Genomic DNA, 144179 nt, shown 5'->3' with positions numbered 1-144179 from the left:
ATGTACCCTACAACTTAAAGTATAATAAATAAAAATAATAATAATAATTCAGTTTAGCTCTGGAGAAAAAGGGGGCAGAAAAGTGAACAAACATGCAGGAAAGGAAGAGCAGGGGAAAGAGGGAGACACGTGCTGAGAACAAAGTATAAAATAGAAGCCTCTAAAAAATTCCTCAACCAAAAAATGGATTGAGTGATGTCTAATGCTAGTTTTTAGATTATTTGCATTGCAGCAAAGTAAACCCCTTCTTCTCGCCAAACCTTCAGTCACACACACAAATGTCTTCTGTGATTTTTATTAAGGAAAATACCCAAAATTCATATCTAGGTCAGTCTGGTACAGACAAGGAAATTTTATGTGAGATAGTAAGAAGATTCTAAGAGAAAACTAATTTAATGGAAGCCTGAACAGAGAGCCAGGATTGATGGTGAGAAAAAGAACATCTCCAGTAATTTATAGAAATCCTAGTGAGGGCACTGAACTTTCTACAGTCTATTATATGTGCGATTTTGAGGCAATCTTATTTACAGCTTAGGAAGTAGGGTGACCCCGGTTGCTATTTCAATTGTCCAAATCATAGAATTCTTATCAATTAAGTTTGAAAAGAATGTGTAATGGCAGGGAAGCTTGGAAAAGCTTATACTGTTTAGTGAAAAAGCAAATGTAGAATTGTATAGCTAGTATTGAATTTAATCATATGCATATTTTTATACATTGAAAAGATTTATAGTGCATACAACAATGCTAATAGTAGCTATCTGTGGTGGTGAGTGCAAAAGTGAATTTTTATCATCTTTATTTCATACAAGAGAAATCAGTGCTTTATTTCTGAGGCAATCAGATGCATAAGCCCTTGGTAGGGTCAACTGTGTGTTTATGTATTTTAGGTCAGGCTCCCAGGAAGCAGAATCAAAGCGGGGATACTTGTTTGAGTGACTGGTAACTCTCCGCAGAGGAGGAGAAAGGGACACAGTACAGTGCAGGGAGAAAGTCTCTGCCAGAATGTTTAGGTATTGCGGGCATATGACGATGTTCCCAAGTTTCCTTTAAAACTGTTTCTTACATGGCTGTTAAAATTTAAGCCAGAAACTTTGGTTTACAAATTGAATGCACACTCATGTTTAGGTGAAACTTTTTTTTTTTTTTCTGTGAATGGTAATTTAAAAACAGTCGGGGCCCAGCGCAGTGGCTCGTGCCTGTAGGCCTAGCACTTTGGGCGGGTGGATCACTTGAGGTCAGGAGTTCAAGACCAGCCTGGTCAACACGGTGAAGCCCTGTCTCTACTAAAAATACAAAAATTGGCCGGACATTGTGGCCCATGCCTGTAATCCCAGCTATTTGGGAGGCTGAGGTAGGAGAATTGGTTGAGCCTGGGAGGCGGAGATTGCCGGGAGCCAAGATCTTGCCACTGCACTCCAGACTGGGCATCAAGAGCGCAACTCCATTTAAAAAAAAAAAAATTAAATTAAATTAAAACAAACAAACGAAATAGTGGGTAGTTTGGGATGGGAACTCTTCAAGACTCAATCTGTTCCATGATGTCTGTTATCTAACAGTGTGAGTGAGAGCAGTTTCCTTGCCAATCTAATATTGTGTTTAATAAAGTACACTAATATTTTCCCAGTAATTTAAATACTACGATTTAATTCTACTTTTGTTTAGTGATAAGTGTTTATCTCAGACCTACTTTTTAGTTACCAATTTGTCCAAGGCTGTTTTCTGTCATCCTCTAGTCTTACCCATGAAAAATAGGGGAACTCTATTTTTCCCACTTGTTTGGGCCAAAAACCTTAGAGTCAACCTAGGGTCTTCCCTCTTTTGCACAGATAATCCATGAGCAGATTCGATTGTGTCTAGCTGCAAATTACACACCAAATCCAATAACTTCTTATCACCTCCACTGCTGTTATCTTGGATCAAGTCATCATCATCTATGAGCTGGGCTGTTAGATTAGCCCTTGCACTGGAATTTCTGTACTTTTGCCCTCATGACTGTACTTTTTTTACACAGTAGCTAGAATGATCCTTTTAAAATCCCAGTGAGGGCTTGTTTCGCATTTTCTCCGATGTTTCCTGCCTATTTTGAGTCTTTCATGAGCATTGCTGGACCTCCTCATGCTCATCACCTACCTCCCCTTCCCTCCTTTGTTGGTCTCCCAGGGGTCCCTTGAGCTCTCCCTCTGCCCTTCCCCCACATGCACGGGGGGGCGGGGAATCCTCACTTCCACTGCGTGCCTTTCCAAATGCCACTTACCAACAAGGCTTCCTGCCCATCTACTAAAACAGCATGCCGTGCTCAGTGCTTCTCCTTTTCCCTGCTATATTTCAAGATGAGTATCCTCACCTGGTGTATTATCCATTAACTCTTTGGATTTACATCTCCCATAGGAGAAAGTAGCTCCATAAAAGCAGGAACATCGTTCCTTTTGTTCATTGCTATGGCTGCTGTGACTGGTGCTCCTAATTGTTGCTCAATTATTTTTTGAATGAATGAGTCACGGACCCAAGGACTTTCCCTCTCATTCACTCCGCTATCATGAAACAGCTCTTCTTGAAAATTAAAGGCTGCTCTCCAATTTCCTGAAATTTTTTAAACATTTATTTCAGTGCCATCACCACCACACATCTGTAGAGAATATAGAAAAGACCTTATTCCCTTTACTTCATCAGTTTTTTGAAGGATTAAGAGTAAAGCTCAAAACCTAAGCTCAAAGTGTAAGCAAAATGTGACGGTCACCCCCACCCATAATTGATGTTGGATGATTTTCACCCTAAAGTTTCGACGTTTTCCAAAAACTTTGTCAGCTTCTAACTTAACTATTTTTTTCATTGCAGTACTTTGTAATCTAAATAATACCTTGATGCTATTTTTTTCTTATGGGATGCAAAAGTGCTCAAGATTAGATGAGGCTTAATTTCAAAATTTGTTTTCTCATGCCTAATGTTCTCTTCTCCTTCCAATATGAATGGAAAAGGGAATAGAAAGACAGTTACAGAAGTCTAAAGTTCCTCAGCAAATATTGGTATTAGTAGTATTTACACCTAGGATAGTAAAATATCACTTAAAGAAGATTTAATATTAATAGATGGTGGGCTTCATTCTGTTTTTCCACTTTGTAATTGTATGACCTTGATGATATCTTTGAACTTCTCTGAGTCTCATTTTCCTCATTTGTAAATTTGCAACATTATAGCAGTAAAAATATGGGTTTGGGCCAGGGAGATTATGAAGATCAAATGATACAATAGACAGAGGAATTCTTTAAAAAGTAGGAAGTAAAATTTTATTGTGTGTAGGATTACATGCATACTTTTACTTTGAGAGGACTTAAAAAGCACCTTTTCTGCACACACACACACACACACACACACACACACACATATATATATACTATCTGAATTACTAAAAGCCCTGGTTTGGAGATACACCAGCACCCCAAAGCACAAAGCTTGGCAAACAGAGCTTACCTGTCCAACTCCCTGAGGTGCAAGACACCCTCATGCAGGGCACAACCTCTGCAAGTTGTTTTTTTTTTTTTATACTTTAAGTTAAAAGGTACATATGCACAACGTGCAGGTTTGTTACATATGTATACATGTGCCATGTTGGTGTGCTGCACCCATTAACTCATCATTTAGCATTAGGTATATCTCCTAATGCTATCCGTACCCTCTCTCCCCACCCCACAACAGTCCCCGGTGTGTGATGTTCCCCTTCCTGTGTCCATGTGTTCTCATTGTTCAATTCCCACCTATGAGTGAGAACATGCAGTGTTTGGTTTTCTGTCCTTGTAATAGTTTGCTGAGAATGATGGTTTCCAGCTTCATCCATGTCCCTACAAAGGACATGAACTCATCATTTTTTATGGCTGCATAGTATTCCATGGCGTATATGTGCCACATTTTCTTACTCCAGTCTATCATTGTTGGACATTTGGGTTGGTTCCAAGTCTTTGCTGTTGGGAATAGTGCCGCAATAAACATATGTGTGCATGTGTCTTTATAGCAGCATGTTTTATAATCCTTTGGGTATATACCTAGTAATGGGATGGCTGGGTCAAATGGTATTTCTAGTTCTAGATCCCTGAGGAATCGCCACACTGACTTCCACAATGGTTGAACTAGTTTGCAGTCCCACCAACAGTGTAAAAGTGTTCCTATTTCTCTACATCCTCTCCAGCACCTGTTGTTTCCTGACTTTTTAATGATCGCCATTCTAACTGGTGTGAGATGGTATCTCATTGTGGTTTTGATTTGCATTTCTCTGATGGCCAGTGATGATGAGCATTTTTTCATGTGTTTTTTGGCTGCGTAAATGTCTTCTTTTGAGAAGTGTCTGTTCATATCCTTTGCCCACTTTTGATGGGGTTGTTTTTTTTTCTTGTAAATTTGTTTGAGTTCATTGTAGATTCTGGATATCAGCCCTTTGTCAGATGAGCAGATTGCAAAAATTTTCTCCCATTCTGTAGGTTGCCTGTTCACTCTGATGGTAGTTTCTTTTGCTGTGCAGAAGCTCTTTAGTTTAATTAGATCCCATTTGTCAATTTTGGCTTTTGTTGCCATTGTTTTTGGTGTTTTAGACATGAAGTCCTTGCCCATGCCTATGTCCTGAATGGTATTGCCTAGGTTTTCTTCTAGGGTTTTTATGGTTTTAGTTCTAATATGTAAGTCTTCAATCAATCTTGAATTAATTTTTGTATAAGGTGTAAAGAAGGGATCCAGTTTCAGCTTTCTACATATGGCTAGCCAGTTTTCCCAGCACCATTTATTAAATAGGGAATCCTTTCCCCATTTCTTGTTTTTGTCAGGTTTGTCAAAGATCAGATAGTTGTAGATATGTGGCATTATTTCTGAGGGCTCTGTTCTGTTCTATTGGTCTATATCTCTGTTTTGGTACCAGTACCATGCTGTTTTGGTTACTGTAGCCTTGTAGTATAGTTTGAAGTGAGGTAGCATGATGCCTCCAGCTTTGTTCTTTTGGCTTAGGATTGACTTGGCAATGCGGGCTCTTTTTTGGTTCCATATGAACAATAACCACATGATTATCTCAATAGATGCAGAAAAGGCCTTTGACAAAATTCAACAATGCTTCATGCTAAAAACTCTCAATAAATTAGGTACTGATGGGATGTATCTCAAAATAATAAGAGCTATCTATGACAAACCCACAGCCAATATCATACTGAATGGACAAAAACTAGAACATTCCCTATGAAAACTGGCACAAGACATGGATGCCCTCTCTCACCACTCCTATTCAACATAGTGTTGGAAGTTCTGGCCAGGGCAATTAGGCAGGAGAAGAAAATAAAGGGTATTCAATTAGGAAAAGAGGAAGTCAAATTGTCCCTGTTTGCAGATGACATGATTGTGTATCTAGAAAACCCCATTGTCTCAGCCCAAAATCTCCTTAAGCTGATAAGCAACTTCAGCAAAGTCTCAGGATACAAAATCAATGTGCAAAAATCACAAGCATTCTCATACACCAATAACAGACAAACAGAGAGCCAAATCATGAGTGAACTCCCATTCACAATTGCTTCAAAGAGAATAAAATACCTAGGAATCCAACTTACAAGGGATGTGAAGGACCTCTTCAAGGAGAACTACAAACCACTGCTCAATGAAATAAAAAAGGATACAAAGAAATGGAAGAACATTCCATGCTCATAGGTAGGAAGAATCAATATCGTGAAAATGGCCATACTGCCCAAGGTAATTTATAGATTCAATGCCATCCCCATCAAGCTACCAATGACTTTCTTCACAGAATTGGAAAAAACCTCCACAACTTGATGGGAGTTCCGGTGGCTAAATATGGCAGATGCCTCTTGAGAATGCGCCTACCCTTTTTTCAAACTTAATTTTATTTTGGATTCAGGGGGTAATTGTGCATATCCATGACGTGGGTATATTGCATACTGTTGGGGACTGGGCTTCTATTGTACCCATTATTCAAATAGTAAACATTTTACCTGATAGGTTATTTATCAACTCTCACCCCCCCGCATCTTACCCTCCCTGTTTCTGGAGGCCCTAGTGTCTATTATTTTCATCTTTATGTCCATGTGTACACACTGTTTAGCTCCCACTTATAAGAGAAAAAAATGTATTTAGTTTTCTGTTTTTGACTTATTTTACTTAAGATAATGTCCTCCACCTGCATCCATCTGCTGAAAAAGACATGATTTTATTGTTCTTGTGGCTGCATTGTATTTGTGGTGTATAGACACCACGTTTTCTTCATCCAGTCAACCATTGATAGATGTGTAGGCTTGTTCTATGATTTTGCTATTATGTACAGTGCTGTGATGAACACACAGGTGCAGGTGTCTTTTTTCATATAGTGATTTATTTTCCTTTGGCTGGATACCCAGTAATGGAATTGCTGGCTTGAATGGTAGTTCTGATTTCAGTTCTTTGAGAACTCTGCATATTGCCTTTCCATCCTGTGCCTTTCTGAGACTGTTACCTCATTCTTTACTGGAGAATCTGTTCCATCCTGCCTTCACTGTGACCTTGCTCCATGAAGGCCTCTGTCTCTTCTACTTCTTTTCTATGTGCTATTTTCTGTCTGCCTATAAATATGCTCCAATATGTCCCATGAAATTGTGTTCCAGTCTCTGGCCACCACTCCTAAGTTATCATTGTATGCCATTTTTACTCATTGGAAATTAAACTCTGTATATCTCTTACCTCATTTTCTGTGCATTCCTCAAGCAATTGAAATATGGTTTCATGTCTACTACATTATTAAAATGTCACTTTCCAAGGTCACCAATAATCTCTAAATTGCCAAATCCAATAAATGCTTTTTCTGCTTATTTTACATGATGTTCAACAGACCAGTGAGCCCTTCCTCCTCTGAAGATTTCTTTCTACTTGTTCTTGATAACAGCTCCATTTCCTGGTTCCCATGTTAGGGCACAGTGAGAAGGTAGCTGTTTGCAAACCAGGGAAGAGAGCCCCACCAGGAACCAAGTTTTCCAGAACCTTAATCTTAGACTTTTCACTTCCAGAACTGTGATAAAATAAGTTTCTGTTACTTAAGCCACATAGTCTGTGATATTTTGTTATGGCAGCCCTAGCAGATGAATACAATGAGGCAAAAATACTGAGCAAAGTAAGCTATAATTTAACAGTGACTCTTGCTAAATAACCATCTTGAGTACAGAAAGCATTCTAAGCTGTTCTCGGTAATGCTCTCAGTGGACATCTGGGGACTCCATGGGGTGAAAGGGTTAAGTAATGTTTAACCGTTATGTATACTTAGTTCTTTTTATCATTGAGACTTATTAGCACTCTGAGTATCAATCCACTAAGAATGAATAATACCTAGAATGACATCAGCTTCCGCCAACATGTAAGAGGTTACTATGGTAATGGAAAAAGTTTTTCAGAGCACAAAACAAGTACCATGCTTGATATATTAGTCAGCCAGGGAAAGCAGTCACATATAAGCTACAGCATTCATTCAATGAATAGTCATTTATACAGCATGCATGTTAGCAATTCCACTGTGTTTTTCTGAAAATCAAAACTTTGGCAGTTGTATTGAGATTCTTGGCAGTTTTACAAAAGTGTTAGCACTCATTTTCAGAGCTTAGCTTTTTTGTCTTTTTATTCTTTATTTCTTGGAACCCATATTTTCAACAGGTTCACAGGATTTCTTAGCCTAAACACCAAAGTGAAAGTTCCCTACTAGGGTTCAATTCCGCTTCATGTTCATTTTCACTGAAAAATCAGCACATTTTCTTTTCTGATAATTTATAAATTTGTTAGTTATTAATTATATTTGGCTGAAAAGCACAATGTTTTATTGCCCAGTCACTTTCTCTACATATTTTTTAAAGATTTTAAATGTACACAATTAAAATGATTTGGCTCCCACAAATTATTAAGTTGTTTATCACCACTCCTTTTCAAAAGCTACTGTGAAACAAAATAACAAAAGACTATTAAAAATAAAATGACCAATCTGGTCTTATATGGTGAGATGTAGACTTTATCTCAGTATGGAGAAGAAGATCAATTACTTCCCTCTGAGCAAATTATTTGAAAATGGAAATAACTGCTGGGAACCGGAATTAAAATAGGTTCTCTAAAATCAAAGTAACCCAAACTGGGAGAGTTCCTCTCTTCATAATGTGGTAAGGATAGTGTAGACCTAGGTTCTCTAAAATCAAGGTAACCCAAACTGGGATAGTTCCTTTCTTTATAATGTGATAAGGATAGTGTCGACCAAACCATATAACGTGTCTCCATTTTTTCAAGGTATTTTTTCAGCAAACTTTTAAGTCTCTCGTAAGAGTTTTATGAATGAAACTCCCAAGTCCTAGTTTGGGTAGGAATTTCTGTCTCTGTGATGCTTGCAGCAAGTTAAGCCCACGTTTTTCAGGGAGCAGGCCACACATTGGGTCTCTAGTAAGAAGACCAGAGTGTTGATAATGCCAACAATATTGGCAGTAATACCTGTTGATACCTGATGGGTGGCAACAGACAAGCAGATCTGCAGAACCCAAGTAGGACCTACTCAAAGTTTTCTGATTCCTCTAGAAGGCCCCGATGTCTGGAAGGTGTCGCTCTATTCCCATTCCATATCATTGCTCTGGACTTGGCAATGACTCAAAACTTGAGAGAATGTAGAATCTTCTATTTTTCCACCACACTCTGGCTAATGGTTCAGTGAAGGAAAGTGAAGTAGAAAACCACAAATCAATGCTTCTGAGTGGTTTCAGAAGTATCTCTATTAATATGGATATTACTGGATTAGAAGAGAGGACCACACATCATACTGTCTTTAGAAATTTATTCAGGTTGCAGCCTGGCATGGCGGCTCACGCCTGTAATCCCAGCACTTTTGGGAGGCCGAGGCGGGTGGATCACCTGAGATCAGGAGTTTGAGACTAGTCTGGCCAATATGGTGAGACCCCATCTCTACTGAAAATACAAAAATTAGCTAGGCATGGTGATGCACACCTGTAATCCCAGCTACACAGGGGGCTGAGACAGGAGAATTGCTTGAACCCCGGAGGTGGAGTTTGCAGCGAGCCGAGATCACACCACTTCACTCGAGCCTGGGCAACAGAGCAAGTCTCCTTCTCAAAAAAAAATTGTTCAGTTTACAATTAACCAATTGAAACATTTTTGTGAGGAATGAGGAAAGGCCCTAATCTTTACACTTTAGTCACACACACACCTCTACACCCCCCCACACACACACATAGAGTATATTTAATGTAAGAACTCATACAACTCCATATTTGGAGTTATCCATTTTTTAAAAAATCAAAATGTAATGACTCTTCTAACCTTAAGATCAACTTGCTGGACTAGTCAGGCGCCATCTTCTCTCCAGATAATATAGTGCAATTCAATGCAGTTTTACAGTTAATGATCATTTAATTTTAATGTGGAACAATTTAAAAGGGCTTCAGTGACCCAGTTACAATGATTCTAGTTTCACAATGATAGAGCTTCATTATTTCACATTTGTACACAACCATCATTTGGGGGAGTGTGCGATTTGTTTTACTTGATGAAAACAAATTTGTTTCAGTAATATTTTAAGGAGATAATCAATAATGTGTGATAAAGACCTGCCATATATATTTTTTACCTTTCAAAACACTTAACTATATTCAGCTCAGAGTGAAAATAAGTAGTAATGCCTTTGAACAAAGCCAAACCACAAAGCCCAGTTTCAGCTCAAGGACCGACGGGAAAACTCAAACTTGGCTAGTGTCACTTCCACTTAGTATCATAATCAAATGTGTTAATTCACAGTGCAAAGGACCCCGGGAGATCTCGAATATATGGTGCCATGTGTGGGCTTCCCCGTGGCTCCCTCCTTCCTGACAAATGCCTTCCTGATGCATTGGGGAATCCCCCAGTCCTGAGTGAGGCGGGTACTGCAGGTGCCACTGCTTTTTAGCCAGGGGCATTTAGGACAGATGGCAGTTAGTCTAGCACCCACTGCCTTCCTGCTCACCACATTGGCACAACCTGGTTACTTCAGAGTTTCCTTCCTTACTGTGTCTTCAGTCCTTTTTTCATTGTCAGAGAAAAGAGTCTGGGTGCGGCCTGTGATAGGCATAATGCTCAAAAGAAATACTTCAAACCACTATTAATTTAAAACCGAGAAATAAGCTAAACTACTTGTCATGAAGCTGTCAGAATACATCTAAAAGGCAGACACTGCACAAAATAAATTGAGAGACAGAGGAAAAGCATTGCATGAGATTTCCAACTTTCTTTGGGAAGAAGAGTAAGGTAGCACAAGTGTTCGGTAAATGTCATAATGCTCCTGAGATAGTTTAAGCAGATAAATATCCCAAATTAACACATTTTAAAGTTTTTGTAAGTGCGTGCCTTTGGCTGCAATGTACTGGTTATGGACATGCTCTGTGGCTCCGCAGTTATGGTACCAAAGGTCAGTGTGCTCTGCTGAAGTGGCTTAAATCACCTGTGCCTCAGTTTGCTTATCTGTAAAATGGGCAAAATAATAGCAACTTAATATTTTGTAAATTTGTTAAGAGAGTCAAATGAATTAATAAATGTAAAGCCCTCAGAGCATGCCTGTGAAGGTTAAATATGGAAACTAGTATTATGTTATGATTATTGCAGGATTCCTAGACATTACAAAATGATCCTTTAACCTCCATAAATTCATGCTAAATTCTACTGCTGTTTATCCAGTACAGAAAACATTGTGATTGTCAATGAGATAGTTTCACTCTTCTTACCTCTTTCTTTTTGAAATACACATTAAGTGAAAACAACTCACTTAGTCTCCTCACAGTGAGTCTTGGCTGCTGTAGTGTCTAGCGGGAGAAGAGGTAACATGACTGAGTAGTTACAGGTTTGGGAACGTTCTGTTGCAAGAGAATGGAAAGCAGCAATGAGTTGGGAAATCCTAAAAGCAAATGCTAAGAACAGGTCCTAAGGATAGCTCAGCTCATGTGCTCTTTGACCATCTAGTCAGCTCTCAAGGTCAATGGTGGCTTCCTAGACCATTAAATAATGTTAATGATAATAATAACTGTAGCAGGAGCAGTGTTGCCATGTAACTGGCATAGTTCTAACTATACCAACAAATGTACTCCACACTTAATCAAAATATTAGGTTGGTGCAATAGTATTGGTAGTTTTTGCCATTGAAAGTAATAGTAGCAGGCACTATTGCTAATTCTCATATTATAGTTGAAACTTACATAGAAATTGCTCAAGGTCACACAGCTTCCAACTGGAGGAATGTGACATGAAGTTCACCTTAAATGATACCACAAACTCACTCTCAGTAAGTACTTGGAATTGAGAGACACAGCAGGAATTTTAATCAAAATCCTAGAGTCACTGATGGAGAAACAAATCTCATGACACAGTGCTTCTGTGCACACAGTGCTTAGCCTTCTAACGAAAGTAAAATTTGAAGGTATGTTTAAGCCGTATTCAGAAGCAACAATTTCACTGTCATGCCTTGGTACTTGTTTCATAAAAAGAAAAGAACCAGAGTTTAGAATAGACTATGTTTCAAAGTAAAAAATAATGTAATTGCACACCTCTACTTCCTTCGTCATTATCACTTCTAAAATATATCATAGAAAGTAATATTACATTCAGTAGTATAAGAGAAGCTGTCCATTTTGGATCATAAACAATCCCCCAGCACTTAATTTTAAACCCCACTTAAAGAAAAATGCAATGTCTTTTGTCTGAGATTATTTGTCATGAAAAAAATGAAATAAGTTTATTACTGTCCGATCGCATACTTCAAAACCAGTTTTTTCTTGTTATTGAAAATAATCCAGTTACACATGTAATTATCTGAACAGACTTTAAATATTGCTCACTGCATAACCCAATTATTCATTCATGTCTTCATTCGTTGAACAGATACATAATCAGTACCTATGAGGTAGAGAAGCTGCCTTTATGTAGGAACATCTTGGGAGGGGGAGAGAGAGCAAGCAAGTGAGCAGGAGAGTATAAGAGAGCAAGAGGAAGGAAGGAAGGGAGGTAGGGAGGGAGGGAGGGAGGGAGGGAGGGAGGGAGGGAGGGAGGGAGGGAGGGAAAGAAAGAGCGAGGGAGGGAGCGTGGGTGCGAGAGGGCAGGAGAGTGGGAAGGGGGAAAGAGAGGGAAGGGGGAGAGAGGGAAGTGGGGAGAGAGGGAAGGGGGGAGAGAGGGAAGGGGGCAGAGAGGGAAGGGGGCAGAGAGGGAAGGGGGGAGAGAGGGAAGGGGGGAGAGAGGGAAGGGGGGAGAGAGGGAAGGGGGGAAAGAGGGAAGGGGGGAGAGAGGGATGGGGAAAAGAGGGAAGGGGTGAGAGAGGGAGGGGGGAGTGAGGGAGGGGGGAGAGAGGGAGGGGGAGAGAGGGAGGGGGAGAGAGGGAGGGGGGAGAGAGGGGGGGAGAGAGGGAGGGGGGAGAGAGGGAGGGAGAGAGAGGGAGGGGGGAGAGAGGGAGGGGGGAGAGAGGGAGGGGGGAGAGAGGGAGGGGGAGAGAGGGAGGGGGGAGAGAGGGAGGGGGGAGAGAGGGAGGGAGAGAGAGGGAGGGAGAGAGAGGGAGGGGGAGAGAGGGAGGGGGGAGAGAGGGAGGGGGAGAGAGGGAGGGGGAGAGAGGGAGGGGGGAGAGAGGGAGGGGGGAGAGAGGGAGGGTGGAGAGAGGGAGGGGGGAGAGAGGGAGGGGGAGAGAGGGAGGGGGAGAGAGGGAGGGGGAGAGAGGGAGGGGGAGAGAGGGAGGGGGAGAGAGGGAAGGGGGAGAGAGGGAAGGGGGAGAGGAGGGGGAAAGAAGGAAGGGGGACAGAGGGAAGGGGGAGAGGGGGGGAGAGAGGGAAGTGGGGGAGAGAGGGAAGTTGGGGAGAGAGGGAAGTTGGGGAGAGAGGGAAGCAGGGAGAGAGGGAAGCAGGGAGAGAGGGAAGCAGGGAGAGAGGGAAGTGGGGAGAGAGGGAGAGAGGGAGGGAGGGAGGAAGAAAGAAAGCAATGAAAGGAAAGAAGGAAGGGAGAAAGAGCAATAATGGAAGGAAGGGAGAGAGAAAGAGTGAGAAAGAGAAAGAGTAGGGTGATCAAAGAAAGAAACTGAACATTATCAACACAGACCTGCTTTGGATAGGTTGGTTGGGGAAGGCCAGCTCTATTTGCAATTGGATTATGAAATATATCTTACATTTCTAATGAGAAAGATAAATTTCATTTGTATGGTCTAGTTTTGATTTACAGAAAGAGTTTTCAAGCATCAGTAATTCCCAGATAGTCTGCAAAACAGGATCAAAACACACTTTAAAATAGGTCTTTGTTTTGCCTTTTTCTGCTCAGAATGCTTCATTAAAAGATATCTAAAAGAAACCCCATCCACCCACTTAAATCCTAAAGAAGCACTGACTTACTCTGTGTTGGTGATGTGTTGTGCATAGTATTCATCAGAACAGCTTTGATTCAACATTAAGTACTTTTCTGGTTTCTTGTATTTAAATAAAAGATTTAACAACCCTAACCTGGGCCCATAGTTATAACCTTACCTGTCAATAATTTGGGTCCCTGCATTAGTTGGTTTGCAATGCTATAAATCCCAGAGGATGGGTAATTTGTAAAGAGAAGAGGTTTCTTGGGCTTACACTTCTGCAAGCTGTACAAGAGGCATGGTGCTTGCATCTGCTTCTGGTGAGGGCCTCAGGAAGCTTCCAATCATGGTGAAAGGTGAAGGGAGGTGATATGGTTTGGCTGTGCCTCCACCCAAATCTCATCTTGAGTTCCCACTTGTTGTGGGAGGAACCCAGTGGGAGGTAATTGAATCATGAGGGCAGGTCTTTCCTATGCTGTTCTCATGAGAGTAAGTCTCATGAGATCTGATGGTTATTATAAGGGGGAGTTTTCCTGCACAAACTCTCTTTCCTGCTGCCATCCATGTAAGACATGACTTGCTCCTATTTGCCTTCCACCATGATTGTGAGGCTTCCCCAGCCACGTGGAACTGTAAGTTCAATTAAACCTCTTTTCTTTGCAAATTGCCCATTCTTGGGTATCTTTTTATCAGCAGTATGAAAATGGACTAATACAGAGGGCATAGCCCATAGTGAGAAGGAGCAAGAGAGAAGGAAGGAGGCATCAGTCTCTTTTAAACCACCAGATCTCTCTTGAACTAATAGAGTGAGAACTCACTCATTATTGCAAGAACAGCAACAAGTCACCCCCATGATCCACCCCCACGATCTAAACACCTCCCATTAAGACCCCACCTTCAATACTGGGGATCACAATTCAACATGAGATTTGAAGGGGACAAATATCCAAGCCATATGAATGTCTGAATACTTTCTATGGACATATTAGAGAAGCTTGTCCAGCTAATGATAAAGGAGGATAGCAGCTGCATTTCTCCTGCTTCTAAGCAAATACATCTGCTTTCTTATAAACATGAGTCCAGAAATGTTCTATTTATTTGGCATACTTTCTGTTAACAATTAAATGTGTGTGCTGAGGAATAATTTTGGAAGTTAAAATATTTGATCACTGCTTGAGATCCAGAAAATTTGAAAAATTTATATTCTGGAACAAAAGTAGCACCAGGCTGCTTTTCAGATACTTTTATATGGTGAGATGTATGCCCAGGCTACTTCCTAAATTGGGATTCTTTATCTCCCATGTAGTATATAAATGTTTATCATTTCTTTCTCTATTATTATAAAGGCAATGCATGCATAATATGGAGAATTTGAAGGAAAAAAGATTAAAAATATAAGTTATCTGTATCTCTACCACCCAGAAGTCATGATTATAAACATTTTGGCATGTATTTTGCAAATGATTCTCTCACAAAATTAAAGACATATTGCTCCTACTAGATGTGTTTTTTTATACTACAAAATATAATCATAAGAATTTTCCTGTGTCTTTATTCTCCAAGAAAATCACTTTTAATGGTTTAATATTTTTAGAGTTAAAAAATGGATGTAGAATATTCCATCACATAAATGTACCAAAACTCACATTTAAGCACTGCTCTATTATTTGACATTGTTGCTGTTTTCAAGTTTTGTAAATAGAACTGGGATTGACGTCATTGCACATAAAGCCTTTTGTGTATCACTAATGATCTCCTTAGGATAAACTAGAAGTTTGATTATTGAGTTAAAACACATGAAAGTTTTAAATGCATTTTATATGTCTAGCCAACATTTTTCATAAATAAAGATTTTCTCAAGTCACACTCCCACTGGCATAGACTAAAAATATTTACCATTATGTCTTTCACACGAACTGGTTTTACTGTGGTGACATTTGGAAGCCATATAGTCTTTATAGTAGGAGAGGAAAATTTGGCTATATGGCAGTAATTTAAGATGTGGGTAAGACAGTACTCAGGTCAAATACATGAAACTAAATATTTATGTCACTAAAAAAAGAATGAATTAAATTAAACAAACGTATATCCTGGGAATTTAGTGAAAGCATGTCAAAATAAAAAAAAGGAGAAGAAAAGAAGTAATGACATAAAACCAAAATAAATAAGTCAAAATTCGAAGTTAAAATGGGGCATAAGGCATATCAGAGAAGTAAAGTTAAAAATTGATTCTCTGACAACCCTGATAGATTGCCTCCTGTCTACCCCAGTGGTGTCACCATCATGTTCTAAAGCCTTGTTTCCTGGTGGGCACGGTGGCTGGTGCCTGTAATTCCTGAACTTTGGGAGGCCAAGGCAGGGGGATCACTTGAAGTCAGGAGTTCAAGACCAGCCTGGCCAACATAGTGAAACCCCCATCTCTATTAAAAATACAAGAATTAGATGGGTGTTGTGGCAGGTGCCCATAATCCCAGCTACTCCCATGGCTGAAGCATGACAATCGCTTGAACCCAGGAGGCAGAGACCATGCCATTGCACCCCAGTCTGGGGGACAGAGTGAGACTCCATTTCATAAATAAATAAATAAATATAAATAAATAATTCTTGTCTCCACTGCAGAAAGAATATGAAAGCTACATTTTCCAAGATACTCTCCTAAATATGATTTCAGATTTTAGAGCCTACCAGTAAGAGGGTCTCAATCTAGATTTGAAAGGAAGGAGAGAGGTTGGGAGCATGCAGGAGATGGGCAGGGGATGGAGGGGGGCAATTTTTTTCTATTGTAAATTGGCAGCCATACCAGAGCAAAGTAAGGTCTGAATAAGCCTCAAGATAGCATAAAAAAGGAAACACATCAAATTTTGATTCTTTTGCAAAACAAAATAGAACCCAACACACATTAAAAAAATAACAGCCTACACAAAAACAGATTCATTACAGGAATGCAATTATAGTTAAAGATTAGGTAAACTATAAATTTAAATAAAACAAAAATATTATCATTTCATTTGATGAAGAAATAACATTTGAAAAATCTCAATACACTTCCTGAAAACAGAAAAAAAATTTGTATAAAATAGGAACAGTTAAATATTTTACTTGATTAAAAAAAACGGTAAAATCAAGCCATGTATCATCCTTGGAGGAGAAATGCTCAAAGTGGTTCTGTCTAGCCCAGATCAAGGTAGGAAGGCTCACTGCTAGCATCAGCACTTAGAAGTCTTTTCAGAAGGACTTGCCAGAGCAAGCAGACAAAAGAAAGAAAGAAAGAAAGAAATTGTAAAATGGGAAATGACATGGAAAAATTATCATTTGTAGGTGAAATAATTCTGTACCTAAATCCAACAAAATCAAATAAAAAATACAAATACACCAAATACAATAAAAACCATTAAATACAAGTCAGAAAGGGATCGGTTCTACTAATACAGCCACATAGAAGCAATTCTTACTCTTTTTATCTTTAATTAAAAGAAAATACCCAATGTATAATATCCCCAAAAAGGGAAGTTACAATATCTTGATAGCATGTCAAAGAGATATCTGTACCCCCATGTTTATTGCAGTGCTATTCACAATAACCAAGATGTGGAATCCACATTCAGTGTTCATTGTAAGAATAGATAATGAATATGTGGTATATATCTACAGTAGAATACTAGTCAACCATAGAAAAGGAGATCCTGTCATTTATTGCCAACATGGATGAACACTAACTTGGAGGATGTTATGTTAAGTGAAATAAGTGCTACCAGAGGGTGGTATGGTTTGAAGAAGTAGTTGCGGTAGATGTTGGTCAAAGAATATGTAAGTACAGTTAGAGAAGAAGGATAAGTTCAAGAGATCTATTGTACAACATGGTGAGTAGTTTATGACAATAGATTGTATCCATGAAAAATGCTGGGAGTAGGTATTAAGTGTTCTTGTTACAAAAAATAACTATGTGAGGTAATGCATTTGTTAAACATAACCATTTGAAGTATACGTACTTCAAAACATTATGCTGTACATGATAAATATGTATATTTTTACTTTATTATTGATACCTAATAGTTTATATATATTTGGTTACATATGATACCTTGATACATGTGTACAATGTGTAATGAGCAAATCAGGTTAATTGGGATATTCTTCATCTCAAACTTTTATCTTTATGTTAGAAGCATTCAAACTTTTTTCTCCTAGCTATTTTGAAACATGCCATAAATTATTGTTAACTATAACAGTAGTTATAGTTAGATAACTATTCATCCAACTGAACTACCTAACACTAAATCTTAACCCTTCTAACAGTATTATTTTACACATTAACCAACCTCTCTTCACCCCCTGCCCCACTTTCCCCTTTCCTCACCTCTGGTAACCACTAAACTACTCTCTACCACCATGAGATCCACCTTTTCAGCTCCCATATTTGAGTGAGAAGGTGCCATACTTGTCTTTCTGTGCCTGGCTTATTTCACTTAACATAATGACCATCAGTTCTATCCACACTGCTGCAAATGACAGGATTTCCTCCTTTTTTATGGCTGAATAATTTTCCATTGTGTATATACACCACATTTGTTTATCCTTTCATCTGTTGATAAACACATACAACTTTACACATCTATTTAATAAATAAATATGGAAAAAATTGATAAATTTAACTATACTTACATAGAGTAAAAGATGAAAAGGGCAAAAACAAATACTTGCAGCTAATATGAGAGAAAATGGCACTTTTTTTTTTCAAGATGAGATCTCACTCTCACTGAGGCTGGAGTGCAGTGGTGTGATCTCAGATCACTGCAACCTCTGCCTCCCAGGCTCAAGCGATCCTCTTATCTCAGCCTCCCAAGTAGCTGGGACTACAGGCACACACCACCACATCCAGCTAATTTTTTTTTTTTTCGTAGAGACAGAGTTTCACCATGTTGCCCAGGTTGCTCTTGAACTCCTGGGCTCAAGAAATCCACCTGCCTTGGCCTTCCAAAGTGCAGGATTACAGGGGTGAGCCCTGCACCAGGCCTGGGACTCTTCTTAAAATAAAATTTTTAAAAAAGTATTTACAAATTGACTGTGTGTATGTATGCATTTTTATATATACACAACATAATATGAACTAGCAAACTATATGAACAAATAACACACAGAAAAAGAAATTAAAATTCTGGTTAATATGTAGAAAAAAATGCCTCTGATATGAATGACCCCACCTTTCTTACTTTTATCTAATTCTTAGTCATCCCGCACAATCGGGCCCTCACTTCACCTCTTCCAGAAACTCTGCCACTCTCCTCCTCACTCCCCCTCCCACAGTGTGAGCTGTATCACCCTCCTGGGAGCTCTCGGGGCTCCAGGGCAGCCGCTGCTTCATGACACTATAACGGCCCGTTAAGTCAACTTTCCCCTCCATCTACTCACACTTCCTGAGAACTCAGTGTGAATCTTACTTGCTTTGCCTTCTAAGTCCTACTTGCAGCTCCTGGCAAATAGTAAGCACAATATAAATGTTAATTAAATGAATGAAGAAATGGTGTTTGGATTCATTTACTATGGTCAATATTCAGTATTAATGAAGACATTATGCAATCATAATGTTTACCCTTAAATAATCATAATCTTGTAAGGTCTTGTATTTAATATAGTTGTGTAATTATATGTGAATTACATAATGTGAATTATAATAATGTCATATAATACATTTCTCTGACATTTCAGTAGGTTATTGAACTATAAATGCCCCTTGATTTTTCCAGCTTCCTTAAATCTGCTTAGTATTCTTCTGCCTGGAACCCTTTCACTATTCAAAATCCCCCTTTTCCCTGCAAGAAACCTCAAAGCCCCACCTCCTCTCAGATGACCACCCTCATTTCTGTCTAGTTCCATAGGTTTTTGTTTCCTTACATTATTTCGTTATATGCTTTTCCACATAGGTGACAGCAACCTCTATTGGTTTATAAGTTCCTTTAAAAGCAAAGTGTATATGGCTTTCATTTTTATACCCCTCCAGAATCTGGTAGAATTTTTTGCATGGAGGAGATACTTAATCTTTTCAAAATTAAAGATTGGGACTTCCAACCTCAGAATTATCAAGTTAATAGAAGATTCTTAATTACAACGGTGATTTTCAGTGCAATGTTTTGGGAATTATGTTAAGCTTTTTACATGCATTAACTTATTTAATTCTCAAAATAACCATCTGCATGAGTATAATTAATATCACCATGTTTTAGACTGCCATATGAGAATTAGAAAGAAAAGTAACTTGTCAAAATATATACAACTGATAGTGTCATCTTAACGACTATGCTATCTACTTATGGAAGTTATATATTGGCAATAGATTTGTCCCTAATTGCATTAATCTGCTTTCTTTTTTAAAAATGAGAAAGAAAAAAATCCATATTTTCCTTTAGGTAATTCAGTTCAGTCAGTTCAGTTTATTTACCCAATTATTAAAAGATATTTATAAGAATCACGGGTTAATTTGATTGAATTTACATACAGAGAGAGAAAAAATGAATCTCTGAATAAACTAAATTTTTTTAAGCAGTAGAAAATATGCAATGTGGCTGCGATGGATAATTACACTACTGAATAGTTGCAACTGAGGTGCTTATTCTCCTTCAAGGATGGATGTTGTTTTGATTCTAGGAGAGGGCAGGCACTACCTTTGCTCTCCCTTCACAGATAATTAGTCAGCTTAGCCTCTTTCCAGATGACAAAAGACCCATCTGCGATTCCACGGCCCTGTCACTCTCTATCTCATGTGAGCTAATTGTGGTATCTGCAGACCGACAATAAAGGGCTCCCTCCTTTCCAGGAGACCCATTTAGTGTGGTGTTGTCATGGCAGTGGTCTTTTCTTGGTTGTAGAGAAGCAGCTGCGCTGATTCTCCTAGGGTGGCAAGGATCTGTTTCTTACCAGTGCCCTGCATGATTCAAAGATAGTGTGGGATAAGTCAATGATGGGGACCCTCGGAAGCTGGGGCAGGGTCCTTTCTGTCCACTGCTCCATCCCACTTGCCCAGTAAAAGCCCTTGCTCTGCCGCTTGTGATATGCAGCTGAGTTCAATCGTGTGGCAAAGGGTTAAGTCCGCACAAAACAGTAGATTATCAGAACTTCCAGGAAGACACTTCAGCTTAAACGATACATCCTAGGCTTTGCTGAATAAAGAATGAACACTTCAGGTCCTGTATCAGTCCATTCTCGCATTGCTATAAACAGCTACTTGAGACTGGGTAATTTATAAAGAAAAGAGGTTTAATTGACTCACAGTTCTGCAGGCTGTACAGGAAGCATGGCTGGGAGGCCTCAGGAACTTAGAATCATGGCAGAAGGTAAAAGGGAAGCAAACACATCTTACCATGGTGGAGCAGGAGAGAGAGGGCACGCAAAAGGGGAATTGCCACACACTTTTAAACAATCAGATCTCGTGAGAACTGTATCACAAGAATAACAAGGGGGAAACCCACCCCCATGATCCAATCACCTCCCACCAGGTCCCTCCCCCAACACTGAGGATTACAATTCAACATGAGATTTGGGTGGGGACACAGAGCCAAACCATTTTGGGTTTTAGACCTGTATCTGTTTTGTTGGTAAATTTTGAAGTCTTATTCGTTGATAGCATAAACGAAAACACCTCTTCATTCTGGGAGCTGATGAGAGAAACAAGACAGTGGCCTGCTGTCTCCCAGGATGGTGGGGTACCCTGATTGCTTCAATGGCCCAATTTAATACCCTTTGCCATATAACTTTGTAGGGTCCTCCCACTCTCACTCTTGGCTTAGCCACATGTCCTGGCTAATGGTGTTTAGCAAAGTGGTGCAAACAGAGGCTTGAAAAGCTCAGTGTGTGGAATCTTTCTCACTTCTGCCATAGCCATGGCAGACTACATACCTAGGCTAGGTCACTGGAGAATAAGAGACACATGGAGTCAATCCAAATAAGGCCACCATGTATCAGCCACAGATGTGAGCGAGACAAGCTGAGAGCCGAAGTACCACCAGCTGAAACCAGTCTAAACCACCAATCTACAGGCTCATGAGCTAAATGCATACTAATTAAAGTCATTAAGTTTCAGAGTCAATTATTACTCAGCAATTATTATAGCATAGATAACTGATATAACTAAGAACGCCTTTAGGGCAAACATTTTCTCTTATCAATCTATCTCAAGTTCAGTATAATTTCTCAATACATTATTTTGCATGGAAATTGTGAATCTCCTTGTACATCTCACTAGACTGGAAACTCTTTAAAGACACAGACTTCATCCAAGTCACCACTGTAGCCTAAGTGGCTGGCATTTATTATCTGTTTAACAGATTTTTGGTAAACAAATGAATTTATGAGTGAATGAGAAAAGGGATATTTTTTACAAACTGGAAATAGGAAGAAAAATGTCTGCTCTCAAGGTACAGACATAAGTTTTAGCTCTCCTTAAGTTGTAGGTCAAGAAGCAGGAAATTGCCTGTCCCTTTCTTAGCCTTTGAAACACAGGGAACTCTTCCCTATTGTGCTCCAAATGTCCCAGAGCCACTGGGAAGTCAGTGCCAGAGGCTGTCAACCATCCAACCTCAAGTCCCAGGCTACTCTCCTATTTAACAGTAACCCACTCCCCCAACTGCCCAGTCCCATGACTCTCTATTCCAACTGTCTCTATTGGTTTCTGCTTCTCTATATCCCCAGATCTGTTTTTCTCCAAATGTGCCTTTTTATTTTCACAATTGATTTGGACATTGTCTCTGATGGATTGACTTTTGTTCTGCTCTCCTTTTACCCTGCTTTTACTAGTCCTGTCATCAATATAAGAAACAATCCCATCAGTGTTAGTGATGTTTCTAAACCTTCTGCTGAAGCCTGAACCGTCTAAAAGATTATTATCAAATGGAAGCTGATAGGAGAGGGAATGTACAGCAGAAACAAGAACACATCCAGGACAGGGACATGGCTATAGGAAGGAAGAGTACACTAAGACTCAAGTCCAAAGGCAGAGGGCAGGCAGAGACAGGAACATGACCAGGTGGACAAGCCTTGGTACATGATATCAGCCACAGGTGAGGGTGTGCGTGTCAGAGGATTCTGAATGTCAGCCTCTGAGGAGATCCAGGTGCAATGGAGGCAGAAGCTTCACAATGATCTATTAGTAAAGTATGGTTTTCCTTTGACAAGGGGATAGCGAATTAAGATCCTAAAAGTTTGGATTGACTTTTCCTAGACCAGTTTTTATTCATATAGCTAATGAGAAACTTTAAAGGGAGTGTTCCGTAAATGGATTACACATGTGCCTTAAAATAGTGATACCTTTAGCCCTCTGGGTAGCCTGATGGAGGTGTTTAGCAGAAGTCAACAAGTGAATCACATCTAGGTTGAGAAAACTTGGCATGGTTCCCTCTCTTTGGTGAAACAGAATACCAAGAACTGAGTGCAGCTAGGGAGGAACTCTTACCTCCCCATTCCACTCCATCTATTTCAGCAGTGGATCCTAGAAAACACTGCTGCCTTTCGCAGATAAACAACAGTGGGACTGCCAGACATGTTTGTATTCCTGGCTTTCAAGATGTGAAACAGGCAGCCCAATGAGTTTTGAAGACAAGAGGGAGATGAGGAGGGGGCTTTGGTCTTTAAATCAGACACTGCTGCTGATTTACAGGTAATGAGCCAATTTAGTAGTATCCAAGCTAGGTTGTGCTTTCTATAAATAAATTCTTCATTATTTCAAAGTACTTTATTTGAAAGTTTTCTTGAATTTTAAATACATTTCCATTTCTACAATGTCATTTTAACACTTGGACATTTTTAAATGGCTATAATACATTATTTTGAAAAGTCTGCCATTGACTTGCATGAACAAAGTTTCTTGTTGAAAGTGACAAGAATGTCAGGTGATCAAAATTAAACTGCTTTCACCAGAAATTGAAACGTGGACGTTTTCAGCAAAAATCTTGATATAAAATTTAAGTGCACAGGACCAAGTTTATCATCAAAAGTTTTGAAAGGTTATTTGAAAGGTTAACATAAATTCATTACTTATCATTTCTAATATTTGCATCTTAATATTTGTCATAAGCACTGTCAAGAACTGTAAAGACTCTGAGATTTTATTACATTTGCAAGCAAACAAGTTAGCCTGCCCATTTTATGGATAGTGGCAGAAGGCATGAGATTCATGGGTCAAAGACAAAAGAAAGTTTTTTACTCACAGCAGTAGCAGTATCCAGAGTAATGTTATTATTTTTGTATCATTTCCCAAGTCCCACAGGGTGGCATAAACAGAGCCAGCAACATCCATACATGTACTGGGTTGTACTGTGGAAGAGCAACCCTGAGCTTAGAGAATTCATATATTTTACACTGGACAGTAAACACGTTGGCCTTTTGCTACAGGGGATGACAGTATCGTCCACAAATATCAATATTTATGTTTATAAGATATGCAATATTATGGAAGACTCATGGATAATTTTATTTCAACAATTATACAATGTAAAGAAAATACAATGATTTATTTTCACAATGCTCCATACGACCACACTGGCAAAATTTCTCAAATTTTCCCCAGAGTGCAGCAAAGTGCTCACCTAGTGTGCTGAGCATCTTTACTCACTGGCAGCCGTATGCTTTTCCTAGGGTTGCCATAACAAAATACCATAAACCAGGTGGCTTGAAACAACAAAAATTTATTCTCTCACAGTTCTAGGCCAGAAGTCTGAAATCAGGATGTTTTTAGGTTCATGCATTCTTTGAAGGCTCCGGGGGAGGACCCATCCTTGCCTCCTCCTGGCGTCTGTGGATTAATGGCAATCTTTGGCTTTCCTGGTGGGTAGATAAACCACTCCAATCTCTGCCTCTGTTATTAGGTGACATTCTCCCTTTGAGTCTCTGTGTTTCTGCATCTTGATCTTCCCGAATCCAGCACGACGTCATCTTAAATTGGTTACATCTGCAAAGATCCTATTTCTAAATAAGGTCACATGCACACATGCTTGGTCTTAGGACTTGAATATATATTCTTGGAGGACACAATTCAACCCACAAAAGACACGTAGATTTAAACCCCAGGTTAAAAATTGTATGTAACTCAGCAAGGCAAAAAGGTAGAGTCAAAGCCCTTTCCTTTCAACAATCTTAATATCTAGAGACCTTTTGAAAAGATAATTAGTGCACTACACACTATATCTCTTACTTTACCTACAGGAATTGGTCATAAAACCAGCCAGAAACTGGAAAGCAATTTTTGTTTGAAAAGTTAAACCAAGAAAAACATCACTAATAACCACTCATTTGTTTTCTTTGTCTCTGTCTCAGAAAAAAAAAATATCCTAATTGTATACCTGTGTTTACAGTCGCAGGATTACTTAAATTTCTGAGTTAACAGCAAAGGAGGTATCATATCAATAGTTGAAAATCTGGCATATTAGGAATCCAATCACTCCAGAAGACTGACAATAGGACTCTTGTGTTAAAACACCTCTTCCCTCAGGGGTCATTCTCAACAGCATTCAACCTGGTGAGGAGTCCTGCTCTCCTTTGCCATAGCTATCAGTATTGGTTAAGCACCTGCCAATCTTGCTCCATTTTTCATTCCAAACAGTTGCCCTTCCCCAAACTCCAACAATATCCACCTTTGTTATCCTCCCCACCTCTAGCCAACTTTACATTTTGAAGCTGAATCTGTTCCCTTAATCTGAAGTGTTGGATTTTGTCATCTACAGATGGATTTCTCACCAATTCATCACAGCTAGGTGGTTTGCTCTCTGCTGTGTCTTACCTGTATGAACGACCATCCAAGGGTAAAGTCAGAGATGGCGGTCCTTGCCCAGGTATTGCTGCCTGGGTTCCACTGTGTCCTCTATCCAGAGCCCTATTCTTTGTCCATAACAGTTGCCCCAGCTTGTAACTACTTTTGCTGTGTGGTTTGTATTTTTCTTTAGCCCTGTCCTCTTTCCAGCCAACTCAACACACTTAAGTTTTCACTAAGAGCTTAATTCTCTGAGAAGGATACTAGTTTCCTCAAGAAAAATGCTTTATTGTTGGAGAAAATGCTCATAATATAGTCTAGCTAGTAGATAAATCCTTCTCAGGCCCCAAGTTCCCCTCCTTGCCTCAGCAACAAAGTAGGACTTGTATCATTTCTATGAATTTGTGTCCACCAGGGAATTTGTACTGAACTTGTCAAATATCGAAGTCAGCAACTGCATAGACAACTTTTGGAGAGTTTATTTATTTATTTGAGCAGGGTCTCACTCTGTCACCCAGGCTGGAGTGCAGTGGTACAATCTCAGCTCACTGCAATCTCTACTTCCTGGGTTCAAGCAATTCTCCCACCTCAGCCTCCGAAGCAGCTGGGACTATGGGCGTGCACCACCATACCCAGCTAATTTTTGTATTTTTTGGTAGACATGGGGTTTTACCATGTTGGCCAGGTTGGTCTCAAACTCCTGACTTCAAGTGATCCACCTGTCTTAGCCTCCCAAAGTGCTGGGATTACAGACAGGAGCCACCACACCCAGCCCAATTTTTTGGAGAGTTTTAAAAATTATTTTCCGCTTAGAAAAAAAAACACTCTTATTAAAAAAATACACAATAACAAAATAAATTCCACATATTCATCATCCAATTTGAGCATTAATTCATCCACTTCCCCACATTGAAGCAAATGCCAGACACCATGTCATTTAATTTCTCATAACTTCACCATCTTCTTAATGTTCCAAATACAATTACTTCTTATAAATCCATGTGAGAATGATGAGTAGTGTTAAGGAGCAAAATGGAAGATGTGAGGTAAATCATGTTACATGTGCATTTTGTTTTTTCTGACACGGAGTCTTGCTCTACTGCCCAGGCTGGAGTGCAGCGGCACGATCTCGGCTCACCGCAACCTCCGCCTCCTGGGTTCAAGCGATTCTCCTGTCTCAGCCTCCTGAGTAGCTGGGATTACAGGCTCGTGTCACCACGCCAGCTAATTTTTGTATTTTTAGTAAAGATGGGGTTTCACCATGTTGGTCAGGCTGGTCTCGAATTCCTGACTTTGTGATCCGCCCACCTCGGCATCCCAAAGTGCTGGGATCACAGACATGAGCCACCACGACTGGCCTGTGTACATTTTCTAGGTGAAAAAAGTGCACACAGGTGATACGTCTTTACCTTTACTGTCCTTAGAGATAACTGAAGTACTGCAGCATGTGTTTATCTTAAATCTTATTCATTCATTATAATGAACAAAGCAGTTAATGAGGTTTTATGCTTGGCCCTACCTGACTTGATTAACTATTTTAAAAGATTTACAAGGTGAAACTGTTTAACATAAAGTCAAGACCATAAAATAAAGGCAAACATACTCAAAAACCTTTATTTGTAAAAAGCAACGTGCTGAGTTTGCTGGAGACCTGCACGATGGGTCAGAGTCCTAGACTCCACTCCCAGCCCTGCTCATCAACAATGAGGCCCTCGACCCCATTACTTCATCTCTATGGCAGTATAGATTAGGTCGCTAGGGCTACTACAGCAAAGTACCACAAACCAGGGGGCTTCAACAACAGAAATTTCTTGTCTCACAGTTCTGGAGGCTGGAATCAGAGATGCAGATGCCGGCAGGGTGTGTTTCTCTGAGGCCTCTTCCTTTGGCTTGCGGATGGCCACTTTCTTGGTGGGTCCTCACCTGGTCTTTCTCTGAGTACATTTGTGTCCTAATCTCCTCTTATTAAAAGGAAAGCAGTCATATTGGATTAGAACCCACTATATGACCTCATTTAAACTTCATTATCTTTCTAAAGATGCTATGTATATCCTATTTCCAAATACAGTACAGTCATATTCTGTAGTACTGGGGATTAGGGTTTCAATATATGAATTGGGGGAGCCCAATTTAGCTCATAACAATGTCCTAGACACATTAATTTATTTGAGAGTTAAATTAGATAGTGTCTGCGAAAGCTGTTGATAAATTATTATGCACTATATGGTATAACTTTTTTGTTGATAATAATGTCTCTATCAATTGATCAGAATTTTATTATGTCAACAAAATAAATTCAGTGCTGAGCTAGCTGGTCTTGGAATCCTTGTATTTTAGAAATCCATCATCTTAAAAAGGAAGCAAAATATATATTAAATAAATGGCATATAAACTAGCCAGATTTGAAACAAGTACAATATTTAGTAATTCAGTCAAAAGAAGGGAGCCCCAACTAAGGTGGGCAAGATGACATCAGAACAGTGCTTTAAAGGAGAATTCAAATTTTATACCAGGGGAACAAAGAAGTGAGAACATTATATCACAAACAGTAGTCCCCCTTATCTGTGTCTTCCCTTGCTGGGGTGTCAGTAACCCATGGTTCAGTACAATAAGATATTTAGAAAGAGAGAGAGAGAGACCACAGTCAAGTAACTTTTGCCACCGTATACTGTTATAGTTCTTCTACTTTATTATTAGCTGTTGTCATTCATCTCTTCCTGTCCCTAATTTATAAATTAAACATAATTTTAAGCATGCATGCATAGGAAAAATAGAGTATACATAGGATTCAGTCCTATGTGAAGTTTCAGGCATCTGCTGGCAGTCCTGAAACACATCCCCTGTGGAGAAGGGGGATGACCGCATTGTCTTCCTGGTATAGAATGAAGCCAGGCTAGACCCTAGATTCTGCTAAAAAGTGGTAGAAAATAAGGTTAAACAGGGAAGACAGGACCAGATTACAAAAGACCTTAAAATCCTAGCAGATGAGTTTTGCTGTAATGAAGAAAATGATATCTAAGCCATATATGTAATTATCTCTACATCAATTTGTTTATTCTTGATTTATATATTTTCTAATAATAAAAATTAACCATCCTAAATAAGGAACATGAAATAAAATTATTGGTTGTGGTATTTATATCTAGCTATGATGTTATTCTCTTTGTTTTCTGTGTATAATCATATTGGGCCAGTATATTAGTGAGCTATTGATATGTAACAAATTAGCCCTGACACTGAGCAGTTTAAAACAACAAACATTTATTATCTCACATAGTATCTGAGAGTTGGGAATCGCTCAGGAGGCTGCAGTCATCTCATGGCTCATTCATCTTATGGGCTGGAGGATCTGCTTGTAAACTCCTAACATGGTGTGAGGAGGCCCTTGTCCCTCTCCTGCTTTGGCTGGAGATCTCTGTTCTTGCCATGGGAACCTCACCATAGTCTGCCAGCGTGTGCAGCAAGATGGCCACTGGCTTCCACCACAGGAAGTGAGGTGGGAGAGAGAGAGAGTACACTCTGCCATGTACCACCTAGTCTGTGGGTCACACTCACCTGTATTTTATTCTAATATTAGGAAGAAGTCAATAAATTCAGCCCATACTCAACAGGAGGATATAGACAACAGAAGAGTGTTCTGCAGACCAACTGGAGCCCATCTTGGAAGCTGACTGACACAGTGCTGTAGTTTGAATGTTTGTTTCTCCTAAAACTCATGCTGAAATTGTACTGCCACGTGGTGGTGTTAAGAGGTGAGACCTTTTGGAGGAAATTCAGCCATGAGGGCTTCATCCTTACAAGTAGGAATAATGCCATTATAAGAGGGCAAGTTCAGTCATTTCACTTTCTGTTATGTGAGGATGCAGCAAGAAGGTCCTCACAAGATGCCATCACCTTGATCTTCCCAGCCTCTAGAACTGTGAGAAATAAATTTCTGTTTTTTATAAATTAACCTGTCTCAAGTATTCTGTTATAGCAGCAACAATGGACTAAGACATATAGCCAACCATAAAGACATGTTTCTTCTTTAAAAATGTTAGCTTTTGTCAATATTAAACTGAAATTTGTCCTTTATATTATCAAGGTGAACATAATTCATCTGTCTCTTTTCAGTATAAAAATAGCTCAAGGTTAAATTAACTTGAGAGTTTTGTATGTTGTTTAAATAGCTTCTTTTGTGGAATTAATTTTGAGTTGAGTGTTTGAAATATCTTGAAGTTTGTCAAGTAAAATGAGCTACTTTTTTATTTCTCTAAGTGAAATTTTAGGACCAGAATAAATATGAGGAGTAGTTCATATAAGTATGAGAATTAAAAGTATCCACAGGCAAGAACCCAGTTTTAGCATTCTACTATAGTAGGGGAAAGTGAAGGAAAGATTGGAAAAATACTATTCATTTTTTCACTTTGACAGAATAAGGTATAAAACATTGTTTAAAGCCTATTTGACATATAAATTCTCTAAGCAAATCCAAGCGTAAACACACCCTTATAAGGCAGGTGAAATTTCTTATTTGTAGTACTGAAGACAGGAGCAATTAAGCTGGGTGATAAATGATTAGGGTTATGCTTCCTAGAATCTGAGTTTAAGGGGACAGATGGAGAATTCATGATTCAATGAAATGACATGGAAAGTGAAGAGTCTGGGTCAATTTTCACTTTTAACTTTCTGGATGTGAGGTCTGAATTAGATGTCAGGCACAAACAGTACCTTTCAATATAAATAGACATTTTTCATGAGAAACATTATAAATTGCATTTATCAAAATATACAACTATCAGTTCCCTCTCACTAATGTTCCTGAAAAGGATGAACTGTTGAAAGCTCTGGAACAAAGGATTTGTGGGCTTAATTCTTTGGGGACTTACCAGCACTGGTGATTTTTTACTGTCATACTCCTTGGGAAGGTGCATGTCTTCATACTTAGGGAAAGAAGCCGCAGATTCATTTTGATAATGACAATCTACACTGAGAAAAGTGATTATGTTTGTGAGTGTGCACACAGAGAAAGGATCAACCAAGGTAATTTCAAGGTTGCATAGGGATTAAGGATATAACTTTCCTGTGAAGCCAAATTTTATCTAAATGAATAGAACTAGTTGAAGTATCTGTTGATTCAGGAAATGCAGACCCTCTTTTCTCCTGAGTTAATGACAGTTATGGGGTCAGGTAAGAAAGTGCTCACCACCACAAAATCACTGAATGTAAGAGGGTCTTACCCTATGTCAACATCTTCATCTTCTAGCTGAAGAAACTGAAGCGTATGGGCAGAGTTGGCTTCATGGGGGAGAGAGCTATGCTGTTGTACAGGGCACACTTAGAAGGACTCCATGCTTAACTTAATGCTTTGCTATCACTGCCACAAAATTCTTGGTAAGTTTTGAACAGGGGCCCTTCATTTCATTTTGCACTGGGCCCTGCAAATTTTGCAGCCAATTCTGCATAGAGGGCTCCCACAAAATGTAATGATCAATAAAGAGGGGCCTGGGTGAATGTTCTTTCTGTGGTTGTTTTAGCAGAGGGGTTAACAGCTCCACTGGCTGTACCACCTTCTGCCTGTGTGGTTTGCGTATGTTTCTTAGCTTCTCTGGGCCTATGCTTCATCATCTCTAAAATGGGGTGGTGATAGAGCCTGCTTCACTGGATTTTGATACACTGAAGTGTGCAGAGTGCTGATCCCAGAGCCTGCACAGGATAACCACGGCATAAGTGTTAGCTACTGTTATTGTTGTTGTGGCTGTTATTGTTGAACTGTTAGGAAAAATTAATCCAGTCTAAGCTGCCCGAAACCCTGTCACCAACACTCCTCACTCACCAAGCTGCACATGTGAAAGTGACAAAATCGATCAAAGACTGGAGGTTACCTTTTACATTTTCAATGAAATGACTGATTTGACCAGTTGGTTGAATACTTCCTAGGTAAATCACATACATACACATTAATATTTAAGGCAGTGAAAACTTGAAATTTATGATATCAGTGGAATGTAGATAGATGTTCATTTTGCCATTAATCCAACAACAGACTCTCCTGAAAGCAGAAAGGAATCAACCCTGGGGTCTTTGGAGTAAGGGTGAGGCAGGTGACAGGGGAATGGGAAAGTATACTTGACAAAAGCAGACAGTGCTGTGGAGACTGTGCTGCTCTCTCTAACTTTCAATAGTAACGTTTTTGTTCAATGAATCCATGGACCTGCAATCCTACTAAATATCCCCATGTGAGTAATCTACATAGTCCTCATTTCCTTTGTCTCTCAAATGCAAGAAGATGCATGAGAAGGAGTAAATATGTTAAGAAGAAACTACTTTTTGCTTATGTTTGATGCGTAACACACATTTAAATTTCATCTTCTCCAAACACATTAATTTTCAAGGTGCAGTTCAGTTAAAATTAATACAGCAATTAGGTACACTGTAAACCAATGTGAAGGAAATTGTGAGTCCAATTATTATACGAGACTTAAAAAATATATTAACCAATCTGAATCACAACATTAGCCGATTTTCACACCCCTAATGTGATTCTTCCCTGGTAGAAAATAACAAACAACCAACCTAATGGAAACGTTGCATATAATGAAATTCGAGGAGGGTCATGAGTCCCTTGGGTGACAGGTGTTATTAAAATCTGAAAGGACGTTATTGTTAGAGTTGGGCAGGGAATTTCGAATATTGGCATTGCAGGCCATTAGGGCCATCTGTCTTGCACTCTGCTCCTCTTGATATTAAAGGGGAATGGGAACAAGCTGCTATATATTTGAAATGATGCAGGATGCTAAAACCATGTATCCCAAAACATACAATCTCAATATGTCGCCATTTCTGAATTTCAAACTGATTCTGCCTGTACGTCTTTGAATCAACCATTTTTCCTCCTTCCTGTTGACATCTTTCCAATATTTCCAAGTAGAAGCCTCACATCTAGAGACAGGAATTGAAATTGCTTGTGCTCTGAGTCTGTCTCTATTATTTGCATGCAATTACATGATTCACATAATATGCATTTGTATAAACATACCCCCCAAAAATCACTATTTTCACTATTTTTTAATCACACATAAAGCATGAGGCTAGAATATTCATACAGATTCCTATTAGTTTAAAATATTTTCGGAAAAAATTATTTTTTCCTGTAATACTTTCTTGTATCCTCTCAAATTTTATCATGTCTTCATGTCATTGAGGTGCACTGAATGTCACAGAGTTCATTCTTTGCACTTAGAATTTTCCAGCTTCGTTGGTATGACAGATGGAAAGATTATACCTCAGGGTATGATGATTCCTTGGTTATAGCTGAAGTCACTCTGGATTTGCCTATCTCCTATTGCAAACTGTATCTGTTTTGTAATCTAAAAGGTCTTTTTGAGCACTAACATTGATGGCTTTCTCAGCAGCTCCCGGTTGACTGGCTGTGCTCAGGATTGCTAGTCTCTAGATCTATTACCTCAAATTATCCAGGCTAAACATTACTTTGTTATTTCCCATGTGCATTTTAAGCTTGGTGATGTTTACAACAATTTCTAAATTGGAAATGGTTCAGAAATAATGAAGGAATTGCCGTTTGTCCTCATTTTCCAAGCCAAAAATAAATATGCATAATAAATTCAGTTTAGTGTTTCCCTGTGGGTCTTCAATAATAAGCTATCCTGAAATCAGAACACCACAACTCCATTGAATTTTTCAGGTTTTGGCTCTTCAATACTAAGTAATTGTGAACCAATTTCACTTATTTAATCTATCTTCTTACATAAAATGTACCTAACATTGATGAAATATTTGGAAAATAAGAATTTTGTTTTTACCTTGAATTATACTTTGTACCACATTTTCATGAGACAGTAAAATAATGAGTTCAAAGTCAACTTTCTCTGTAAGTTAGCAAAGAGTTTATGAGAAAACTTCCACGCCAAAAAGCACTAGCTTTATTGGTCTTTGTGTTTATTTTTAGTGTTTTGCCAAGAAAATAGGTGCTGCAAAGGTATGTAGTTAAGAAAAATCCTGAATGCTGCATTGAAGGAGTGTCAGCATAATTATTGTTCAGGGAGTTGTGATCTAAACCACTCACATTACATGTGAAGTCTGCCGTGTGTCCAAAGGCAGGGAGACCAGCTGCTGAAGGAACTGAAAGGGGGTCTTTACTAGGAAGAGCTGAAGGAAGCAGGGAATTCTGAACTTGAAGTGGGAATTGAGAGAAACAATCACCTCACATATGATGGCGGAGCATGTTGTGGACAAGGGATCATGTTTAATTACGGGTCATTTCAGGGTCCAGAAGTAGAAACCTATGAGGTTCCACAAAAAGTGTGGGGGGGGCATCTAATAATTAAAGACAACCAAACTGGAATGGACTTCCTTGTCAGGCTGTTAACTGTTGTCCACGGATAACCAAACAGAGGCATATGGAGGTCCCTGAGCTCCTGTTCACATTGGGTGGGTAAGGTGTGGGGGTCGTGCTATCTCTGGAATGATTCATTATTGCTTTGTCTCTGATTTGAAGTTTAGAAAATTATAAAAAGACCTGGAGTTCATGTACATAGAAACACTGATAGTAACAAGCACTGGAAAAGGACAGAAGGAAAAGGAGTTGGTATGTCCTAGATTTGCAATTTTCCATGAATTGCTGTGTCATGCTCTTGGCATCCACACTTCAAGTGTGGAGAACCCTGGAGCAACTTTGTAGGGGCTAGTGTGTCATAAACCAAACATATGCCCATCTCTGCTCAGCTCCTTCCCCTGAAAACTAGTCCATGGTTTTAGATGAGTTGGGAAATGAACCAAAGACTAGCTGAATGCATTGGTGGAGTCAACACTGGATCATGATTATCAGCAACTATGCAAATTGCAAACCACTGTGCAGACCTGTGGTGGTGACGAATGCATCTGCAACTCTGAGAAAAGATTCGTTAGTCAGAAGTAACTACTTCTTGAAACAAAGATGCAAACATGAATTTTGATCTTACGTACTATTCATTTGGCCATAACAAAATGATTTGGTTATAAGAAAAAAAATTGCTTAAAGACAGTTTCTGAAGATAGTAGCCACCATTGCCTCCTCCCCAGCCAACAGTTCTATCTCAGGGATGTGTGGGTCACCAGGGTGGCAGCACCTAATAACATTTTTCGAGTTTCAGAACACAAAGGGACACCTATAGTTAATTAACCATTGCCTGAAATGGTCCTGAAGCTCAGCTCATCATAGAGACAGGAACGATGATGATCAGATGTCTTTTGGCAAAGCTTGGATGGGGACAACCTCAGAAGGTTTATTCAGTTTCTAGACTGGTTCAGTCGCTTGGTTGGAACCCTCAAACTTTGTAGCCCGAACGCCGCCACAGATATGTAAACAAGTGAGCATGACTGCATACTAATAAAGCTTTAGTTATGAACATTGAAACTTGAATTTCACATAATTTTTATGTATCATAAACTGCTGTTCTTCTTTTGATTTTCTTCCGACCATTTTAACATGTAAAAAGCATTCAGAGCTCATATACAAAATAAGGCTGTACGAAATAGGCATTGAGATTTGGCTTATGGGTTACAGTTTGCTGACTCCCAATCTAGTATGTTAAGAAACTGCTGCCTTAATTAAAAATAGTTTTTGGATATTACATGACTGTTCTCAATATTCAAAGCTAATAAATAATTTTCAGTGATTAGAATATCCAATGCACATGCTGCTGAAAAGGGGAGCTGGAAACCATCATTCTAGCAAACTATTGCAGGGACAGGAAGCCAAGCACTGCATGTTCTCACTCACGGGTGGGAGTTGAACGATGAGAACCCATGGACACAGGAGAGGGAACATCACACACCGGGGCCTGTTGTGGGGTGGGGGAGGAGGGAGGGATAGCATTAGGAGATATACCTAATGTAAATGATGAGTTAATGGGTGCAGCACACCAACATGGCACATGTATACATATGTAACAAACCTGCACGTTGTGCACATGTACCCTAAAACTTAAAGTATAATAATAATAAAAGAAAAAAAAAAGACACATCCCCAGAGCTGATTGAGGATGGCCATGATTTTCATTAACTGCTCTGACTGTAACATAGGCTTCAGCCTCTTGTTCACAGCCTGCATGTCTATCATGCCACTGCCTTGGCTCCTAGAGCTGCTGTGTTGAGTGTTAGCATCTGTGCTGTGCAGTTAGGAAAATCATAATTTCATTAGAATGAACGAAAATTTTAAATTTTCCAACTTCAGATTAATTAGAAGAGTGGATTCCAACCTATCTGACAACAAAGAAGACTGGTTATTTTTGGTCCCACAGAAAATCCGAGAATAGCTTATCAATCTTGTTTAAATAGAATCTGTTAACTGCTGAAGGCAATGTGATAATGGCACAATTTGGTATAGATACTGTGTTTATTTCTCTGACATTGACATAATCCAGGAAGGACAATGGGAGCTTTCACTTATTCATAACTGTTTAGAATTAGGTAATGAGAAGCGACAAGGTTATCTCAGTACAAATTCAATGTGGGCTTAATCTCATTCCCTTGTAATAGAAATTTCAGCCAGGAGCTGATCTACTCCGAAAGACACCTTCTTCTAGGGCTGTGGCTTCCACTCCCATCTATAATTCAGATATAAGATAGACAGAAACTAATAAGTAGCTAGATCCACAATAATATACAATTATGTTTAAAAACAAATGTGCTAGTTTTTTTTTTTTTAAAAAGGCAGAAACTTGGCAAAAATAGAGAGTTGCTAGCATTGCCAAGCAATATAGAAAAACTTGCAATATACTTGAAAGACAAACAGAACAAGTAGCTCATGTGCTGACAAATCAGTTTTGTTCATCAAAGCCTCGGGATGAGGATGAGAACTGAATCCACTCATTGACAATTTATTCCACAGAAACTTAGGGCTGAGCCAATGTCATTCTATCTCAAACTGTTCCAGTCTTCTCTATCAATGGCAGAAGTTCAAGTTGGGCGATGTCTCACTCCCAATCACACAGCATCATGGTTGAGATAGATTCTTATTAGTTTTGCTCCAGGATGCTTACATTCTTGGCTTTGCTAAATTCTTCCCAGTATCTATTGGTACCGTTATGTACTAACTGCATTCCTTTTATTAAATTCTTATATTTCATGCATCTGTCCTATTTTCAATTAAAGCAAAATAGAAACATATGAGTTCTACTGATATGGAAAATATAAATATTTCTTCGTTATGGGAAGCTACCCAATTTGTGAGTCAGGGAGGGCATGGTTGAATAAGACAGAAAGGGGAATATGATTCTAGCGGCAGTTCTCTATCGTCTGATGACAGTCATTGAGAGATGCTGATATAAATAGAGTATTCGGATTGAAATCACATGTCCTGCTCTTTTTGGGAAGAAAAATAGTTATTCACCTTTGACTGAGTCCAGTTTTAAGTTTGAATATTGGCAAAAATCCTAACGTACATTTCTGTCTTAGGCCGTTGACTTAGTTTGTTGTGAGCATCAGGTCGTGTGATTGGTTTACACATGGACCACATTTCCCATTTTTTTTGGAGTTCTATTGGTTAAAAAGTCTGTTTTATATTCTAATATAGATAATTTTTGTATTTTGTCACTGTATTCATCTGTTTCCAGGTTGCTATGAAGAAATATCTGAGACTGGGTAATTTATAAAGGAAAGAGGTCTAATTGACTCCAGTTTAGCATGACTGGGAAGGCCTCTAGAAACTTACAATCATGGTGGAAGGGGAAGCAAACATGTCTTTCTTCACATAGTAGTAGCAAGGATAAAAGTGAGAGCTGAGCGAAGGGGAAAGCCCATTACAAAACTATCAAATCTCATGAGAACTTATGATCACAAGACTAGCATGGGGGAAACCATCCCCATGATTCAATTTCCTCCCACTGGGTCCCTCTCATGACACATGAGGATTATGGGAACTACAATTTAAGATGAGATTTGGGCAGGGCACAGCCAAACCATATTAGTCACTCATAAAATTAATAAAATTTTGAAACTTATATAACAACATTTTAAGAAACAGGACCATAGTTTTTGGCTTAGAAGGCATCCATTTTATTCACGAGTGTGGAAAACTATGGTGTGACATTTTCTCCAAGGTTCTTCCAAGGTATGGGATGTTTTTCTAGTTTAGGCTGTAAACAGTTGCATTATGGAACATCTCTAGATCATGAGGGTTGTTTTCATAGTAGTGAAACACCCTTCATCTCTGCCTCTGAAGATTCCATCAAGAGGTGGAAATCATGTAGCGACATGTCAAATGCTGCATTGTTAGAATTCACATGCATCCCAGCTTATTAAATGCCTTTGGTTTCCCCAAGAGACAACTCTTGCAGAAGTTTAGGTTTTCCGTGTTTTCTCTCTTGTCACCTGGTGTCCCCGGGGTCTCCTTAGACAATGTTATAACTTGCTAAAGCTTCATAGCCAATAAAGCCAGAAGGGTGTCTGGAACTTGCCTACATGTTTCCATTTCTAGAATTTTGTCTTTTAATCTCAGAAGCTGTGTATTTTCGACTTCTCATTCCTAACAAAAATCAGTGTCGTAGTGCTAAAAAACATGGGGTGGAGGAGAGGTATGGATAGTGAGCAGATTACTAGCATTCATCATTGTAATATATAATATTTGAAATAAGGAGATGTTACATTATACATAGGAATAGTTGCTACCTGTAAAACCCAAAGAATCTAATTAAACATGCATAAAGTAATGCCTGAGTTCAGTAAGGAGACTAGTGAAAAACATATATACATATAATCAGTAGTTTTACTTATACCAACAATACACATATTCAGCACAAGAGGCTCAGTTAGAATAGAAAAAATATGAATTTAAATATATATATACACACACTATATATAAATTAACCATAAACAATATTAACATAAAAACGTCTGACTAATATTGTGTGACTGATTACATTTTTGTATGAGAATTTATTAGGCATAAAAGAATATTAAAAATAAAGGATACCTCTATAAACCTTAATAAAACATGTACATTTCCCTCAATTCCAATAAAAATACCAGTGTCATTTTTTTTTAGAAATGGTTCTAAAGATTTTCTAAAACAACACACATGAGAAAAGATAAAAATAAATAAATAAGATGAATAACCTATAAGACATCAAAATATATTATGGTGTGCTATAATTAAAACCTGGACTAGATAACACACTGGATTACTGGAACAGAGATGATATTCAAAAGTGGCTTTGAGCAAGTTGAAAAATTTAGTATATAATAAAAGTGTCACTTCAAATCCATAGGAAAAGATAGATTGTAAACAGAGTTGTCAAAACCAGCTGGCAGTTTGGAGGGAAATTGGCTATCTATATCATCATCTTTATACCAAAATTATTACAAAATTGTTTGAAAAAAATAGGTTGATATTTATATACTATTTTGGAAAGAAAAAAGGCCATTTAAACACTGCACAAGGTTGACAGACTTTAACACTTAAACATTTAAACTCCTTTTTCTTTGTCTCTCATTGCAAAGAAAACCAATAATAAGCAAATAAAAACATATTTACATCATATGTAAGAAAAAGTTAATTAATAATAAATTTAAAGCCCTTTCAATTCATTAAAAGATAGAAAATGAACAAAAATCATCTATATCCAATTACCTAAAGAAAATATTCAAATAACCAGAAAAGAATATAGGTATAGTGCTATATTTGAAAGCACCATTTCTTCAGTAAATTTTGGGGGAGTCTACTCTGTGTTAGGCATGCTTCTAGATATCCTGAGTAAACCTATGTATGTGATATGTAGAGGTACAGATATATAGGTATATGATTCTTCTCTTTGTGTTGTAAGATGGTTCTTGTATTTCTTTGCTTTACTATATATATTACATATGGTAAAAAGCTAGTTTACTTTTAGGACAGTTTTGTGTGTGTGTGTGTATGTATGTATCTGCATGTATATGTATAGTTTTAAAATTATTCAGTGTTTCAACCAGCAATTTATTTCAATTCTAGAAATTGATCCTAAGGAAACGATCATATATTTTTTACAGGAATGTTCATTGAAGCATTACTCATCAAGGAAAAATTGGAAATAACGTAAGTAACTAATGCTTTGAAGCTCTTCAATATCCACATCCCTTTAAGAGAAACCCAAGTAGTGTTTTGTTGTACCTGATCCTATCCCCTCAGCCCATTAGGAAGCAAGAGGCCATTTCATGCTCCACTAGCTGAAGTCAGCTGTAGCCCTTCAGCTTCTACAACCAAAGAGATGCCAAGGAGTTGTTTGAGGAGCAATCAGATTGGAACTGAAAGCTCCATATTTCTTAATTTATCCTGCTACTTAAAACTGCTCAATAGGTCTTGCTTCTCCTCTTTCTCTTCCTCCTCCCTATCCTTCCTGTGCTGAATAACTCAAGCCTAATTCTACCCCACTGTGAGCTACAGCAAGGCAGGTGCCTGTTCTGACAGCAGAGAACAGGCAGCTGTGGGAGCCTGAGGCTGGGGGAAGCTCACCCGGGAGGGCCTGGCTGTCACAGTGTCAGACAGAGCCCCAGCAGTGGGAAGAAATTATCCTCCGAGGGGTGGCCTGCCCAGAGGTTGAAGCCCCAGCAGTTTGGTGTAGGGAAGCAGGTGGCCATGGAGTTGAGAAGTTGATTATATACAGGGGGAATAATAAAAAAAAGTAAATATCTTAAGGATGATTCAAAGTAGGTTTTTTTTAACGTCACAGAAAAGTAATACAAAAAAATGGGAAAGGAGAAGATGAGAATAAACTTCATGTGATGTTGGATTGGAGTTGGATGTACTGGTGCGAACTGGTGGTTTTCAGAGTATGTGGATAGATACAGACATAAATATAAGTGTAAATGTGTGTGTACATATGCATTCCACTAGCTCTGTCTACTGAGAGAGACTGAGGGTATGACACCCTCAAAGAAATAAGCAGACTTAGCAGCTATTTTCTACTAAAGAACCAAGGCTCCTTGGAAAAAGCTTCAAGACTGGGGTTGGGGTGCAGGGGGTGTGAGTCTGAAACATCTTGTTTTGCCAGAAGACAAAGTGCTCCAAGTATGATGGAAATGTCAAAAGAACTCATACGTCAGTTTGAACAAGTGCACTGGTTAACTCAAAGACAACTGGAGCATCAAAGTAAATAATGAGAGTAATAGATTATGACCCATTGACTAGAAAATGAAATCCTGAGTTCATACAGATGAAAATAAATTAATAATTTGAAGGCATGATGAGAAACAGGATATTTACATAGCTTCAGAATATAACTCCACAAAATATGTATTAATTATAAAGCAGAAAATATAGGCTCGCCATGTAAAATCCTGGAAGACAACACCTTCATCCATGATCAAAGTAAACATCATCAGTGTGGACAAACCAACAACACATACCACCCGAAGATGGATGAGAAGAAAACAGTGCAACTTCTGTGACACTTCTGCCAAAGATGCATAATCTTAACCAAATCATGTAAGCAGCATAAAAGTCCAAACTGAGAAATACCCTACTTCCTACTCAAAGGCATCAAGATCATGACATACAAGGGAGGGGGACACCGAGGGATTCTTCGAGACTGAAAAAGGCTGAAGAGACCAACTGCAATGCTTACCTCTGACCCTTTGATATAAAATATATCATTGGTACAAGTGGCAAAAGTTGTATGGGGTCTGAGGACTATAAGGTAGTCATCTATCCATATTAATTCCTGATTTTGACAGCTGTGTTTTGCCTTGTATTTTCCTTATTAGAACACTAAAGTATTCGGTGTTCATGGGTAATGGATTGGCTACTGACACTCAAGTAGTTCTGGAAAAAAAAATAGATTTTGTACTTCAATTCCAACTCTTCTGTAAAGTTGCAATTGTTAGAAAAGTAAGAAAAGAAATACTGTTTGATACCTGTCAAAGTTTCCTAACTTCTCTTAACTTTGGATTCTCTTTTTGTATAGGGTAAAGTAAGACACAAATAGGATAATACATAGGAAACAATTTGCAAACTGCAAAGCATTATTGAACATAAGCTTTTGGTTTAAATAATAATAATATACTGCATTAAGAAAGCCATTCACCCATTATTTCTTTTTGTATCTATACAACAAACAATATGTAAACACATAATTGGCATCGGGTATTGTGCTGAAATGTAATTTCAAACAAGACATACAAGAGTGTGAAGTACAGTAAGGAAGAGATAATAAGTAAGTCAGCTCTCCTGGCCAAGTATGATAAGGGCTTTGATACAGTAAACTGCAGATTATGAGGGGAGGACTAACGCAGATCACATAAATTAGAACGTGGTGCCAGGAGACGAGCTTATGAAATAGTGATGCTTAACCTGAGTTTTGTAGAACAAAATATAATTTGGAGAAGGAGATACCATTTTAGATAATGCCAACAGAAGATATGATGCCTCCGAGTGATGAAAAACGGTATCTTTGGGGGATCCCTTAGTAGTTCAGAGTGGCTGTACAATGCCTATCACAGAGCGTAGATGCCTATGGTTCAAGCAGGAGGAGAGTTTACATGAGACAGCTGTGTAGAAATTTGGCATGAAGGGTACCATGTCCTAGGCTGAAACGCAAGTGATACATTAAAAAGAATGTGTATGAACTCATTTCTTTTAGCAGGACAATGGCCTTGCAGTGGTATGCAAGATAACTCTGGTGAGTTTCATGAGGCTGGAGGTGGAAACACCAGTAGGTGCAATGGAGCAACCCCTGCTGGCTTGGGATATGGTCCCGTTTGCCGAGACAGGGATTACAAAAGGAGGATAAGATTAGATAATGAAGAGCTCAGTCCTGGGAATCCTGATGTTGAATTTTCTGTGGAACTCTAGAAATGAAGATTTGAAGTATTAAACCACTTTATGGAACATGCTGGATCCCAAAGGCTGGAAGCAGAAAGCCGCTCTAGTCTCTCACCCCTCCCCGTTAATTCACCCAGCAGAACCATTCTCCCGGGCTACCAGGAAAAAATTCAGGCAGGCTTTCTAGCTTTCCCAGTTTCTTTCGGTCACAAGTGCAGGCTCATTTCAGCTTTTAAAGAGCTCTCCCTAGTATACCATCAGAATCCCAAGTTCTGGTCCAATGTAAACTGCTCCCTGCCCCAGTTCTGTCCCGCTTCAGGAAGTCTGTAGAGGAGGAAGGCGGGATGGCCCCCTTCTTTCTTCACAGTTTTCTCCTTCCTGGTCTTCTGATTTCCACTTTTGACTGCCCCAGGATGAGGTCCAGATGGGGAACAGCTTGGGGGGCATGGCACCATCTTATGCAGTCAGGAGTTGTGACCTTGCTCAGCAAGCACGAGGGATGTTTCCGCAGCTCACCCTCTCTTTCTTTGGCTGCCCTTTGCTGGCTGTGCTACCTTTAGCTGGAATCCTCCCACTGCAGTTAGTTTGGCACAAGCTTCTATTACTGATTGCTTCCAACTCACCCTTTAGCCTCTGGGCAGTCCATCCTTCTGTGGGGGTCTCTTTGTTCCACCTATCGTGAGTGGAATCCCTTTTAAGCAAACTTCAAGCCAGCCTCCATCAGAAGGGTCATACTTGGTTCCCCCAAAACTCAAACATTTCCTCTCACTGTGAAGTGTAGCTGGTCCCCACATAGCCACTTTGCTTTGCTTTTCAAGCATTCAGGTGGCAGCTCTGGTCTTAGCTGCTTGCCTTTAGACTTTTAACTGTGAGTCAAATATCGGTCTCCATGTCTCTCAGTCTAGGGACATGTGCCAAGTCCTCTGAAGATGCTCTTAGAGGCCCTTCTCATTCACTTTCTGGGAGGAAACCCCCCTCCGCCTTTCACACAAGTAAAGACAGAAACACCATAACGCTATCACAATTTTATTGCTTTCTTGTACCTTCCAGTTCAATTTCTTATCTACAAAGTGGGTGATGGGCTGGCGGAACAATTTTCCATCTCTAGCATTGCTATTAGGATATGCATGTTTTTATCACCATTGTTCTTACATTATGCTTGGAGTTTAGAGCCCCTGCCAAAACCCGGAAACCACCTGCTGCAAATACAGTGACCTGCTGCAAATACACTGGGGTAACACATAAAGTTGGGGGTTAAGAATTTAAAAGAAAAATCTTTGATTCTGAGAACTCACTATGACCTATCATTACCAGCTAAAGAGTTGTCTTTTGTCCAGGAGGCCTAGAAAAGTTGTTTAAGCTCTTTTCCTTACACTGTCTTCATCTCTGGTTAGCTACTATCAGGCAACAACTGGTTGTCAACCAGATTAAGGTGACATCTAACCAAATTGCCTATACAGTTAGCAAGAGCACGCCAGAAAGATACAGGAAGACCATTACCCAGATACACTCACTCACACATGTTTTGCATAGTAGGGATCTACACTATTTTATTTAGCTTCACTTTATCTAAAAACTAAAGAATTTTTGATCAATTTCACCAATCATGCAAGAACTAAATAAAGGCTGTGTCTGTCAGCACAACAGCGTTTCTGCTGGTACATAAAGCATAAAGAAGCCTTGGATCCCCTGCAGCAGTTGCCAGCTTCCCGCCTCTCTCCTGTGCATGGGCAGATGTGTCATGTTGGTGACACTCACACATTGACTCAGCAAACTGTGAACTCAGCTCCCTCGGTGAGGATTCTGTGACTTGCTTTTCATACCATGGAAAAAGAGGATAAGGCAATTTTCCCAATGTTTTATTTTGGTTTTATTTTGAAATCATTTTATACTTTTAGGAAAATTAGAAAACAGTGTAAAGAACCTCCAGATCATCGTTAGCCAGATCCACCATTTTTTTAAACATTTGCCACAATTTGTTTTTGCTTCTTCAGAACTCCTTGAGGGTAGGTTGGATATATCATTCTCCTTGATCCTTTAATACATCAATGTGTATTTCATAAGAGTGAGACGTTCCCATTATTTTATGTGACCACAGTACAGTTATCAAAATCAGAAGGTTTACCCTTGGTATGATACTTTAACATCCGCATTCCAAATGTGTCAGATATCTCAACAATGTTCTTTGCAGAACCTTTTTATTTTGTTTGGTTTGCCCTTCAGTCGAGAGTGCAGTCCTAAATTTGTCCAGTGGGAGCCCCTTCAGGCTGCTTGCTGAGTCCTTTTGACATGCCCCAAGTTTTCTGTTTGTTTGTTTTGAGTACTTTCTTGCTTTGTGGTTACAGTATTCTAAATACCCTGGCTCTTTAAACTTCTTTGGGAGTACTTATCCTTAAGCATGCTTAGTGTCCTTTTGACTTTTCTTTTGAGAGTCTCAAAATATCCTGTGGATGTTCCCTGATTAACATTCCACACGTCTGGATTGCCAATACCATAAACAAGGTGACAACACAGACCACCGTTGTCAAGTTATTGCAATGTACAACTTAGGTGAACATGCATAGTGTTTCATCATTTAATTGAGAGAATGAACAAATACATCAAAGAAAGCAAAACTATCATCAGAAATATATTGATTCAATAGTTAGCCCATAATATCACGTGAACCAGCAAAAGTTCACAATTAGAGTTTTGTGTAATACCTAAGATTATTTATTCTCTTTAAAATCTTGCCACGATTTACTGTGTTAAAGATAAAATAATATAAAAATCAGACTACTAGTTATCAGTTAGTGAACACACTAGTCTGGAAAACATCATGTAATTGGAATCAAAGAGGAACAGGATGATCAGTCAATCCACAAGGCAGAAAAATACATTTCTTAACTGAAAATATCAATTAAATTCCTGATTGAATGTGGCACGTAGAATGTAGATTAGATATCATAATAGCACTTACATTAGAAGACAACTTTTCTTAGGTTAATGTGACTACCAATATGGAGGCCTAATCTTGCTAGGTCATGTTAGAACCCTTATTCTCTGTCCCTACTGTTCTTACTGTGAATAGGAGTACTGTGTGGTTCAAGGGGAAGGAACCACTGATTGTTTATCTTGAAGGCCCATTGCAGTAGGTTTGTACCTGGTGTACACTCACTGTATAACTGAGGAATTAATGAATATTTTTGCTACCACAAAGCCCTGAGGGGTGAAAAGGTGCTATGGTCTGCATGTTTGTGTCCCCCCACCAAATTCCTATGTTGAAATCCTAACTCCCAAGATGGTGGTATTAGGAGGATGAGGACTTTGGGAGGTGATTAGGTCATGAGGGAGGATCTCTCATAGCTGAGATTAGTGCTCTTATAAGAAAGACCCCCCAGCTAGGCATGGTGGCTCACACCTGTAATCCTAGTACTTTGGGAGGCTGAGGTTGGTGGGTCACCTGAGATCAGGAATTCAAGACCAGCCTGGTCAACAAAGTGAAACCCCATCTCTACTAAAAATACAAAAATTAGCTGGGCGTGGTGGCACGTGCCTGTAATCCCAGCTACTCAGGACACTGAGGCAGGAGAATCACTTGAACCTGGGAGGCGAAGGTTGCAGTGAGCCAAGATTGCGCCACTGTACTCCAACCTAGGCAAGAGCAAGACTCTCTCTCAAAAATAATAATAATAATAATAGAGACCCCAGAGAACTCCCTTGCTCCTTACACCATGTGAGGGAATGCCTAGAAAGTGCCCCCTATGAACCAGAAAGTGGGCCCTCCTCACCAGAAACCAAACCTCCTGGCACCATGATCTTGGACTTCCCAGCCTCCAGAACTGTGAGACATAAATTCCGTTAGATTACTAGCTACCCAGTCTATGGTATTTTGTTATATTAGCCTGAATGGACAAAGAAAAAGGTAGGTAACTTTTGAGGAAATGTGGGGCTTGGTATTTAATGTGACTGTTTGTTTCAGCTCTTCATTATTTCACCATTAGTTATGTCTCTTTGGAATGAGAGCTTGGCTCTTGACAGGCAGTGACATATGACACATCACACAGCAAGGAGGAAATCTAAAGGGAGACTGCGCTTCAAGGTCTCTGGAGTGATGGCCCCCGATAACTAGCAATCAAGCGTCAGGCATCAAGTGTGAGTTCCTGGTATCAAAATGCGTGGAATGCAGGCAGAATTCAGAGGGCAATATACAGCTTCTAAAACATTTATCAGGAAATAAACTCATCCTGAACTCAGAAGCAAGAAAAATGTCAACAGATTAAACAGATAAAGAAACAAACCAAGAAAGAAAATACTAAAGAGAAGACAAAAATGAAATACAATAGAAATATAATAAATTTAATTACCAAACTGGAAAACAATGTTTCTCTTAGAAGACTAATGATATAGGAAAAAATATTCTATGTACTGATTTTTAAATTTTATGCAAATAAGCAGGAAACAGATTTTATAGGGTAAAATTATCAAAATGACTCAAAAATTTAAAGATTCAAAATATAGTCTAAAATTTCTGTACAATGATACCCCCAATGAATTTGAAAACCTAAATTACATGGTTAAATTTTTTGAAAACATTATAAAATATAAAACAGCATAATGAGAAATAAAGAAACGTGGCATGGTCAATAATAATTTATAATTTTATAATGCTATTCAAAATATTTTATTTTTATTTTTATTTTATTTTAGTGTGTGTGTGTGTGATTTTTATTTATTTATTTATTTATTTTGAGATGGAGTTTTGCTTTTGTTGCCCAGGCTGGAGTGCAATGGCACCGTCTCGGCTCACTGCAATCTCTGCCACCCAGGTTCAAGTGATTCTCCTGCCTCAGCCTCCCGAGTACCTGGGATTACAGCCACCCACCACCACGCCCAGCTAATTTTTGTATTTTTAGTAGAGACGAGGTTTCATTATTTTGGCCAGGCTGGTCTCGAACTCCTGACCTCAAGTCATCCCCCGGCCTTGGCCTTCCAAAGTGCTGGGACTACGGGCGTGAGCCACTGTGCCCCGCCAATCTTTTCCTTTTAATAGCCTGCACACATGAACATGCATGCATCTCTCTCTCTCTCTCTGTCACATACACATTCACATGTGTGTGCATGACAGTTACAGGCATATGTGTTTTTACAAATGAATTCTGCCAAAGTTTTAAGAAATTCCTATATTATACAAGTGGGTACAGAGAATGGCAAAGAAGATCAAATGGTTCAGAGAATAGAAAATGAAGGAAAAGACTTAGAATGCTAACACCAAAAATAAACAAGCATGGCAAAAAGTAAAGAAAATCCTAGTTGATGTTGATATATTTGTATAGGTGAAACAATTTTACATAAAATATTAGCTACCAAAAATATATTTGATACCCAAAAGCACATGTATACTCTAGCAAAAATGATATTATAATCAAATAGGGTTTTTGCTAGAAATGAAAGATGGTTTCACATTGTACATATATCAATAATGAATTGAAACAGAAAAAATTACCATCTTGATATTGTCAAAAAGGAATTTGATAATCTTCACTTCATGATTAAAGTGGGAAACAAAGTGTTTTTAGGGTGTCAAATATAGAACTCCCTCTAAACTTGTTATAGGATATATAAACATTTCAAAACATAAAGCAAACATCACATTTAATGAAAACACTGGATAAATATTAAATCCTCCCCCTAAGACTGAAGGAAAGTAAACACTCCTCTTACAGGTGAATAATGTGCAACACATTATAAGAAAATGAAGGAAGAGACTGACGCCCTTAAAGGAAAGAGATTAAATTCCCCTCATATATGCAGATGGTATCATGTAAATATTTACCTTGAAAACCCAGAAGCATTAATGAACAAACCTCTAGAACTATTATCAAACTTGAGCAAGATTGCCAGAGGCATGAACAACATTCAAAACAAGCTGTGGTTCACTAAAGCAGCCATAATCAATTAGAAAATAAAATAGGAACTCAGAGGACATTTGGAGTAGCTTCAGAAACTTGAAAACGTCTAGGAATGAATCTACCAAACCCTGAAGAAATCCTTTACGAAGATAACCCTAAAATTAGACTAAAGGACAAAAAATAAAACCTGAACAGATGAAGGGGTTTTCCACTTCGTAGGAGGAAGTGTGGTAAAGATGTGAATTCTTCCGTAATTAAGGCCTCAATGCAATGCAAATCCTAACAAAATTTTCAAAGGCAATGGACAAACTGTTTCTAAAATTTTACTTCCAGCAATATGGAGGCCTGGATATTCTAAAATTCAATCCCACTGTCTAACTGGAAATGTGGGATAAATTGAAGTAAATCTTTAAATACATACCTATGGCTCCTAAGAAAGTGGACAAAATTGCCAGAGGTGAAAAAAAAAAAAAAGTAACGAAGTTAGGATATCATGTTTGTCCCTGATTCCAAAGCTGCAGACACCCTTTGGGCATTTTTAGCAGGTAGGGATGTAGACACGCGTAGTCACTCCAGAGAACAATCTGACACCTATAGTGAAATTGAGTTGGGGTACTCCATGAACCAGGAACCTCACTCCTGGGGAGATTTGAGAGAGGAACCCCGCTCCTTTTGTGATCATAAATGTTGAGGCAACTTGATGTTCACTACTGTAATAGATAAGCAAAATTTAAGAGATGGATAGAAGGGGTTACTATAAGTAAAACATTCATGAGTACTTAGTTAGATGGAAACACGGAGAGCAATCAGATATAGTATAAATGAAAAGAAAAAACCATGAGATTTATAGTCAATACTATTTATGTAAATTATAAATGTAAACACATAATATAACACTATATATAATTTCCTTTTTTTTTTTTTTTTGAGACGGAGTCCCATTCTGTCACCCAGGCTGGAGTGCAGTGGCATGATCTCAGCTCACTGCAAGTTCCGCCTCCTGGGTTCACGCCATTCTCCTGCCTCAGCCTCCCGAGTAGCTGGGACTACAGGCGCCCGCCACCACGCCCGGCTAATTTTTTGTATTTTTAGTAGAGACGGGGTTTCACCCTGTTAGCCAGGATGGTCCTGACCTCGTGATCTGCCTGCCTCGGCCTCCCAAAGTGCTGGGATTACAGGCGTGAGCCACCGTGCCCAGCCACTATATATAATTTTCTAAATCATACACTATATATAATTTTCTAAATCAACTGTTTCTCATGTGGCATGAGAGACAGTTGGACTGACACTGGGAGGAGAAAGCATAAATACATATATGAGTTAGAAAACTATATAGTATTATGTGTTTATATTTATAATTTACATAATGTCTAATCTAACTAGTCTAATCTTAATGTCTAATCTAACTAGACATTAGGATTATCAAAGCATAAAACAATGTACTCAGGACCAACATACTAAGAGACAGCTCTAAGTCATCCAGGAGTGGACACAGGCATTTATATTTTTCTTAAGGTCCCTAGGTGACCTAATCGATAGCCAAGGTCGAGAATCAGTAGTCTAAATAGATGTTGTGCCATATATTCAAGTGTATGTAAAGATGATTAAAGATTATTAAGAGCAGTCAATTCTGCTGTAACATTTGTTGAGAATAACTCAAGTTTGTTCCTATATTGACTGATGTATTTGAAAACAATTTGTGCTTAACGTGAATTTTGTTTTGTTTATGCCTGACTTTGTCTGCAAGAAATATTAGATGTATGTGAAAAACCGCACCCAGATACAGAGCCCTATAGAAATACACAAAATGCACACACTTCATAAATCTACCAGCAACCTCAGTTTGTCTTATGTGATGAGCCGCACCTATCTCATCTGTTGTTACAACTTTCTTCCAGTTTCAAATAACCCTATACTGCAACGACTTCACAGTATCTCACAAGCTGAGGTGGTTTCTACACCCCTTCCACAAGCAACCTGGGGTCTTTTCCAATTTAATGTGTCATACTTATTGTGTTAGTCCTGACCATTTAACATGTGAAAATTGTGCTTTCATTCTTGTTAGGCTCTTATCTTTTTTTTCTTTACTGTGTCACTGACAAAGTTTTTGAGTGTTGTATCCCTAACCTAATTTTTTACCCTAGCCCTGTGGTTTTTACTGTACAGTTTTGCATACTGTGGTCCTCTTAAGGATTACATATGTCATGTTGTGGCATGAGAGATAGTTGGATTGACACTGGGAGGAGAAAGCATAAAATAAAACATCAGACTTATTTTTCTAGGGGAAAACGACATCATTGAGTTCCAGCATCTGCAAGTAACTGAAGAGTGGGATAGACCCCAGAGCAGGCAAGGGAAACTAGCACGCTGAAGTTCCAAGGAAAGAATTCCTCTTGAAGCAATGAGAAATCCTTCCTCACCTCCTCCCAGAGGAATGGAAATCTCCGTTGCTTCTGGTGAGCCTTTTGTCAATCAGAGCTTTATGATCTTGGTCACATTTACCAGATGGTATGTTTAAAAGTATTCTGGGGTTTAAGGCTGGTCGCAGTGGCTCACGTTTGTAATCCCAGCGCTTAGGGAGGCTGAGGGAGGCAGATCACCTGAGGTCAGGAGTTCAAGACTAGCCTGGCCAACATGGTGAAACCCTGTCTCTACTGAAAATACAAAAATTAGCCAGGCATGGTGGCGTGTGCCTGTAGTCCCAGCTACTTGGGAGGCTGAGGCACGAGAGTCACTTGAACCCAGGAAGCAGAGGTTGCAGAGGTTGCAGGGAGCCGAGATGGCACCACTGCACTCCAGCTGGTAACAGAGTGAGATTCCTTCTCAAAAAAAAAAAAAAAAAAAAGTATTCTGGGGATCAAGAGACGGCAGATAAGGAGGAATGTAGACATACTGTTGTTTAGACATATTGTTGGTCACGTGCTAGTAAAGGTTTAACAACCAACTCTCAGGGAGAGGGGAGAAAGCAGTGATTTATGTTTCCACTGTGGTTGATTTCTGTCAGTTTGACACCAGTGAACACCAAGTTGGGATGAACACTGATAATCGCTTCTAGTGAGCCACCCAAGCAAGCTCCAATAACCATCGTCTACCACTGTGAGAAGGCCCCTTGACGTTAACTTGAACAGGAGAATCCCAGACGGCAGCCAGGAAAAGTGTCACGATAGTGTGTTTATAGGTGATAACCACTGTCAGAGGAACTCAGGCACACATGCTGGGAGATGTCCAGTTGCTCTTGGCGAGGCTGCAGGAAGGACATCGGCTGCAGGTGTTAACTGAACACTTCAGCAGGGAGGGGACCAGCCTCAGGTCAGGCTGATGGCAGTGGTGGGCTCTGCCGGCTACATGGGAAACCCAGCCCCATCACCATGACCTCAGGCTCCTCATGACTGGGCTGCCCATTGTTTCATTGGCCCATCCACTCACCACTTCCTCGCTCACTTCACTCTAGCTCTTGCCCGACTTCCTGTTCCTAAAACACATCAGCCTCATCTGTCACCCCATGGCCTTCACTCTTGCAGTTTCTTCTGCCTGGAATGCTTTTCCCCCAGATACCTGCAGGGATCCGTCCCTCCCTTTCTTCGATTTCTGCTCAAATGACACTTTGTCAGAGAGTCTTTTCCTGGACACTCATATGAAATAGCATCCCCATCTCCATCACTCCACCTTCCTCCTCCCTACCTTATGGTGTTTCTCCCTTTCTGACACATCACCTATTTATTTCTTGTCTGGCTCTGCACAACTGAAGGCAGTTCCCTGGCAGGAGGGACTGTTCTATGTCTTTCACTGACACACAGAGAGCCTCTCAATTGTTTTCAACTGAATAACTGAATCAATCTCAATCTTTTGCTCTGTTCAAATGAATTTGTTTATCAATGCACTCATGTGTCAATTCAACAAGTCTATCAATTGTCTACAACGATCCAGGGACTAAAGATCCAGCAAAGCGTAAGATGCATGACCCATAGCTTCTACCTTCATCCCTCCCAGAGTTCCATAAGACTGCGTTGTCTTCTTCACTATGATGTCGCCATTGTATCAGTGTGATGGCTAGCACAGACATACAAATATTTCTAAATGAATGAATAGCCATAGTCACAAATATGAGTGTATTAACCATATTTAGAAAATTGATTTGAGCATGTCATTCCACTTGGAAAAGACTAAGGCTTGGGAAATGGAGAACGATATTGGAGATTGGATGTGGGCAAGAATGGCTTGGTACACAAACAAAGCAAGAAGTTCAGATTCAAACTTGGAGCAGCATTCTCTTATGTTTAGCATTTCTCTCATCCTTGTTGCTATGAAATTCAGCCATGGCACATGTCACAATCACGATTTCCTTTTCCTTTTATTGCTGAAGAGCCTTCCGTTGTATCACATCCCACAAGTTTTTATCCATTCTCCCAATGATGCACACTGGGCTAGTTTCCATTTTGGGGCTATTAGAAATAAGGATGCTTTGAACATTTGTATGCAATCTTTTAATAGACACATGAACTAATTTCTCTCAGCAAAGTCACAATGACAGCAGAGTTTGTCTCTGGGATGGGAGAGAATAGAGATCTTTGCAATGTAAGCAGCCCTAGAGTTGCAAATTGCTCTTGTCTAAAGGCGTGGGGCAGACAGGAGTTGTTCAAATTACTTACAGTCCAACCTTGAGTGAGAAGGAAAAGTGTTTCTTCCTGCTCTTCTCTCTTTCATGTTGCATTTGGAAGTAATTCTTCTAAACCGTTATGTTTCTAAATGGATGGTGTTTGTTTATTTGCAACGTATCAATTTCATATGTTAATTTTTCAACCAGTCAGCTTATTAAGCTTCCTTATCTTTTCATTTCATTAAATGAATTCAGTTCATTCTCTTGGATTTTTCCTCATTATTTTCAAATGATCTTGTGTGCTCCTGCTTTAAAAATTATTGCACTTTTTTCCAGCCTCTGCGATACTTTAGCTAGTTGTCTCAAACCATGATAAAGAACAATTGGTGCTCTTGGTTATTGCCTGACTTTAATAAAAATGGCTCTTGTCTTTTACCATTAATCATTATGCTAGGTTTTGATTCAATGCAAGTACTCGTAAATTCCTAATTTGTTAATAACTTTTTTCATGAATGAAGCAGAATTTTATCAATTAGATTTTCAGCTTCTATCAAGATATTGCTTTTTCTCCTTCGAAATATTAATAGTTACAATGTATTTGTTTACTTCTAAAAGAAAGCTATTTGTGGTACATATACACCATGGAATACTACACAGCCATAAGAAAGAAGAAAATCATGTCCTTTGCAGGAACACAGATGGAGCTGGAGGCCATTTTCCTAAATAAACTAATGCAGAACAAAAAAACAAATACCATATGCTCTCACTCCCAAATGGGAGCTGAACATTGAGCACATGTGGACACAAAGAAAGGTACAACAGACACACTGGGACCTACTTGAGGGTGGAGGGTGGGTGGAGCATAAGCAATAAGAAACTACCTATCAGGTACTATGCTTATTGACTTCACTCAATGCTGAAGTATGCCAGGTGATTAAATCGTCTGTACAGCAAACCTGTGTGACACAGAACTGCATAGCAAACCTGCATAGCAAACCTGCACAGGTAGCCCTGAACCTAAAATAAAAGTTCAAAACATTTTTGGTAGTTTCTTTTTTAGATTTTTAATATTTTATTTCTTCTTATTATTTTTAGTTCTGGGTACATGTGCAGGATGTGCAGGTTTGTTAAATAGGTAAATGTGTGCCATAGTGGTTTACTGCACTATCAGTCCATCACCTAAGTATTAAGCCCCACATGCATTAGCCATCCTTTCTAATACTCTCACTCCCCCACCACCCCCCCCGACAGGCCCCAGTGTGTGTTGTTCCCCTCCCCATGTCTATGTAATCCTATCGTTCAGCTCCCACTTATATGTGAGAACATGCAGTGTTTGCTTTTCTATTCCTGTGTTAGTTTGCTGAGGATAATGGCTTCCAGCTTCATCCATGTCCCTGCAAAGGACATAATCTAATTCCTTTTTTATGGCTACATAATGTTCTGTGGTGTCTAAGCAAAAAGAACAAAGCTGAAGGAATCACCCTACTGGACTTCAAACTACACTATAAGCCTATAATAACCAAAAGAGCATGGTACTTGTACAAAAACAGACACATAGACCAATGGAACAGAATAGAGAACTCAGAAATAAGATTGCACATCCACAACCATCTGAACTTCAACAAACCTGACAAAAACAAGCAATGGGGAAAGGATTTCCTATTCAACAAATGGTACTGGGATAACTGGCTATACATTTGCAGAAAATTGAAACTGGACCCCTTCATCACACTTTATACAAAAATTTACTCAAGATGGATTAAAGACTTAAATGTAAAACACAAAACGATAAAACCCTAGAAGAAAATCTAGGCAATACCATTCAGGACATAGGAACAGGCAAAAATTTCATGATGAAATCTCCAACAGCAATTGTGACAAAAGCAGAAATTGACAAATGGGATCTAATTAAACTAAAGAGCTTCTGCACAGGAAAAGAAACTATCATCAGAGTGAACAGAAAACGTCGAGAGTGGGAGAAAATCTTTGCAGTCCATTCATTGGACAAAAGTCTAATATCCAGAATCTACAAGGAACTCAAATTTACAAGAAAAAAGCAAATAACCCCATTAAAAACTGGGCAAAGGACATAAACAGACATTTCTCATAAGACACTCATGCAGCCAGCAAACATATGAAAAAAAGCTCAACATCACTGACACAGATTGGTTGTGTCTCCACCCAAATATCATCTTGAATTGTACTCCTGTAATTCCCACATGTTATGGAAGGGACCAGGTGGAAGATCATTGAATCATGGGGGTGGTTTTTACTTACTGTGCTTGTGGTAGTGAATAAGTCTCACAAGATCTGATGGTTTTAAAAAGAGGAGTTCCCCTGCACAAACTCTCTTTGCCTGCTGCCATTTATGTAAGATGTGATTTGCTCCTCCTTGCCTTCTGCCATGATTGTGAGGCTTCCCCAGCTAAATGGAACTGTAAGTCTTTTCTTTGTAAATTGCCCAGTCTTGGGTATGTCTTTATCAGCGTGAAAATTGACTAATACAATCACTTATCATTAGAGAAATGCAAATCGAAGCCACAATGAGCTATCATCTTATGGCAGTCAGAATGGCCATTATTAAAAAGTCAAGAAACAACAGATGCTGGCAAGATTGAGTAGAAATGGGAATGCTTTTACACTGTTGGTGGGAATGAAAATTAGCTCAACCATGTGGAAGATGGTGTGATGATTCCTCAAAGAGCGAGAACCAGAAATACCATTTGACTCAGCAATCCCATTACTGGGTATATACCCAAAGGAATATAAATCATTCTCTTACAAAGATACATGCACATGTATGTTCATTGCAGCACTATTCACAATAGCAGGAACATGGCATCAACCCAAAGGCCCATCAATGATAGACTGTATAGATTTTAAATATTTTCAAGATCAATTTTAGACATTTAATCTTCCCTAATAATTATCATTTAATCTGATTTTCAAATTATTAGCTTAGTGTTTAGCAATGTAATCACATATAACTATTTTCATTTATTTTTGTATTTATTTGCCATTGTTTTTACTTTATGTATTTTTCTCATCTATTGTGTTTAAGCTAATTACTTAATTGTAGCTACACAAATGACCAATTATTAAATTGTATGTTACGGAGTTTGGTAATTAATTGAAGCTTTTATATTTGCCTCTTTGTCTTGAATTCTGTGGAGTTACTTAATTGTTTGAATAAGGGGCTCATTCTACAGTTGGGATTTCTGCTGCTTTCACTCAAATTGTATTTTATTCCTTGCATGTTTCCTGATGTTTTTCCTCAAGCTCATATTCAACTTTTTCTGTGAAAATCCTTTTAGGCCTGTTTTAGAGTTGTATTCCTTGAAGAGGAATGGTATTTGTTTTGCCAGGCTCCAGGGATTACTACCTCCTTGAGACTACTTTAAGTTAAATTGTTTGCATAGGTTTTTCACAGACATGCAGATAATGTGAATTTGTGTTGAAAAAGTGGCTTAAGAACTGTACTGTGGTTATGAATTCTCAGACTATTTCTGTTCCTATCCCAGACTTTGTTGTAGTGCAGTTATAAGAAGTGTGTCTTTCCCTTCAAAAATGTCCCAGTTTGGAGGATAAATTATGTGGTCACTCAATGCTGAAGTTATGACAAGTGAGTTTCCTTCCTGCACCCTTTGGTTCAGCAGGTTTATTTATTGCTTTCCTGTACAAAGAGTAGTCCTAACTCTTTGGGACCAGCTCTGTTCAAGGAGTTCTCATGAGACTTCCAACCTAGGATGGCCCTAGGTTAAGTCTCCTGTCTTCTGTCTCTCTCACTGTACGCAGTACCCAAAATAAAATCTCACACGTATCAGAGCCCACAGCACAACACTTGAAAGAGACGTTTTCTTGGAATTCAGTGTACAACATGTACAATATTGGTGGCACTGGATTCATGATGGTTGTAAATCTTTATCTTATATTGAACATTCATCAACATAAAGTATCTCTTTATGTCTTTTAGTATTTTTGCCTTGTATTTAACCATGCATGACTTAATCTTACAATACCTGAATTCATTTTGTATACGTTTATCTGTTAATTCTTTTTCTTTCCTTTTATCCTCAGTATTTATTTATAAGTATGTTCTAGAATTCATTGTTTTGTGTGCAAATGTTTGGCTTCTGTATTTGATAAAGTCGGAAAAGTTTTCCTTTAATTTTTTTGTCTTATCTCATCTACATTTATGGATATGACAAGTGACTTTGATCTCAGCTTTGTCTTCTTCGTTGTATATTTTTTTCATTTCCTATTTTTGTTTCTTTCTTTTTTTTCTTAGACAGAGTCTTGCTCTGTCATCCAGGATAGAATGCAGTGGCACCATCACATCTCACCGCAGCCTCAAACTCCTGGGATCAAGTGATCCTCCTGCCTCAGTCTCCCAAGTAGTTGGCACTGCAGGTAGGGCTACCACACCTCCCTAATTTCTTTTTTAATTTTTTGTAGAGACAGGGTCTTGCTATGTTGCCCAGGCTGCTCTTGAACTCCTGGCCTCAAGTGATCCTCTGCCCTCAGGCTCCCAAAGCCATTTCCTTTTTATTAATTATTCAAATTTTTCTCTTTTTCTCCATTTTTCTCTATGTTTTTAATTTGGGGCTTGTGTGTGTGCCTTGCTTCTATGTGTTTAGAAGGAATATAGTCTAGGTTTATTTTGTCTTAAAAATTTCTTTTTAAATGTTAATAATATGTGTGCAATACTTTTAAAAAATCCAGAATCTATAAGGAACTTAAACAAATTTACAAGAAAAAATTTAATAACCCCATCAAAAAGTGGGTGAAGGATATGAACAGACACTTCTCAAAAGAAGACATTTATGTGGCCAACAAATATATGAAAAAAAGCTCATCATCACTGGTCATTACAGAAATGCGAAACAAAACCACAATGAGATATCATCTCACACCAGTTAGAATGGCGATTATTTAAAAGTCAGGAAACAACAGATGCTGGCGAGGCTGTGGAGAAATAGAAATGCTTTTACATTGTTAGTGGGAGTGTAAATTACTTCAACCATTGTGGAAGACAGTGTGGCGATTCCTCCAGGATCTAGAACCAGAAATACCATTTGATCCAGCAATCCCATTACTGAGAATATATCCAAAGGATTATAAATCATTCTATACAGACACTGCACACCTATGTTTATTGCAGCACTATTTACAATAGCAAAGACTTAGAAACAACCCAAATGCCCATCAGTGACAGAGTGGATGAAGAAAATGTGGCACATATACACCATGGAATATTATGCAGCCATAAAAAAGAATGAGTTCATGTTCTTTGCAGGGACATAGATGAAGCTGAAAGCCATCATTCTCAGCAAACTAACACAGGAACAGGAAACTAAACACTGCTCTCACTCATAAGTGCGAGTTGAACAATGAGAACACATGGACACAGGGAGGGGAACATCACACACAGGCACCTGTTGGGAGGTGGGGGGCAAGGGGAGGAAGAGCGTTAGGACAAATACCTAAGGCATATGAGGCTTAAAACCTACATGACGGGTTGATGGGTGCAGCAAACCACCATGGTACATGTATACCTATGTAACAAACCTGCACATTCTGCACAAGTAACCCAGAACTTAAAGTAAAACAACAACAACAACAACAAAACAGCGGTGGACACTGGTGAACAATAGTAAGAAATAAAGATATATTCACCTCTGCTTTTCTTTAAGTTCCAGATGAAGTTATTAAAAAATCATAAATTATTCTTTTTTCCTTTCATCTTCCCTATATCAGTAATATATTTGATTATGTTATTACAATTTGTTTTTTAATTTATTTATGCTCTTAAACTTCAATTAAGTTATTATCTTTAGGTGATTCTTTTGACTCCTCACAATGAGAGATACAAATATTTACACTTCTGTCTTCCACTCCTCTTCTCTTTCCTACTGCCGCCTGGGTTGATTTGGTGTTATGTTATTTACACCATTTATTTCCTGCTCCATACCTTTCTTTAATACTGGATTCAACATGTACCATTAATCCTGTAAGCCGAGCATCTTCATTCATCTCTTAAATAGCTGATTTTATTATCAAGTGCTCTTTTTTCAATAAGACTGTGTGGTCCCTAAAAGCATGAGTTCTTGAAAGTATTCTTTATTTTGATTCTTGAATGACACTTGAGTGGATAAAGCAGGCACTACATATTGGCTGGTCAAGGCATTTCAGAGCTCCTGCCCTCTGTCTTCCTCCTTTGCAGCTAGATGTGGCCTTATGAGACCTTTATGAGTAATGAAGTATAGGCAGGACACTGCTGGGAAATGGGATGTGGTATCAGGGAAAGACAAATGACAGGTGGGACTTCACTGGGCCTTGCACTTTCATCTTGCCTTGGACACAGAGGTGATGCCTGGAGTTGGAGGCAATTGTCTCTCAATCAGTTAATGATGAACGTGTTTGATGACTGGATTGGCTCTTTGAAACTCCATTCCAAACTTCTTTTTAGAAAGGTAAGAAGGTTAAAATCACATTTTCCAGAATCCCTTGAAGGTGTGTCCTGCATGCAAATTTGCCTCCACCAACTAGACTAGTACTTAATACAGTGCACTAATGCTGAATTAAGAAATGTTAAACGTCTAGTACTCAGTAGGGTGCACTAAGGCTGAATTAGGAAATATTAAAAGTTTAGTACTTAGTAGAGTACACTAAGGCTGAATTAGGAAATATTAAAAGTCAGCATAATCAGAACCAATGAAACATAAATATCCCCAAGTCAAATGGCCATTTGAATGCAACTAGTATTAAATGGTATTTAACTGCATACATCTTTAATATGCTTCTGCAACCTGAATTATCTTTAAAAGGGTTAACCATCCATTTATTTTTAAATAAATAGAAAAAATCACTTTATTCAATAGTTCTAAAAGGTGAATAGATACCACAGCAGAAACGTGGTTTTGACTTCCTGTTGATTTCCCATAAACACAAATAAAACCACATACTGGAGTGGCAAAAAGAGTTGTTTTTGTAAAAAAAAGATTAGGTTAAAAACACCTCAAAACAACATGGTTTTAGTAATATTAGCCCCCAAATTGGAAAACTATGGGTAATCATTAGGCAACTGCTTTTTCCTGTGTCTTAGCAATCATAAAACCACTCAAAGAACAATTAGATAAACAAGAAAAAGAGAGCTCACAGAGAAAAGGAGAGCTTTGTCCCACATTTCTAGCATAGGGAATTTTGATGTCTGTTCTCTATCAAATGATTCCATTATGTATTTAAATAATAGTACACCAAAGATTTTCTTAATCTTTTCAAAAATATAATTTGCCCAAAGATATTATTAATTCCATGAATATTTACTGAGCACCTGACATGTTCCAAACACTATTCTAGGCACTGAGGATGCAGGAGTTAATGAGACACGATCTTTCCTCAAAACTCTCCCATTCTCTTGGAGGGGTGCCTTAGCCTCTGCTGCTGCTCCCCCATGGCCCCATTGCTGTCCAAGCCCGCTGCAAAGTGCATCTGATTCACTCTTGAGCTCCACAGTTCCTGGCAGAGTTGATCTCTGAATCCTTTGCTCCTAAGAAGCAACTATTTTATGTCTCTTGGAACACCCATTAGGACAGGGATCCCCAACACCCAGGCCATGAACTGGTACAGTTCCATGGCCTACTAGGAACCAGGCCACACAGCAGGAGGTGAGTGGCAGGCCAGCGAGCCAAGGGTCATCTGTATTTACAGCCGCTCCCCATTGCTCACATAACCACCTGAGCTCCACCACCTGTGAGATCCGCCCTGGCATTAGATTCTCACAGGAGCTGAAATTCTGATGTCAACTGCACATGTGAGGGATCTAGGTTGCATGCCCCTTGTGAGAATCTAATGCCTGATGATCTGTCACTGTCTCCTCTCATCCTGAGATAAGACCATCCAGTTGCAGGAAAACAAACTCAGGGCTTCTACATTCTAGAACTGTATAGAATCTTCCATTGGTTCTACATTCTGGTGAGTTGTATAATTGTTTCACTATATATTACATTGTAATAATAATAGAAATAAAGTGCACAATAAATGCAATGCAATTAAATCATTGTGAAACCATCCCCACAACTCCCAGTCTGTGGAAAAATTGTCCTCCCCCAAACTGGCCCCTGGTCCCAAAAACGTTGGGGACTGCTGTGCTAGGAGACACATGCCCTGCCGGTGCTGTGTTTCTGAGAACTAATAAGTGCCTTTGTTCTACCAGGATGGATTGATTAATGCTTGGCCTTAATAAATAAATAAATAGCAGGGAAATAGACAGTGCATCTCTGTAGAATATTTCTAAAATTTTAATTCAGAGACAACCATAAGCAGAACAAAGGAATAAAACCATTTAAAAATGAAAAGAGTATGCAAGTATTGATTAAGACCATCAGTTGGTATTAATAGTCAAATAAGTCTAACAAATTCTGGATTAGAGAAAGAAGTTGTATATTTTAGGATTTTTTCTAATTTAAGAAGCTTTGCTGGTGCCTTTTCTCTCTTAAGAATTCAGCTAAAATTAGTTTCCTCTCCACGCAGAGTCTGAATATATTATAAAAATAAAAGAATAATTGTCTTTCACACAATAAATCTAATTTACATTTCTTTTCATTTTCTTATCTCTTTTAAACATTTTTCATCAGATGACAAAATATATGCTAAGTCCTGGATTCAGGTTTACAAAAAAAACTAATAGCTATGGCCAGCACAGATTATGATAAAATACCCATTTTTTCCTGCAGCTTATAAAGAATGCTGAACTAAAATATAATTCACCTAAGACAGCAGGTACAGACAATCTAGCAAAAGACTTATCAGTTTCTACATAAAAAGGAGCTGATTTCATTATAGTAGCAAGAACTTCTCGTGTGCATGTTTTATATTTATTTTAAAGTCTCCTTTTAAATTCAAATGAACAGGAAACCAAAAAGATCTTATCTAGTAGTAGGAACATACTAATGTTTAAAGTGTCTCTTTTTTTATCATATTCTTTTAAAAAATATTTTGTAATTAATATTTCAATTGCCTGGCTTGTTCATGTACTTAGGTATAAGAATTTTACAATTTTTGTACAACACATTTTTAAAAATTTATAATCAAGGTATTTATTAGTAACAGTCAAAACAGGCTCATTGAATCTTTTATGTTGCCTTTTGAGGAGAGAAAAATCTGAATATGTCGTTTGTTCTTGGTCTTGTTCATCTGTGTACAACAGCACAAACCTGCTGGACTTGCCAGCCACTAATCAGGGGCTACTGGGCCGCTCACCACATCTTTTCATAAACTGATTGCAAATACAGGTTGTAAGTATAGACAAGCCCTTGTTAAATAATCTTTTAAAGAAAATGTCTAAGTGATCATTAAATAGAAGTTTATCGATTCGAGAAAGGCTAAAAATAAGTGAGTTGTGCAATTAATCTGGGCTCAAAAGTCTTTTCATTTTTTAAAAATAATCATTTTACCAGGATATCTGCACTATAAGACTTGATTTATAGCAGAATCAGCTGTTCGCATGGCGTTGGTGGTGAATCATGTGAAAGCAGCATAGTAAAAATGCCCATGGAGGGTTTCTTGGTTTGTATGTTTCTTTGCGTAATGTTTATTTATTATTGTTTAATTTTTTCAATTGTTTTAAGTTTTTGTAGAGATGGGGTCTAGGGTGGTCTTGAACTCCTGGCCTCCAAATGATCCTCCTGCCTCAGTCTTATTTATTACTGTTAAGACTGAGGAAAGTCATTCAATAAGTGACTGGGAGACTGGATGGAGTTCCTTCCGTAGTTGTAGACACTACATGAGCAGTAAGTAGAACATCAGGGATACACTACTACTTTAAGTAGGCATGCATTAATGGGCTATGTTTCTCTCAGAGGAGGAGGAGGGTCTGAGCTTCTGATGTTGTCTCTCAGTGCCTCGCAGACCCTACTGCTCTGCTCTGAGACCAGCCAGAGCTGCCCGTGCAGCTGCAGGGAGGGGCAGGAAGCTGAGCCAGGATGTGCAGCCAGTCAGGGGAAATCTTAGCAAATTTATTCAGGGACAGATATCCCTATTAAAAACTAAAAATTAAAGTGTTAGCCAATGAAGAACTCCTAAATCTGATACTCTATAAATTAAAGATATCTCATCAACTAGAAAATGTCAATGTTTCTGTTCTTGAAACAATGGGCATAGTCAGAAAAAAAAATACTGTGCTTTCAATACAGAGGTACATTGAAATTGAAATACAATATAGATAACACCATCTCTATATATTATTGTTTATGGAGATATCATTCAGACACCATAAAATTCACCCTTTTAACATATAGAATTCAGTAGTTTCGGTACATTCAGAGGTTTGCGACCATCACCACAATCCAATTCCAGAACATTCTCATTATCCCAAAGAAACACCCCACCCATTAGCAGTGATTCCCTATTTTCTTCTTCCCTAAGCTCCACACAAACACTAATCTACTTTCTGTCTCTGTAGATTTATCCATTCTGGACATTTCATATAAATGAAATCATAAAATATGTGGCCATAAATTTTATTCTTTCAAATGGATTTAATCCTGAATAAAGGTATCATTTTGCTTTAGTTCATTGTCATAGAATTATTTTCTTTTAAAACATTGTAAGTTATTCATGAATAAGAGATCTGTGGATCAATTGGGTAAAGTGAATCAATTCACATAAGTGAAACGATATCTGGTTATTGATTGACATTCTTATTTCATTCCTTTCTTTTAAAACCAAATGATCTAAAGCATTCCACTGTGATGCTAGTGACTCAAAGACAATTAGGTTGACTAATATTTCTCATCAAATCGATTCAATTGCCTAGTTGTTTAAGGATATGCATAGGTAACCAAAATCGGTAAAACAAATTACTACAAAATGTTAGGCTGCAAAAGTATTCTGTTTAAAGACAGTGTTTATTCTCTCTCCACCAAGACTAATTACTGGAAGAAAGCAATTTATTCTGCCTGGTACAGTGGAGAAGTGATATATGAGAAGCATGAAAGTTTCACAGTGCAAAAGGAGGAAGTAGGTAACGATTATAGTGGAATAGTCATTACAAAATGGTAGACTTACTCTACTTATACTGAGAAAGAAAAGTGTGGTCATAACAAGTGTGATTGGGGTGAGTATGTTGTTAGTAAATGAAACCCCGTGCAGCAATAATCCCTACACACCAAGAAAGGAAGAAACACCTCCTTGTATGCAACTGACTTCTCATCAGAAGTGTCACTCACATTATCTGGGGAAGTTCAAACTCTTCAACCTAGAACCTACTGATGTAAACAGAGAAAAGGTCAAAGCAGTGCCTCCAGCATGTATACCTATGTAACAAACCTGCACATTGTACACATGTACCCAGAACTAAAAGTATAATAATAAAAAAAGAACTAAAAAAAAGCAGTGCCTCCAGAAGAAAAAAGAAAGAAAGAAAAATAAACAACAGAGACAAATGAGTCCTCACCTCTGCTCCAAATCTATTCCTTTCTCTCTATATCTTTTTTACTCTTTCTATCACCCAGGTAAACTTTCCCTATGGGCAGGACCGGCCAGGCAGATATGAGTCAATAGCTTAAGTAACTTATGAGATTCTATCAGCCACAAAAATATCATTCCCAGTAGTGTGCTACAATATTGCAATTTCAATAATTAGGTTTTATTGTTATTATTACATTAATGTAGTATCTCTGAGACAAATAAATTTTCCAAGACAGACATATATGGGATGTTTTGCTGCTAACTACTGGATGACAGCACTGAATACCTAGAAAACAAATAGCTCCAAGAGTGAAGATATTGAGATGAAGACTAATTTGCTTTGTTTTGCACATATATTTCAAGCTCCAGGGATTGTGCTATGCTCTGGGTATACATGTATGACTCAGACAAAATTATCACCTCTGAAGAACTCAATCTAGTGAATGGTGACAATTATCCTCAAAGATAGCATAAAATCTAAACTGGAGGTATATACAAAATATTATGAGGCAGAATGTAGTTCATAGAAAGGCTGGCATCAGGCCTGAATCTTAAAGAATAAGGTAGCATTTAGCAAAGAGATAAGAATGTGAAAGACTTTTTATATAGAAGAAATAATTTACAATGTAATGGAGAGAAAATGTCAAAGTGAAAAAAATACAAATTGCTTCGTATGCTAGACGCATAATAAACTGTATAAAGTTAGGAATAGAGAGGGAGGCAACGGCTATTTCATTAAGGTCTTTTCTGTGCTAATAATAGGACTTTGTAGATTATCTAATAAGTGAAAGAGAGCCATTGAATTCAATTATAGAGAAAGGCATTAAAAATCATTAATTCTTACAGAAGTTATTTTAACAACAGTGAGGGATGCATGGAACCATTCCTACCCAAGTGTTGTCTCTGAATCCTCTTCCAGTCTGCAGGTCATTTGTTCTGGCCTCAGACACGTTAAGAACCTTGCTCCAGAATGTCAATCAACGACTTCATGAAGTGCACTTCATTTAGCTCAGCTGATTTCTAAAAAATACACTTTGTTGAAGAAGATAGTAATGCATTAATTTACAACCTGACTCAAGCTCCTCATCTCTTTTAGACCAGCATCTTGGGTAGCACTGCTTAGAGGTGAGACTATAGTTCCCTGATGAGCAATAAGCATCTTTGGATGGTAGAGAAGTGAGCTCCATAAAGGTGTCATCAGATGTGTCTTGTACTCCATAGCTACTCTCAGCTCTGACCGCATCACATGGTATATGCTCAAGAAATACTGGGCTGACTATTGACTGGGAACAAGCCGAGAATATTGTGACCCATTATGGTGCTGTTGAAATAGTCCAGTAAAGAATGACTTTCCACACCAAGATATTATCAGTAGAGATAGGGAGGAGGGAAAGATATGGAGACACTTACACCTTAAAATCAACTGACTCATGGCTAATCAGAATTTTTGGATGAGGCACATTAGAGAGAGGGAGTGATCTAGAGGGTTGCTTATGGAAATTTGGCCTGGGGGATAAACTGAGTGATGATGTCTAATTTCTAGTTAGGTTGTACAGGAGGTATATCACGGTTTAGGTATGTTCAGGTTGAATTGTTGAGTTCATTAAAAAATCACAAATATGTGTCTTTGGCTTTTAAGAAATTGGAGTTAGAGATGCAAATCCAGAAGCCACTACCATGTGCAGAGAGAGCAGCCCTGAGGAATATTAGCATTAAGGGGAACGTGAGCTGAGAGGAGATTAGCTCACATACCAGAGTAGGAATAAATTTTTGCAGAATAAACAGTAAAATCAGAAAGAAATGATACAGATAAAAAAGGATGAAGAAATTTTCTAGAGGGAGAAAATGGTAAACTGTTACAAATGTTCCTTAACTCATACAATGCAGTAATGTTCTGATTCTGCCTAACAAATTATCACAAACTGAGAAGCTTAAAATAACATCTATTCATTCTCTCACAGTTTCCATGGGTCAGGAGTCTGGGTATCACCTATCTGGGCCTTCTGCCCAGGATCTCAGGATGCTGCAACCAAGGTGTTGGCTGGGCTGTGTTCTCATGTGGAGGCTTGACTAGGGAAGATTCACTTCCGAGCTCATTCAGGTCATGGTATGCATTGGGTTGGTGCAAAAGGAATTGCGGTTTTTAAAAGTAATGGCAAAACCACAATTCCTTTTACACCAGCCTAATTGTTCCTTGTGTCTATATGACTGAATGGCCCCACTTTTTGGTAAATATTGGCTGGAGCCACTGTTAGTTAGGTCCTAGAGGAACCCCACAGTTTCTTGTTTCGTGGCCTTCCTCTCCATGTCTGCTTACTTCATCAAGCCAACAAAGAGAATCTCTCACTCCAGTCTGCCAAATGGAGTCTTACATATTCTAACATAACTGTGGGAGAGACATCCCATCACCATTGCCATATTCTGTTGGTTATAAGCAAGTCACAGTTTCTGCAGTTAAGGGAGTGGGTTACAGAAGAATGTGAATGTTGGGAGGTGGAAATCATTGAGGTTTCCCATAGAGTGTGCACACAACATTCAATATGGCATGAAAATGACTCAGGGATTGATTTGTCATTGAGATCACTGGACCCTAGAAGAATCTCAGTGAATTCCTGAGGCAGGAAACAAATTGCAATAAGCAGAAGATAGAATGAGAAGTGAGAAAATGGAGACAGAAATTATAAACAACTATCCTTGGATTCTTCTCTATGAAGGGAGAAAGAGAAGACATGCCTTGTAGCTGGTTAGTGCTCCCAAGGAACAGAATCTCCTTGTATTTGTCTCTGATTCCTAGCATCAGCTCAGGATCTGGCAAACAGCAGCTGTTTAGTAAGAATTTGTTGAATGACAGTAGCCAAAGTGGAGAAAATTTGGAGAATTGTTGTTATTGTTTAAGATTGGGCAAACTTAAAAAATGCCATTAAATGGAAGAGAAGAAGTCAATGGAGAGAAAGAGGTTAAAGATGTAGGAGAAAGGAGTTTTTCAGAAGTAACTCACACAAAACGAGAAGCAATGGCATCTATGGAAGTGCTGGGAGGCATCTGATGCTCTTGCTTGCCATTCACAAAGAGAAATTAGAAGACTTCTTGGACCCCATGATGTCCTCCGTCAATGTCCAGCAACAGTGTTCATCTTCCGCATCCTCCGGTTCCTACATGAACCAACGTGATCCTGGCTAAGGCCAACTACTCCAGGAACCCACTGGGAATTACTCCCTCTCCTCTCCTCAAAGATGGGACTAGAAATTCTTGCCTCCCTCTTTTGCTTCATCATTTCCTCTTCTATGGTATCATGCCCGTTCGCTTACACATCAATTCCCCCAAAGGGGCAAAAATAAAACAAACAAAAAACCACAAATCTGTACTTGTAGTTTTTCCATCTCCAACAACCAACCCAGTTTTCAGTTTCTTCTCACAACAAAACTCTAAGAGATATTTTCATTCATTATCTCCCAGTAATGCATTTATACATTTTGTTGGTTTGTTTACTAGCAAATGTTCATCAGGATGGTGAAATGTGAAAGAAAATCATCTTATATATTCCAGTTAGCATTTTACAATGTAGGGAAAATGCAAGGATAAACACGATTGCTCTTCTTGAAAATGAACTTGATTTAGAAGACGATAACCACTACCACCTGCTCTCTATTTAGCCAGGATTCTGAAGGGAACGATGTCTGTTTGCAGTGGCATCTTGGTGAATTTGATCTGTTTGAGCAAGTGGCCTCACTGTGAGAGCCAGGACATCTCTAGCTGCTGCAAGGACAGCTTCCCCGAGGGCTGAATAAGCAGACTGGAGAACTCCTGTGCTCCCTTCTTGGGTGTTGTGTCTTCTGTGTCAGACCCTTCAGAGCAGAGATCGTGGACCAGGCACCTTTGTATTCAGAGAAGCAACACTGCTAAGCTGCAGGTTTTAAACTGTGTTCGTTTGCTTTCACAGCTTCCAAAGACTTGTTTGCCTTTCTCTTTGAATTTGATGTTACAACTTTATTTAAAATCTGATTTTAAACTAGACAAGAAGTCTCTGTTTTCTCTGATGCTTTCTTGCCGTAAGCATTTTCATTACGGTTTAATTTGGACATGCTTAAATCCTCTTTCTTTATGTGGCCAAGATACGTTACTGAAATAGTACATTGTTTCTGTACTTCCCGGAATTTTCTCCTTCTCATTTCAAGCAAGTAGCCAGGATTTGTAATTCTTTTAGAAATCCCTCCTCCACCCCCCACTCCTGTGGGGTTTTTGGCTGGGATGAAAGCAGTCTGTCTCTCCCTGTCTTTTGTAAAAGCCTACACCCCCTGTAGAGATTACCCTGGGTTTTCTGGAGGGTCTGTGCAGGAGAAAAGTCCTGGGAGCCAGGAAAGGGATGGGGGTAAATCCTAGGACACCAAGAAGGGGAGGTGGGGAATTAGAGCAGGGCCCTGAGAGCAGGGTCTCTTGGCTGAGGGGCTCTGCTGCTTCTAGACCTCCTTGATTGAGCTATGGGACTTGAGGTGATTCTGGGAGCTCCTTCAGGCAGCAAGACTCCCATTGGAAATTCCAACTGTGCACCTGCAGAGGCAAGAATGCAGGTCCCCAGTGTCACCCAGCAGGCTAGCATGGCACGGGCACACGTGGGCCTGAAAGAAGTGTGGTCGCCGTGGTTTGGGCGGTCCAAGGAGAATGGCTTCCCACTGCCTGATATTCAGTATGGCCCTGGATGTTCATAACTTTCAGGGCCTGAAAATAAGCAAAGTTGAATTTTCTATTTTCTGCTCAGAGTCAAAACTTTTGGATACCCAAGTTTTATAAATATATATACCTTGCTGATCTGAGTTTGTGGATTGAGATTTATATCAGCTACATTTATAAAAACTATTGAATTTTGTTGATTTCTGCCCTCAACATTCTACTTATTTGTACTGTTTTATTCCTCACTTCCACTTTTTTAGGCTACAGGCATGTTTTCTCCAGAATTATCTTCCTAAATGGAGTGTAATTTTCAGTGCATCTTTCTCAGATAACAGAAATCAGAATGGGGGACAAGGAACACAGTGACTTCCATCATTTATCTTGATCTATTCAAAGATGTTAAAAATTGTTCAATGATAACTGCAGTCATATTTTATTTTGATTATTTTAGTTGTTTTTTATTAGTGGCTTATTATTTATTACTGTTTAAAATAATTGTCATATACCCTTATTGGTGGGCATATAGTTGTTTCTTTTCTTTGTTTTTCACTTTTAAAAACATCATTGAAGACATTGTCTTGTGTGTGCACCTATGTGAATAGATAAATCTAGAAGTGGAATTCCTGGCTCAAAGATACATTTTTCATTTTAACTGCTTTTGCCAAATCAACCTCCGTAAAATGAGCTCAATGTATGCTCCTCAGGAAAACGAATTTAAAAGCACACAGGTGGTGTGGATCCAGGCCCTACTGCAACGGGAGGAGCAACCTGTACTTGCAGATGCAGTCAGGGGGAAATGTCTGGGATGAGTTTTTCCCAGGGCAAGTCAGGACCCTTCGTGAGTAGGTGCTCAGTTGTGGACATCTCCACACCCACCCTGCCTGAGCAAGTGGCCCTCTGGGGTCCTGCTCCCTGTAGAGCCCTTCATTCATCTGCCCTCCTGCCAACATCAGAGGCTCTACCCCTCCTCCCTCCTGGCTCCTGGGCAGCTGGCAGGATCGATGCTGGCTTATACTTCTGGATTTCTGTTCTTGCCGAATTTTGATAATTAAGAACTTTCCTTATTTACTTATCTTTTCAGTCATGCATTTAAGAAGATGTTTGAAATTATTATCCAGCACATTTTCAGCATTTTTTAGTGGAAAGGTTGTTTACCTTTTCTGATTGGCCGTATGTTAGATATAGAAATCACACCTGTCTGTTTACTTTGTCTCATGTACTTTCTATAGACAGGTTGTAAATTTTTATGGAGTCAAACTTGATCTCTCATTATATAGCAGAGGTTACAAACTGGTGGCATTTCTGTTGGACAATGTGACATTTTGTAAGATTCTAGGATGAGGCAGGTGTTATGGGGCCTTGTTTTTATAGTGTTGGTGTGTTTGTCACTGCTGAATTTACCTAAAATTATAGAATAATATGCATAGTGTGACCTCACAAAGCTCCTAAACATGAAAACACACGTGTGTGTGTGTGTGTGTGTGTGTGTGTGTGTGTGTAACTCTAGTTGGAAGAGAAACAGAAGAAATTCTAAAAAATTACTTTACTAAAATTGCATCAGTATATTCTTGGCCAGATCTTCTTTCTGACTCTAATGCATGTCACTTTATATTTACAATATTTTTTTACAAGTATAAACAAATGACTACCAATTAGGCAAATTTCATCCCAGATTTTCTGATTACTGAAAACTCAACTCCTTAGCCATTTGAATGTGTATTTAATATCTTTGAATTATTATAATTCTTCTTCTTTGATGCTGTACACACAAATGTGGTATGAATGCATCCTAAACATAAAGCTCAACTGATCTAAACTTTTCTATGACTAAGAAAACATGACATTAATGTAAAATTTAGATATGAGAAATCAGTAATACAATGAGGTTACTGCTCATCACAGTGCTAAGCAATTTAACAACAGGATATTTTTAAAGTCAGTTCTACCATTGTTCTATTGAACTGACCAAATTGGTAGTAACCAACATTTTAAACCATGACCTTTTATTATATGACTGAAGCTGTATGAATACCTTTCAACTAGAAGTTGGGTTTTCACATTGTTAAATTGGCTAGCTGGTCTCCTGAGAAGAGGCAGTGAAAAAAATCTGGTGATGTCATAAAAATCAAAAATGTTATGGACAAAAGTTCTCATTATCTGGAAAGATGAGAAATATAAAACTAAAGAAAAACAAGGTCTCCTAAAGAAAGGACAATTCACTTTCTATATGATAACCTTTTCCTTCAAAAATACTTTACTGCTGGCAATCTACAATTCAATACTTAGCTCAGTAAATTGAATGGCATTACAAAGTTGGAAATTATGTCTCTGCAGAAAAAAATCCTAAGTTGTAGAATTGCAGATCTGAATATTATTTAAGAAATCTATTTTTCTGTCTGTCTATCTATCATGTATCTATCATCTATTTATCTATCATCTATCTATTATCTATCTGTCATCTATCATGTTTGTCTATTTATTTATCAATCATCAGTTTGTCTACCTATCACCCGTTTGTCTGCTTGTCTATTTATCTGTCATCTGTTTGTCTATGTTATCTATCTATCTATCTATCTATCTATCTATCTATTCACCTATCTATCTACATCTATCATCTGTTTGTATGTATCATCTGTTTGTCTATCTTTCATCTGTCTATCTATGTATCATCATCTATCTATGAAGAGAGTTTTCATCTTTAGTTACTGTGTATACATTGTTTGTTCCTCCAGAACAACCTTTATTTCTATAACTATGATATCTTTCAAGCTTGGTTACTTTTTCTCCCTGGTATCATCTGCCTTTACTGTTTATTAGATATTCCAAATACAGTGTCAAAAATCTCACCTCACATTGCCCTTTTTCACTCTAACTTTCTGCTGGAGTGTTCTGTGCTCCCGCTACTTTCTAAAGTATCTGTGTCTACTCCCCATCTGTTTTTGTTTTATGTTCCTACATTATTACTCTAAGATGTTTTACTCATGCTTGAATTCAATTATCGATTCCATTTTTTGGAACTATCCTTTATTTTCATAGAGAACACCATAACAAAAAGATAAGTAGAAATAAATTTTCTGATTCCTTTTAATCCAAATTTTTTATTTATTTTTACTTCACCGAAAGTCTTGCTGCAACAAAATTCTAAGTTAAAAATTGTATGACTTAAAATTCTATAGACATAAATCCTCTGACTTGCAGTTCTTCTTGTGGTTTCTGGAGGGTCTGATGCCTTTCTGATTCTTATCCTTTTGTGGTGATTATTATTCTGGAAATTTTAGGAACTTCTCTTTATATTTGTTGTTCTCAATTATTACAATGTCATACTTACCACGCATCTGTTCTCAATCATTTCGCTGGAGATTTGTTAAGCTTATTTCATCTATAGACCCCTGGCCATTGACTCTAGGAAAATAATTTTGTTAGATTTTCTGACCATTTCCCCATCCACTTTCTCCATTCTTTCTTTCAATAATTTTTATTAGTTAGAAATAGTTGAATTTCAATTTCTTGGAATAATCTTGCATATCTCTTGTTTCCACTCATATTTTTCATTCCCATTGATTCTTGTTCCACTTTCTAGGCTATTTCTTTGATTTTTAAATTCCTACCAGTGATTAAATATTCTAAAATTTCTTAAATCATGGTTTTAATTGTCTGAGTGTATTTTTTGCTTTCTTTTTTTAAGTATCTTGTTCCTATTTTATGGATGAACTGTTTTCTTGAATATCTCAGTAGACACCGTTTTACCCTTTGAGTTTCATCTATCTTTGGATGCTTCTGTGATCAGTTGTTCTAGTTGTTAATCTTTGTATCTTTTACATCACAAGGATATCACTAAATATAAGGAGGTCTCAATGGTTCAGTTATGTTTGAGATGGAAAAAATAAAAGCTGCCTGTAAGCTCTGTTTGTATGGTCAAGTCTTGTCAACTAGCAGCCTTATTTTAGGGTAATGATTCAGGAAGTAGGAAAGTAACTTGGAGGGCTGTCATGTGAGCATCTTGGTCCAGATCAAAGTTCTAGAGGAAAGACCCATGCAATTTTTTGCCTGGTGGGTGGGCACTTTGGTGCCGGGAGATATGGGAGGATTGTGTTAGCTCATCTAAAAACAACTTCCCAACATTCACTCCTCCCGTCTTCTGCTTCAAGCCTCTCTCCAGCACTCTTTTGTAAATGCTGGTTTTCGGGCCCAGTGTTCTCTTGGGGTTCTGCGGCTGTCTCCCTCGTCTGCCATGACCACCTCCTACATACTCTACACCTGCATTGGTCCATGTGTGTTCTGCAGGTCAAGCATCTGCCTCATGGAGGAGGCTGATAGAAATCCACATTCTCTGACCCTATCCTGGACCTAACTGAATTCTGATCTCTGGGGGTGGTGCCTCCAAGTGAGATTTTAAAAGGTGATTTTCGTGTGTTTGTTTTTAAAGAATGAACAATTCTGAGAGCTGCTGCTCTGGACTGCAGCTTCCTCATCTCCACTTCACTAGGTACATCTCCTCTAACCACATCCAGACTTCCAGAAATTGCTGCTTACTCTTGTCAGACATGCTTCTCACTCATTCTAGGATTGTGCTTTCATGCCAGAAGTCATAAACATATGTGACAAAGCAAGTAAAGCTAATGAGTGACATGGACTGGGTGACCAGCCTAGGAATTGAAAGGGACTGAAGTGCGCTAGAGAGCACAGGCTTCCACCTGAAGGCGTGGCTGCCACACAGCCCACTAAGCCCCAGCCACAGCATCCACGTGAGAATGTGGGCCACTGCTGCCAGGACCTCCAGGGTTTGCAATGTGGGGGAGTGCGTGACATTAGGAGATGATCTTCTCATTTAAAAAATCATGTCTATCATCAGTACGGTTTGTGGGCCACACCTGTAACACCTTATCTGTGTTATTTTCCTTCTTCTATCATTTTAGTGGGGGCTTGGTAAGAGAAGAAAATGAAAACCTATTGTGAATCTGTACCATTTCAGAAGAATCTTTCTGTTCCTAATTTTTTTTTGTAATTTGTTTTTGAGATATGATTTACATACATAAAATGCATCGTTTTAAAGTGTACAGTTCTGTTGGCTTTAGTACATTCATAGTTGTGCAAAAATTACCAAGATCTAAGTTTAGAACATTGCCATCACACCAAAAAGGAACTCTATCCCCTTAACAGTCACTCCCCATTCGTCTCCTCTCTAGCCCCCAGGAATCACCAATCCCATTCTTATCTCTATGAATTTACCTATTCTGAATATTTTATATCCAGATTCATGTAAATGGAATCGTGCAATAAGTAACCAATTTTTTGTCTGGCTTCTTTCGCTTAGTATAATTTTTTTCAAAGTTCATCCATGTTATAGCAGGTATCAGCACTTTTGTTTCTTTTTATGGTTGAAAAATATTGCCTTGTATGTATATACCATATTTTATTTATTCATTCATTTATTGATGAACATTTGGGTTTATGAATACTGCTATTATGAATATTGCTGCTATGAATATTTGTGTACATGTTTTGTGTAAACAAAGTTTTTCGATTTTCTTGGGTATATACCTAGAAGTAGAATTTCTGGGTCATATAGTAACTTATTGTTTAACTTTTCGAGAAACTACCAAACTGTTTACCAAAGTGGCTGAATTCTACATTCCCACCAGCAATATATGAGGGTTTCCATTTTTGCCCTTTCTTCTAACACTTTTTGTTGGCTGCCTTTTTAATTTCATCCATCCTAGTGGGTATGAAGTGGTAACTCATTATGGTTTGGATTGCATTTATTTGATGACTAATTTAAGTCATCAAATACTTATTCACCACTTGTATATCTCCTTTGGAGAAATGCCTACTCAAATTATTTGGCCACATTTTTATTGGGTTATTTTTCATTATGTCGTTGAGTTGTAAGATTCCATATACATTCTGGGTATTTATCTGATATATCACTTGCAAATATTTTCTTGCATTCCATGGATTTTCTTTTCATTCTTATGATAGTATCCTTAAAAGCATCATTCCTACTTAATATTCAAAAAAAAGAATGAATGTGGAATTTTACTACCTGCTTTTTTTGCTGTCAAAAAGTTTATTTTATATCACTTATGATGTCCTGGTGATGAGCTAAACTTGCATTTCCAAAATAAACTTGATCGTGCCCTAATTTCTTAAATGTATAGTTCTGTTACTTTTTTGTTTACTTATTTGTATTTTGCCTCCTTCCGGCTTACACCTGGAAGATTTCATATAACCTGACCACTTTGAGCCAACTCTAGCTCCGACTTTGTTAAAACTGTATTACCGGATCTGACAAAGTGCCAGTGTAAAATATTACATTTATGGTAATTAAACCTTTGTGTTTCTAACATTTGCAGACTTCACTATTTAATGCGTTCTCATTCAGTGCACCAAGGAGGTAACATATTGGCTCTCCTGGGGCACATAGGGCCCACAGACATGTTTGGTTTGGCACACACAATGCTACAAATATTGGGATGGTACCCATAAAAATTTAGAGATTCAGCGTTACTTAAAACATTTGACTGACTGGTACTGGGATCATTTTCCCACCCAGCAACAAGCAGTGGGGCTGGTTTCCAGTTTCACTTTTAAACAGAGTAGTGGACTCCAGGTTGCCATCATTTCCTGCAGTGCCAATTATCATTCAGTCCTTGACAATATCCTTTGACTCGTGTATGAAAGTTTGTAATCTCTGGAGCAAAAGTCAGAACATTTGTATATTCATCATAAATTTACTTTTCTATGTTGTCTGCACTTACACTGTAGTACTTCTTTCTAGATCCCATTTGCTGTGTGTGTGTATGTGCGTGCAGGGGATTTCAGAACTCAGCCTTGAACAAGGCATAATGTTTGACATATGTTAGGATAAAAAATTAGTTTTTGGCCCTGATGTTCTGCCTAATCATGGTTGAGTCTTCTCATATCTGCTGCTGAAAAGCAGATTGGTGTGCAAAGCCCTCAGTCTGATTCCCAGGTCCAACATGCAACAGGCTATGATTTTCTCTCACAGTGTCTTCTTGCCTCACAACCCACACAGCCCTCCACACCCACTGGCACGGGGAATAGATAGGAGAACAAGCAGAGATTCACAGCCATCACTGTTACCAAGATTTTGCCTGTCTGTGCCTTGCAGATGTTATTTGGGGGTCCTACACCCCTCAGAGTGCACCGTAACACTGCCAGTTGGGCTCTAAATTTTCTGCATTATTTTTAAAGATTTACATTATCTCTGACTTTATTGCTGGGCCTGAAAAAAACACTTAATTATCTCCTTGTCAGGTGTCTGAGTCACAAATAAATGTTGCAAATAACAGAAAATATCTTCCTACCTTTTCTCAGATGTTGTCTGATTCCTGAAGAGAAGCCAACATGTCTTCTTAGTTTTTCTCCAGCCCCCACCACAGACCCTATAATTAAAATTAATTCTTCCCAGATTCTGTCTCTGAGTTGACAGCTCAGTTCTCCATGGTGATAAAGGGTGTTTACTTTTCTGTGTCTTTCATAGGTATCTATTGGTAGGTTGATGGTGGTTACAGACCAGACAACGGTGAAGATGAGGCAGGCGATGATGATGCTGGTGACATTCGTGAAATGAATTTAACACTTTCTCTGGGCCAAGCACTACCTTGTGGACTGACACATCCATAAACTCCCATGGAGTCTGAAGCTCTGCTTCTCCTCCTTCTCACACTTTTGCATTTCACTTTTTTATGCCCATAATGCCTCTGAGTCTGGCTTGGAGAATTTTGCATAGCCTGAAATCTTGTGAATCTGAGATTTGGTTATTTTGCACCATTTGGAAACTAAAATAGAAACACTAAATTTACGGAGCACTAAATTGTGTCAAGCATCATTTGATACATTTGCGTCAAGGATTTCACTTAATATACGTAATTTTCCTACGGAACCAATACTTATTATTCAGAAAGAGACTGGATGATATAAAAATATGTTTAGTCTCCTTGTTTAATGCAATAAATACACTTTCCTTGAAAACACTTAAATTAAGTGTGTGCCTATGTGTGTGTGTGGGGGGAGGGGTTTGGTGTGTGTGTGTGTGTGTGTGTATGTGTGTGTGTTGAGTGGGCATAATATTAATAATATTAAGTGTAATAATAGAAAGCCAAAAGATACAGAACATGGGATGGAGAGATTTTCTCTGCCAAGTGGGGAGAGTCCCTGAAAGTGAGGCCTGTCTCTGGTGTTGAAGTTTGATTATCCCATTTTAAAGATGAGGAAACTGACTCAGATGCATTAAAGAGTTTGAAAAAAGCTACAGATATATGAAAGGGTCAATATTATGCCTATTTTACAATTATCCAATAGTCATTTTTCATCTTTTCCAACATTGAATAGCAATTTTAACTTTTTCAGTATTTTAATAAATCCTTAATCTATCTCAGAATATCAAGCTCCCAAAACACCTTCCAGATTATTTTACGAGACATTTTGACTAGTTTTTCTTTTAACTAGCATGCAAATAAAAACATGTAGCTCAGCTGACGACAATCTGTTTTAATTTTTCAGATCACCAGCTATTCTAATTATCCAACACTCAGCACCATCCACCCACCATGCTTCATTGAACTGATGGCGCAGGGATGTGTGTGTGTGTGTGTGTTGTGTGTGTGTGTGTGTGTGTATTATACATATAGTATGTACATTAATAAATAATTTCTTCCATCAAACATAATTTCATGAAGTTTTGTCAATCAGGCATCTTTTAAAGATATATGTATGCCACTGTCCTCAAAAGAAGTTAATTCATTCTTGCAAATAACATCCACCAATAATTTTAATAGTTTATAAGAAATTACTCTTATATAAATAGGGAATACATCAAATTGTTTATCACTCAGATATATCCTGTAAGGAATTAGTTATAATGTTTAAAAAGAATGTGTTACATTTATATTCGTTTTAATGACTTATTGTAATAACCTGACAGAATTAGGCTATTATGTTTGGCTTTAAGTTATATTTAAAACATATATAAAGGTTTCATTAGTTTAAATAAAGCCATTATTGTATATAAACTAATTTGAATTAAATTATGTGTTCTAAAAGCCAAAGTATTCCGTTGTAAAGTATCAATTTAATGCATGATATAATTCATTCTAAATGTCCAAGTTAAGAAGAAAAAGAAGAAAACAACTGTAATCATATATCCTGGTATGTGGACAATATGGTAATGAGTAAAAGTGATGGGAAAAATTTGATTTAACTTAAGCTGCTCAATTTCGCTTTCATTATTTTAGTTGCTCAGTAGAAACCTCACATTAGTTATCTGCTCATCAGAGTTGTGAAAAGTTTTGTGATAAGAAATCAAGCTTTTTTGAATACTCAGAAAGTGTGATGTAAGGGTGGTGTTAAGCTGGTGTAATCATCTAATTCCAGGTGTGGTTTTCATTTTTGTAGGCTCATTAATGTGATTATTATTGCACCGAGAAGTCGTCATGGTCCAGCATACAAACAATGTTGAAATTCAAACTTTCATGAAAATACGCCTACTAAGTGGATGAGATGCCTGGGCTCCCCAGTTGTCAGCCTTTCCTCACAGATGAGGTCTCACGGAAGCCATTACAACAAGGGGAGTTGGGTGATGGGCTTCAAGGCTTTGGTCCACATGCCATGCCCATCTCCTGGAGTCACTAACTGAATATCCACATTCAGGGGCCATGTCCTTTTTCATCCACTGTGAAAATCTTATATTCTTACATTCCTTAATACTGCTAAATGCCTTAAATATGCTTTAAGGTAATTTGCATAGCCACTTTTTTTTTTTTTTTTTTTTTTTGAGACAGAGTCTCGCTCTGTGGCCCAGGCTGGAGTGCAGTGGTGCGATCTCGGCTCACTGCAAGCTCCGCCTCCTGGGTTCACGCCATTCTCCTGCCTCAGCCTCCCGAGTAGCTGGGACTACAGGCGCCCCCCCACCAAGCCTGGCTAATTTTTTGTATTTTTAGTAGAGACGGGATTTCACCGTGTTAGCCAGGATGGTCTCTATCTCCTGACCTCGTGGTCCGCCCGCCTCAGCCTCCCAAAGTGCTGGGATTACAGGTGTGAGCCACCGCGCCTGTCTGCCAGTCTTTGTATTTAATTCTCAATACCTTGATCACTAACTCTTGTACAACTTACAAATAAATTGGTTTACTTTTCATTATTCCGTATGAAAATTTTTCAGCTAAGTGAAAGATGGAAACTCTAAAAAGCATATGGTTTTCATCTTTTTCAATAAAATATTCATGAAAATGGTTTAATTACTTATTTATTTGACTTAGGTGTTTAGAATGCAAGATGTGGTCTGATTGTATAATATTTTTTCAACCTTTTAATGTTCAATAAGTTTTCATCTTAAGCACAAAAGATTGTTTCTTTTTCCCAAACTTTCACATAATTCTCAGAGTGGACAAGAAGCATCAGAAATATTATAATAAATATTTCAGTGACATTTGGGGACATTAATACATTTTAAATTGCGTCTGTCAGTCAAAGCAAGAGAAAGGATTCATGCATTTATGTAACTAATACTTATTGAGATCGATTTTATCTCAGCAACTAGAAATATAGAGATAAATAGACCCCTAAAATTTTCAGCTTTAAAACTGTATAGCAATGAGTATACACCTCTGTTTGGGGCAAATGCTTATTATATACTAAATGGTTTTTTAATATCTCCCTACTTTCTAGACTGTAGGCCGAATGGGAACCCCTTTTGAACCAGGTGCCTACAGTCTAGTAAGTAGGGAGATATGCAAAAACCAGTTAGTGTATAATAAGCATTTGCCCAAGCAGGGGTATATACCAATTGCTATGCACTTTTAAATGTGAAACATTGTGGTTAGCTTGGGGCCATCTAGAAAGGCCTCATGAAAGCAGCAACTAAGAAGAGATTTGTGGAATAAAAAGGAGTTTTTCACTTAACAGGTTGCAGAGGACACCCAGACCAAAGGGAACATCATCTACAAAGACAATAGTGTGAGAGAAAGTGGAAGATTCTGTATCTATAAGTAGTTCCATATGGCTAAATAAAAAGTATGATGACAACATGTACCAGGAAGTGAGGCTGGACAAAAGGCAAGAGACCAGTTTAGAAAAGGATGTGCAAACTCAGGAAAATATTTTAGAATCTGACAAGAAAAGGGGGGTTGCTGGGTTTTTTTCAGTTAAACTTTTTAATTTTTAGATAATTGTTGATTCACGTTTAATTTTAAGAATTCACGTCCTTTGCAGGGACATGGATGAAGCTGGAAACCATCATTCTCAGCAAACTAACACAGGAACAGAAAACCAAACACCTCATGTTCTCACTCATAAGTGGGAGTTGAACAATGAAAACACATGGACACAGGGAGGGCAACATCACACACCAGGGTCTATAGTGGGGAGGCTAGGGGAGGGAGAGCAATGGGGCAAATACCAAATGTAGATGATGGGTTGATGGGTGCAGCAAACCGCCATGGCATGTGTATAGTTATGTAACAAACCTGCACGTTCTGCACACGTATCCCAGAACTTAAAGTATAATTAAAATAAAAAAAGAAATAATATGAAGAGATCCCATGTGCCTTTTACCCCCTCCCCAAGTTTCCCTTTAGGCTACATCTTGTAAAACTGTTCTTACATTAGGAGAATTGGTCTGTGGATAATGTGAGACACATCAATGAGAGAGTGGGACATGGAGCCATTTAGGAGGCTGATGGATGGCTCAGGATAGAGAAAAGGCAGGCATAGTTTAAGCTGGTGCTAGTGAAGATGAAAAGGGGAGGATAGGATATTATGTGTCACGTAATTTTAATAAGAAGTCATCAGCGTTGGGTAATTGATCGGATGCTGGTACTATAGAAAGAAAGGGATGTAGAAGGTTTCCAAATTCCTATATTTGAAGATGTGGGTGAGTCCCCAAAATATAGAGAAGGGGTAGCAGTTAGTCAACAGTAGGTGAAGTAAAATGACTGATAATCATGATGAAGTGAATCAAATAAAAGTCACTGGTGTCCTTAGAGGGAACATTTGAAAGAGGCTAATTGCTCTTGCTCCCAGCTGGGCTTCTGGGGAGAGACTAAACTCACTGTGGCCAATTCCTTAACTCATTTCCCCTTCAGTTTACTGTTCAGTTGACACTGCAATCTAGTTTCTTATTAAATGGTGACTATAGTGTTTGAAATGTATTGAACAGTAATAAATGTATGCTCCTAGAAGTGTGAGAATTTTTTTCTAAGGATCAGGTCTTCCTCCTGCATGGTTCTCAAAAATGATATACATGAAGAAAAATGGAAAATAGAAAAGTTTCTCTTTAACATTCATTACTCAAGTGCCTGATACTTGGTTCCAATAGAAATGGAGGATATAATTTAGTTTTAAGGCCTAAACATAGTCTCTCCTTTCTGCTAAGCTGAATTTAAATTGTGTAACCAGTCCATCACCAGTGTACCAAAGAGCTCAGACCACCACCAATGACAGCTCTCCATGGAAAAAGAAGAGAAGCAGAGGAGGGTGGCTAAGTCTCCTGTCAGGGCTCGAGTCCTAGACCGGACCTATTACTATTGTGCACCAACAGGAACTAAAAAAGAGCCGAAAGATCAAACCACTCATAGAAAGTTGACCTTTTTGCCTACCTGAAAATATATGTCAATCTCTTTGAAAGCTTTTTGCCAGCTTTAAAACTCGGAAATGTCTTTCTCAAAGACCTAGGAGCCATCCCTTTGAAATGTAATAATCAAGGAAGAGGGGGCCCGATCTCACAGTCTCTGTGGGACAGTACAGGCCTATCTTACAATTAAACATGGATGGCCTAATCACATTGACCATGAGGTTCCCAACAGCTGTCTACTGGCTCACTCTAGTGCTTAGAAACTCTCCATCTTAGGTTGCAGTGAGCCAAGATCACACCATTGCACTCCAGCCTGGGGGACAAAGCAAGACTCCGACTCAAAAAATTTAACAAAAGAAACTCTCCATCTTTTGTTTCAGCAGAGTTCAGTTCAATCTCTCTCTTCCCTCTTATAATAGTCTTTTTTTTTTTTTTAAGAGAAGGAGTCTTGCTCTGCTGCCCAGGCTGGAGTGCAGCAGTGTTATCACAGCTCACTGCAGCCTTGAACTCCTGGGCTCAAGGGATCCTCCTGGCTCAGCTTCCCTAGCAGCTGGGATTACAGGTGTGCATGCATCACCACACCTGGTTAAATATTTTTCTTTTTAATTTTGTTAGAGACAGAGTCTCACTACATTGCTCAAGCTGGTCTCAAAGTTCTGACCTCAAAGGATCCTCCTGCCTCAGCCTCCTGCGTAGATGATATTGTAAGCTGAAGCCACTGTACTAGGTCAATTGTAGCAGTCTTGAATAAAGTCTTCTTTACCTATTTAACCCTGTCTGGTGCAATTTCTCTTTAGGGTTGTACTGAATAAAACAGAATTTTAAGTGAATTTATTTTCCTGTTAGGTAAAAGAAACATTTATTTTAGAGCCCCAAATTAGGGGACCTATCAATATCATTACTTGGCACAGGAAAAATAAAAACTATGTGATACATTTCCCTAAAAGTATATATTGTAGCCAAAAGTCAGAACTCATTAAGTATTGTCCAGCATAAATTATTGAGTGAGGTAGTAATTAATCACGATTTAAAATGTAGAAAGAGACAGCTCTGAGGCTTGAAATGAAGCCCTTGGTTGAAGTCTAAGGTAAAAAATATTTCTTTGTGTTTTCAAAGTTTCTTTTTGAACCTGTTGTTTTCTAAATACAATCGTACTAATCATACCTGTTTATAAGGATGTAAAGTACAGAGACGTAGCACAGTTTAGTTGTAGTGGTTCTTACTTAGTCTTGGGAGGAGCATTTTGAAATCTATGCCATACTTCACTCCAGGCCCATCAAAGCTGATGGGAAAGCCAGAAATTTGTTTTTAACACTGCGGAATGATTGAATGTGAGGGCAGGCCAAGAACTATTAAATTACAGTGTAATTTCTAAACCACAGTTTCTCAAACCTTAATATGCCTACAAATCATCAGAGGAGGCTATGAAAATGTGGATTCTGATTCAGTATCGTGGGATGGGCCTGAGAGTCTGCAGGTCTAACAAGCTCCCAGGTGACAGGAGCCTGGGATCACACCTCGGGGAGCAGAGGTGGTCTTCAGCCATGACGGCTCATCAGATAAACCTGAGAAGTTAAAATAATCCTGATGTGCTGGTTCAATGCCAGATATTCTAATTTTCATTGGTCTGGTGTGTAGCCTGAGTATTGGGGTGGCCAAGGTTTGGGTCCCCACTTATAAGCCAAGATCTCCACTTTCACCTGATGACGCAGAACTCAGGAGAAGGCCCTGGACCTGAAGACAATCGCAGCAGTGAAGGACTTGTCCCAGAGACCAGGCATCATTAGAATGGTCCTGAATGGTGCCTGGCGATGGTGCCGTGAACTCAGTGGTACTTTGGAGGAGGTGCCAAGCCCTGTCGTGGACAGATGAGACAGGCCCATTTTGCACACTCCTCACTGGTGAGTGAGGAAGCGAAGACCTCACCTGAGAGAGCCCAGAAACACAAGAGCAGGTCTCCAAAAGCCGGCATCTCCTTGGCACCCAGTCCTCAGCACTGCGGGAGGCTCTGGGGCTGAGAGCCTAAAATCCTCAAGGGGAACGGAAGGTTGATGGGCTTCATCATCACTGACCTGCTTCAGGATGTCCAAATCTCTGACAGCACAGTCTTGTTTTCTGACCCCGAGGCCACTGTTGACCCAGCTTGTGACCTCATCATATCTGACAGGCAACAACTCTGAACGCTGTAGCTGCTTCCTGAGCATTTGTTCACAGCAGGGACACCTGACAACCTGGAACACTTTTCTTTGTTAAGGATCATGGTTTACATGCAGCGGACCAATGCTAGTTAACAGACAGCATCCCCAGCATTGTGCATATAGTAGCCAAGTTAGCCACACAAGCACACGGTGCCCTAGGGCAACCCCTTCTTCACACATGCAGAAGCAAGGTATAAAGATGTCCTATAACCTCCTGAGGTCACACAAGGTCACACAAATGCCTTCACCAAGACAGCTGTCTCCAGAGGCTATAGTTGTACGTACTGTGATCTCATGCCTCATAAGTACAGTTCTGCCCCTTCCTCCAAAAATCTAGCCATTTCCAAAGAGAATGTTTATTACATAATCAAATCGCTAGCAATGGTAGTTCTTTTAATACTGTATCACTGGAAGCTGACTGAAACCCTCAGTTTGGTGTTTTAGTGACTACACCTGGGACTTGGGAGAACATCAGAGATTTCTTCAGCTCGTTTTTCTGTAACAGCCGCAGCTCCATATGTTAAGTGAATTTGGGTCGAATTGTTCTCATGTGAATACTGAGTGCTAAAAATGGTTTAATTGGAACCTATAGTTAATTACGAAGACATGAAACTTTTAGAAAAAATGCTGGAAAAAGGTGTTCTTTAAGAAAAAAGACGTTTTATTGTACTGTTACTTGACTTTAACTTACAGAATTCTCGATCACCACTGAAAAATAATTTCTGGGTAATAATCTAGGTGTCTTTTGTAAATAAAATTGTTATAAATGTTTCTCAATAACTGTAATAAAGTAACCTGCTAACATATAAGTCATAATAAGCAAGTGAAGTGTTCAAATTCTTGCAGGCAACCTAATATCATATGTTTTTCATGATAGAATAATAAATTGGAAAAAGTATCAGATTTTATATATTCCACCTTCCTTCTTTCAGTCAGGCTAATTATGGTAGAATTGAAAAATAAATCCCTTTTTATTTTACAGACGAAAAAGTCAAGATCAATAGGTGCAGTTAGCCAAAGATGACACCACTTCACAGTGACAAAGAGAGGATCAGAATAAGGATGGTATAAAGCTTTCAACTATAGTCCTAACTTAATAAATTAGCAGTGGCTTCCTATGGGCTGTTTGATGAAGGACTCAGTCCAAGCACTCACTGAGAATAGTGTGTTAGTTGGTAATGTCTGCCACGTGTGAGGGAGGACTCAGTCCGAGCACTCACTGGGAATAGTGTGTTAATTGGTAATGTCTGCCACGTGTGAGGGAGGACTCAGTCCGAGCACTCACTGGGAATAGTGTGTTAATTGGTAATGTCTGCCACGTGTGAGGGAGGACTCAGTCCGAGCACTCACTGGGAATAGTGTGTTAATTGGTAATGTCTGCCACGTGTGAGGGAGGACTCAGTCCGAGCACTCACTGGGAATAGTGTGTTAATTGGTAATGTCTGCCATGTGTGAGGGAGGACTAAGCCCAAGCACTCAGTGGGACTGTTGTGCCGATGGATTGGTAATGACTGCCACGTGCAGGGATGGGGCAGGGAGCACTGTCCCATGGACTGGTCCATGTTCACTGCCCCTTGATGTGATGAAGGGCCTGGAGCCTCTTCACAGGGCTCAGTGGGCTAGCAAATATCATTGCTCACCTGATACAGAACAGTATCTGCAAGCGTTCAGCTGAGTAACTCATGAGGCCAGCCTGGAGTTGATGCTGTGGGGTAGGAGCTCAGGGACAGGAGGCTGGGAGTGACCATGTCTCCTGGGGCGTTCATGAATTTTGTCATGGGCGTCAATGAGAGAACATTGAGAAGGCAGGAAACAGTTCCACTGAAACCGCTGAGCGCTGAAAGGCAAGTAACAGAATGGTGTATTTGGGGTGCCTTATGGGTGCTTTAAGAGCTTACATAAGTTAAGTGAGTGTGCTGTCATCCCTGGGCACCGGGTTAGTTTTGCTCGTGTCTGCTAATCCCTTCGGGTATTACATGACAACTAGTAGTATTTTAAAGTGTGCTGAAAATAAACAGAAACCTTTGAAAATTCCTGGTTACTCCTACTCCCAAAACTGGCCAGCAGTGCTTCCCAGAAACCATCCCACTCCAACCTCCTATGGTTTGATGCCTCCCTGGGTCATGGGCTTCAAAGTTAGCCACCTCACCACTGTGTCTCGTGACTCCTGGTCCTAGAACAGACTTGTCTGTTGAGCTTTATACGCATACAGAAAGAATGAAGTTACTACTACTCTTTCAAGCTAAAGAGGAATTAAAAAATCACGTTATTTTCTTGGGTGTGTGCTTTGTTTAGTTTTGCACTCCAGACTGGGCAACAAGAGTGAAACTCTATCTCTAAATACATACATACATACATGCATACATATACATACATACATACATGTAATCCCTTGCAGTACCTAGCTAGTCTGTGTCTAAATACAGTGGTGAAAGTCACCTTCGCAAAGATGGGAAAAAGATGGATTACATTTCTAGTTGCAAAGGCTATTTTAGACTGTCATTATGTTATTTACAATTCTGTAAACAATGCTTTCCAAAGGAAGAAGTGGCCATTTTCAGCTGGATTTTCAGTATAATAAATGTTTTATTTTAATACCAGATCTCCTTGCCATTTTAATAAGTGGTTACTAAAAAGAACAAACTAAAATGTTTATATTTTACATATAATTAAGTTATATTACAATAACAAATACTTTTTGAAATTGTGGAAACATTCCTTACTACTTCTGAATTACCTGAGGTTTATTTATCTGGGAGTAGAAATATTAAATTATGTGATGTAAATGTTATTGTTTAAAATGTTTTACTTCCTAATAAAAAATTACCCCCTAACAAATCGTGCTACTTCCTTTCATTCATATCCTTGAGTCTTAAATAGTCCTCATATGAATGAAAAAAATTTAGAGTTACTGTCTCAAGAGAATAATTCTATCCTCCATTTTAAATCTAAGAAAAATCAGTCTGACTTCACACACCACACAATAGAGAGAAGAGGAGGTAGCATTAGATGACTAGTTACTAGCCTTCTGTAGAGGGACAAGCAAAGTCAAACAGAAAAATAGTACATCACAGCTATTAAAGACCTCCTGCTGAGGTACTTAGAAGGATGAAAATGAGTTTTAAAAAACAGGAAAAACATATTCATTTCATAAGTGAATTGCATAAAATTGCAGCACTAAATACAAAGATGTGTGATTCTAAAATAAAATGCCATGAATATTTTCACACGATTCCACAAATAGCTGCTCTATTATAATCCATTGAGTTCAGCATAAAATACAAATATCCAACAGCCAGAAGAATAAACTTGTCTATAAAGGAAAAGTAAATATTTTATGGCAAAATTAAATCACAAAAGCAAGTGAATTTGACACATATGTGCAACTTATGATTTTATGTCATCCGTGCTTGAAAAGAGATATTGGGGACTTGGGAAATTTATAACATTGGACTATTTTAATACATCCATTTAATATAAATGCCAATGCATTTTATAGCTCACCTTCACTGTGAAGGCTTTAACACAAGTTTTCCAAAATGTAATTTTTTTGGTCTTTAAATTAAGACTTTATTTCCAAACTTGAAGTCACAAACACTGCAAACATTTATTGATACTTACTGCTACCGTTTTCTAACTCAGTAGTTCTCGGCTAGGGACAGTTTTGCTTTCCTACTCCCCAGCGTCAGGTAACAGTGTCTGGAGACATTTGTGATTGTTCTGACTGGAGATAGAGGGAAAGAGTTGCAGACATCTGGTGGGTAGAGACCAGAGATGCCGCTAAACATCCTACAGCACATAGGATAGCCCCCTGCCCCCAACCAACGCAAAGAATTATCCACCCAAAATGTCAGTACTCCCACAGCCGAGAAAACCTGATTTAACTGAGTTATAAACCTAAATGAAACTGTGTAAAATCTTTCAAATTCTTAAAATATAAACTCTTCTATTGTCAGTTAATAGGCTATGACTTAGTTAAAATACCCATGATATACACTTAGCAAATTAGACAATAAAGATTCCAAGAGAGAAAATTTTAGAGGAGCATGTGGTCCTTGGGGGACATAAAATGGTGTGCATTTTACATCCAATTTTCTGACTCATATCATCTAGCCCCTGTAGTTCACTGGAAGTGAAATTGTCCTCCCTTTAAAGTAATTGCGGCGGAAACAATTCAGTTCAGCAGTATAAAAAGACACTTTTGTTCATAGCCTTAGCAACTCAGCCCAGGAGGCACAAGTCCCGGAGCCCCAACAAGAGGAGCTTCAGATGAAATCTAGAGATAAATGATTCCTATGTTGGCCTTGCTTCTTTTCAAGCAAACATGACTGTGTATCCAAGCATGAAAAAGAGGACAACCAGATAATCCATGGGGGTTTTCTAGTAAGTGGCGCTTCTCAGAAATACCTGGTCCTAGATTGTACTAAAATAGAGCCTTTAGCACACTAATCTGGTTACCTGAAAATGAAGGTCAAATTGTTCCCAATCCAACTTTAGGATGTGTGAATATGGGCCGGGTGCGGAGGCTCATGCCTGTAATCCCAGCACTTTGGGAGGCCGAGGCAGGTGGATCATGAGGTCAGGAGATCGAGACCATCCTGGCTAACATGGTGAAACCCCATCTCTACTAAAAAAAAAAATACAAAAAATTAGCCAGGCATGGTGGCGGGAGCCTGTAGTCCCAGCTACTCGGGAGGCTGAGGCAGGAGAATGGCGTGAACCCGGGAGGCGGAGATTGCAGTGAGCCAAGATTGCGCCACTGCACTCCAGCCTGGGCAACACAGAGAGACTCCATCTCAAAAAAAAAAAAAAAGAGTGTGTGAATATGATGTATTTACAAAATTTGGTTATCACATTGGTATTTTTTTCCTTAATATGTATGTGATTAATGTGTAGAACAGGAGGTGGGGGGATGCTTAACTCATCAACAAGTAATCATAACGAGCTAATCCCCATAGAAGCATAAACAAAAAATAAATAAAACTGAATTTGAAAAACACAGATATCATATTTTATTGGTTTAAATAAAGTTGAACTGGTTGTTGACATGCTATCTCCTACATCCTCAAGCTTGGAATTCCTGGTCAAAATATCCACTTGCTATATTTCAAGTGTGACTATAAGAACTACTTAAAAACAACAACAAAAACAAAAATCCTCAACACTGATTCCTCAGACTTAATAACGTCATTAGTTAAACAATTAGTCTTTAAAAATTACTAAAATAGGCTGGGCGTGGTGGCTCAAGCCTGTAATCCCAGCACTTTGGGAGGCTGAGTTTGGTGGATCACCTGAGGTCAGGAATTTGAGACCAGACCAGTCTGGTCAACATGGTGAAACCCCATCTCTACTAAAAATACAAAAGACTAGCCGAGTGTGGTGGCTCATGCCTGTAGTCCCAGCTACTTGGGAGGCTGAGACAGGAGAAACGCTTGAACCCGGGAGGCAGAGGTTGCAGTGAGCTGACATTGTGTCACTGCACTCTAGCCTGGTTGACAGAGTGAGACTCTGTCTCAAAAAAAAAAAAACAACAAAAAACAAAAACAAATTTACTAAAATAGACATTGATACCCAGATAACTAAAATTCATAGTAAATTTAAGACGTGAATTATATTAATAGTTTCAACTATTGTTTGTGTCATCTCTGATTTCTTGAAGCAGTGTTTTGTAATTCTTACTGTAGACATCCTTCAACTTCCTACTTAGCTGTATTCTTAGGTATTTTATTCTTTTTGTGGCAGTTGTGAATGGGATTGTGTTTCTGATTTGGCTCTAGGCTTGGCTGTTCTTGGTGTATAGAAATGCTAGTGATTTTTGTATATTGATTTTGTATCCTGAAACTTTGCTGAAGTTGTTTATTAACTGAAGGAGCTTTTGGGATAAGACAATGAGGTTTTCTAGATATAGAATCATGTCATCAGCAAACAGCAATCGTTTGACTTCTTCTGTTCCTAATTAGATGCCTTTATTTCTTTTTCTTGCCTGATTGGCCTGGCCAGAACTTCCAATAGCACGTTGAATATGAGTGGTGACAGAGGACACCCTTGTCTTGTACTGGGTTTCAAGGGAAATGCTTCCAGATTTTGCTCATTCAGTATGATGTTGTCTGTGGGTTTGTCATAGATGGCGCTTATTATTTTGAGGTATGTTCCTTGAATACCTAGTTTATTGAGAGTTCTTAACATGAAGGAATTTTGAATTTTATTGAAAGCCTTTTCTACATCTATTGAGATAATCATGTAGTTTTGTCTTTAGTTCTCTTTGTGTGATGCATCACATTTATTGATTTGCATATGTTGAACAAATCTTGTTTCCCAAGGATAAAGCCTACTTGATCACGATGGATTAGGTTGTTGATGTGCTGGCTGGATTCAGTTTGCAAGTATTTTGTTGAGGAATTTTTTTATTAATGTTCATCACAAATATTGGCCGGAAGCTTTCTTTTTATTTGTTCTGTCTCTGCCAGGTTTTGGTATCAGGATGATGCTGGCCTCATAGAAAGAGTTGGGAAAGAAGAATATTTCCTCAATTTTTTGGGAGCAGTTTCAGTAGAAACGGTACTAGCTCTTCTTTGTATATCTGGTAGAATCTGGCTATGAATCTGCCTGGTTCTTGGCTTTTTTTTTTTTTTTTTTTTTGGCTGGTAGGCTATTTACTACTGATTTAATTTCAGGGTGCATCATTGGTCTTTTCAGGGAATCAATTTCTTCTTGGTTCAGTCTTCGGAGGTTGTATGTGTTGAGGAATTTATTCATCTCTTCTAGGTTCTGTAGTTTGTGTGCATAGAGGTGTTCATAGTAGTGTCTGATGGTTATTTGTATTTCTGTGGGGTCAGTGGTAACATCCCCTTTGTCATTTTTAAGAATTAATAGCATTAAAATCCCACACTGCCCAAGGCAATTTATAGATTCAATGCAATTACTATCAAATTACCAATGACATTCTTCACAGAACTAGAAAAAACTATTCTAAAATTCATATAGAACCAAAACAGAGCCCAAATAGCCAAGGCAATCCTAAGTAAACGTAATAAAGCTGGAGACATTATGTTACCCGACTATAAACTCCACTACAGGACTACGGTAACAAAAACAGCATGGTTCTAGGACAAAAATAGACACATAGACCAATGGAACAGAATAGACAGCCCAGATATAAGGTCACAGACCTACAACCATCTGATCTTGAAAGCTGATAATAACAAAAAATGGGTAAAGGACTCCCTATTCAATAAATGGTGCTGGAATAACTGACTAGTCATATGCAGAAGATTGAAACTGGACCTCTTTTTTCACCATATTCAAAAAGCAAATCAAGATGGATTAAAGACTTAAATATAAAACCTAAAACTATTAAAACTCTGAAAGAAAACCTAGGAAATACTAGTCTGGACATAGGGCCTAGCAAAGATTTCATGACAAACACTCCAAAAGCAATTGCGATGAAAACAAAAATTGGCAAGTAGAACCTAATTGAACTATACATCTCCTGCAGAACAAAAGACACCATCAACAGAGTAAACAGACAACCTACAGAATGGGATAAAATATTTGCAAACTATGCATCTGACAAAGATCAGGTATCCAGTATCTACAAGAAGCTTAAGGAAATTTACAAGAAAAAAAAAACCATTAAAAGTAGGCAAAGGACATAAACAGACACTTTTCAAAAGAAGACGTGCATGCATCCAACAAGCATATAAAAAAGCACAATATCACAGATAGTTTAAGAAATGCAAATCAAAACTACAATTAGATATCATCTCACACCAGTCAAAATGGCCATTGTTAAAAAGTCAAAAAAATAACAGATGCTGGCAAGGTTGCAGAAAAAGGGAATGGTTATACAGTGTCGGTGGGAGTGTAAATTAGTTCAACCATTTACAGTTGGCAATTCCTCAAAGAGCTAAAAGCAGGACTACTATTTGACTCAGCAATCCCATTACTGGGTATATACCCAATGGAATATAAATCATTCTACCATGAAGACACATGCATGTGTATGTTCATTTCAGCACTATTCACAATACCAAAGACACAGAATCAACCTAAATGTCCATCAATGGCAGATTGGGTGAAAAAAACTGTGGTACATACATACCATGGAATACTATGCAGCCATAAAAAAGAATAAGATCATGTCCTTTGCAGGAACATGGATAGAGCTGGAGGCCATTATCCTTAGCAAACTAATTACTGTATGTTCTTGCTTATAATGGGAGCTAAACAATGAGGACACGTGGACACATAAAGGGGAACAACACACTCTCGGCCTATTGAAGGGTGAAGGGTGTAATGAGGGAGAGGATCAGAAAAAATAACTATTGGGTGCTAGTCTTAGTACCTGGCTGACAAAGTAATCTGTACAAAAATCCCACATGACACAAGTTTACCTATATAACTAACCTGCATATGTACCCCTGAACATAAAAGTAAAAAAAAAAAAAAAAAAGTTTCAACTACTCTTCTCTCTAAACCTTTTTGGAAACAGGCAAAGCTAAGGTTGAAAAGCCACACTCAGACACCTGGGTGCCAAATACTGAGTCACTTTGGGAAAAGGCCTGCCCTCTCAGGTAGAACTTACTAAATGTTAGTCATTAGGATATTTCTAGATAAATATTAGATATTTCTCAATACAAGATATTGGCAGCCCAAAGAAAGGCTGTGATTTAAGCTGGAGTCTCCATTTGGAAATTTGGGATAATAAGATAGTTGTTATTGAGAAAAGGTCATTGCTGATCAAAGCACAAATGAAGATCTGAGCTCTTGAGTTGTTTTGTAGGTATGGACAAATTGATTCTAAAATTTTTACAAAAAAATAAAAAGCAACTGTGATAGCCAAAACAGTTTGAGCAAAAAAAAGGAGAAAATGGAAGACTCACACTACTCAATTACAACTATCATTGTAAGCTACAATAAGTAAGACTATGGTATTGGTGAAGGAACAGGCACATAGATCAATGAAACAAAATAGAGATCCAGGAGATTCAATGGAGGAAGGATAATCTTTTCAACAAATGGCAATGGAAAAACTGGACATCTATGTGCAAACAAACAAAATGAACCTCAATATAAACCTCACACCTTACACAAAATATTAACTCAAAATATATAATAGAAATAATTAAAAAGGTAAAATTGATTTTTTAAAAGAATACGTAGAGAAAAACTTCATGACTTTGTGTTAGGCAAAGAATTCCTAAATATAACACCAAAACTGTAATAGATAAAAGAAAAAATAAAACTTCATTGAAACTGAAAATATTTGCTTTCTGAAAGATGTGGTTAAATGAATGGAAATACAAACTATAGATAAGGAGAAAATATTTACAAATTGCAAATGTAGCAAATGACTTTATTTAGAGTATTGAAAAAACTTGCTAACGTCAGGAGTAAGAAAACAAACAATCCAGTAAAAATGAGAAAAGATCTGAACAGGCACTTTTCCAATGAATACATAAACATGTGCAAAAAGTCTCAATAGTTCTAGCCATCAGGTAAGTGCTAGTTGAAATTGTAAGAAGAGGTGGAGCAAGATAGCTGAATAAGACCCTCCAGCGAATGTCCCTCTCACAGGAACCCCAAATTGACTAACTATGCATGCAAGAAAGCATGTTCAGAGGAATCAAACATCAGATGAGCAATCATAGTGCCTTGTTTTAACATCACTGCAAAGCAAGAGGCACTGAAGAGGGTAGGAAAGAAAAGACGATCTTGGATTATCAACACCTCTCCTCTCCCATCCCCTGGTAGCAGCCACGTGGCATGGAGAGAGAATCTATGTAGTCGGGGAAGGGATAGCACAGTGACTGTGGGACTTTGCATCTGAACTCAGTGATGCCTGTCACAGTGGAAAGCACGTCAGGACAGAATTCCGCCAGTGCTAACAGAAGGAGTATTTAGACCAGCCCTAGTCATTGGGGATTCATCTGTCCCAGCAGTCTGAACCTGAGTTCTAGATAGCACCACCACCACAGGCTAAAGTACTCTGAGGTACTAAATAAACAAAAGGCAGTTTAGGCTACAAAAACTGCAATTCCTGGGCAAGTCCTAGTGCTGTGCTGGGCTCAGAGCCAGTGGACTTGGGGTGTATGCAACCTAGTGAGATGCCAGCCAGGGCAGCCAAGCATTTTGCAAGACAAAGTCCCCTTTATTGTTCCCTCCCCTTTCTTCAAGCAGAAGGAGTCTCTCTCAATAGCCGCCAAAACTAGGCATGCGCTGGGTTACACTTGAAGCCAACACATCACTGGGTCTTACCAAAGGCTTGTGGCAAGTACTATCTGGCTTGCATCATCCATCCCCCAACCCCAGACAGCACAGCTTGCAGCTCCAGGAGAGACGCCTTCCCCCAGCTTCAGGGGAGGTCAGGGGAGAATAAAGGGGCCTTTGCCTTACAACTTGGATACCAGCTCAGCCACAGTAGAATAGGGCACCAGGCAGAGTCCTGTGGTCCCCATTTCAGGTCCTAGCCCCTGGATGACATTTCTAGACACACTCTGGTCCCAAAGTGAACCTGCTGCCTTGAAGGGAAGGATCCAGTACTGGTAGGCTCTATCACCTACTGACTAAAGAACCCTTGGGCCTTCAATAAACATAAACAGTAGCCAGATAGTACTTCCCAGAGGCCTTAGGTGAGACCCATTGTTGTGCTGGCTTCAGGTGTAAGCCAGCACATGTCCAGTTATTTTTATTTTATTTTATTTTATTTTATTTTATTTTATTTTATTTTATGAGATGGAGTCTCACTCTGTCATCCAGGCTGGAGTGCAGTGGCACAATCTCAGCTCACTTCAGCCTCCGCCTCCTGGATTCAAGCGATTCTCCTGCCTCAGCCTCCTGAGTAGCTGGAATTACAGGAACCTGCAACCAAGTCCGGCTAAATTTTTGTATTTTTAGTAGAGACGGGATTTCACCATGTTGACCAGGTTGGTCTCGAACTCCTGACCTCAGGTGATCCTCCTGCCTTGACCTCCCAAAGTGCTGAGATTACAGGCGTGAGCCACTGCACCCAGCTACATGCCCAGTTCTGGTGGCTATCAAGAGAGATTCTGTCTGCTTGAAGAAAAGGAGAGGGAATAATGAAGGGGTCTTTGTCTTGCAGCTTGGGTACCACCTTAGGCACAGTAGGGTAAAGCAACAAGCAGGCTCCTGGGGTCGCTGATTCTAAGCCTTGATTCCTGGATGGCATTTCTGGACCTGCCCTGGGCCAAAGGGGAGCCCACTGACCTGAAGAGAGAGGACTAGGCCTGACAGCATCCACCACAAGCTGACTGAAGAGACTTTGGGCCTTGAATGAATATTGTTGGTAGCCAGGTAGTACTCGCCACAGGCCTGGGGTGGTGAAGCCATGCGGAGGGACTCCATCTGCTTGAGAAAAGGATAGGGAAGAGTGGGAAGGACAGTCTTGTGCCCTGGGTGCAAACTTAACCATAGGAGAATAAAGCATCAAGGAGATTGCTAAAGTTCCTGACTCCAGGCCTTGTCTGCAATACAGCATTCCTGGAACTGCCCTGGGCCCGTGGGGAGCTTGCTGCCCTCAAGGAAAGGACAGGCATGGCTGGATTTGCCACCTGCTGACTGAATAACCCTTGGGCCTTGAGTGAATATTGACAGTAGCCAGGCTGTGGTTGCCATGGGCCTTGGGCAAGACCCAGTGCTGTACTTTCTTCATGTTTGACCCAGCAGAGTCACAGTGGGGGCAAGAGGAATGCTTGTGATATCTCTCTCCCAGCTCCAGGCAGCTCAGCAAAGAGAAAGAGATTCCCTTTGCTTGGGGGAAAATAAGGGAAAAAAAACAAGAGTCTCTGCCTGATAATCCAGCTAATTATTTCAGATCTTACCCTAGTCCACCAAGGCATTACCTCTATGAGGCAGCAAGAGCCACAGTGTTACTGGGCTTCAGGTACCCCCAAATGCAGATATAGCTGCAGCGACCAAAGATTTAGATCACAACACTCAATTTTCTTTGAATACTTGAAATGCCTTCCCAAGACAGACAGTTACAAACAAGCCAGGAGTGTGAAGGCTAAATAAATACCTAACTCCTTAATGCTGAGACATCAACAAACATCCACAAGCATCAAAACCATCCAGGAAAACATGACTTCACCAGACAAACTAAATAAGGCACCAGCGAACAATCCCAGAGTGACAGAGATAATGACTTTCAGACAGAAAATTCAAGATAGCTCTTTTGAGAAAGCTCGTGAAATTCAAGATAACACAGAGAATGAATTGAGAATACCATCAGATAAATTTAACAAAAAGATTGAAATTTTTTTGAATCAAGCACAAATTCTGGAGCTGACAAATTCGATTGACATACAGAAGAATACCTGAGAGTCTCTCTCAACAGCAGAAGTGATCAAGCAGAAGAAAGAATTAGTGAGCTTGAAGACAGGCTATTTGAAAATACACAGCCAGAGGAGTCACGGTCAAAAGAAAAAATACTTTAAAAGAATGAAACACACTTACAAGATCTAGAAAATAGTCTCAACAGGGCAAATCTGAAGGTTATTGGCCTTAAAGAGGAGGTACAAAGAGAGATGGGGTAGAAAGTTTATTCAAAAGGATAATAACAGAAAACTTTTCAAATCTAAAGAAAAATAAATATTGGAGTATAGGGTTTTAGAAAACCAAGAGATTTAATCCAAATAAACTATCTCAAGACCATAATAAAATTCCCAAAGATCAAGGATAAATAAAGCATTCTAAAAGCCACATGAGAAAAGAAACGAATCACATATGATGGAGCTCCAATATGTCCATCAGCAGACTTCTCAGTGGAAATCTTACAGACCAGGAGAGAGTGATATAACATTTAAAGTGCTGACGAAAGTAATTTTGCTTCCTAAAATGTATATCTGGCAAAAATATCCTTCAAACATGAAGGACAAATAATGACTTTTCCAGACCAAAAAAAGCTGAGAGATTTCATCAACACCAAACCTGTCCTACAAGAAATGCTAAAGAGAGTTCTTCAATCTGCAAGAAAAGGACATTAACAAGCAATAGGAAATTATTTGAAGGTACAAAACTCACTGGTTATAGGAAGTATACAGACAAACACAGAATATTTTAACATTGTAATTATGGTATGTAAACTACCCATATATTGAGAGGAAAGACTAAAAGATAAACCTATCAAAAATAATAACTACAACAACTTTTCAAGACAGTTAGTAAGATATAAATAGAAACAACAAAATAGAGAGTGGATGAAGTGAGGCCAGGCATGGTGTCTCATGCCTGTAATCCCAGCACTTTGAGAAGCTGAGGCAGGTGGATCACGAAGTTAGGAGTTCAAGACCAGCCTGGCCAATATGGTGAAACTCCATCTCTACTAAAAATACAAAAATTACCTGGGCGTGGTGGTGCATGCCTGCAGTCTCAGCTACTCGGGAGGCTGAGGCAGAAGAATCGCTTGAACCCAGGAGGCGGAGGTTGTAGTAAGCCGAGATTGCGCCACTGTGCTCCAGCCTGGATGACAGAGCAAGACTCTGTCTTTAAAAAACAAAACAAACAAACAAACAAAAATGGATGAAGTGAAGGATAGCGTTTTTATTACTTTTCTCTTTGCTTGTTTGTTTTTGCAGTCAGCGTTAAGATGTCATCAGTTTAATATAATGAGTTATAAGATGTTATATGTAAGCCTCTTGGTAACTTTAAATAAAAAAATAGACACGACAGATACACAAAAAAATAAAAAGCAAGAAATTAAAACATACCACTAGAGAAAATCACCTTCACAAAAAGGAAGACAAGAAGGAAGGAAGAGAAGATCACAAAACAACCAAAGACAAATACTAAAATTGCAATAGTTCATTCTTACTTAACAATATCATTGGCTGTAAATGGACCAAAAAGACATTAAATGGGTTGAATGGATTTAAAAAAAAGACCCAACAATCTGTTTCCTAAGAGAAACTGACTTCACCTATAAAGACACATAGAGACTGAAAATAAAGGGATAGAAAAAGATATTCCATGCCAATGTTAACCAAAAATCAGCAGCAATAACTATGCTTATATCAGATAAAATAGAGTTTAAGACAAAAACTATAAAAAGAGACAAAGGGGGTCATTATATAATGTTAAAAGGGTCAATTCAGCAAGAGGCTATAACAATTGTTAATATATATGCACCCAAACGCTGGAACACTGGAACACCCAGATATATAATGCAAGTATTATATAGCTAAAGAAAGATATACACCCTAATACAGTAAGAGCTTGAGGCATAAACACCCCACTTTCCGCACTGTCCATATCATCCAGAGAGAAAATCAACAACAAAAAAATCAGACTTAATCTGCACTATAGAACAAATGGACCTAATAGATACTTACAGAACATTCTATCTAACTGCTGCAGGATGCACATTCTTCTCTTAAGTGCATGGATCATTCTCAAAGATATACCATATGTTAGGTCATGAAAAATATTTTAAAAATCTAAAAATTGAAATCTTATCAAATATTATCTCTGACCACAGGTAATAAAACTAGAAATCAATAACAAGAGAAACTCTGGAAATTATGCAAACACATGAAAATTATATAATATGCACCTGAATAATGAGTGGACAACTGAAGAAGTTAAGAAGGATATTAAAGTATTTCTTGAAAAAGTGAAAATGGAATCACAACATACCAAAATATACAGAATACAGTGAAAGCAGTACTAAGAGGAAATTTAATAGCAATAAGTGGCTTCATTTAAAAAAAGCTAGAAATCTTTCAAATAAACAACTTAATGATGCAACTTAAAGAATTAGAAAAGCAAGAGCAAGCCAAAGCCAAAATTAATAGAATAAAAGAAATACTAATGATCAAAGCAGAAATAAATAAAAGTGAAATAAGGAAAACAATAAAAAATCAATAAAATGAAGAGTTTGTTTTTTGAGAAGATAAACAAAATTGACAAATATTTATCCAGACAGAAAAAAAAGAGAGAAGACCCAAATAAATTAAATCAGCTATGCAGAAGGAGACATTACAATTGATACAGTAGAAATTCAAGTAGACTACTATGGGCATTAGAGAATATTATGTGCAACTACACACGAATAAATTGGAAGGCCTGTAAGAAATGGATAAATTCCTAGATACATACAACCTACCAAGATCAAACAATGAAGAAATTCAAAATCTAAATAGACCAATTGCAAGTAATGAGATAAAAGTTATAATAAACAGTCTCCCAGCAAAACAGACAGGGACCCAATGGTTTCACTGGTGAATTTTACCAAAAGATGTAATACTAATCCTACTCAAACTATTCCAAAAAATAGAATAGGAGGGATTACTTCCAAACTCATTCTACCAGGCTAATATCACCCTGATAACAAAACCAGATATAGACATATTAAAAAATAAAACTATAGGGCAACATCCCTGATGAACATTGATGCAAAAATCCCCAACAAAATACTATCAAATTTAATTCACCAACACATTAGAAATATCATTCATCATGATGTAGTGGGATTTATTTACCCTAAGGAGGCAAGAACTGTTCAACATGTATAATCAATCAATATGATACATCATATCAACAGAATGAAGGAAAAAACCATATGATCATTTTAATTAATACTAAAAAAGCGCTCGATAAAATTCAACATCCCTTTATGATGAAAACACTCAAAAAACTGGGTATAATAGGGATATACCTCAGCAGAATAAAAGCCACATATGACAGATCCACAGCTAGTATCATACTGAACTGGGAAAAACTGAAAGCGTTTCCTCTAAGATCTGAAATACAGCAACAGTGTACACTATAATCACTGTTATTAAACATAGTACTGGAAGTCCTAGCTAGAGCAATCAGACAATAGAAAGAAATAAAGGGCATCCAAATTGGAAAGGAAAAAGTCAAATTATCTTTTGGTGAAGCCTTTAGGGTTTTCCAATCATGATATGACCTTATATTCAAAAAAACCTAAAGAAACCACCAAGAAACTCTTAGAACTGATAAATTTAATAAAGTCTTAGGATACAAAATGAACATACATAAATCAGTGGCATTTCTATGTGCCAACAGTGAACAATCTAAAAAAGACATCACGAAAGTAATTCCATTTACAATAACTACAAATAAAATAAGATAGCTAGGAATAAACCAAAAAAGTGAAAGCTCTATACAAGAAAACTACTAAACATTGATGCAAGAAATTAAAGAGGACACAAAAAAATGGAAAGATATTCCATGTTCAAGAATTGGATAAATCAATATCGTTAAAATGTTCATACTACCCAAAGCAATCTACAAAATTAAATGCAATTCCTATTAAAATTCTAATGACCTTCTTCACCAAAATAGAAAAAAATCATAAAATTTATATGGAATCACAAAAGACCCAGAATAGCCAAAGCCATTCTGAGCAAAAAGAACAAAACTGGAGGAATCACATTTCCTGACTTCAGATTATACTGCAGAGCTATAGTAACAAAAACAACATGGCACTGTCATTAAAAACATATAAAGTTATGGAATGGAATATAGAAACCATCATAAATCCATAAAATCCATACATTTATAGTGAATTCATTTTTGACAAAGGTTCCAAGAACACACAGAAAGAAGTTTCTTCAATTAACTGTGCTGGGAAAGCTGCCTATTCATACACAGAAGAATGAAACTAGACTCCTATCTCTTACCATATACAAATATCAAATCAAAATAGAATAAAGACTTAAATCTAAAACATGAAACTCAGAAATTACTAAAATTAAAGATTGGGGAAACTCTCCAGGACATTGGTCTGGGCAAACATTTCTTGAATAGTACTTCAACAGCACAGGCAACCAAAGCAAAAATGAACAAATGGAATCAATCACAGGTTGAAAAGGGTCTGCACAGCAAAGGAAACAATCAACAAAATAAAGAGACAAACCACAGAATGGGAGAAAACATTTGTAAGCTATCCATCTGACATGGGATTAATGATCACAATACATAAGAAGCTCAAACAACTCTACAGGAAAAAATCTAATAATCTGATTTTAAAGTGGCTAAAAGATCTGAATAGATATTTCTCAAAGGAAGACATTCAAATGGCAAACAAGCATATGAAAACTTGCTCAAGATCATTGATCATCAGAGAAATGCAAATGAAAAGTACAATGAGCTATCATCTCACTCCAGTTAAAATGGCTTATATCCAAAAGAGAAGCAATAACAAATGCTGGCAATGACATGGAGAAAAGAGATCCCTCGTACATTATTGGTGGGAATGTAAATTAGTAGAACCACTGTGGAGAACAGTAGGGAGGGATCTCTTTTCAGTTCAATTCCACTGTTAATAATTAATAATTAAATCAGTATGTCAAAGAGATATCTCCACTCCCATGTTTATTGCAGCACTGTTCACAATAGCTAGTATTTGGAAGCAACCTACATGTTCAGCAACAGATGAGTGGATAAAGAAAATGTGATACATACACACAATGTAGTACTATTCAGCCATAACACAGAATGAGATGCTGTCATTTGCAACAACATGGATTGAACTGGAGGACATTATGTTAGGAGAAATAAGACAAGGACAGAAAGACAACATTTGCATGTTCTCACTCATTTGTGGGAGCTAAAATTTAAAACAATTGAACTCATGGAGACAGAGAGTAGAACGATGGTTATCAGAAGCTGTGAAGGGTATTGAGAGAGGCAGAAGTGGGGATGATTAATAGGTAAAAAAATAGTTAATTGGATAAGAATAAGATCTAGTGTTTGATAAGCACAACAGGGTGATTACAGTCAACAATAATTTTAAAATAACGGAGCATAACTTACATGTTTGTAACACAAAGAAATGATAAATGCTTGAGGTGATGGATACTCCATTTATGCTAATGTGATTATTACGCATTGTGTGCCTTCATCAAAATATCTCCTGTACCCCATAAATATACACACCTACATTTTAACAAAAAATAAGTTAAAGTAATAATAACAACTAAATAAATAATAAAATTATAAGAAGATAACACTACAAATCTATTGGAATGGCTAAAATGTCAAAGGAATGAAGAAATAATCAATGACAAACCCAAATGCTGGTGATGCAGAGCAGCTGGAATCCTCATATCACCCCCCTTTTTTTTCTTTATTGAGCTCTTGGAATTTTTATTGCTTAAAGACACGTCTACTATACATGAAACACTTGTTTAACATTGGTGGTCTTTTAGGACAATTTTTAGTTAAAACTTGAAACTTTACACACTTTAGTTCTAGAGGGTAAAAAGAAAAACTTGACTTTAGGTTTCCTGAGCTATAAGTCAGTGGCTTTTTGTCTCATTCATGCCTATAGATGTATGTGTACACACACACACACACGGAGCCCTATATCCTTGGTTAGTTTAGATCAACAAAGGTACAATGCCAAATGGCTTTCATCTGTCTTCACTGGAAGAGTCACCTTAATCTCTGAATCTCTGCATGTGGAATATCATCATTAGTGTCAGATGCTCTCCTGACATGCATAGCTACAATTCCCTCCTGGGAATAAAAAAAATGACAGAGCCACTCTCTGAAAAACTGTTTGCAAGTTTCTTTAAAAAGTTAATATACACTGACTTTATGACCAGAATACTACTGTTAGGGATTTATTCTAAGGAAATTAAAAATTATATTCACACAAAAACTTGTGATGAGTGTATTAGTCTGGTCTCACGCTGCTATAAAGAAATGTCCAAGACTGGGTAATTTATAAAGAAAAGAGGTTTAATTGACTCACAGTTCTGCATGGCTGGAGAGGCCTCAGGAAACTTACAATCTTCGTGGAAGGCACCTCTTCACAGGACTGCAGGAGAGAGGATGAGTGCCATCAAGAGAAATGCCAGGTGCTTATAAAACCATCAGATCTCATGAGACTCACTCATTATCACAAGAACAGCTTGGGGAAAACTGCCCCCATGATCCAATTACCTCCACCTGTTGCTACTCTTGACATGTGGGGATCATTACAATTCAAGGTGAGATTTGGGGAAGGACACAGAGCCAAACTATATCTATGTTAATAACCTTTCTATTCATACTGGACCAAAAAAAAAAACACACACACACACACACAAAAACAACCAAATGTTCTCCAGTCCTCAAATTACTGAATGGATAGACAGACAATAGTACATCCATAGGATGGAATACTATTCAGCCATAAAAATGAATTAACTACAGAGACATTCAACAATGTAGCTGAATCTCAAAGACATACATCCAATGAAATAATTCAGTCTCAAAATGTTACATACTGTAGGGTTTTATTTATATGACATTCTGGAAAATGAAAAACTAAAGGGACAAGGAACAGGCTCGTCATTGCCAGGCATTTGAGTAAGGGGAAGTTTGTCTGCAAAGGAGCAGCATCAGTAAGTTTTAGGGCGTGATGGAACTGTTCTTTATCCTTATTGTGGTTTTCACACAAATCTAAATATGTGTTAAAACTCATAGAACCACATACAACAGTCAATATTACTTTTTTGATATTAGGAAAGAACTTGATAACCTAACCAGCTTGCTAGAGTATCTTTGTTTTAAATAAAATAGTTTACCAAACTTCATTGTCTCCTAGACAACATAGCCATCTTACGCAAATAGCATGTGAGTTCTTGCTTCTTCCTTTTATTACACCAGTTCTCTTTTTTTTTACACTTCTACTCACTTCCTTTTTTATTTATTAAGAATTTCTAAATTTTACTTTTTCTACTTTTATTTTATGTTCAGGGGTACATATGCAGGTTTGTTACATGGGTAAATTGAATGTTGCTGAGGCTTAGTGTACAAATGATTCCATCACCAAGATAGTGAGCATAGTACCTTACAGGTAGCCTTCTAACCCGTTCCTCCCTCCCACCTTCTCCTATCAAGCAGTCCCCAGTATCTATTGTTCTCATATTTGCAACCTTGTGTATTCAATATTTTGCTCCCATTTATAAGTGAGAACATAATGGTACTTGTTTTTCTGTTCTTGCATTAATTTGCTTAGGATAATGGCCTCCAGCACATCCATGTTGCTGTAAAGGACACGATTTGTGGTATATATGTACCACATCTTTATCCAGTTCACTGTTGATGGGAATCTTAGTTGATAAAAATCCTCAACCAAAAGGCTAGCAAACTGAATCCAGCACCACATCAAAAAATTTAATGAACTATGATCAAGTAGGCTTTATTCCTGGGATGCAAGGTTGGTTTAACATTTGCAAATCAATAAATGTGATTCATTCACCACATAAGTAGAATTAGCAACAAAAATCACACAATCATCTTGATAGATGCAGAAAAGGCCTTTGATAAAATTCAATATCCCTTCCTGTTAAAAACCCTCAGGAATTTAGGCATTGGAGAAACATACTCAAAATAATAAGATTGATCTATGACAAACCCACAGCCAACATCATACTGAACAGGCTAAAGTTGGAAGCATTTCCCTTGAGAACTAGAACAAGACAAGGACGCCCACTCTTGCCACTCCTATTCAGTGTAGTACTGGAAGTGCTAGCCAGAGCAATCAGGCAAGAGAAAGAAATAAATCACATCCAATAGGAAGAGAGAAAGCCAAACTATCTCTCTTTGCAGACAATATGAATCTATACATAGAAAATCCCATAGACTTTGCCCAAGGGCTTCTAGAACTGATAAACAACTTCAGTAATGTTTCAGGATACAAAACCAATGCACAAAAATTAGTAGCATTTCTGTACACCAATAACGTCCAAGCTCAGAGCCAAATCAAGAACACAATCCCATTCACAATAGCCACACACACAAAATAAAGTATCTGGGAATAAAGCTAACCAGGGAGGTGAAAGAGCTCTAGAACAAGAATTAGAGCATCTTAATTAAACTGGCCGAAGGTTTAGTAACAAAACTTTCATTGATTTAGGAGCACTGTCACTGAGTGGAGTTTCCCAAAGTGTAAGTGTCGAAGACAGGTTATACCCCAACTGATGTAGGTGATAGCCACATAGGACGTTCAGTATCACTTTATTGCAAAGTGAAGTTTTTCCCACTTCAGTTCTCTTTAAAATCATGAAATCACGGTGAGGATTAAGTCTAAATTGGATGTTAAAACAGTCATGGGAATCCGATTGACCAGGATAGAAAATCTGAGATTCTAATGCCTGACAGAATCCTCATAGGCCCTGGGACATTTTGTGAGGGCCAGCAAGTTGGTGTACCTTCGTTTGTGAATATGCTGAGTTGTCTTTTGTTTGGTTTAACATTTAATAAAATTTCTAATCTTTGGCTAATAAAATTTCACTCCTTTAATCATGTCTGTCAGGGTCTTTCTGTCACACTTCAGACTACACACTGCACACTCACTTACACCACACTACTACTCTGGTACAACACAGAAAACAACGAGGGTTTTCCTTTTGTGTTTGAAATATAAGGTTTTTTTGAAAAAAATGAACTTAAGTGAAATAGAAAAGTAAATGCATTAAAAGGCCAATATTACATAAACAATAGAATTGGCAGGACATAAATACGGCCAAAGACCATGAAGACACCGCTTGGTGCGGTGTGGACATGGCAGAAATCATAATGACGGTATGAAATGACCAAAGTGGAAGAACATGTGCATTAACTGTCGAGTGTTTCGTGTTAAGACTTTGAATCAGAATTCCTGTTTTTCAATCTTGCTTTTGATATTGGTTAGCCACGAGACATTAGATAAACAACTTAAACTCTTCAGTACTCAATTTTACCATCTTTACAATGGAGTTAATACTATTTTTATTTTATAAGACTATTGAGAGGATTAAACAAGATAATTCATGTAAAACCCTTAATCAACTGTCTGGCATCCAATAAGCACTAGCTAGAAGAGCTAACACCAAAATATATTTTCTCGCATAGAATACATAAAACAAAATTTCATATCTTGTTAAGTAAATACTCCATATCTATTTGTTATTTGATAGCAATTTACATTAAACCATCAATTAAAATTTGGATCACCTTTTAATCATTAAAATTTTGGAGAATTCCATATAATCAACATATCAACAAGAAATGTCTTATGATGCTTTGAGAAGGGGAGAGGGGAAGAGAGAGTGGGAAAGAAAAACAAATATATAAAAACAAAATGTCAGTGACACTTTTGATACAAAACTAATACTGAGCTCTATGAGAGAAAAATAAAGCAGATTCCTGGCTCTTCCATCAATTAGATCTTGCAATGAGTCTGAAAATCCCCAGAATATAGCAGGGAACTCCTGTCCCACACACTTACCTTAAATAGTCCAGTGAAATCAATATGCTGCCAAATGCTTTGCAACTCCATTTCACCATTCAATTGGCCTCCAGAAAAAGAAATACCCTCTCTTGGATCAATTTAAGTGTAACAACCAGGAACTTCTGTTCAAATGATAGATTAAGAATAATCTCTCCTTTCCCAAATCTGATATATGTAATTGAAAATAAAGAAAAAAGTCTACAAGCATATAAAAAGGAAAAGGTATGTAAGAGCCATCAGATGGTGATTGGAGATAAGTACAGTTGACCCTTGAACTCGGGGGTTAGGGCTGATGACTGCCACGTAGTTGAAAAACCACGTGTGAGTTTTGACTTCCCCAAAACTTAACTACTAATAGCCTAGTGTTGACTGGAAACATTACTGATAACATAAATGGTAGGTTAACACATATTTTGTATGTTATATGTATTACATGCTGTATTTTTACAATTAAGTAACCTAGAGAAAAAAAGTTATTAAGAAAATAAGGAAGAGAAAATACACTCACTATTCATTAAGTGGAAGTGGATCATCATAAAAGTCTCCATTCTCATCATCTTCACATTGAGAAGACTGAGAAGGAAGAAGAGGAGGAGTTAGTCTTGACATCTCAGGGATAGCAGAAGCAGAAGAAAATCTGAGTATAAATGGATATGTGAAGTTCAAACTTGTGTTGTTCAAGGGTCAACGGTACTTGGAAGACAGAAAGTAGACAGAGTTCTCTATTGACAAATTAGGCTGAAAATTAGTCTTGGAGAGTAGAGGCAGGAGCCCACCTGCTGGGCAGAGCCCAGGAGAGATTTTAAGTATGAAAAGAGACAGGACGGGAGAACGTGATCTGTATCCTCTCTCTAAAACCACCTCTCAAGCATCATGTGTGCCCAGGTAACACCTAAAACATAAGCAAAACAAAACAACTATAAATAACTCCTGGGGGTATTCTCTGAAGATGTGTTCAGGGGGACACAAGGAAATTGGAGATGGCTTTGAAATCTTAGCATAAAGCTGACTTATTTTCACATTCAAGGGTGCTCCAGCTCACTGGCTGGCTCATTTCCAATCATCACAGAGTGCACTCTGCCAGGTCACAGGCTAACCAACACATACAGAATTCCTATTCAGCTTCTCTGTCATTGTTTCTTAAACGTCAGCAATCAAGAAACCTAAGTTATTTTAAGAACTTCTGTAATAGGAAAAGGAAAGTCCAAAGAAAAACAAATTGGCCCAGGAAAACAAGTCAAAGAACAGGAAACAACAACAAAACTCACAAAACTTTAATTGGAAGGTGCATATGAATTGAACAATAAAAGAGAAAAAAAGAAAAATGACATGAAAAGATAAGCAATGTAGATTATCTATATAGGAGATATAGTGTACAATTTATAATGATTCCCCTGAAAATGAGGAAAATACATTATTAAAGATGACACATGATAATTTCCAATGTTGGAGATCAGAAGAATTTAACTAAGAAGGCACCACAGGAAATTGAAAAGGACTTTGCAGAGGAGAAGGGCTGGGATGGATATCACCCATGCTATGCTTTTTTTCCTGGGATATTCCACCAGACCATGTTTGTGTTTCAGAGCCACACTGTTCTTCTCCCCTCAAGTCTATCTTCCTTTGTCGCCTGAATGCAGATGATCCATTCAGATACTGAGAAGTTTGGAATGGTTAAGGCATTTGAAGAAAATTTGGGTTCATGAATGACTGATGTGTGAATAGCAGTAGCTACCCACTATGAAGTCAGTATGGGGACATGCGCAAGAAATAAACTGTGGTTATGTTAAGCTGAGATTCTGGGTAATTTTTTTTTGGCAGATCATACACTCTGACTGAAATAGAAATTGGTACCTTGACTTGAGCTACTGCTGTAACAAAAACCTAAAATATGTGGTCTTGGCATTGAAACGGGGTGTAGTAGCCAGCAAACAATTTTGCAGGGTAGACTGCAGGAAGTACATGTGACGCAACGAGAAAGCATTTGTAAGAGTAGAGCCTCTGTTGCCGTGAATCTAGATGAAAGGTTGGAAAACAGCACTTGTACCTCTTAAGATCTATGAAAATAAAAAAATTTAAAGTGTATGCTGGTCCAGTAGACTGCATTTAACTACACTGTATAAGAAAAAAATGACCTCAAGAAAGAATTGGAGACACCACATGCAACAATGTTAGGAATAGAGAGATTCCACACAAAGTAGGGTTCTGAAGGGTTAGAAAAGCCTGGTTTCTTGAGCCAAATTGCAGAAAAAGAAAAAAAAAAAAAAGAAAAGAATCCAAATGACCAGTAGAATGAGTAAATAGATAAATGGTGGTATTCTCAAACCATGGGAAATTAAAGAGTACTAAGAAGACTCCCACTACTGCTAGGTACAGGCACAAAGTAGTCATCAGGGTAGGAATATTCTGGATGAAAATTAATAGAATAGAAGCTACATGTGATGAAATGGTTAGTGGTAGCCACATTTTTAAAATGTAAAAGGATACAGATCATACTTTTCATATATTTTATTTAACCTAACATGGAATAAATACAGAATTTATTGAGTTATTTTACATTCCTGGTACTAAGTCTTTCCAATCAGTTACGTATTTTACATTTACAATTCATCTCAATTCAGATGTTAATTTTTCAACAGAAGTTCTTGATCTGTACTTAGATTTTATAAATTTTATAGATAAAAAGTAAATTCACATGCTCAAGTTGTTTCAAGTATGCTTAAAAGTTATACAATAAATAAAAATAGCCAGTTTTGGTAACTGCATGGTAAATGCTAAACAACCACATGCATTGGACATCACATCTGTGCAGCTTGATGCAGGCAGTGGCTACATAAAAGGGCTCACTTTACAGAAATGCACCCTGTACACCTATAAGTTGTGCGTTTTCATGTACATATATGTTTTTCTTCAATTACATAAAGAACTTGCTGCTTTGGGCAGTAAACCAAGTGGAAAATGATGGAACAGGACCTCAAGTTTTTTTAAATTGCTTCTGCTCTATTTGTTTCTTAAAACATATATACAAATTGACAGTCTCTTGATTATATTTAAAAAATGACTTCAAGCTTTTCAATTTTTTTGCTGTATTCCTGGTAACTAGATGAATTCAATTCATTAATTGAAGTTTGCTCTGAGAGTCATACCTCTGCCTCCAAGGTAATTCACTCAACACAGCCAGTCAGGATGCAAAAAACCTTAACAAATTCAGTGGTTTCACCAGGATGTATATTTAGACTATTTGTGTAAAAGACTTTTGAGAAAATAATAGCTGCTATTTTTTAGTGTTTTAGTGTTTTTATCAAGAATAAATGTATTTAATCCTCCCAACAGTGGAATCAAGTAGTGACTAGAATAATCCCCATGGTCCATAGGGGGAAACTGAGGCAGAGAAAGGTGAAGGAATTGTCAGACATCTGGAAAGCGGTGTGCAGGGATTCAAACCCAGACACTGACCTGAATGAGCTTTTACAGTGAAGTTGAGGCAGTTCATTAAACATTTCCTGGATCCCTTTATGGAACTGTAGCATTGTATTAGCACATAGGCTAAAATATTCATTGGTGCATAAACACATATCCATTTTCTGTAAATATTTCAGTACAGTGGATACAGAAGTTAAGTAAATAAAAATAAAATAATTCTGATTCCTTTCTGTGCTCTGCCTTTGACTCTGGAAACAATACCAAGAGATCTGATGGAGGTCAAACAACAGACACTCATTCGTCCCACCCTTGTCCTGAGCCATCCTGCACCTGTTTCCTCTCTCAGCCTGGATCTTTTCCCCACGTCATGCTAAGCAACTGGTGCTGTCACCCTGCACTGAGCTTGGCAGCTGCAAGATTTGCTAACACACGGCCAACGCCTTGACCCAGTCACTCCAGCACGTCTGGAAGCTCACATGTGCCTCCGCGGATGCTCCCACCTGTCTACTTCCCCACATCGTTGCTGGCTTTGATCCTGCTTGAAGTCAGCTTCATTCTGTTTCAGATTTTCTTGACTTTGCCTTCTTCCCGAGAAGGTGGCTAACCATTTTGTTGTTGAGCAGAAATTAATTGCATTAACTCTTTACATTTTCGGACTAATTCCCGGAAAAAATATCTTCCTCCTCTTCGTGCTCCCACAGGATGTATAAAAGCTAGACGTTCCAATTCATTCATTTTCCTAAGCTTCCCTGGGAATTATAATATCAGTGCTGTGAAAGGATCAGTTTACTCATCGTAATAACAATAATTAGACAACAAAAACAACAACTCAGGACTCAGAAACAGAGCCTTCTTCAATCGTTGGAATCTGGATTATCTAAATAATTTCCAACTAAGTTGTCATCTGATTGTTTCAGAGCAAAGAGGAATTGTCAGGCGTGTGGCTGACAAGCAGGTATAAGATATATGATGGGCTTATCATAGCTCATAAGCCTGCTTGCTTTTTCTTAAATGGGACATGTATAAACAATGTCTCAAGCACTCAGCGGTCACCACTATGATTGCCGTGTGGTCCAATCTTCTCCAAAATAAAATTCAAAGATTAATGATAGACCTCTGCTCAATTGATATCTTAAAATTGACAACCTTCTTTCCTCGAGTTTATGCTACATACACACGTTCCATGAATACTGTTGCTGGAATAGATAAGCCATGACAGGGAAAAAGCCAAGTTGGAGTGAAGATTGCTTTTTGGAGAGATTCAGATTGCCTGTGAAATGGTATTGTTAAAATTCTGTGAGGTATGATGGGGCCGCTGACGGTTAATTGTTCCATTGAGGAGTAAGAAACTGTTGGCTGACTCTGCAAAAATAAATTGGTCTTTATCAAGCACATTTCTTAAAAGATTCTTGGATCATGTGGACCTTCAAGGATTAGGTGAATAAACACTTCAAAAAAAATACAGGAAATAAACATTTGAAGCATCTAATCCAATGAAGATAGCTTGCCATATCCATCCAGAGAATAATTTCCTCACCTTAGAATGAGCATAATTATAATCAGCAAGTTCACACCTGTTTCTAAATTCTACATTTGAATTTATCACAAATATCTCCACTCTAATTTGGGAATATCATTTAAAAACACTTCTCCTATTTAAAAACAATTCAACTTGAGATGTTCCTGTATAATTGAATAAATGACTATTTCTACCATGGTTTGGAAATATTTCATTATTTAGATGATTCGTATTTAGATACTCTGTATCTTGGGGGGAAATGTGTTCTGTATTGGTGTTTGTCCTCATAACTTCATGCCATAAATTCTTTTTATCTCATTTCCTTAGGTCTCAAATTGTCATTTAGTCCATACTATTTTCTAACCTAACTGTAGGATTGTATTAGCACATAGCTAGTGAGCACACAGCTAGCAGCTATCACTCACAGTAGCCCGTCTATAGGAGGGAGGTCTACAGCACTGGGTGTGAGTAATGAAGGCGCTAAACTGTGGCTTTCTGGGCTCAGCAGGCTTGCCATAGACGCTGCGTGGGGAATTTCAGAATGAGGAAGACAGCAAGCACTTTGTGCATTTAGCAGTATTCTTAACATCCCCATAATCCTGTGGGTCTCAACCTAGGCTACCAAAGAGAAGCCACTGAGCTTCTTTAAATAAACATTAATGCATTAATGCTTGGGTCTTATTCCCAAAGATTATGATTGAATTGTTCTTGAGTGTGGCCCTGGCATTGGCAATTTTACCTCCCCCGAGATGATTCCAGTGTGTAGCCAGGGAGGAAAGCCTTCCTATCACATCACCCCTCAGAGCTCACAGAGTTCTTTCTCACACCCTTACTCCTTCATTTGACCTTCACAGTGTCCTTGAGAAGTAGTCAGACAAATTATATTATCTTCCTTCTAACAGAGTAAGAAACTTCAGCAGAAAGGCTGGGTTATGCAGTTAGTAGACATAAAGCGGGGACTGGGGTCAAGTCTCACGACTTAAGGTCATTATGTCTCACCAGGTCACATTTGTCCTCATACGGGAGGGTGGACACTGAGAGTGGCGACCTCTACCCAGACTTCATTATAGCTCAACCATTGATTACCTACGAATGATGAGCTTTGTTTTTCACTGTAAGACCCATTTTTGTGATTTCTGTTTTTCTATTTCTTCATGTTTGTCATGTTTGTCATCATTATCCCAAAGTCCATTAAAGTTAGGGACAACACAAGAGAAGTCATGAGCTCTCAGTGAAAATTCTTGCCACTGTGTCATTCTATATTGCACCTTCACCTTAGCAGAATGCATTAGCATCTCAGCAAAATAGCATTAGCAGGAATTAATTTAGGGAAAATATATGGGCACTCTGTAAAGAGTGTTATTGTTCTTAATTTTTTAAGTTGTTGAAATGCCTGCTAAGAATATACCTTCATAGTTATAAAAACAGTTTCTGAATAATGTGCTACAGAGGATGTCATTGTCACCTCCACTTAGAGGTTAAAAATAGTAATGCCAGTCCATTTGTGATTCTAAAATCACAGTCTTTTCATTTTAATGTGCTGCCATTCTGGAATGAAGGTGAGATTTCTGACCTACTGTTGGGAGGGTATGCCCTGGGAGTCCTTTGATAGTGTGGATGGATTTGTAGACCACCCCATGTACATTTCCTTCACCTCCATTGTCCTTTGTTAGTTTCCACTCCTTGTGAATTGATTTTCCAATTTTAACTTTTAATTTTATATTGTGAATCTACAAGAATCAATGGGTGATTTGGGGCAAGTACTTTGTCCTGGGTGAGCATTATTCCCTATACCTACAAAAGGTTAAAATGAGATTATGATGTGTGAGTGCCTAGCACAACACCTGGACTCAGGACCCAGGCCAAATCGATCAGGCTGAATTTGAAGGATCATCACTTGTGTTGGCCATAAGTATTTTACTATTTAGTAAATGCAATTTATAAACCTAATGAAGATTTTCTCCTGTCTTGCAGATTTCATATCTATCTCCAGCAGTTTATGGAATTAAGCTACATATATTTGGCTTTTTGCTGTCAATTCCTCTAGTGGTACTGTATTCAAACACATCATTTATATAATTCATTACACTACGTTACCATGCTCTGAGGATTTTTAGAAAGAAATTCCATGCTGCATGAAAGGTCTAATGCTGTGGCCTTATTTCCATTTTTTTAAAAAGAAAAAGAAAAGCTTTGCTATGGTAGTAATTAACAACTGGCATGCAGATGGCATTGATCAACGTTTACCCCCAGAACAGCTGTAGTTTCTGCAGTCTACAACCCAGTTGTCCCAGATGGTATTTTTAGCATCACGCTCTCTAAATACAGGAGGTGGTAGTCAAAATATAGTTAAAAGATGATACCATTATGGAGATTCTAATAATGGAATTGCTTTTCTTCTCTCTTCTTTAAAATTTTTTTTGTTTTTGGCAAATAACTAAATCCTAATGGAGTTGACAAATATATCTTTATGGCAAAGTCAATAAGTAGTCACTAAGATACACTTTTGAAAATTTAAATCACGAAAGTACTTTCAATAGTCTCATCTCTCTTTAAATTCTATAGTCTAAAATTAGGACCATGACTATTTCCAGCAAGAGAAGAAAGAAATGACTACAAAATTAGTATCACTTAACAAGAAAGTATTTTTTGAGTGCTTTCTAGGTCCTTTTTCCCTGTTAAAAAAAAAAAAAAGCCACTTTTCCATCTAGTTGGTAATCTAGTCTGTAATGAATAAAACAATTAAGAACAAAATAAAATTATCAATTGTGGGGAAAATAAGGAAAATAAAAGAGAAAAAGAAGCACCTGCAGCCTGGATTCAGCAGTGAAAAATCTGAAGTGCTGAAAAACATTACATTATGTTTCAAAGACTGATTGCTAGAAACATGGACACAGAGACAGAGAAACAATTTATGTAAATATATATGAATGAATTAATACATAGAGAAAAAGACACTCAAACAATATTTTATCCAGATTCTTAATGGCCGAGTCTTAAAATCATTATTCCACCAAAGACAAATGTCATCATAGCATTAACCTCTCAATATAGGAATAAATCTAATATATCAACTTTTTAAAGTATAAACATTTTACTCTTAACATTTTGAGCGGCTTCATTTTAAAGGTTTTACATGGAACCACAGGAATAATCCCTTCTGCACACTCAGCTATTGGATGTCTGCTACAATCAGTGTACTGCACCTTTGCGATATCCGAGTACCCTATTTCTCTCCAATACGCTTTCCATGATTTTTAATCTACGTATTTTTCATTGATAATCACTGATGTTATTTATGTGGTATTGGATATATTCTTTATTTTAAATTTTGAAGACACCAAGTGGATATTCTACTTTTACTTCACTTTTACAAGATGTCAAGAATGCCCAAATAGGATTTTTATTTAGAAAAATTAAAGGTCAAGTCAGCATTTAATTAAGAATTTTTAAAAATACAGCTTTTAAAATTTATGTTGTTTTATGTTATAAATACCACTTATATTTCTTCAAAGTTTGGATTTGTGATATTATCTAATCTTTATTATCCTGCCTTAAATATTATTTAAGTTTTAATTTAAATAATTTTTTATTTATATCCACTTATAAATTACACAACGATCATTCCAGCAATATCTACCTAATGCACTTGCAGTTACTTTTGCTATCACTTTTCAATCTCTATGTATATTTGTTAGTTACATGAAAGTTCCTAATTATTTTATACATAAATTACCATCATCACAAATTATCGCATTTGACTTTTGCAATAATAAATACAGTGTATAATTATATTTCAACTACAAAATCTCAGTATATGAAATACATAAGGAGATGCTCACGTCGAGTTACAGCCAAAATACCTTATTTGATATGAATATTGATAATGCATTTTAAGATGTTAATAATATTTTGAGATCTATAAGAAAAATACTTAAGATATAAGATATTAACAATAATTCTAAGTAATATGCTACAATGGTAAATAATTTTAAGAATCAAATGTATGTCCTTACAATCATTGATTATTGATAATTTCAAGATGCCAGGTATAATACTGATGAATAGTCAATTTTAGTTTAATACATATATGTCTAAAAAATATATATACATACACAAAAAGTGTTCAAAAGGCTCATGAAAAATGTGTATGATGAAAAAAATATGCATGGATTTCAAAACTTTTTTGTACTAAAATAAAACTTGCACTACTTTGTTATGTGTCTGAACAGGATCTAGTTTGAAGTACTAAGAAGAAAGCACTTTGAAAAGATCCTCTATCAGAGGAACATAACTTCTGCTCAAATTGAAGCAAGGACAAATGTCAAATTTATGAGGAAGCTTCTGGAAAAATGGTGCTATCACTGATACTTTATGAAAAGTTTATGGGGACAATGTCCCAAAGAAATCAGCAGTTTATACATGGACAACTCATTTTAATAAGGGACAAGATGATATTGAAGACAAAGCCTGCATGGGCAGGCCATTCACATCAATTTGCAAAGAAAAAATGTTATTGTTTTACCCAAATTGAAGAGGACTGATGATTAGCAGCAGAAACACAAGCCAAAGCCACCGACATCTCACCTGGTTCAGCTTTCACAATTCTTTCTGAAAAATTAAAGTTGAGAAAACTTTCCACCTAATGACCAAAATTTTTGCATCCAGATCAGCGGCAGACAAGAACAGAGCTTTCAATGGAAATTTTAAACAAGGGGGATCAAGATCCTGAAGAATTTCTTTGAAGAATTGTAACAGAAGATGAAACATGCTTTACCAGTATGATCCTGAAGGCAAAGCATAATCAAAGCAATGGCTACTGAGAGGTGGAAGTGGGCCAGTCAAAGCAAAAGCAGACAGGTCAAGAGCAAAGGTCACAGCAATAGTTTCTTGGGGATGCTCAAGGCATTTTCCTTGTTGACTTTCTTCAGGGCCAAAGAATGATAACTTCTGCTTATTCTGAGACTGTTTTGAGAAATTTAGCCAAAATTCTGTCAATGCCTATAATTTTAAAATTTTAAATATATATTCAATATTAATTTAATATTTTAATATACATAAATATACACTTAATTTTATAACAATATTTGTATCAGCAGAATTACTAATGACTAAACACCTCATTTTTGCCTACTTCAACCCTTCTCCTCTTTACACACTAAAGACTTGGATTTTATGGTTCTTTAATATTTAGACTCAAGTTTGAACTTTAACGAAGTCAGGTGATTCATTGTGAGCATTGAATGGAAGCTGCTCCCAAAAGTGGACTGGAATTCCTCTGACATCTAGTAAACGCCACAGACCTAATAGGAACCTCAAACGTTGACCAAGCCTCTGCTCCAGTCCTGCCCCTCTGCCTGTTCCCACGAGGCTTTAAAAAAAAAAAAGTATTACTAATTCTCTAGTCACTCAGTATCATATCTTTAATTATTACCTGTTTGTTGACAAGTTTCATATTTATATCTGAAGCTCAGATTTTTCCCCAAACTCCAGAAAATATATATCCACCTGTCCACTGATCCTCACATTTGGAATCATACTAGCGCCAAAAACTTACGCCCTAAAGCAAATTTACATATCCCTACCCACACGATCTCATCCCACAATCTTCCCAAACTCAAGTAACAGCAACTCTATTTTCCCGAGTCTTCTCTTCCTCTCACCTCCTTATTCCTTACAGCAGCACATCATCCTGTGTTTTCTTATTATCTTCATGGTCAACTCCTTTATCAAAGCCACCATGAGCTCTCCCCTTAGGTATTGCTCTAACTTTCTGCCCGATTCTACCATGGCTTCTCTGTAGTACATTCTCAACACAGCAGTCAGGATGAACCTGTTAAAGCATACATCATACCTTAACCCTCCTATGTGAAAAACTCCACAAGAGACTCCCATGTCAGAGTAAAAGCCAGGCTCTACAAGGCTCCCTATTGCCTGACCTCTTTACTTCTCAGCCTCCTCCTCGTTTTCTGCACTCCAGGTGCACTGGCCTCTCTCTAGCTCTCCAGACATGCCGGCCACCCACACCCCAATGCTCTTCTACTTCCTGCTTCCTTTCTGCCCTCATTCCTCTTAGCTGCATGCATAGCTCCCTCGTTTCCTTCAGTTTTCACCCAAAAGTCACCCTCTGTGTGATGTTTTCTCTGGCCATGCTACCTCAATGTCAACACCCACTCCTCTCCCCAGCTCTGACGTTTCATATGCCTGCTCCATTTTAAACATTTCCTCCTAAGTGCTTGCCACTATTGCGTGTGCTGTGTGTTTTATTTATTATCTATCTCTTCCATTGAAATGTAAGCTCCCTGAGCAGAGATTTTTGTATGTTTTGTTCCTTACTGCATCTCCCAAAACTAGAACAGGACCCAGAACATAATAGCCCACCAATTAAAATCTGCTTCACAATTCTGCACAGTGCTTCAAGGATGAGTCTTCAAAGATTGCAGTCTGGGCAGCAAGGCATAAGATTATGGTTTTGCACATGCAACACTAAAAGAGCATATCAAGGCAGTAAATTCAATTAAATAAATGAACAAAGAAACAAAGTTGATTTTCATATTGAAATCAATGCATGGATCAGCTAACTTAGCCTATGGAGACATAAACTAAATGCCCCTTTGCATGTCTGAGTCATGATCTGTTTATATATCAAAAGCATATGCAGCAAAGTAGTGCATGGATCAATGTTCTTATCAATGAAGGTCTCTTAAATATCATTTGTTGGTCAGAAACAGAAATACCAGCTTCTCCGACATGGATATTGGACATATGAATGTACGGTGACAGCTCTGATGGCTAACATAGCATTCTTATAAAATGAAAAAGCACAATACAGTTCCTCACTACTGAGAGCCCTAGGCTGCAACCATTCCTCAGATTGAAGAAAATGTTTGGTGATCTCGTGAGTACCACACTGCCTGTTGTTCAGAAGATTGGTTAAATACTAACAAGGGGTCATCGCCCTCCTTGGATGGCTATTACCATCGGCATGACCCCTTCTCTGGTTTCATCTGTAGAAAAAATAAAAATAAAAATAATGTAAATGTGTCGGGGAGCCAAACAGTACTGCAGGAATTACGCCATAGTTGCTGGCCATGCACGGTAAAGAGGTAGATTAATATTTAACTAATATCTACCCAGTTTCCCCCTGCAGAGATGGACTCCAGCAACCTTGAAGACTGACAGTTTATTGAAAAGAGGCCCCACATCTTCCCCATCTTTGAATATTGTGAGTCTGACATTTGTCTTACATGTACTCAAAAAAATGATCATTGATGGAGTGAGATATGTAAAGCTTTTAGAACAAATACTGCGTGCCAATTTTCTATTTAATATTTTAAATAGAAGCTGATGGGTCCCCAAAGTAAACCCATTAGAACAAAGCAAGTGAACAGACCTCACCAGTATATCTGTCAGCCTTACTTACAATTTTTCATACAAGAGCTATACCGTTAGTTACTCTGTCAATATTATATTGATGAAGAGGAAAGCTAAATTCATCTTCCTGTCTTTCTTTCTGTGCAGGCTTCCACTCAGTGATTCTTCAATTACCTAGTTCAATGACAGGACATTTTTTACTACCCTATTTTCTGTACATCAAGTTTCAAAATATTTCAGGTACTTCCAACAATTTGTCTTCGTTGACATTACATAGTTTTGACCATTTGTGTATATCACTGAACATAAGTGCCTTCCTCAGCTGAGAGACCTCTGAGAGTCTCCAGTGAGAAGTTAAAGGCTGTATTTTGACTTTAAATGTAATGGTCATCAGAGGATTAGCTCAGAAAAAGGAACTCTTGGCAAAGACTTTGAGTTATATTTCCAGTGTAACAAATTCCAGAAATGAATGACATTCTTTTTTCTATGGTGGTCATAGAATTCCAGATTCTTTGAAACACAACAGAAGATAATTCGAGCTCTCAAATAAAGAATTATATTTCCCGCAGGCAAGGGGATGAATTGTGATAGTCGGGTAATACATTGTCTTCTGGCAAAGCCATACCAAACTCTCTAGAGAAAAAATTGCACAATTTCCCTCAGCAAACAGTCACAATCCACATCTGTTACTTTCAGGGAAAATAGAACTTGAATACCACATTCTCTGTGACTCTCTTCTTGTTCTGTCATCTTTAACAGTGAAAGCAGCCAGCTTCTGCTCTTTAGTATTGAAGGTCATTCTTTATTTTTGCTCCAACTTTAGCTTCTCCAGCTTAGATAATTCATAGTGATGCTTGGATTTATAGCAAACCAAATGGATTTAAAAAAATATTATTAACATTATGAGAATAAAAATGGCAATGTTAAGTATTCCCAACATTCAAAGCTTTCTATCAAAATGGTTATTTAGTGATTTATTTTCCATTATTTTCTCACGATGTTAGTATGTTTTCATTTCAAAATTTTTAATTGTCTGAACTTCTTTGTGTGCTGGTCTTGTTCTTTCCATTCCAAACACTTCTTCCCTTTTTTTTTTTTCATGCCTAACTTTGCCAGTGAATGCTAGCCAAAACTTATATTTTCAGAGCGCATTTTAAAGAAACAGCCATGAATTTACTGAGATTTGAGAGTATTCCAAGAAGATCCTAAAACACAAAATTATTTTTTTCTTTGTTTAACATAATAGTAAAATTCCAGTATGAGATATGTATCCTTTGGGTTAAACGCTATCCTCACTACAGAGTTTTATTTAAAATTTAAAGTGTAAACTTTTATGGGTCTAAAGCACTAGAGATGTGAGGGGGAGAGTGTGATAGATAGGAAGGAGATGTGGCTTATTTGCTGGTTATTATTCTCTAGATATGTTTACATCTATTTTTACTTAATATCTGGAACATGAGTACACTGAGCTTTAGAAAACGTATATAACTTGTCCTAAATAACATCTAGTGACTATCAGATTCTGAACCTGGTCAGTAAGAGTATAAGGAAATGATAAAAAACCAGCTTCATCCTCTTTAAATTCAGTGCTCACATTAAAATGATGGGTGGCATTATCCAATTAAATTAAGATTATAGGCACCGAGGCTGGGCACAGTGGCTCACACCTCTAATCCCAGTACTTTGGGAAGCTGTGGCAGATGGATCACCTGAGGTCAGGAGTTTGAGACCAGCCTGCCCAACATGGTGAAACCCCATCCCTACTAAAAATACAAAAATCAGCTGGGCATGGTGGGGCATGCCTGTAATCCCAGCTACTCGGGAGGCTGAGGCAGGAGAATTGCTTGAACTCGGGAGGTAGAGGCTGCAGTGAGCCGAAATCGCGCCACTGCACTCCAGCCTGAGTGACGGAGCAAGACTCTGTCTCAGAAAAAAAAAAAAGAGAAGAACAGAAAAGGAAAGAAAAGAAAGAAAAGATTATAGGCACAAAGACAAACTGTAGTAAAGGCAAAATACATTGCCAAAATATCCCAAAACATCCTTCACTTCTCTCTATTCAAATTAGTTGTTTGGCCCTGTTCAGGAAGAAATATAGTGTGGCGAGGCTGCGGTTCCTCTGAATCATATACACTTGAGTTAAATTACATATTTTTCACTTCCTAGTTGTGTGACTTTGGGAAAATTATTTAATCTTGCTGAAATCGCAGAGCCCTAGTTGATAAAATAAGGATTGTTCTGAAAATAAAATGATTTTGAGAATGAAGAATAAAATGAGAATAAATATTCCTCTTGGAATACCTGGCACAAAATATTTACCACATAAACTAATGTAAGAATAATATACAATCATAACAATAGAAACCATAATAACAGACAGCCTCAGGAAAAAAAAAAAAAAAAAAAAGCAAGGCACTGCTTCCTGGACCTTCCAAGTCAAGGGAGAGCTTGTAAAATGTAAAACAGAAATCCTCATGTAACGTGAAGACATTTATATTCACTCTTGCATTCAGGCTTATCTATGTTTTGTGTTTTAATAAAGACATGTTGCATTACACAGTTTCATTAGACTTTACAGCTAATCTAGCGTGTGTTTTTAAAAAGATTGACACCCCAGTCATCCTTGTCGAACAGCGGTACGTCTGCTGTGGGCCAGGTGAGCCCCACCTGCTGCATTAGGCAAGCAGCAGCTGAGGGACACGGCACACCCGGAAACGCAGCCCGTCCCCTGGTGCCGCTCCCTGTTGACTACTCCATCAGCTTGGGAACACTCTGGGTTGCATTTTGAGCTACAGATCTCCGGTTTCCTTTGAGTGAGTATTAAACTGCAGAGCTGATGACCGTGAACCAGATTACCATAAAGAGGATGGAAGGTCCACATGATGAGCACTGGTGCCAGGAGCTGAGAAAGAGGAGGACGATGGTGTGAGAGGAAAACCACAGATAGCTAAACAAACAGCACATTTCGCCTTACTGTAACTGTACAGCAAGAGAGGAAAGAACATGAGGCCGGGAACGTATTAATATCTGCAACGCGCATGGCGGGCATGAGTGGCTCTGGGCAGATGATCAAGCAGGCCACGCCTGACCTCAAGTTTTGCCTCCTCAAGAATCAGAGCTCTTCACAGGTTCTTCGAACCCTCTGTCTTTCCATGCCTTGCTTCCCCAAGCTCTCTCGTCCTAGCTACCTTCCGCACTTTTACTTTTCTCCCCTTCAACAAAGCCTTTGTATTTCTGCCAACTTTTTCCTAAAACATATAGACAATTGTCATCCTTCGGCCAAATAGAAAAAAAGTGGCTCCCCGTTTTCCCCATAAGGTTGAATTTACACTCCATATGTGACATGCAAAGATGTTCACAGCCACAAAGCCACCTCACTCACCAGCCTATCCCCTAGCACTCTGTTCTTGCCAACCACCCAGACACTTGGGAGCACTGATGGGATGCTTCACCCCTGCCTGAGATTTTAAATATTCCCCTTTATGTAGAAAGTCATTGTGCCAGCACCACTTGTTAAATAAGCTACCCTTGCCGGGTGCGGTGGCTTTTGCCTGTATTCCCAGCATTTTGGGAGGTCGAGGCAGGCGGATCACTTTAGGTCAGGAGTTCGAGACTAGCCTGGCCAACATGGTGAAACCCTGACTCTACTAAAAATACAAAAAAATTAGCCGGGCGTGGTGGCACATGCCTGTAATCCCATCTATTCGGGAGGCTGAGGCAGGAGAATCGCTTGAACCCAGGAGGTGGAGGTTGCAGTGAGCTGAGATCTCGCCACTTCACTCCAGCCTGGGTGACAGAGACTCCGTCTAAAAAAAAAAAAAAAAAATTAAGCTACCTTTTGCCACTGAACTAGAATACAGTTTTTTGTCTAATATTTTATCTCACGTATACTGGGCTTTGGTCCTTGCTTCTATTTGGTTAAAACTATTTGGTGTACTACTTGGTTAAACTAATCTATTTATCTATCCCAATGCCGTATTAAGTTGACTCCAGTGGCTTTGCAGTATTTGCTGACATCTGTTAAGTATGTTTTAAAAAGCACTGTCATGGCTATTCCCAAAGCTTTCAATTTTCATATGCATTTTAAGATCATTTTATTCAGTTCTAAATTGGGTACACTCTGCTGGATTTTAATTGTAATTTCATTAAATTTTTATATGAATATTGAGGGAATTGACTGCTAAGGTATAAATAACGCTCTGAATCTTGACTGGCTTTTTGAAAATGTCAGATACATTTTCATTTCTTTATTAAAAGCCTTATTAATACTTTTGCCGAAAGGACATGACAAATCATAGCCATTCTGGACATCCTAAGGGTGTTTGCCTTTTTATAGCTTTTTGAGAACAAGAAAAGAATGATAAATGTTAAAAAGAAATAGTGGTGGGGAATTTCTTGGTGGCTGACAATCACTTAACTATTATCACTTTACATATCCTCCAAAACACTGTATAGATCACCAGCGAAAACAAATAAAACCACACTAATACTATGCCTTCAGAAAAATGACATAATGGAAAACACAGCAAGTTCAACAATAGTAATATGTCAGAGCTGAAACCAATCATATCCACCATATCCACATTTTCAACTCGGCTCACAAGGCAAGAGCCAACCACATGCTACACGCAAGAGACACACCCAAAACAAAGTGACTCAGAAAGATTAAAGGGTCTACAAAATGCACAAGGCAAATAGAATCAATGAGAAAATCGGGGTGGTGGTCCTGACAGCACCCAGAAGAGAATTTGAGTAAAAACATTAAGTGGGACAAATTAAACACCATTTAATCATTTTAAATATTTCACATTAATATATAGAAGGTATTCATACTTATGCACCAAGTAACACATCAACTTGTTCATAAAGTGGAAACTATGAGAGATGAATGATAGAAACATATTCTCGGTGTGAGAGATATCAGATGGACAAAAAATAAGGAAGGGTATTAAAGAGCCCCAAGTACAAGCCTAGACAGTTTCCCCTTAACCACACACACACACACACACACACACACACACACACACAGACACAGAGAGAGAGAGAGAGAGACATATACACCCATATAAACTATGAGCAGAAAGTAACAAAGTGTTAAAAAAGAAAAGAAAAGAAAGTGTCAGGGTAATAGGACATGTCAGAAGAGTACAGGAGCCAGCTGAAAGTATCAACAAAGGCCAAAGCTGAAACATTTTGAGCATTAAGTAATGTCGGATTATAACCCAAATATAAACATCCACCGATTCAAAAGATATAAATGGTTGAATAAATTAATAAATATGGGAGAAGAGACAAATCTCTCATACAGTAAAATTTCCCATAATTTATGTAGATATCTGCCCCCCACCCCTGCAAAGAGGTGAAGCCTAACTTCGCATTCCTTGGTGTGGGCTGCACTTAGTGACTTCCTTCCTGGTGCTCAAGGTCAACATTAAGAGTTAAAAATCATGTTGATAATATCTCCACTGCATAGGATGTTATAACAGTGCGACTTTTACTCTGTGGTCTTCCCCCCAGTAACTCCTCATCCCACTCTTCTCATGAGAAAAACATCAGACAAATCCCAATAGCAGGCATCCTGCAAAATCCCTGAGCAGTACTCCTCAAAACTATCAAAGTCATTGCACACAAGGAGCAAGGAACATCCGAGAAACTGGCACAGCCACAAGGAGCCTAAAGGGACAGACACCCAGATGCCATGTGGTATCCTGAATGGGATCCTGGAACAGAAAAAGGATAACAGGTAAAAACCAAGGAAACCTGAGTAAAAGATGAAATATGGTTCATAATCCATCATTCTGAGCAAACTATCACAAGGACAGAAAACCAAACACTGCATGTTCTCACTCATAGGTGGGAACTGAACAATGAGAACACTTGGACACAGGGCGGGGAACATCACACACCGGGGCTGGGGGAGGGATAGCCTTAGGAGAAATACCTAAAGTAAATGACGAGTTGATGGGTGCAGCACACCAACATGGCACGTGTACACCTGTGTAACAAACCTGCACGTTGCGCACATGTACCCTAGAACTTGAAGTATAATAATAAAAAAAGAAATATGGTTCATAATAATATATCAACATTGCTTTAGTATTTGTAACATATGGGACAGAGTATATAAAAACTATATTATTTTCTCTTTTTTTCTGTAAATGTAAAACTCTTCTGAAAAACAAATTGTACTATAAAGAAAAAAAAGAAAGCATGGTGACTTCGAGCTACTGAAGGGTTCAGATTCTAATGCAGTGTTTCCCAGTTCCTACTAAGATATTTTCCCAGATTTGTTGCTGGCAAAATATGCCCAGGTTTTTTGTTTGAAAAGGAGTTTTTGGTTTGTGAGAGATAAGACAGGGGGTCCATTTGCAAACAGTTCCTTAAAGCAGGTAACTGTTCACTTCCTTAGGAAGGCTGGCCTCACGTGAGGTCCTGTCCTAAATAAACATTTTGTTATTGTTGGTGTGTATGAATTCATTATTACTGACAGCCAGGGAGTCATTTGGTGATTAAAAAACAACAGGATGGAAGGTCATTTTTATTGGCATTATGTACTTAATCATGCAGTCAATGGCTTTTATAGTTAAGCAGTAAAATAAAGCGCCATCCATTGAACAGAATATACAGAATGCTCCAATTGACAAAATCGACACATTTTCATGCTACTGCTGCCTTTTCTCTCTTCTTCCTTTTGCAGGTAAACTTACTGAATGAAGTGAAATCTGCCCAACACCCCCACTATCTTATCTTCCATGCATTTATTGATCTCCAGCAATCAGCCTTATGCTCCTGCAGGATTGAAGCTGCCCCCACGAAGGTCAACCACACCGAGGATGCTCTCTCCCTCTGAGTTACACGCCTCCCTTTCACACTTCTTTCTGAGTCACCGGGTCTGCCGCACCTGCACAAGGGCCATTCTTCCTGTCAGCTCTGCCTGCTCAGCATCTGCACAGCCCATTCACTTCTCCCCTCTCTCTCCATGACCGCCAAAGTTCAAGCCCTCTTAACTAATTTTCTTTTCCTCTCTCACTCCGACAAACCATCTATGGCAGTGATTCCAATGTAATCTTAAAAGTAAATGTATACCTATGTAACAAACGTGCACGTTGTGCACATGTACCCTAAAACTTAAAGTATAATTTAAAAAAGTAAAAGTAATAATATCACTTTATCATTCACAATAAATCCCTTATTTAATTCCCATTGCCTCCCAGTAAGGTTGAACTCCTTAACATATCATATGAGGACATAATGAATAAACACCTTTTCCAGGCAGATTTAAGCCCTCTTATTACTTATGCCCCCCCTTCCCCATCCCAACACTTAATCTTTTGTAAAGTTTCACCACACTGTCTGTACATTTCTTTTTGTACAGGAATATAGAAATACCAGAATTGAGGTGATCAAGGATATGTTAGAAGTTTTAACCTCAAAATTGTTGAAAGAATGGTTGGTTGAATTAATTTAAAAATCTTGAAAACTTTTAGAATTACAGATATTAGATAAGAACCACCTCAGTGTCTTGAGAATAATACACTGCCTACCACTCACTGGGAGAAAATATAAAACGTAAGACTCCCGACCTTAGGAGAGCTCAACAGTCTCAGCGGACAGGCTGATACATAAACAACTAAATTCACACCAAAGGCATGAAGTAAATCACAGCAATAACACAAAGATCCAACATTTATGGAACACTTAGGATGGACCACACTGAAAATTATTCCACATATTTCATGTCATTCAGACCTCACAATTATTGAAGATATATACTGTTAGTAGTCCCATTTTACAGATACGGTGGCACACCTAGCTTAAGTGAGTCTCCCAAGCCATGCAGCTGGTAAATTAAGGATCTGGGTTTGATCCCATTTGGCTGATTACAAAGCCTGCCCATGGAACTGGAGGATATGAAGCATACTTTTGAAACCGACTTCACAGTTATACTTTGTAAATACTGCCAAAGGGTCACATAGTGAGAAAGGGAACACAGAGTTTTTCGTAGATGTAAAATGTTTACTAAGTTTCATTAGCTGTATTTATGAGTAACGGAGGCTGCGGTGGATTTCCTATTTCCATCACAGGAATACTTCTGCCCACTTCTATATTCTCCCTTGTATTTACAGGGGCTGAAACCCTGAAACCTACATTTTCCGGTTGCCAGCAGGATTTTAACTTAGACTGCACCACCAGGAGGCACCCACTCAGGCATCAGAAGCAAGAAGAGGAGTGGCAGCCTCTATGCTTCCATCAGGAGCAGGCAGATGTGTGAGCTCCCACAGCCAGTGGATATGGAGTGCGGGAAGCTGCCGCTTCCAAGGACGTTCCTGCAGATCACCTGCGTTGGTCCGGAGGTGGCTGAGATCATCAGCCAGCCATGTGTTCCTGCGATTCTTGACTTCATGAAACCAGCAGCCATTTTCCTTTCTGTTTACTTTCCCAGGCATTCTGACAGGTTTCTAACCTTCACTTCATGTGTTAAATCCTCTCAACTTGAAGCACTTAGAATGATTCCTGAAAAATGCTTATTGATACTCAGGCCCTGTATTACTTTTCTAGGGCTGCCATAAGAAAGTATGGACTGGGCTGCTTAAACTACAGAGATGTATTATATCAGAGTTCTTGAGGCTAGAAATCCAAGATTGAGGTGTCAAGGTGGTTCCTTTTGAGGGCTGTGTGGGAAGGCTCTGTCTCAGGCCTTTCTTCTTGGCTTGTAGAGAGCTGTTTCCATGTTTACCTGGCATTCTCCCAGTGGGTGCACCTGTGTCCAAATTCTCCTTCTATAAAGACACCAGTCTTTTTGGATTGGGGCTTATACTAACGACCTCACATTAACTTGGTTACTTCGGTAAAGACCCCATCTCCAAAGAAGAGCACATCCTGAGGTAGTGGGGTAAGACCTTGACCAGATCATTTTCGGAGGGACAAAATGCAACTCATAAAATGCCTGAAATGGGCTGGGCACAGTGGCTCATGCCTGTAATCCCAGCACTTTGGGAGGCCGAGGTGGGTGAGTCACTTGAGGTCAGGAGTTCTAGTCCAGCCTGGCCAACATAGTGAAACCCTGTCTCTGCTAAAAATACAAAAATTAGCCAGGTGTAGTGGAGCATGCCTGTAATTCCAGCTACTCGGAAGGCTGAGGCAGGAGAATGGCTTGAACTCAGGTGGTGGAGGCTGCAGTGAGCCCAGAATGTGCCAGTGCACTCCAGCCTGGGAGACAAAGTGTTTCAAAAAACAAACAAACAAACAAACAACAACAAAGAAACAGTGATTTATACAGATAGAAATTAATGAAATTAATTCAATTCATTCTTTCTCATGGAATTCAGGGAGGGTATATCCACAGCTGGTTTACTGTTCTACAATATGCTCAGAGAGCCAAGTTCTATTTTGTCTCAGTTGTGCATGGTTATCTTTTCCAAATTCATCTCATAAATCAAAACTATTACTCCAGCACCGGCTATGACACTATTCCAGCTAACAGGAAATGGTAATGGGCAAAGAAGAAAACAGTAAAGAACAGGAGCTAGATAACTTTTAGGGAAGTTTCACCAAAACTGTTCACATTTTCCATTACCTTCTGTTGCCTATAAATATATCAAATAGCCACATCCATCTTCAGGGTGGGACACTGAGCAATGTAACCTTCTGAGAAGTAATTAACCTGGCATAAACTTCTGTTACCAAAAAAGAAGAGAAAGCATATTGGAAGTTGCCTAGCAAAATGTGCCAGGCTGAAAATACTCCAGAATTATAGGCTGTGGTCTCTGCTTTTTGATTGGAAGTAACGATAAAAAGATTCTAAAAAGATGTTGCTTAAATAAATCAAAGGAAAAACTGTCTAACCTGAGGGTTACCTCAAATCGGATTGTTATTTCTGAAAGCAAGATTTCTTCTTTATCAGACTTCTTCGCATGCAGTGTATGTGTTGAAAATGTTGTCAAAGGAAGACTCAGAGGCAGTCACTTAGAAAAGAAAAGGTTTTATTTGCAAGGAGTTCTAGGGGAGTCAGACTTCAGAAAACCTGGCTCAACAAACATAAAACATAAATATTTTTAACAGTTGCAAATCACAATGTTTAGTAAGTTTATAGTAGTCTACACTTTCCGGAAAAAGCAATTTCTCGTGCAGTTATGATATTCACAAAGTTCATAATATATATTCAGATATCAATATGTAAAAAATCGAGAATAAAATTTTTTGTCATGAAGTCCATATTTATGCAAAATAGTCAAGGTTTTATTATTTTAGGTATCAGAACCAGTAAGAATGATCTGTTATCTCTTGGCTTATCTCAAGGTACACTGTATTTTTTTTTCAGACTGTTGCGGCCCAGGAAGTTCTTAGTCATAGCAAAAGCAAGGCAAAGTCAGTTTTTGTTTCTACATTGTCAGCCAAAATCTCAGTTCCTTCCTCTATGCTTCCATTTTTCCTTTTCTCTCCTAGGTAACAAGGACAAGATGTCAAAATTGATCTTCGTCTTAGAGAGTTTTGAAAGCTCAGGTCTCCCTTCTTTGGCCTTTAAGATAAAATATTAAGATACCAATATTACATGCCCTCCTATACTCCTTGGTTTCCAAAATCATCAGCATTTACATTATCTCTTGCTCTGCTGAAATTAACCACCTCAAAGTCCTGGTGATTTCCTTCAATTCCTTAGAAGAAACAAGTGTGTCAGGAAAGGGAAGGAACAGGGACCCCGCCCAGGGCTACCCAAAACACAAAACAGGTAGAACATGAGGCTAGGCTTAATCACAATTACATTACCATCTTCTCTTTTTAAAGAGACAATTAATATATTATATGAGTGTTTGAGATGACTGCAGTTCCTGAGAAAAAAGCTTTCTATTATGGGCTACTTAGGAGTGGGAAGAGTCACTGCTGGCTTGCCCCATCTAGTGGTAATCACTGAAGAGAAATAAAGCAGCCTTTTGTGTTCAAAATTAAGAATCAGGATGCGATTGAAGCCAAATGTTCTCCTGCCTTCAGTTGCTCTTTGTTAAAAATTAAGCCACATAAAAAAGTGTATTAATTTTTTAAGCAATTGGAATTTGGGTGAGTGAAGTTCAAGACCGATGCTCAAGGAAGTATTTCTTCTAATATTAAAATTAGTTGAGAGATAATTGTCAAAGGTCATCAGAGCTCACAATTAGTTTAAATAAATAATTACTTCCCTTTTATTGTACCCCATCCCTCTTCTCAGAAAAAGTTATCTTTGCTACAATGTTGTAATACTGGAAGTTAGATTTCTGCTCAGTAACATTTTACTGTCACTGATGTTTGGCCTAAGGGCCCATTGTTTGTTCAGGCGCGGCTAAGGGCTTACACTTCTTAAACAAGCAACAGAATATGGGGAATGCCCTGCAATCCGAAAATTGTTCTTAAATCCTAAATTTCTTTTCTTATAAATCCCAAGCAAATGATTAATTTATCCTAAAATACAACGTCTCTAATGAAAAAGAACGCTTTATGATTACTCCAATAATGAAAATGAATTCTTTAAGATTACTCCAATTGATTGGTGCTAGTTACAAGAATCACTGGATTAAGAAATAGCATATGATTAGGCTGAAAGCAATTTAGTGAAAGCAATTTGGCTTATTGGAATTGAACTGATAGTAAGATGTTCAACATAAAACCTAATTGAAAATGAATATTCTTCAAATGGTGTTGTTTTTTTAAAGTACAGTGTTTGTAAAAATGATTTTTTAAAAATATGTAGGTGCTAGTAAGAATTTGGAGGGAGTGATTTCTATTTATTCCTTCTAAAAGTATTTTTAAATGTATATTCATTTATTGCTGCTTTGTTCTCTTTGCAATAACAAAAATGTGAAAAATACTCAGATGCCCAAACACTGGGAAGTCTGAATCTCTGGGCAGTTAGTGTTGTGGGTGTTTTTCTGAGAGGTGGATAATTTTATTTCTCTACTACAGTCTAGAAAAATAAAATTAAATCCTTTTTTTAAATTTCTTTTTTGAAAAAGAAATTGAAGATACTGATAAAGATCTGAAATTTGAAGAAATTGTTTAAATACAGAGCTACAAACTCTAGTGACACACCAGAAGAGTCACTATTCAGAGAATATATGTGTATGTTATTATTTTGACTAAATTGTCTTGGGGCCCAGTTTACACTTGACTAAACACTATTGATCAAATCACCTATGGACACATTGGGATGAACTGAAAGGCCTTAAGGCTCAGCTAGAGAAAACCATTAGATTGATAGGAGATCTCAACAGTGACTGAAAGAGGCAACTGAGTTACAGTATTCCACCAGAGATGAGAGGGTTAATTTGCTCACCCACTCCACTAGAAAATAAATTGTATTTCTACAAACAAAGAAAAAATGTTCTAGGAACAAATCTTGTCATCTTCATGATGCAATAAAAATAACAAATAAATCACGTAGTTCCCCAAGCTTTAGCGTTTGTTGGGGAATATAAAAACCAGAATTGAATCCAACCGAGAAATCCTCTCCACAAAGTTAGTAGAGAAAAAAAAAATGGTTTTATCATTGAATGAGCATTAATTGAGAAAGTGATGCATGTGGCAGGTAATCTGCTAAGAGATTGCAAAGACAGAAAGAAACCTCACCCTTTTGTATAGTCACGGATACACAACCTACATACTCTCCAGAATAACAACCATTAGTCTTCAAGTAAGAGGGCTCGGTGGTAGCATTTGTTACACGTAATTCATTTAAACCACCTGGTATTTGGGGTGACCATCCATGTTACTTAATTAGCTCTATATAAAGGAAAAATAAACTCTCTTATCTTTATGACTGGAAGCAGTTTAACAACCTGGAACAAGGTGCTCACCTAAATGAAGTTCCTACCCTCCCACAGCAGATGAGAGACAGGGTCGCCATCTTCCTTGTTGTTTACATTTCCAAGCTATGGCTCCTAGGTCTTTGGGAAAGACACTCCCAGGTTGTGAAATTGGCCATGTTAGCTTTTAAAAATATGTACATATCTTTAGAAAAGACAGAGAAAGAATATACAAGTTTTCTGGACAAAGTGCTCTGAGACAATGAGGGTGGGGTGGTCGGCAACGTTTTCTCTCATTTTTAACTGGGAAAGTGAAGGCTCCTACTTTTACTTTTTCTTTGCCCTTCCACCCCCTGCTTTTGCTTGTCAGAGGAGGAAGACTTTGATCAGGCGTTATACACTTATCAGAGGAGGGTCCAGCTTTTGTAGTTATTATCACTTATTTTATTCTGCAGCTTTGTCTGGTAGAGATCTAGTCCATTTTAGTAGACACTTAATATTGACTTCTGTAAGCAGAAGTTCTCCAACTCTCATTCTGACAGGCAACTCTCATCCTTATCATACATCTCCAAAGGAAAAAATATATGAACTATAGATGGGGGAAAAAAAGCAAAGTGCATGTGCCCCAAGCTTCTTAATTAAAACATGTAGCCAATTCCATTACTTCATGAATTAGTCATGTTCTATGATGTTTGAATCCAAGAACCGGCATGGGAGAAATAATTGTACTTATTGAATTCATACGGGCATGGTATTAGAAAATAAGTCTTACATTTTAAACAGAAGTCACAATCTCTCACAATGACTACCCATGAGAAATGAAAAAATAGCACCTTTACATCAAACTTTTTGTTATCTGAATTGTAACTTATGTGGAGTATTTACTAAGCTTATTGACAAGCTCTTTTGAACCACTGTGTTGACACAATGAGAATTATGGATATAGGAAACAACATAGAATGCACAAGAAATTCTTTGTGGCCATTTCAACTCTCTCTGTTTACTTGAGATGTGAAAATTATTTTACCCTCTAGATAAGACCTTAGCTAATGCGTAATGTAAGTGCCTTCATCTATTTACAAACTAGCATCACATATAGAAAGAAATTGGTGTAGGGCAAGAAAGTAGGAATTTCACACCTTTTTGGATTTTCTTGTTAGAGTTTATGATGGGCTTTATTTAATTTTCTCAATCAAGAAACATGAACTGATCTCTTCTGTAAGTAAAACACTGTGCTAAGGAATGAGGACAGAAAAGTGAATGAGACAGAAATAGCCTTTACCCTGATCAGCACCTGTCTAGTGACAGAGGCAGACGCATCGGCAAAATAATTGCCTGACCACTGTGGGCAGGAAGAGAACTCCGTGTTTTATCAGCTTGTCTCTCATTTGCACACCAACCCTCCTGTAAATTAGCATCCCTGTTTCACAGATCAGGAAACTGAGACCCAGGAAATTTAAGCACTTGCTCAAGTATGCAGATCTAAAATGAGCGCAGTTGGAATTCAAACCAGTTTCCTTGGACTCTAGCTCCCACGCTGCTGTCAGGATAGAAAGCTGCTCTTCAAGCACATAAGATACACCGAATATGTAAAAGTAAAGCCCTGTGCCATTTCAGAGGAAGGGTTAAGGGACTCCAATTAGAGAGATGTGCAAAATCTTCATGGCCAAGAAAGTAATTTCCTATATAAGCAAAAATACTGGTGTCCAATTGAAATTAATCAAAATCAAATACAAATTATTCCATCCCAACTGCCATTTTAGATACATATACATGCTTCTCCGCAATTATAAATTCATAGCTGGTAAGTTCAAAGAAAAGTGTGTGGGTGAAGATTTACAGAAAGCTTTTTCTAGTTAAAGTGTAAAATATGGATGGTCCTTAAAATATCAAATATTCCCTGATTCATCACATTGTTTTGGTCTGGTGCATTAATTTAAAAGAAAATGATGATTTGAGACTTTAAGATAAATAAAATAACACAATCATTAAAGTTATAATATTTCTAGATAATAGTAATCTAATCATTAAAATTCTACCATTTCCATGGTTTTTTATTAATACAATTCACAATACAGATGAATTCGTTTACTCCTGGTGATGCATGGCTACTCCAGTTCAAACAAAAGTAAGCGAAATTCAAAAAGGCTGCCTCTAGTGCTCAGGGCCTATTAAACTTAATTCATTATTAAACTCAAAATCTAATTAGAAATGGAAAGAAAGAAAAAGAAATGTAGATGCATTTTCCACCCTGAGTTAAAGCAGTTGGTTTAGGAAACAATGTGAAGGCCATAATAATTTCAGCTTAACCGGAGCTTCTCATCCAAAAACTTCAATGAGATGAGGCTTGCAAGTATTCAGTTTAAAGAAAATGCTTTTTCGCCATTCAAAGGGCAGAAAATGAGGCTCTGAAAATCTGTCTCTCAAACTCTCGTACTGGCTCACAGGCAGCAGAGTGAGGTTTTTCAGGTGATGGGGTGGGGGTGTTGGAGAGAGGTAGGGAAGGACCAACCTACCATTTCATAATTCTGCAGCTCATGTTCAATAGTACTGCAAACAGTTCACTAAATCATTAATTACCTGCAATCTCATTCATTGTGATCTTTATTAAACTGCTTAAAAAATAGAACTACCAAGGGCTTTACCAAAGAAGGCCATTGGGACTCTGTTGATTTCCACATTGATTTGATGGGAGAAGAGGATTGACCGATAAAGCAAAAGAATCCAAATCCTCCCTTTGCTCAGCACACATTAGCTCACATGACCGTCTTCACATTATACGGACCAAAAGAGGACTAATCACGTCCATTTTCTTGGCCAGTCTGTATCTGGAAACCAGACTATTTCCTGAGGCACAACCGACATTCAGTGATGGATAAATGAGTGTGGGCTTCTCCACTGAGCCCTGGCCAGACTGCACATCACAGTGTAACTGACTGGTGTTTTCTGGAGGCTGTCAGCCACTCACTTGTGACAGGAGAGCTTGTAGACAGAGGGATGGATCAGGTAGGAGGACCTGCTCAGCCCCTGGGCTGCCTGTGTTGCTGGAAAAAGGGTGGAGAGAGAGAGGAGAAGGGACCCACTGCTGGCAACAGAAATCAAACTGCACATGGCACAAGTTATTCCTGGACAGCAACACAGAGATCTGAGGCAAATTTCCATGAGGAAGAAGGAGCCGAAAGAGGATGAGAGCATTTAGCCCTGAATCCAGCACACTCTGTGCAGTCCGTAAACTTATCTAGCACACCTTACAAAGGAAATAGTCTCAGGCATCATTGTACTTTTCTTCACTGCATTTGACCTCTGCGCCATCTTGAGATTTTTCCAGCCTGCCTCAGCTAGAGCAGTCCTCACACTGCCTGTCCACACCCTTCCAGCCCTCCTGGACCCCACGTTGCCTCCCTCTTCTCCATCTTCAAACCCCTTCTCTGGCTCCTGATTTCAGCCTGTTAATGTGCCAGAGATGCCCCTCCAGCTACTGCTCCCGCTTCCTTCATCATCAAATCAGTTGAAAAATGTTACCTTTTGCCATCAAACCACTTGAAATCATGTGCCTTACCTCTGTTTTCTCCAGCTCTCACCCATGACTCAGCTCATCACAGGGAAAAATCTTCTAAATCCACATTCACAAATGTCTACTTCCCACAAACGTCCTCTTTCGACCTTTGGGCACTTGGTGGTGGCTGTCTTCCCCAGGCCTCTCTCCTCTCCTCGTTGCTGGGTGTTAATGTTGAGAAGGTAGATAGGGCTCTGCAGCATATTTAGTGAGGGAAATGCTGATGTCACCAGAATGCTCTGACTAATGGTAAGGTAGCCGGTTACACTTCATCTATACTTCCTAGAAAAATATCCCCCTTGTCCAAAAAAAAAAAAAAAAATGCCTCAACTTGAGCCTAGTAGATACAGAACAGAAAAAGCTAATGCTGCTTCTTAAAGACAGCACTTTAAATATTCAAGATAACTCCCATGCCTCCTCCACCAACCACCAAACTCATTTCCCAAGTCTTTTCTCTCTCTTTCCTTCTTTGTTGATGGCGATTCCTTAAATTAGTGAGCATCTAAGTCCAGCATCAAGGTCTATATCCTCCATTGTTAAGCTTATCATCTTTGGAAGAAAACAACCTGTCAAACTATTTTTTTCTCTAAATAAAACATACTTTATTTTATTTTTTATTTCCATAGGTTTTTGGGAAACAGGTGGTGTTTGTTTACATGAGTAAGTTCTTCAGTGCTGATTTCTGAGATTTTGGTGCACGCATCACCCCAGCAGTATACACTGTACCCAATTTGTACTTTTATATCCCTCACTCTCCCTCCCACCTTTTCCCTCAAGTCCTCAAAGTTCATTGTATCATTCTATGCCTTTGCATCCTCATAGCTTAGCTCCCACTCATGAGTGAGAACATACAATGTTTGCTTTTCCATGCCTGAGTTACTTCACTTAGAATAATGGTCTCCAATTCCATTCAGGTTTCCATGAATGTCATTATTTCATTTTCATGGCTAAGTAGTATTCCATGGTATATATATATACCACAATTTCTTTATCCACTCATTGATTGATGGGCATTTGGGCTGGTTCTATATGTTTGCAGTTGTGAATTGTGCTGCTATAAACATGCCTGTGCCAGTATTTTTCTCATATAATGACTTCTTTTCCTCTGGATACTCATGGTGGGATGGCTGGATCAAACGGTAGTTCTACTTTTAGTTCTTTAAGGAATCTCCACATTGTTTTCCATAGTGGTTGTCCCACCAACGGTGTAAAAGTGTTCCCTTTTCTCCACATCTATGCCAACATCTATTTATTTTTATTTTTATTTTTGGATTATGGCTATTCTTGTAGGAATAAAGTGGCATCATATTGTGGTTTTGATTTGCATTTCCCTGATCGTTAGTTATGTTGCACATTTTTTCAAATGTTTGTTGCCTATTTTTATATCTTCTTTTGAGAATTGTCTATTCATGTCCTTAGCCCACTTTTTGATGGGATTGTTTGTTTTATTCTTGCTTATTCCTTTTAGTTCATTGTAGATTCTGGATATGATTCCTTTTTCAGATATATAGATTGCAAAGATTTTCTCCCCCTCTGTAGGTTTTCTGTGTACTCTGCTGATTGTTTCTTTTGTTGTGCAGAAGCTTTTTAGCTTAAGTCCCAGCTATTTATCTTTGCTTTTGTTGCATTTGCTTTTTGGATTGTTGGTCATGAAGTCTTTGCCTAAGCCAATGTCTATAAGGATTTTTCTGTTGTTATATTCTGAAATTTTTATGGTTTCAGGTCTTAGGTTTAAGACCTTCATCCATCTTGAGTTGATTTTTGCATAAGGTGAGTTATGAGGATCCAGTTTCATTCTTCTACACGTGGCTTGCCAATTATCCCAGTACCATTTGTTGAATAGGGTGTCTTTTCCCCACTTTATGTTTTTGTTTGCTTTGTCGAAGATCAGTTAGCTGTAAGTATTTGGCTCTATTTCTGGGTTCTCTATTGTGTTCCACTGGTCTCTGTGCCTATTTTTATACTAGTACTATGCTGTTTTGGTGACCATGGCCTTACAGTATAGTTTGAAGTCAGGTAATGTGATGCCTCCAGATTTGTTCTTTTTGCTTAGTCTTGCTTTGGCTATGTGGGCTCCTTTTTGGTTCCATATGAATTTTAGGATTGTTTTTTCTAGTTCTGTGAAGAATGGTCGTGGTATTTTGATGGAAATTGCATTGAATTTGTAGATTGCTTTTGGCAGTAAGGTCTTTTTCACAATATTGATTCTATCCATCCATGAGCATGGGATGTATTTTCATTTGTTTGTGTCATCAACGATTTCTTTCAGCAGTGTTTTATAGTTTTCCTTGTAGAGGCCTTTCACCTCCTTGGTTATTGTACTACTAAGTATTTTATTTTATTTTATTACTTTTTTTGCAGCCATTGTAAAAGGAGTTGAGTTCTTGATTTGATTCTCAGCTTGGTCACTGTTGATGTATAGTATAGCTATTGATTGGTGTACATTGATTTTGTTATATTGAAACTTTGCTGAATTCACTTATCAGTTCTAGGAGCTTTTTGGATGAGTCTTTAGGGTTTTCCAGGTACACAATCACATCATCAGCAAACAGCAACAGTTTCACTTCCTCTTTCTCTTGTCTGATTTTTCTGGCTAGGACTTCCAGTGCTGTGTTGAATAGAAGTGGTGACAGTGGGCATCCTCGTCTTGTTCCAGTTCTCAGGGGGAATGCTTTCAACTTTTCCCTGTTCAGTATGATGTTGGCTGGGGTTTGTCATAGATGGCTTTTATTACATTAAGGTATGTCGATTCTATGCCAATTTTGCTGAGGGTTTTAATTATAAAGTGATGCTGGATCTTGTCAAATGCTCTGTCTGCATCTACTGAGATACTCATGTGATTTGAGTTTTTAATTATGTTTATGTTGTGTATTACATTTATTGATTTGTGTATGTTAAACCATCCCTTCATCCCTCGTATGAAACCCATTTGATCATGGTGGATTATCTTTTTGATATACTGTTGGATTCAGTTAGCTAGTAATTTGTTAAGGATTTTTGCATCTATGTTCATCAGGGATGCTGGTCTGTAGTTTTCTTTTTTTATTATGTCCTCTCCTGGTTTTGGTATTGGGGTGATACTGGCTTTATAGAATGATTTAGGGAGGATTTCCTCTTTTTCTATCTTGGGAATAGTGTCAATAGAATTGGCACCAATTAATCTTTGAATGTCTGATAGAATTCAGCTGTGAATCTATCTGGTCTTGGACTTTTTTTGTTGGCAATTTTTAAAATTACCATTTCAATCTCGCTGCTGCTGTTGGTCTGTTCAGACTTTCTATTTCTTCCTGGTTTAATCTAGGAGGGTAGTATATGTCCAGGAATTTATTCATCTCCTCTAGGTTTCCTAGTTTATGCACACACAGGTGTTCATAATACCCCTGAATAATCTTTTGTATTTCTGTGGTATTGGTTGCAATATCTCCCATTTCATTTCTAATTGAGCATATTTGGATTTCCTCTCTTCTTTACTTGTTAATCTCACTAATGGTCTATCAATTTCATTCATAAAGAGAACCAGCCTTTTGTTTCATGTATCTTTGGTATTTTTTGTTTTGTTTGGTTTTAATTTCATTCAGTTCTGCTCTAATCTTTGTTATCTATTTTCTTCTGCTGGATTTGGGTTTGGTTTGTTCTTATTTCTCTAGTTCCTCGGGGTGTGACCTTATATTGTCTATTTGTGCTTTTTTTGATGTAGGCATTTAAGGCTATAAGCTTTACTCTTAACACCGCTTTTGCTGTATCCCAGGGGTTTTACTAGGTGGTGTTACTATTACCATTTAGTTCAAAGAATTTTTTAATCTTTATCTTGATTTCATTGTGGACCCAATGATCATTCAGGAGCAGTTTAATTTCCATTTATTTGCATGGTTTTGAAGGTTACTTTGGGAGTTATTTCCAATTTTATTCCACTGTGTTCTGAGAGAGTACTTGATGTAGTTTTAATTTTCTTAAATGTATTGAGACTTGTTTTGTGGCCTATGATATGGTCTATCTTGGAGAATGTTCCATGCGCTGATGAACAGAATGTATATTCTGCAGTTGTTGAGTAGAATGTTCTGTAAATATCTGTTAAGTCCATTTGTTCTTGGGTATGGTATAAATACATTGTTTCTTTGTTGACTTTCTGTCTTGATGGCCTGTGTAGTTCTGTCAGTGGAGTATTGGAGTCCCCCACTATTATTGCGTTGTCGTCTATCTCATTTCTTAGGTCTAGTAGTAATTGTTTTACAAATTTGGGAGCTCCAGTGTTAGGTGCATATATTTAGGATGGTGATATTTTCCTGTTGGACTAGTTCTTTTATCATTGTATTATCCTCCCTCTTTGTCTTTTTTAAATGCTGTTGCTGTAAAGTTTGTTTTTTTATGATACAAGAGTGGCTACTCCTGCTTGCTTTTGGTGTCCATTTGCATGGAATATCATTTTTCACCCCTCTACCTTAAGTTTATGTGAGTCCTTATGTGTCAGGTGACAGCAGATACTGAAGACAGCGGATACTTGGTTGGTGAGTTCTTATCCATTCTGCTATTCTGTATCTTTTAAATGGAGCATTTTAGACCATTTACATTCAATGTTGGTATTGAGATGTGAGGTACTGTTCTATTCATCATGCTATTTGTTGCCTGAACACCTTGGGGTTTTTTAATTATTTTTTATTGTGTTTTTTTAATAGGTCCTGTGAGATTAATGCTTTAAGGAGGTTCTATTTTCATGTATTTTGAGGATTTGTTTCAAGATTTAGGACTCCTTTTAGTAGTTCTTGTTGTGTTGGCTTGGTAGTGGTGAATTCTCTCAGCATTTTTTTGTCTGAAAAAGACTGTATCTTTCCTTCATTTATGAAGTTTAGTTTTCCTGGAAACAAAATTCTTGGATGATAATTGTTTTGTTTGAGGAGGCTGAAGATAGGGCCCCAATCCCTTCTAACCTGTAAGGTTACTGCTGATAAATCCACTGTTAATCTAATAGATTTTCCTTTATAGGTTACCTGTTGATTTTGTCTCACAGCTCTTAAGATTCTTTCCTTCATCTTGACTTTAGATAAGCTGACGACTATGTACCTAGGCAGTGATCTTTTTGCAATAAATTTACCAGATATTCTTTGAGCTTATTGTATTTGGATGTCTAGATCCCTATCCCAGCTGACAAAGTTTTCCTCGATTATTCAAGGAAAATACATTTTTCGAACTTTTACATTTCTCTTCTTCCTCAGGAACACCAATTATTCTTAGGTCTGGTTGTTTTACATAATCTCAAATTTCTTAGAGGCTTTGTTCATGTTTTAAAGTTCTTTTTTATTTTGTCTTTGTTGGATTGGGTTAATTTGAAAACCTTGTCTTCGAGCTCTGCAGTTCTTTATTCTGTTTGTTTGATTCTATTGCTGAGTGCTTCCAGTGCATTTTGCATTTCTCTAAGCATGCCCTTTATTTCCAGAAGTTGTGATTCCTTTTATTTATGCTCTCAATTTCACTGAAGATTTTTCCCTTCACATCTTGTATCCTTTCTTTGATTTCATTAAGTTGGACTTCACCTTTCTCTGGTGCCTTTTTGATTAGCTTAATACTCGATCTTCTGAATTCTTTTTCTGTCAATTCAGCGATTTCTTCTTGGTTTGGATCCAATGCTGATGAGCTAGTGTGATCTTTTGGGGGTGGTAAAGAACTTGTTTCATCATATTCCCAGAATTGTTTTTCTGGTTTCCTCTCATTTGGGTAGACTACGTCAGAGGGAAGATCTGGATCTCAAGAGCTACTGTTCAGATTTCTTTGTCCAACAGGGTGCTCCCTTTTTCTCTCTTTTTTTTTTTTTTTTTTTTTTGAGATAGAGTCTTGCTCCATCCCCCAGGCTGGAGTGCAGTGGCGTGATCTTGCTCACTGCAAGCTCCGCCTCCTGGGTTCATGCCATTCTCCTGCCTCAGCCTCCTGAGTAGCTGGGACTACAGCGCCCCCCACCACACCCGGCTAATTTTTTTTTTTTTTTTTTTTTTTTTTTTAGTACAGATGGGGTTTCACCGTGTTAGCCAGGATGATCTTGATCTCCTGACCTCATGATCCGCCCACCTCGGCCTCCCAAAGTGCTGGGATTACAGCCATGAGCAATCGCGCCCGGCCACGGTGCTCCCTTGATGTAGTGCTCTCCCCCTTTCCTAGGGATGTGGCTTCCTGCGTGTTGAACTGTAGTAATTGATATGCCTCTTTTTGGTCTAACCACCCAGAGGAGCTACCGGGCTCTAGGCTGGTACTACGGGGTGTCTGCACAGAGTCCTGTAATGTGAACTGTCTTCATGTCTCTCAGCTGGAAATAGCAGTGCCTGCTCTGGTGGAGGTGGCAGGGGAATGAAATGGACACTGTGAGTTGTAGTTTTGTTTATTGCACTATTTTTGTGCTGGTTGACCTCTTGCCAGGAGGTGTTGCCTTCAAGAGAGCATCAGCTGTGATAGTATAGGGTGGATCAGGCAGTGGGTGGGGCCCTAGAGCTCCCACGAGAATAAGTCTTTTGTCTTTGGTTACCAGGGCAGGTAGAGAAAGACCAACAGGTGGGAGCAGGGTTAGGCCTGCCTGAGCTCAGACTCTCCTTGACTGGGGCTTGCTGTAGCTGCTGTGGGGGATGGGGGCATGGTTCCTCAGGCCAATGGAGTTATGCTCCCAGGGGGATTCTACCTGCCTCTTCTATGTCATGCAGGTTGTCGGGGAAGTGGGGAAAGTTGGCAATTACACCCCTCACCCAGCTCCCCATGCAACTCAAGGGCCAGTCTCATTCCTATTGTGCTCCCCTCAACAGCAGGGAGTTTGTTTCCAGACAGTGGGTGAGCAGGGCTGAGAACTTGCCTCAGGCTACCAGCCTCCTGGCTGTGAAAGCAAGCAGGGCTTTCAGGTCTTGTGCCTCCCCACCTACCGCAGCTTCTGTGCTTTGTCTGCACTCCTGATTCACCCCCTTCCCTGAGTTCTGTCCAGGAAACTTTGCGTTCCATTGAAATTGTTACAAAATTCAGCTGGAAGTTTCCTTCTCCCTGTGGTCTTTTCCCAGTTCTTCTTGCAGCCCTCCCCAAAGACCTCTGTGAGAAAAAGTCAGAAATGGCTTCCCTGGGGACCGAGAGAGCCCACAGGGTGCTTTCTGCTGATTCTTCTACCTTTGTATTTCACTCAGCTCTCTCAATTGTCTCAGCTTTAGGGAAGGCCAAATCCTTCTTCCGTGATCTGGACCGTCAGGATCCCCAGTGAGGGTGCATGTTTGGGGATGGACGGGCCCCCTTGTATACCTTCACACTTTGGGTACTCACAGTTTGGGGGCTGCCTCCTGGAGCCTGCAGGAGCAATCTGCTTCCTTCAAAGTGTCTGTGGATTCTCTTGGCTCTCTTGGTATTTTCCTGTGGTAGTTCTTGGAGCAAAAGTTCGCGATGTGAGTCTCCACATGCTGCTTTTTCCATCCAAGTGGGAGTTGCAATTTAGTCCTGCCTCCTAGCCACCATTTTCCTCTAGAAAAAAACAACATGTCAAACTTATTACCCAAGAGGAAACACTAGCTGACAGTATAAAGAGCTCCAAAGAATTTAAGAATTAATGGATAGTAGATCCATAATAGATCACTAAATAAAACCACAGTGGTGGCTGCAAACTCCTGATATTCAAGGTTGACATTGGGAGCCAGGAAATAAATCCCTGGAGGTTGTAAGCAGAAGCAGAACCCCGGAGTGTATGCAGCAGAAACCCACACGGATGGATATATTGCTGTGGGCTGAATTGTGCCCCCATCCGTATTTGAAGCTGTAAACCTCAATATGATAATATTTGGTGCCACAACCTTTAAAGAGGTAATTTAGGTTAAAGGTGATAAGATTGGGCACTAATCTAATAGGATTAATGTTGAGAAAGAGACAGCAGAGATGCAGCACAGAGAAAAGGCTTTTGTGAACACAGCAGGAGGAGAGCAATCTGCAAGCCAAGGACAGAGGTCTCAGAAAAAAACAAACCCTGGTGACTCCTTGCGTTCAGATATCTGGCTTCCGGAACCATGAGAAAATAAGTCTCTGGCTGAGCATGGTGGCTGTAATCCCAGCACTTTGGGAGGCTGAGGCAGGTGGATCACTTGAGGCTAAGAGTTTGAGACCAGGCTGGCCAACATGGTGAAACCCCGTCTCTACTAAAAATACAAAATCAGCCAGGCGTGGTGGCAGGTGCCTATAATCCCAGCTACTCAGGAGGCTGAGGCATGAGAATTGCTTGAACCTGGGAGGTGGAGGGTGCATTGAACCAAGATCTTGCCACTGCACTCCAGCCAGAGTCTCACTCTGTTTCAAGAAAAAGAAAAAAAAGAAAAGAAAAAGAAAATAGGTCTGTTTTAGTTAAGCCATCCAGTTTGTGGTATTTTGTCACGGCAGTCTTCGCAGATGAATACATATACCATACAATACGGTATAAACATAACACACTCTTATTAGCTGATTTTACAAGCAACTCACGACAATGAGGGCAATCGAGAAAACAAGGAGTGGCATTAAGGCAAGCATGTTTTCTTCCTATTTGAATTATTATGAATGCTATCATTGATGTAAAACATAGGAAATTCCCTATAATGGAGCTCACAAAGCCAATTCGCCAGCAAGCTGCCAATTAATGAATATTTCTGCAGTTAAAGGATCATCAGTCTCTGGCCCCAAATTTCTCCTAATTGGTGTGAATAATAATAGGAGGATAAAGACAGCAGGGTATGGTCTGCATTTCCAAAGAGGTGAGAAGAGAGGTGATGGACTTGAAGTGAGGGACTCAGTTCAAATTGCCTGGAAGTGGGGACCTTGTCCTCACCGTCTTTGTATCCCCAGCTCAAAAGCTTTACTGAACATGGCTATTCTAAAATTAATTTGATGAGTGGCTAAGGAATTAGATTAACTGGTACTAAGCGTTAAGCTTCAGAGCACACTATGAAACTTGGCAGAGTGGTGAGGGCCCACCGCCGAGATCCAGTCAGGAGGCTCACCAAAGGGTGACACGCAGAGGCTGCCACTGCAGTGTCCTTGCTTTGTCTTCTTAGGTAAATATGTCTTTGCTTCTCACCCTCCACCCCCTTGCTATAGCCCTGTGTGGAAACTACTTCCTGTTTTAAACAACTCACAGCCACAGCAGAACAAAAACGATTAACAGTCTCTGAGTGCCTAGAAGTGTTTCATATAGTATAATATGTGAAAATGAGAAATTTAAAAGCACTTTTAGAATTGGGAGCTGTTTTCTTCATTTGAATATGTTATATAATCATTATTTCATTTATTTAATTAATTTTTGAGAACAAACACAAGAATTTATGTTTGCTTAGCATTTGACAGTTTTAAAACACTCTGCAGACATTGTTTTTGGATCTCTATGTAGTTCTGTAAGGAACAAAGATAGGAATTTCATTCAGATTTATGGATAAGAAAGCTCGGGGGGAAAAGAATAAGGGAAGAGCAGCCCAAGGCCACTTAGTGAGCTTTGCACCCAGAGCTTCAGCACAGACTCCTGGGCAAGACCAGGAAACTATTTAAGGAAAGCAAAGCTTATTTAGATGTCAATTTACATATTTACTGTTTTTCTTCCTGTAAGAGAAATAATAGCTCTCAGGATGTAAACGTGCCACTTCAAGGCAAAACAGGGTAGCCATAAGTGATAAACTGTCTAATATATCAAATTCATGGTGATATGACAGTGTCAACAATGATATTTGCTTACTGGAGTGTGTGTGTGTGTGTGTGTGTGTGTGTGTAAGTATGAATATTTTCCTCCCAGAACCACTGCTAGAAACACAAAAATATTTTGGTGGGAAAAAAAATGTAAGTAAATGTTGGCTGGTGAGACTCGGAGAGGGCAGGATACGGTGAAAAGCATATCCTGCAAAGCAAAAGACCAGTGATTGCCTTGATACCCTGGACACTATGGAGGCAATGCGAAAAGAAGAGAGGTAAAGTGAGGAAAGAAGCCAGGGAGATGTGGGCCACAAGTCTGTAGAGGTGATTGTCATCTGGGAATGTCATGAACCCTCATGATCCTCTGAATTTTCAAAAAAAAAA

The 144179-nt window shown here is 38.4% G+C and overlaps 1 long non-coding RNA gene across 3 annotated transcripts; it reads right to left on the bottom strand.

Moving 5' to 3' along the window:
• Positions 1–23075: 23075 nt before the first annotated feature.
• LOC129393662 (uncharacterized) lies at positions 23076–134997 on the bottom strand. Of its 3 annotated transcripts, none has more exons than XR_008620703.1 (5): positions 134148–134997; positions 106011–106075; positions 101996–102061; positions 96615–96756; positions 23076–24286 (listed from the first exon to the last, which is right to left on the bottom strand). It is a non-coding gene; the product is annotated as an uncharacterized LOC129393662 (long non-coding RNA). The 3 variants fall into 3 exon arrangements; XR_010109648.1 differs by having other exon boundaries at positions 96615–96752; XR_008620704.1 differs by lacking the exon at positions 106011–106075.
• Between the last annotated feature and the right edge of the window lie 9182 nt (positions 134998–144179).

This window comes from Pan paniscus, chromosome 14 (genome assembly GCF_029289425.2).
Source record: "Pan paniscus chromosome 14, NHGRI_mPanPan1-v2.0_pri, whole genome shotgun sequence".
NCBI classification, from domain to species: domain Eukaryota; kingdom Metazoa; phylum Chordata; class Mammalia; order Primates; family Hominidae; genus Pan; species Pan paniscus.
Note: the sequence above shows the minus strand (reverse complement) of the source record. Positions and strands in the feature narration are given on the sequence as shown.